General features: G+C 41.2%; 1 protein-coding gene across 1 annotated transcript; it reads left to right on the forward strand.

Moving 5' to 3' along the window:
• The first annotated feature begins 12990 nt into the window (after positions 1-12990).
• adamts5 (ADAM metallopeptidase with thrombospondin type 1 motif 5) lies at positions 12991-92463 on the forward strand. The gene is made up of 8 exons (XM_002935694.5): positions 12991-14722; positions 32037-32169; positions 51393-51560; positions 64186-64469; positions 65305-65488; positions 67170-67345; positions 69012-69187; positions 90668-92463. Exons 1-8 carry the CDS (start codon positions 13664-13666, stop codon positions 91227-91229), a joined length of 2742 nt encoding a protein of 913 aa, XP_002935740.1. The 5' UTR covers positions 12991-13663; the 3' UTR covers positions 91230-92463.
• Positions 92464-144179: the final 51716 nt, after the last annotated feature.

The following is a 144179-nucleotide window of genomic DNA, read 5'->3' on the forward strand; positions in this document are numbered from 1 at the left end:
AGGCCAGTAGGAAGGTGTGGAGCAACGTTAATGAACAGAAGGTCATACATCTTGGAACATAAATAAGCATGGAGCTGAAACCCTTAATGTGATGAAGGAAGGGGCGGGGGGTGTTCACAAGAGGATAAATTAACTATATACAAATATATTCAATCTAAACATGGAATTCGGCAGATCAGTTCCATCGCAGAGAACAAGAGAAGAGCCCATTCCATAATGATAATGAGATTTCCTCCTCAACAATGGAAAGGAGATTTCCGTAGAGAGGGCAGCGAAATGATGGAACTGTCTACCAGATGTGGTTGTCTACAGACACAATTAAGGGATACTATCATCACCTAATCCATCTCCTTTATGTATACGCCCATTTAACTTGTTTAAACAAAGCCGGGTAGTTCTGAAAGAATTCAATTACAAATGGGAACAGTGATGTAGATTGGGTTACGGCTCCAGCTAACATTTCATACCTCTGCCACTCTTCTATCTGACTCAGTTACGGCCGCTCTGGGCAGCTGGGTTGTAAACAGAAAAAAAAGGGGGATTCATATAAATGATCTGTGACTTTGGCTCATTAAACATTAGGATTGATTTGGACATAATATATAAATCATACAAATAACTCGAAAGAAATATTTAGTACATTTTAAACAGCGCAAGATAAATTCATTTTGATAGCAGAGCTGGGTTCATATGGAAATTTGTCTGCAGCTGTGGGGAAAATAAAAGAAAATCAGCACCAAGTATTAAAGGAAAACTAAAGCGAAATGCGACACATTATGTACTGGACTTTGCTACCAGCCCAAGGCCACCACAACCCTTGAGCAGAGAAGATTTGTGCCTCTAAAGATGCCCTCAGTAGCTCCCCATCTTCTTCCTTTGTTCCAATAAAGATATACATACAATACATACAGTACATATCCTCTGGGCTGCTATCAACTGCCTTAGCTTAGGAACCTTAGGGAGCACTTGTTGAGAACTTTGAAGGTACGAATCGTAGCTGTTATAGGGCTGTGGAACCTCTATTCCAGTGGTTCTCAACCTTCCTAATGCTGCGACCCTTTAATACAGTTCCTCATGTTGTGGTGACCCCCAACCATAAAATTATTCCTAAGACCATCGGAAATGTGTGTTTTCCGATTGTCTTAGGCGACCCCTGTGAAAGGGTCGTTCGACCCCCAAGGGCAAAGAAAGATGTCTGCAAAGAGCTTATCTAGATGAGATTATGGGCCTAGAGTTGAACACCTTGCTGTGAATGAACCAGTGGATGACTTTGGCAGTGCTGCGTTCAGAGGGGGCAGGTGGTGGGCGACACATGGGCGCCCCCTAGCTTTTTGCATCTTTTAGCTGTGCTTCCTATGAGGTGTGAGGTGCTGCAAAGTTCAAAATAGCCCAATACATACTGTCTGTCTATGGCACGACTGTCTGTGCTTGCCCAAGGTGAAGAGTGCAGCATTTACTGCAAGTCCAAATGGGCACAGGTGCTGCATGGATGGGCCATGAGGGGGCGATTTTGTGTCTGTTTGGGTTCCAGTACTTGTATCCATGAGACTGATAAATGGGGGGTATTTATCAACGTTTGGGGTTGATTTTTTTTATTTGCAATAAAAAAACTTGAATTCGAGTTACGGTTCAAAAACTGGAATGTAAAAACCCAGAAAACTCAAATGTAAAAATTTGTCATCTAAAAGCTTGCGAGTTTCTATAGAAGTAAATGCGAGTTGTCCTGGGCAAAATCAAACCATATTTTCAATTCGAGATATTCGAGTTTTGTTAATTGCACAAGTTTACCACATTAAAAGAGAAGGCATTTTACTGCCAATAGATTTGCCACATTAGTGCCACCTAGGACACTATATTTATTCTGCAGAAAGCTTTACCATACCTGAGTAAAGAGCCCTAAAATCTCCGTCCATTTGTTTAAGACAGCAGCTGCCATTTTAGCTTGGTCTTCCTAGCTTCCATTCTGTAGCTCTAGCAGCTGGTAGCTCAGATTACACATTCTGAAGGGAGGGGGACCAGGAGAAGGGAGAGAGGAGAGAACTGTGCAGACTTAGGCCTGGGAATAAAGGATTTTTCTGAGAGAGGAAGTCAGATAACAAACAACATGCTTACAAAAAAGGAGACAAGAAATCCTGTGTTTCTTTTGATAGAGGAGCATTACTGTGAGTGCTTATGGCTGTATTTATATAGACCTTTCTGATAAAGCTTACTTAGTTTTTACCTTTCCTTCTCCTTTAATAAATAAGCGAGCATTCAAAATGGGAGTTTATTCGATTTAGAAAAACAAACTTGAATTCAAAAACACAAAGACTGATAAATAAGCCCACATGTGTTCTTTCTCTTCCTTTCATGCTTCACATGCAATGGTGAGCAATATTTACAGCAGCCAAAGCTACTTTGCAGCAATTCAACCAACAACAGTATCAAAGATTATTTCCCACAAGAGAAAGGAGGGCTTATTTGCTGTTGGAGGTTCAGGGTGAAAGGTGGAAAAAAACAGGCACAAACCTCCATCATTTTATGCTCTTTGCACGCTGCACCATTGTCAGTGCTTCATGGACCTGCACTTCCCTGTGAATACAGTGCTGCCTGTGCTTGCAGTATTGTATTCATAAAGAGGTGGATTGAGGGAGGAACGTAGCAGTCCCCTATTCATCCCATAATCTGGTAAAGAGAGAGAATCTCACAACGTCCCAACTCTCACTGTAACAAACCCTTTCTGAATAATAAAATGGATTAGGATGTTAAGATGGAACCTCCTTTCTTCTAATGGAGATGGGCGCCCTCATGTCCGTTGGAAGGACCTGCTGGTAAATAGAACATTAGAGAGATTATTATACGATCCCTTATATTTTATTTATTTATTACCTGGTATTTATATAGCTCCAACACATTTCCACAGAGCTTACACAGAGGAAATATTATTCCTCATTCCCATCAGTCCCTGCGTTGGGGAGCTTACATTCTAAGGTCTCTATCGCATTCACTATGGTCACTTTAGTCAGAAGCCAATTAATCTGCCTGTATGTGTTGGTGTGTGGGGGGGAAACAGAGTGTATATACATAGTTATCATATCCCCTTTTCTCTAGGGTAAACAGCCCCGACTTGGCCAGTCTTTCTTCATAAGTGAGACTTCCCATGCCCTTTACCAGCTTAGTTGCCCTTCTCTGGACCCTCTCTAGCTCAATAATGTCCCGTTTGAGCACTGGAGACCAAAACTGAACAGCATATTCTAGATGGGGCCTTACCAGCGCTCTGTAAAGGGGAAGAATAACCCCCTCCTCCCGTGAATCTATACCCCTTTTAATACAGCTCAAAACCTTGTTTGCCCTTGCAGCTGCTGCCTGGCATTGCTTGCTACAGCCAAGTTTATTATCTACAAGGACTCCAAGGTCCTTCTCCATTATGGATTTGCCTAGTGCAGTCCCATTAAGGGTTTAAGCGGCTGCATATTTTTACATCCCAGGTGCACGACCTTACATTTATCAACACTGAATCCCATATTCCCATAGTCCTACCTTATGCAACTGGGACCCTGCCCAAAAAAATGTCTTTGTGTCACATTTTGATTGTTCATTTACACTAATAAGTTGTATAGCCAGTCTTGGCTGACCCAGAGATTTTTACCTAATGGTGTGGGTCCACTTGTGCAGCACAATTTACTGATGCATCTGGGGCATAGAGTGCAAGGGCATGGATAGTTGCTTCATTAAGTTCCAGCAATATTTTTTAACTCCTGGACCTATAACCATGTGCTCATCCGACTTACAGTAAGCAACTCCGAAACCTTCCCTGAATAGATTTATATTCTCTGTAACTCAGAAACATAAAACATCTCTTTGTTATTCCTATGAGGTAATATCACAGTGGAGAAGGTTATTATTTTGCTCCAAATATAAAAAGAGAACTTCACGCCGATACAGACACAAATGTAGCACAAAAAAAGTGTCTTCTCAACACGCTGAAGTTTATGGTTTCATTAGCCCATGTGTGAAATCGAATCCTCAGTAATCCCACCGCACTGAACCTACATTGATTTTCCCTTTCACATCTGCTGGAGTGAACTTTGCCGTTTCTAAAGTGCATGAACAACTTATATTTCTGTTCCATGAGGGCAGCCTTTGAACATTTGGGTTGCTTATTTTTGCTTCATATTAAGTGTAATACTATCAGCCCTTCTGGCACCATCTTCAATTGAAAGTCAAGCTCATTGATGTTGGCCTGCTGGCACAGGGTGACCCTCTTTAGGGTAATATTGGTACCTAGTATACTATGGCACAGTGCCTTCACCTACCAGATTTCATAATACACCTCTGGTTGACCTGCTAGTTATTAATAACTAAAACATGAAAGAGCCATTGCTGTGTAGGACAATGGGCACAATGCACCCAGGTCCTGCCCAAATGGCACCCAAACAAACTGCATTGCCTAGATGGCTTGTAGATATGCTACTCACTGTAAATAGCAAGCTGCAGGTATAGGTTTCTACCAACATCCAAGAGGTGGGATGTGGGTGTAATGATTAGAAAAATCTGGTGCATTATGTGCAAAAGCCATGGAGATTTGTGAACATGTTTTAATCTTTGTAACTTGCCCACATTTGTAAATGAGCCCTAAGGATAACTAGATGTAGCACATAGCTGTCAGCACTGGCAACATGGTGGAAACTTATGGCTCATGGCTTATTGGGGATATTTTTTTGGCAGAGCCAGCAGCACCCAAATGCTTCAATGGAGATTGTCATTAGTAAAATGGATTCTGACTCAAAAAATCTCTAATAAGAGTCTTCTGAGCAAGACCTACCGTTGACCACTTTTCCATTGAAGCCAATGACAGGTTTTTTGTCCAGGTTTTGGCACATCCACTGCTTTTTGGAACACAATACAGGCAATGTCACACAGGGCTATTTAAATGTTGCATTTTAAGTAGCACAAAGAACAAGGCCTCAAAGTCTTGTAGTAACATGCATCAGGCGATAAATGCTTTCTTCAGGCAACTGACAAGTACTGGCACAAATGCTTTCGAATTTTCAATGTTTGTATGTGAGGGGCTGATTTAGGTGTTTTACCACTACATTTAGACTACATAAAGGTACCCAAACACATTTGTGTTACCATGATGCTTCCTTGATGCAAGGTTTGGCACCAGAAGGTCATTGTCCCAATGTGTCCAACATATTTAATCTTCTTCAGCTTTTTGAACCTCATTAGGTGCCAATACTTCTCTAACATTTGTTAATTCTGTGCCAAGTTACTCTGTTCCTTCTGACAATGAGCAATAGAGAGGTCATTTTGGTAAGTGGTATCTAGCATACCACTCTGGTGCACAGATTTTAACTGGTGGGGGGGCTCAATCTGTTCCAGCGTCTCTTGTGGTTGCCTTTCCAGCAGTTTGTCATAAAGACTGTGGGGAACTCACCACCACTGGTCATAGTTTGGAAAGCTTTCTCTAGGTGATTAATCTGTAGAAACATTATCTTTATTTGTTGACAGGAAATGAGCAAAGTCCCATAACTGCATGGGGCTGTTTATATAGAGAAAGTTTTTTGCATTAAGCTTGTTGGAATCCATCATTATACATCATGGCTCATTATTCATTAATAACCTTGATAATGTCATTGAAAGCAATATCTCTGCACCGTACACACAGCAATATGGCCAAAGTAGGATGGATCAGCTTTAGCCAGACTGGTAAATGTGCTAGTCCACCTACTAGAATAGCAATAGTATCACAGCTGTGCTTGGGATATACTTTCCAGCACTATGCAAAAGAACTTCAACCTGATTCGGCTGATTCTCAAAAAAGGCTATTTGGCGCATCCCTAGTTTTTTTCTACAATTACTATAAGGATTGGTTAAATATAACATTATTAATTATACATAACATTGAGCTTCCAGTCTGGATTTGGAATGGATTGTTTTCTGAAGCCTATAAATATTAATAACCAAAAGGCTTCAATAAACTGAAACATCTACAAACCTCTCAAAACATACTTTACATCAACCTTGAACTATTAGCTGGATAATAAAATGATAGAGTTGATGACGCCTTAATAAAATTAGATTTAAGGGTCACCCAGGAGTCACATTGAGCTGATATCATGAGATCTATGAGTCCACCTAATGTTCCGTTTCCTTGGCAGCAGGAGGTTGGCTGTGCTATTTAATCTTTAAATACTTTCCGATATGGGAAGGCATGAAAGGCGGAGGGCACATATGGGTGTGGGAGGACATAGTAATGGGAAGATAAGTTAAATGGCCACCAAAGCCTAACCTTGCTGAATTGTGCTTAGGACAGAAGGAAAACCTCTGCTGGAATAGTGATGTTATCTCTATATACTGATTATAATACCATGCCTAGGGGAAGCCATATGCCATAGCTATTCTCCAGTAACACCAACGCCACACATAGGCCACACCCCCTTCTTGTTTCTTGCTATGACATTATAACATGAAAGGAAGGTTGTGGAAGGTACCAAGGAATTTGTATGGCCATCTAGCAAGAGCCAATAGCAGCTTAGCAAAATATATAATATTTTTCAGCATTTTGTTAAGGCATTAAATGGGTACAGAACCTTGCCCAATAATGTGATACGTGTATTGTTGTGGCATAAGCACCAGGGCCCAATGCAGTAAAAACATAACGCGGGCAGTATGACAGGGGGGTGTTTCCACACAAGGGTGTTTCCAGACCCAGGCCTGGCCATTTCTAGTGCTAATAGGAAATGGATTGTGCCATATGGCAGCCATTCCTACTACCTGTGAGTTCCAGAGTGACCCGCAGCACTCATACCATCCTGAAACTTTAGGTTTTGCTGTCCCAATGCCAATTTTCAGCAAGGTCTGCTGCCTCATGATCCAGTTCAAAGTTCGCTGATTTACCTTTTAATTTGGAGTATTGGTCCTGCCTAAAGTCAAGCACCATCATGTTCTTATAGTATAGTGACCATGTGAAAGTTATCTGTCCACTTTAATCTGTCCACTGGTGGGTAGCTTCTAGGGAATACTTACCCCACTACTTGTCTTTGGTTCATACTCACTAGCCCTGTCTATCTTAGATCCTTAGGATGCACAATTCTTTCACTTGCTAGCCTTGTTTAAGGTACCGGCTTCACTAAGAAATGGTCACCTTAGGGTGCAACATCTTCTCTTTGATTAGTGAGGCCTACCTACACCTTAGACTTTCTGGCAGATGCACCTCCTGCAGGTGTTTTTCCCCCTATCACTTCCATGTAGTGAATATTTCCATGCCGCCATTGTTCTACTCCTCTGAGCATGTTGCGTGGTGTCTACTACAATTCTATACTGACTGGCCCACACTGACACCAGTCCCTAAAAAATGTAGCTGCCAGACTCGTGCCCCTCACAAACTGCTCCTCCCCTGCCATGCCACTCTGCCAGGTTATTATTATTAAGATTTATTTATAAAGCGCCAACATATTCCGAAGCGCTGTACAATAAGTGGGTTTCATACATTGGACATACAGAGTAACATATAAAGCAACCAATAACCGACAAAAGAGCTTACAATCTATAAGGAAAAAGGGTTGAGGTACAAGGTTCTAAACTAACCGCCAAGTACCTACCAAACTGCTAAGTACGTGTTTCTAATAAACCCTCTCTAAACTAATCCTCAATTGCAAATCTCTTACTACTGACCCAGCCCGATCCCACACCTTGGGTTCCACACTCTTCTCTAAGAGTGAAAGCTCTACTGAGCAGGACCTCTTGTATTGGTCAGTATTTGTATGTGACTTTCTATCGTACAGCGCTGAGTGCTTTATAAATCTGCTGGTGCTTTATAAATACTAATAACAATAATATAAAAAAAAACAGATGCTGTAGAGAAACGTTAGGAAAGCAATGGAATGTATGTATGTATATCTTTATTTATAAAGTGCTACTTATGTACGCAGCGCTGTACAGTAGAATACATTAATACAAACAGGGGGTTATTAAGATAATGTTTGTATAACTTTATTTATAAAGCGCCACAAGGGTACGCAGCGCTGTACAATCTTACAAAATACAAAATTACACACAGGGCCGACAAGTGATATAATAAATCAATAAATACAATAAATATATATATAAATGCACAGAGAATAAGAGCCATGAGGTAAGATAATAATAGATAAATACAAAGTATAACAATAAATACAAATAAATACAAGATACAGTTGCAATAAGTTAAGAGTCAAAGACACAAGAGGATGGAGGTCCCTGCCCCGTAGAGCTTACAATCTATATGGGAGGGTAACTTACAGACACAAATAGGCAAATATAAGTGCTGTAGGTCACAGTGGGTGACACTACAATATAAGTGCTAGTTCCCAGATCAGGTGCAGGGGCGATTCTGGACATATCGCTGCCTGAGGCGGCTCCTGGATGCCGCCCCCCCCCCCCCGCGCTTACCTTCTGAGCGCAGGAGCGGGTCCGGGGGCGGTGAGATCGCTAGTGCAGAGAGCGCAATTGCGCTCTCTGCACTAGAAGAGCCGAATTTCTGGTTTAAAAAACGGAAATTCGGCTCTTAAAGTTACCAGGAGCGGCTTTTTGCCGCCCCTGGTAACTGGGGAGCTTCTGCCGCCTGAGGCGAGTTTCTCAACTCGCCTAATGGCAGAAGCGCCCCTGATCAGGTGCTGGGCGAGTGCTCCAAAAGGTAGACTTTAAGTTTAGTTTTGAATGGAGAAGGTTTTCCCAGTACTCAATGGGTTACAAAACCCACATCTGCAAACACACGTAACCTGCACCAATTTGCTTCCCCGCGTACCCTCTCAGCGCAGCCGCTTACGGCACTTTTCCGTAATATCTGTTTAGTATTTTCTCTGACCCGCTGTAAGGTTATATAATCAGACCTTAAAGATGAAAGATGAACTCTGTGAGAGTCAAATGGTTGCGTGCGTTTATTCAGCTGCATTAATAGCCTGTCAGAGTGTCAGCGACACCGACTGCCAAAAGCACTGACACTCTCTGAGGCAGCCTGTCCAATCAAGGGAGACAATTAGATGACACATTGCCTGGGACTTAGGGAACCGGTGCATGACATAAGGTGCTGAGCCGGAGTTTATAATTAGGCACAGTAGGTAAATGATCAAGTGTGGATGTGCAACGTCTCACTTGCAACTACAACTCCCATCATCGCCAGAGAGTCAAAGCAGCTGCAGTGAAACACCCCAGGATGCTGAACTACAACTCCCACTATTGGCTGTTGGGGAGGTGCTGAGAGCTGTAGTGCAACAGCAGGTTAAAATCCTACAACATGTCTGCATTCTTGTTATAATATTTTGATTTTTTGGGATTTCTTTAGGGAATGGGTACTGGCAGTTTGCCTCAGACAGGAAATGTGCCATTCTTCAGCATCGCTGTCTGCTTTGAAACTATTAATTGTATTTTACCCACACATAGGGGGTCATCCTTAGCAATAAAAGTCGCAGAAAAAAAACTTTTTCAGAATTTACTATGTGACAAAACACCTAAAAAGCCAACAATAAGCCAGCTACAACTTCAATGGCAGATGTCCCTGGAGGTCCATCTTTGCTTTGAAACTTTAGAGGTTTTTTGATTTTTGACCCTGATTTTTTGTGCAACAATTTAAAGAATTAGAGGTTTCAAGTTAATTTGGTGTGAACACTGGGTACCTCCGGAACATTACGGCAACTCTGGGGCTCAAAGATACACACAAGTACATCAGAGGCAGACTTGACCTGGGACACATAAAATGCCTATAGGTGTATTGAATAGAATATAGGTATATTGGGCAGGATATAGATGTATTGGACAGAATATTGGTTTATTGATCAGGATATAGATATATTGGGCAGAATATTGGTATACTGGGCAGGATATAGATGTATTGGGCAGAATAATGGAATATTGGGCAGGATATACTGTAGATATATTGGGCATAATATAGATGTATTGGGCAGAATAATGGTATATTGGGCAGGATATAGAGATGCATTGGGCATAATATTGGTATACTGGGCAGGATATAGATGTATTGGGCAGAATATGGGTATATTGGGCAGGATATAGATGTATTGGGCAGAATACGGGTATATTGGGCAGGATATAGATGCATTGGGCAGAATATTGGTATACTGGGCAGGATATAGATGTATTGGGCAGAATATTAGTATACTGGGCAGGATATAGATGTATTGGGCAGAATATTGGTAAACTGGGCAGGATATAGATGTATTGGGCAGAATATGGGTATATTGGGCAGGATATAGATGTATTGGGCAGAATAATGGTATATTGGGCAGGATATAGATGTATTGGGCAGAATATGGGTATATTGGGCAGGATATAGATGCATTGGGCAGAATATTGGTATACTGGGCAGGATATAGATATATTGGGCAGAATATGGGTATATTGGGCAGGATATAGATGTATTGGGCAGAATATAGGTATATTGGGGCAAGATATAGATGTACTGGGCAGAATACGGGTATATTGGGCAGGATATAGATGTATTGGGCAGAATATTGGTATACTGGGCAGGATATAGATGTATTGGGCAGAATATTGGTATACTGGGCAGGATATAGATGTATTGGGCAGAATATGGGTATATTTGGGCAAGATATAGATGTATTGGGCAGAATAATGGTATATTGGGAGGAAGAGGAGAAGATAGGTATGGAAGTATGAAGGGAGGAAGAGAGTATTAAACTAAAGGGGAAACATTGGGCCATGATATAATTCTGTTTCAGGGGGACACTGGGCTGGCATCACCCTATTTCTGTTGAATATTTGTCCCTCAGACATGGCAGCCCAGCCAATAAACTTTACAAGGCAGATTGCAATGGTGACGTCAGGCTAAGTCGGCATTTTATTTTGGCATTATTGCATTTAACAGGGCTTGGGCCCTGAGCCACTTATACAGTATATATCAGGTATACATTACTGCTTATTACTGGGCTGGCTGCTAGTGTAAAGATGGTCATATAACGTGGCATATTACATACTGGCAGGCATTTGACTGTGCCATACTGCTATTATTAAAATAAAAGCTGGAAGAGCAAACGGGCATTTATTGGGCAGTACCCAGCATTATATGGGCACATTAACCTGACATTATTACATACTGGCTCCAAGTGTGAGGTCTGTGTATAATTATATACTATGTAATACACTGGCTTCCAGCTGAAGATTGTGTATGTAACTATGGTATTATTATATGGTAACAGTTATAGGGACAGACAAAAGTGCAGGGCATTAAACTGAGCCACTGTGACTTTAATAAGCAGTCTGAGAGCTGATTAGTTTAAAAGCCACAGGGGGTTAAATACACTATAACTGGACTGCATGTTATGCCTGCACCTCAGCAGGGGAAGTGGTATGGCAATGCTTACTCATATTTAAAAAAATCTATCTATAAATAAATAAATAAATAAATAAATAAATAAATATATATATATATATATATATATATATATATATATATATATATATATATATATATATATATATATATATATATATACATACAGATACAACATGGAAAGAATCCGTCTTCACTGTTAAATAGGTTTATAACAGACAATGGTGCTGAGGAATGGCACATCTGCCGCCTGTGGCAAACTGTCAGTATCAGTTCCATAAAAAATTCCAACTAATCTCAGAATGAAACCAAGTCTACACATGCCCCCTGCGCTGCTATAGATTTCATACCTGTCAGATCAGGCAAAGGCTACACTGGCTTCTTTGCTTGTGCTGGTAACAGACATATAGACTTGCAGTGGGTATTTAACCTGTGCTGTACTACAACTCTCAGAACAGCCACCCCCAACAGCCAATAGTGGGAGGTGTAGTTTAACATCATGGGGAAATCCACTATACTTGTACTGTGTCTAATCATGAGTAAAATGATTTAAGGGCTGCTCACCATGAGCAAAGGTGGTACAAGGTAGAAGTGGAGAAGCATAACGTTGGCACTGGCTGATCTTCACCCTATATGGGCAATAGCTGCACCCGTTGCATCTAATTGGATGTGAATACAGGATCTGGGTAGAAACAGAGGGCAGTATTATTATTATGTACATTGGACAGTGGATGAGTATGAGTGTGGCGTAACAATATACACATAACTACACCTTGGATGCAGGTGTAACCTAGTAGTAGATGCCGAGGCTATACAGGCTACGCTGACATTGCAGCAATGTTACTGCTATGGGGCTCATACTATTAGGATCATAATCCATATGCCTGGCATTAACCATTGCCCCTTGTGTGGCACAATCCATTCACAGTGCATCTTGGGTAATAAGTGTCCCTTACCTTGAAGCTGCAACACAGGAGCTGATTTTCCCTCACCCTTTGCATTTATACAGTCAGTAGTGACAATGACAAACTCCCACAAGCTGCTGCTTAACTACAACTGCTCCCTCTATTCCCATTGGTACAATATGAGCGGATGAAACACACACTGTCAAACCTACAGCTCTGGCTAAGCTGCAACTCCCATACACCTGCTAAAAACATTCCACTCTCAGATATTATGTTGCCCCCAACCAAAAGACACAGTTTATATCAGGTCTAAGCCCAACAATGGGTGTGTTACTATTACCAGGATCCCTCACACAAGCACAAAAGTTGGAGCAGGGAATGCTGGGAGTTGTAGTTGGATGGAACAGGTTCAATAGTTCTTGTGAGTGAGTGTGAAAGCCCCCAGCATTCCATAAGACAGACAATACTTGAGTTCCAGCTCTAAACTCCCCCCTACCCAAATGCCCAGCGTCCCTCCTGCCCAAGTCATTGCTCCATCAGCCAGATCTACCGGGCATTCCCAGGACAAGACATTAAAATGCCACAAAGACGCAGCGAGGAAGGGTGAAGTCAGCTGTTAGTCAGCGACAAGTTGGGAAATCGGATCCCGGCCAGGGTGGAAATGAAAGAGCTGCTGCTTTTTCCTCCCCAAACACACAACCCTTTCCCTGCGCCTGGGATTATTGGGGGGGGGAGTGGGAGGGCTGCTCCAAAAACTCTCTCCCTTTAAGAGGCAGCCTACAGTGACGACTCATTGAAAATGGCATTCCAGTATAAATTTATTGTTCCACCTCCTCTCATCTTCACTTCTCCCTCTCTTCTCTTCATGTTCGCATCCACCCCGGGCTGGAGAAGGGGGGGTTCAACTACAGAAAAAAAAAAAGCGCTTGGACTACTTCAGCCGGCTTCTGCGCTCAGACGCGCGTCTGTTCTGCGTCTGCCTCCCCTGGACCAGCCACTAAAGGCGCAGAATTGCATCCAGTCTGTGAAAGTCGAGTGGCAGAGACGTGCTGAGCAAGTTGTAACATCCATTGTATAGAGAGCTGGCAGTTTGCAGCTATTCATTGTATAGAGAGCTGGCAGTTTGCAGATATTCATTGTATAGGGAGCTGGCAGTTTGCAGAGATACATTGTAGGAAGAGCTGGCAGTTTCGCATCCTTGAGATACATGGTAAGAGGAGCCGGGAGTTCGCAGCCTTAGTGCGACTCTGTAGCAGTCTGCTGATGCCGGGGAGGAAGCACAGGGCAGACACAATCCGCTGCTCAGGAACAAAGTTTTGACCGGTTCCTGCTTCTGTTGACATTTTTATTTCTGAGGCTGATTCATCCCAGACCCTTTTTTTTTATTATTTTTTTTTTCCTTCCCTCCTTTCTCTGTAAGAGAACAATGGTGCTGATCCCTAGCGTCCTGCTGCTGCTTCTGGCTGGGAAGTTGCACTTTGCTGCTGCTGCGCTTTCTAACAGAACTGCAGAGACCGGCCGGGGCGATCCACCTGCCTATTATAAACATCACCGGGGCGAACACCAGAGGCGCAGCGGCATCGTGCAGAATATCGACCAGATTTACGCCGGCGGGGGTAAGGTGGGCTACATTCTGTACGCGGATGGGAAGAAGTTTCTCCTGGACTTGGAGAGGGACGAGCTGCTGCTGTCTCCCCACTTCAGCACCAAGTATCTGGGACGCCTGCATCCCCAGCATCGCTTCCAGCGGCACTGCTTCTACAGGGGGACGGTGGATTCCAGCCCCCAGTCTTTGGCCGTATTCAACCTGTGCGGGGGTTTAGATGGCTACTTTGCAGTCAAGCATGCCCATTACACCATCAAGCCCCTGATCAAGGGCACGGCAGGTGAAGGGCATGTCTACAGCGATGGCTCTGAGAGGGTCCTTCATGCCTTCATCAAGGATCGCTTTAGTTTTGAGACTGTGCCCACCAGGGCCAGCTGTGAGACCCACGGCTTGAGGAAAAGGCTGCATAAGCACGGCAAGGGGGCCACCAGGCACCCCCACCAACACCAGCAAACCCAGGAGAACCCCCAGAAAGCCAACCAGACCTCAGCTCCTTCTGATCCCAACCTCAAGGAAACGCTTTTCCAGTCGACCGCACTAAAAAAACGCCAGCGGAGATCCGTCTCCAAGTCCAGACAAGTGGAGCTGCTGCTGGTAGCGGACGAGTCCATGGCCAAGAAGTACGGGAAGGACCTCCACCACTATCTGTTGACTTTGGCTTCCATCGCGTCGCGGCTGTACAGTCATCCCAGCATCGAAAACCATATCCGCTTGGCTGTGGTGAAGGTGGTGATGCTGACAGACAAGGACAAGGGGCCAGAGGTGAGCAAGAACGCAGCCACCACCCTGAAGAACTTCTGCAAGTGGCAACATCAGCACAACCAGCTGGATGATGAGCACGACCAGCACTACGATGCGGCTATTCTCTTCACCAGGGAGGTAGGTGTGAGTGTGGAGGGCATGGGGGGTTATTCTACTCTATTGCCATTTACCTCCTATCAGTGTTATAGCCAAGGTCATGGCAATCTACCATGCACACGTGTGGTTTATTCCATAGAAAACAATGAACTGTAACTTTTAGACTGCTACAAGTAGCACCTGTGTCAAAGCGTTTAACCCTCTAATAGCCAAACAAGTCAGTGCAGAAGCAGTAGGCTGTCAATCTGCCATGTGTAGCTCGTTTGGTTTATTCCATAGAAAACAATGAATTGTAACTTTTAGACTGCTAAAAGTAGCACCTGTGTCGAAGCGTTTAACCCTCTAATAGCCAAACAAGTCAGTGCAGAAGCAGTAGGCTGTCAATCTGCCATGTGTAGCTCGTTTGGTTTATTCCATAGAAAATAATGAATTGTAACTTTTAGACTGCTAAAAGTAGCGCCTGTGTCCAAACGTTTAACCCTTTAATAGCCAAACAAGTCAGTGCAGAAGCAGTAGGCTGTCACTCTGCCATGTGTAGCTAATTTGGTTTATTCCATAGAAAACGATGAATTGTAACTTTTAGACTGCTACAAGTAGCACCTGTGTCGAAACGTTTAACCCTCTAATAGCCAAACAAGTCAGTGCAGAAGCAGTAGGCTGTCAATCTGCCATGTGTAGCTCGTTTGGTTTATTCCATAGAAAACAATGAATCGTAACTTTTAGACTGCTACAAGTAGCACCTGTGTCGAAACGTTTAACCCTCTAATAACCAAACAAGTCAGTGCAGAAGCAGTAGGCTGTCAATCTGCCATGTGTAGCTCATTTGGTTTACTCCATAGAAAACAATGTTATTTAATATTTAGGCTGCTACCAGCCACCTGTGTGGCATAGTCCATCATCAGAAAATGTAAACCTCTAATAGGTCCATTTAAAGCAATAATGGAAGAAGTAGTAGTGGGGGTGACAATCTGCAATGTAAACCCATGTGGTTTACTCCATAGAGAATAAGGACATGTCATTATTAAATCAGCTTCAAGTTGCCGGCAAGGCTTAGCCCTTTGTCGGAAACGTTAACCCTTTGTTAGCCAAACAGGTTATTTTTAAGCAGCAACTGTGACATAGTAGAAGGGGACTTTACAAATTGTTGCCTGTGTGGTTTTCTCCATAGAAAACAATGTCCTGTATTTTTTAGACTGGAAGTTTAACCCTCTGATAGCCAGGCAGCAGCAATGAGGGAAGTAGTAGTAGAGTGATTCTACCATGTGGTTTACTTCATAGGAAACTATGTCATTTTTAGCCTGGTGTTGCCCAGCCCTTTACCAGAAAAATTTAACCCTTTAAGAGCTAAGCAGCTAATTATTAAGCAGAAATTGGGGGAATAGATACAATTTAGAATAGATTGAATAGATCATTTAAATAAAAGTTAAACAAAAATATGGTAGATTCATAGTGTATGGCTGCTTAGTAATCAGTGCAGTCTGCAGCTCACATCTAGATGCAGGATGTTGATTTCCTATGTGTGAGTCTTTTTTAGGGGGGTGGAAGCGGCTGCTTCATGGGAGTTTTGTGTAATGCTGGCAAGCTTCCTAGTGCTGAAACAGGTGCACTTCATGCTCCCCCCACCCCGTCCCCATAGCCAATTACTGCTGGCAGCACAGCGCCGCTTCCCATGCACGCTCATTCCCTCTGAGCTCTGAGAGAGACAGAGAGAGACATAGAGAGACAGAGAGAGACAGAGAGGGAACATGTGTTCTGCACACACCTCAGCAATTCCTTGACATTAGTGGGAATAGGAATAAACAAGTACAATCCTTAAACATCAAGGGCCCCTGGGCTAGAGGCTGCTCTCTCGTGTGTCTGTAGCTCAGCATTCTTGTCCTATTATCTCCATTTCCCATCTATCCTTCAAAGAAATATGTGTCAGTCTCATGTTGTTTGGCTGTGGGTTATATAATAGGAAAACATGTGCGTGTGTTTAGGGGTGAGCGCTGCACATTCCCCCAGGCAAACCCTACTTTCCATAGGCATATTCCTCTCTCCCCATATACTCGCAACCTTAATATCACACACCCCTCCAGCTGCTGGGAAGATCAGCTCCTCTCTTGGCTTGCACAGCATGCTGGGAGTTCTGCTTCACAACATTGTTCTGGAACAGCTTTGAGGACTGTGTTATACATTCCAGGGGTTGCCGATCCCAGTTATGGGCCATAGAACAGCAGCCACCTGTGCTGATTGACCTAACCACAGGGCCTTTGGGTGGCCAGATCACTTAAAAATTCAGGGACATGTCTAAAATATCCAGATAGCAGGGCTGATTGATTGTTGTTTATTTTAAAAGCAAGCAACGCAGCAACATGTATATGATACATGCCCCTGAATTTTTAAGTAATCTGGTCACCCTATGACAGTGGTCCCCAACCAGGGGCAACATGTTGCTCCCCAACCCCTTGGATGTTGCTCTCAGTGCCCCCAAACCAGGGAGTTATTTTTGAATCTCTGTCTTGAAGGCAAGTTTGGGTTGCAAAAAAACTCGGCATAATGCCAAACAGAGCCTTCTGTAGGCTGCCAGTCCACACAGGGCCTATTAAATAACCAATTATAGCACTTATTGGCACCCCCAGGAACCATTTTCATGCTTGTGTTGCTCCCCAAAACTTTTTCCATTTGAATGTGGCTTATGGGTATAAAAGGTTTGGGATCCCTGCCTTATGCCAAGGTTGCCATTTAACCACCCACCCTCCATAAAAAACACATGCATCTGGAATCAACAGGCCATATGGATAGATAGTAAGTCATTTAAATCCAAACTTCATGGCTTCACAGTAACACTGCAGTCTGCATCACAATTAGCCACGCAGCTTCCTACTGGCAAAGGTGCAGCACTAGGGCAACCTGTAGCCCCTCCAGATGTTCTTGATCTGTAAATCCCAGCAATCACTGACAGTAGTCATTTGGGAGTTAAAGTTCAGCACTGCCTGGAGAGCCAAACAAAATATCAGCACCAGAGAAGGCTGAGCCAATGAAAACACAGGTGGCTGTTTTAGAATCCAGTTCAGCAGCCTTACCAGGTCTTCTGTAACAACAGCTCCCAGTAACCCCGACAATCTTTAGCTGTTGGTGGTATGCTGAGAGTCGCAGTTCAACAACAAGGTTGCACAGTTGTGTTCTGAGCATTACAGTGTCAGAACAAGCACAGCGGTCCTTTGGTTTCATCATGGACATTGACCAGGGGTTGGCAGTTTGTCAGTTTAAAAGAAAACACACATCTGTATACTGCATGGCTACAGAGCAGTCAGTGCAGTCTGCGGCATAAGTCATAACAAACTGCAGATTAACCAAGCAGGATGTGTCTGTTTCACCAATTAACCCACAGAACCTTTCTTTCATTCCATTTTAACCAGAGCCCGGGCTTGATGGGAACTAGTTGAAAAAGGTCTGCTTTTCTGATCCAATTTTGCCTGGGGGGGTCACGCTGAACATTTTTATAACCCAGCTACACAGGTTGAGTGGGGGGGGGAGACTGCAAATGTCAGTTTTGCAGCTGAAAGTTGAAATGAGGCCCCAGAGACTTTGCTCAGCTGGCTGGACCTTTGTTTTCCCTTGGATGACTGCAATTTATTTAATAGGGTGCCCCGAGCCTAAAGGAAAGGTGTGGGTGCTTCTGCAGTGGGTGGGCATAACATAACGTGGCAATCCTGTCCCCCAGAGATTGTTATAAATATAATCCTTTTATACCAACTGTCAGCGTAAAAACTGTATGTTTAGCAAGTGTCAGCGCATGGATGCACGCTGACCCATGCATTTTTATCCTGGATTCCACAATACCTGGAATTTAAACAGTTGCATGGTTGCTAGGGTCAGTAACAAAAGAAACCAGAAAGTGTGTTGATTATGAGTGTATTTTTCAGTGCAGGCCTTTTCTCTTATTCAGCTTCCAGACTTATGCTTGCTAAACCCAAACAGGTGTAATTGTACTCTAGAGTAGCTCCAGTTGGTCACTAACAGCAAAGATTTGATTGGTTGCACTTGAGTAAAGAGTACACCTGTTTTGTGATTTCCCCTCCTAGTATGTAGTTGCTAGGGTAAGTGACTCTAGCAACCACAGACTTTTCAGTACTAAATTGGAGAGATGCACAAGATATACTTACAATGGGCCCCCAAACTCATGAAGGAACCAGGCAACTAAAAAGCCCCCCACACTTGTGATTTGCAGAGAGCCCAGACTTGTAGCACACTAACAGCTGTCGATTTATATAAGGATAATATCAGATTTTATTTCTTGCCGCAGTTTAAGTAACTCATAGTAACCAAGAGATAGTTTGCTCCAGGTCTAGTAACCACAGTCAGTAATAAAACCAGTGCCTTATGGGCCCAGTGCAAATCTAATACAAGCTCCATCCCTTACACCACTATCCTCCTTGCCACCCAGGATGCACCTTGTTATAATGTTATCGCTTTGCTGAGAGGTAGACTCCATGGGGGGGTTCTGGTACAGCTGAAGCCCTTCCTATCCAATGGTCACATTACATTAACTTCTACCCATAGGCCCTGTACTCTGTATAGACCTAAAAATGACTGTGCAAAGCCCTTACAGCCCATAGTCTAGTCTGCTGTAGCTCAAAGCCACTAATCAGGTGTTGCCTTTACAAACTGCAATCTAAACTAATTGATGATTGGTTTCTGCAGGTTACTGTAGATTGGTAGTACAAAATGAGCCCTATCTGTGGATTGTGGGGGGTGCCAATCTAGCCAAATTTCTTCCCAGTGTTGCACTGGGGTGCCAAGGGCCCACCAGAAAACCTTAGGCTGATGCCACACGTGGCGTTTTTACGCTGCATTTTTTCTCAGCCTAAAAACGCCGCACAAGCCACACATGGCGTTTTTCAGCCTAGTACTGGTGACGTAAGCAAATCCCGTTGCCATGGTGCTAATAGTGTGAAATAGCAAAAAACGCAGCGTATTTCCGCTAGGTCTGGCAGCTGCCTTTGCGTATACATAGGAATAGCTTGCTTTGCAAGTACTGGCGTATTTCAGCCTACGCTTGAAAAATCCGTGCTAAGGCGTTTTCTAGCGTATTTACGCTTTGTGTGGTTTGCTTCGCGTCTTTTCAAGTTATTTCTATGGATGATGATATCAGGCGTTTTTCAGCCGCCGAAAATATGCAGCGTAAAAACGCTACGTGTGGCATCAGCCTTAGACCTTAGGCCCACTCTCCCCTTCTCTGTTCACTCACTTTCTTTAGTCTCTTAATTACTTCTTTTTACATACTATTATCTATCCTTTCCCCCATTTCTTCTGTTTCTTCTCATATAGAATTGAGTAATGGCCATGGTATAGGCATACAGGGAAAATGGTAGGGTGAGCAGGAGGGCCCACTGACACCTGGGCCCACCGGGAGTTTTCCTGGTATCCTGGGGGGCCAGTCCCACACTGTCTCTTCCTAATTAGCATCGGACTGGTATCCCAGTTCTGGGGCTCCCTTGGTCAGTTTTAAAGGCAGAGCCAGTCGTGCATTCATCCCTCCATGTCTTCTGTTCCTCTGCCGGTCGCCGCTCCTTAAAAGGTGCTTGAATGCGCCGCAGCAAACACAGGGGGAACCCACCTGCCCGTACTTGCCTGAAAGAATCCATGCAGCCTCCGCAATGAACACAGCCAGCCAGAAATGTCCTCTAAGAGAAATAAACCTGCTGCTGGCAGGGCCAAGGGACTTGGCAGCCGGTGGAACTTCAGATGAATTGCATTTGCTCTCTCTTCCTATGTTTTTCTCAAGTCATAAGTTACATGCCAGTCTCAGGGATTATAAAGGCATTTCAACATCTGAGGCTTAAGGGGGAAAAAAATCCCTGGAATGGCAAGTGGAAACGGCTCTCCCAGATGGCATGGCACGCATTTCATTGCCGGACATTCTTTGGGGAGTGGGTGCTGTTTTTGCTTGATTTTTTCCCCTTTTCACTTGTGCATTCAGTTTCTCTCTGTGCCAGTCCGACCACTAGTCATAAAGCTAAATCCCAGCCCACTTTATTTTGAAAAAGGGGAAACTATTTCCTTTCCAACCAGTATTCCAAAATTCCTTTAGTTGGCACAATTGGCCTTCTGCTGCCAGTCATTTGACTTCTTACTGTAAATGCCCAGCAGCTCATAGACTAAGGCAGTGATCCCCAAACCCTTGGATGTTGCTCCCAGGGGCCTCAAAGTAGGTGCCATTTTTGAATTTCTGGCTTGGGGCAAGTTTTGGTTGCATAAAACCCAGTGTAAAGCCAAACAGAGCCTTCTATAGGCTGCCAGTCCACATAGGGGCTAACAGATAGCCAAATATAGCTCTTATTTGCACCCCCAGGAACTTTTTCCATGCTTGTGTTGCTCCCCAACATTTTTTCCATTTGAATGTTGCTCATGGGTATAAAAGGTTGGGGATCCCTGGACTAAGGAATGGCCTATTGCAGGGCTGCCCTATTAGAGAAGCTTGCTCCTGGGTTTTGAATTGTTTAGTATTTCTACCTTAGCCTGCTAAAACTGGGCACATAATACTACATCCTACATGGCTAATTAAGTTGCATGGCTATATCTAAGCCACTGCAGTCTGCAGTATGCATCTGACCACTAAACGGCAATGCAAGGTGTGGGTTTAATACAAGGGGTGGGGGGCTATAATAAAGTGTTTCTATGTCTGCAAACAGAGGGTACAATGCGAAAGTAGCAGGAGGTGACTGCAGTGGCAAAGGGGTACTTAGTAGTCAGCCTAAGGGTAAGAAGGGTATTTGTGCCCATTCCCATATACACCTTACCTAAGTTGACATTTTACCATGATATAATCGCTGTCCCCATGGATGGGCCCTGGTACAGTCGCACCCCCCCCTGGTAGTTCTACTACTGCTTCGGGATCATGGCATGAATAGCGCCATTGTTTGGCATTAATTCCAGGGTCCATTTGTGTCCATTGGGACCTATACTCTAGACTGGAGTCAGTTCCATCAGGGCAGGCTGAATGATGCTAAAGAGTGTGCATAGGTGCAAGCAGATACAATGAAATAGTGCCCAATTTTGTGTTCATGCCCTTTGTGGGCACTTCACTGTAGCTTAGTGGCCATTGGCCATTGACAATAATCCTGCTATACCAGAGTTTCTGGAGGTCAGAGTTGTAGTTCTGCAGAAGCGGTAATTGGCCAAAATATATATATATGTGGCCAAAAATGTAGAGATGGGGGGGGTTTGTGCCTTCTCTCCCTTCGTGCCAGTAACATCAGAGAAAGCATCTGAACACAATCAGTTCCCTAAATAAACCACTTGTGTAAGTTTATAGTGCAATATACACAACATTCATTCTGGCAGGGCTATAAATAGATAGGCACTAACCTACATACCATAACGAGAAGCATATGCCTTAAAGGCCCCGGCCAAATCCCACCCTCCACCCCCTTTTTTTTTTTCCTAAAGAAAGAGGTTAAAAACAATGAGGCAACGTGTCTGGAATTTAAAATCAGGATTTCTGTTGCCGGTGCCCTGTAATCCTGTATGCGCCTCGGTAAAGTGATATTTATGTTAGTAATGATTTGCCTCAGTTAACCCCGCTCGGCTCTAACAATGGAGCCCCAGCCTGAATGGCAAAGCCATTGGGAGTGGAAATGACCTCAGCACGTTTGTTTTTATTGAATTTGAAACAAAAAGTAACCGTATTTGGCCAACTTTGAGAAAATGTGTGTGAGATTTTTTTTTTTTTTTAAATGTGTTGCTAGGGAACTGCCACCCTATCCATTCCTACCTCACCCTTTATAGGAAGGCACATCTGAGGGCCCTTACATACGGGCGTTTACTCTTGCGTTCCCGTGCCGTGGTGAGGCCGTGCAAGCAATATAGGTCCCTATAAAAATATATCACATAAAATAGCTCAAATGTAAACAAACCATTTTCATAAAAATATACTTTTTTTAATAGTATGTACCAGTGGGTAATCCTAAGTAGAAAACTGCCATTTTAAGTACCAAGGGCCGCCCCCTGGGGTCATACAATCCACAGTGCACACAAACATACCAAGGCACATATACATGTTAGGCACATCAGCCAATTAATGGACAAAGTTCTGTGTTTTGCTTCCACAGTTCTTCCTGTTACAGTAAAGGTGGCCATACACAGGCCAATTCTAGCTGCTGATATCGGTCCCGTGTATGGGCACTAACGACAGGCCTGTCCGACCGACATCTGGCCTGAAATCGGGCAGATCTGGGTCGGGCAGGTTTGATTTTTAGTCGGATCGGGGACTGCATTGGCTCGTTGATGCGGTCCCCGAACTGACAGACGCCTATACCCGTCGTTCTAATTCGACTGTTTGGCCCCAGGTCCAAACGACCGAATTAGCCCGATATTGCCCACCCGTAGGTGGGGATATCGGGAGAAGATCCTCTCGCTTGGTGAGCTCGCCAATTGAGCAGATCTTAGCCTTTATGGCCACATTTAGAGCTCACAGACAGTCACTATTTTTTTGGGTCTCTGGGGGTCTGTTTTGAATCCCAGTCCGGGCCTACCCGCCACCAAAACCAAGTCTAGGGGGTGCAGTTGACTGGCCCCTATCAGATTGGCGCTGGCTTTACAGTTTAAATATATATAGTTTACAAAAAAATGTCTTATTCCCAAAGTTTACTGGGGGGGACCTAAATTGATTTTCCCATGAGGTCCAGTAATTCTCAGCTACAATACTGATTGGAATGAATCCTTACATACTTCATATGTTTCCCCACTTACCCTATTGATCTGCTCAGCCTAATGTTGATGTCCTGGTTGAACTATAACTCACACCACCAGAGGGAAGTTTGTTTACTAACTTCAGGAGCAGGTTAATTGGCATAAATAATGGACAGAAAAAGGGGGGCATCATCAGTAACTGGGGAACTATAAATCCTTGCAACCCTCAGTGCAGGGCAGGGAAAACTCCAGCCTTGCAGTTGTTATTGAATGACTGTTGGCGGGGGGGGTGAAAGTTGTCCTTTTGATAATATCAGGATGACTGTAGTTCCTCATCCCTAACCTAGGCTCCAAACAAGCATCTATGTGTTTTGATTGGCTCAGCCTCCAGCCGTGCTGGATATTTTGCACATCCTAACGGTGTATTTGTCCTCCGAGCGGGCGAAACGCGTGAGGTACATTTTCCATTTCTGTTTACTAGCAAGGACTACTTTGAACTTCGTGCCTGTGTGCTAACAGAATAATATTTGCATTTTAGCTGTCAAGCGAGAACATTTCACAAGCAGTTGGTAGCTCTCAGACGTGGGGAAAGTATGCATTAAGTGAGCACATGACAATGTAGGATTTTGGCATAAATATACGAAATCTCTCCGGCAGAACTACCTGGGGTGACCCGGGATGTTATTGCCAAGAGATGTGTTCCTCACTGTTCCATTGGCTCATATGGTGTCACAGGCTTGCACTGGGGTGTAACATTTAATAGAGAAAAACAGATAGATTTAGTGAATACTATCCAGAAAATAAGGACATAGCAAGGATGCCCAGAATGCTTTGTGCACAGTGGTCTAAAAAATAGTGGGAAAATTCCCCTTCCCCACACAAATGGTGCCAGTTATTAACTCTTAAAGACTCCCTGTCCCTCTCCTCTTTAAACTGCCCTCAGAGTACCCTGATGTGCTCTGCTTTAGGAATTTGTACAATCTGATAGACATAAAAGCCTTTTTATTGCCTGAACTAACAAGTTCAGGGTCAGACACTTGAAACTGATCCCAAGTGCCAGGGAATCTAGCAGGGGTCTGTACCAGTCTGTCTCCTTTATGTTGTAAAACAGTGTCATTTGTACCCACTGGGCTGGTTGCACAGCACAGCTGCACTAGAGTATTTTGGGCGTAATGTATTAACAGGGGCAGGGTTTGCACCAGTTCTTATAACCCATAGCAACCAATCAGATGGTAATATTTGCCGTTCATCTGTTTGAAATCAGGAATCTAATTGGTTGGTATATTTTACCAGATCTGGAGCAAACCCTGTGGTCAATTGTCCACCTGAGGTGGAGCAGCACCATTGTCCTAGTCTGCCCCACTGCTTATTTGTCCATACCCTACCCTGTTAAGTTGGCCAGGAGGGCCCCATACATGGGCCAAAAAGCTGCTGACCCAGCCCCTACAGACCATGTCAGATGCTTATTGGCCTGTGTATGTGGCATTCCTGGTAGCCTGATCAAGGGATATCTGGTTGAAAATTGGTCAGAGGTCTAGGTAAGGGTGGCCATACACAGGCAGATTTCAGCTGACAATTTGGTTCTTTCAGAGCTTATCTGCTGGTGTATGGGCACTCCAATGGGCCTACCCGACACCTGGCCTAAAAACTGGCCAGATCTTGATTGGGCAGACCGCATGAGCTTGTTGCTTCAGTCCGATGGCACCTATGCCTGCCATTTTAATTCGATTGTTTGGCCAAATGATTGAATTAGCCCCATGTCGCCCACTTTAGGTAGGCATAGCCAAAGAAGATCCGTTCGTTTGGTGACATCGCTAAATGAGCGGATCACAACATTTGTGGTTACCTTTAGTAACCCCATCCAGTAAAGACAACACGTTCACAACATCCTCTCCTAATGGGTCTCCCTAGGAACCCCTTTATGATTCTGTTGTTGGCCTGGGGAACAAATAATCACATTATAGTATATGCACAGCTTTATGGAAGGCTGGGCAGGGGCCATATGTTTTCTTTATTGAAGAAAGTGTAGCATGAAACTCCCCACCAGTAGTAAGGACCCCCCATCCCATTAGAACGTTCAGCTCTTAAAGTTACAGGCACTATTTTTGCAGTCCATGGAATGTCAGCATAACCTGTAAATCCCCAGAAAGAACAGATAATTTCCTCCTTTATCTCTAGACTGCTAAATTCCTTGTAGTTTCCATGTTATGCTTGGCCCCAGATGCTGCCATTATTTACTCCTGTATTTCACTCCTATCAGCTTTCCCACAGAACTCCTTTCAGACAGGACAGCTACTGTGTTTTGCTGCCCGATCTTCATTTTTACTTTCTACCGAGGTCAATCAGGCCCAAGTACATGAAGGCAAATTCTCTCACATTTAGCTGTCAGCTGCATAAGAAGAGCTTGCTAAATTATTCTGATGTGGATTCTTCAATACGGTTATTTATAGAAGCTGGATCAGCATGTTGTTTCCTTGGCTGGAGGAATGTGTACAGCAACAATCTTCAACTTAAGGCTCTTCAGCTGAAGCTTCATGGAACTGAAGGTCCCTAGTAGGCTATATGGCTATGTAGGCTAGTGATGGCCATCAGTGGTTGACTCCAGGTCATGGGATATCTGCCACACTGGACATTTGTGGAAGTAGAGCTCTTCAGACAAAGTGAATGAGTTGTTTGAAAGTACTCTCAAGTGAAGTCCTAGATTTTCCCTTACCAGTCACGTGGGCAAGGTCTGGAAACCACCCCTAATGTGTTTTTAACCCCTTAAAGAATGTCCGTGAAGATCGGAAGGTCTCAGATACTGCAGTTGTGCATGGCCATAGCAACACAAGACCACGCCAAGTTCCATAGAAGAGAATATTGGGATATTTTCTGGCTTGAACATAGATGTGTCTTATAAAGTCTGGGCCGTTAGATGCAAGTTCTACCTCTGTAACATCTCAGCAGGAATCTGGCCTGCAACAGTTTATGGACATAGCTGTGTAGTGTAAGCTTCATTATCATCATTATTATTACCTGTAAGAGGAGATAATGCAACAGAATGCAAGTCAAGTGACCACTAACACGACTCAGGCCAGTACAACAAAATTAAGTACAGAACCCACAAATACAACAAAATACATTATGGCACCCAGCATGTAGTACAGTGACAGCAGTTGTACCAGAAGGGCCCACAGCAGAATGAAGTATACTATAATTCAGTGCACTGACCATCACCAGAACAAAATGCATTACAGTGCCCCAAAACACAGCAGACCACAATACAGTGCCCACAAAAAACAAAATAATTTAGTTCATTGCCTGTGAACTCAACAGAAGGTAGAATAGTTCCATATCCCAGCCTCCCTACATATCTATTCCAGTGAACATTTTGGTTAAGTGAAGTCACTGGGGAGAACTATATTGGAAGAAACCTTCCTATATAGAGATAAAGCTGTCTGATTCTTGCTGTACACTGCGCTTGACTTTCTGCAGCCACTCTTTTAAAGATTTTTGTAGACACTTTGATAAAGAGGCTATCTGTCTCTGATAATGAGCAGGGTGTGTCATTTGAATGAATCATTGAGCTGCATTCATATCCTTAGAACAGCTGTAACATTGTACCAGTGTGTAATATATAGAAATAAGAATGTGTTAGATGGGTTACTGCCGGCTTTACTTTCATTTTCCCAGGGATTGGTAAAACTAGATAGGTGCCTTTTATATAGGGGCAAGGTAATGTAAAAGATAATGTATGGACAGCAGAATACCCATGGGTCAGGCATTTATTGCTCAAAAATGGGCATTGCTTATATTCAAACAAAAGTCACCTGACGGGTGGGGGCAACAGCAAGATCAGGGCGATTACCATTGTTGTCCATGGCAAAATGATCCTTAATTGATCGACGTAGGGTTCCTATCAGATTGCAGATGATTGGACATGCTTTAAATCTTATGATGCACCATGTCGGCCGCTGTGTGCTACCTCAGCAGATACGGAAGGAAACAGCAGCTGCAGCTCCTCTTTACTTCCTGCAGTTTTGGCTATTTGGGCTGGGAACAATAGGAAGTTGGCCATACACTGACCCACAGGCCAGTCGGTTTGATACAGAGAGTATCATGAAATGTATGGCCACCTGCACTACGGGTTGCTGGTAGATCTTTTGGATGCACATAGAGATGCAGATTGTGGGTCATGGGTTGAGTTGTGGGTCTTATCCATATTTCCTATATTATATAACTTAATTGATCTGTTTTGCAGCAACACCACTTCCTGTTTAATTGGGGTCAGCAGGTCCCGGATTAGGTTGCAGATAAGGCAGTTGCAGATCATAGCAAGTAAAAATGCAGGTTGCAGGCCGCACATCCGGATCTCAAAAATTGGTTCCGTGCAGAGATACCAACAAACAGCTGTGTGTGCATACACCTACAAAGCTATGCAAAAGCCCAACAATATAAACTTTGAGTAGGACACTCTTACAGAAAGCTTTTCCTGCAAACCTATCCTGGATATAGTGCATTTCCATATAAGTGGAGCACACAGAGATTTTCTGCAGGCAAAACAAGTTCCAAAAACCTGTAAAATCCCTATTTTTATGCCATGGGCTCAGACTGGAAACGTTCTTTCCATTTGAATGAGAAATTACTTGGAAGCACATTCTTTGTTGGTTTTGTCTTTTTTTTAATGTTTTAAGGAAAACTGATATTGGATATGAACAGGTGGTTTGGGGAGGGTGGGTTAATTATGGAGGAAAAGCCTAAAACCCGGTTCATTTCTTTGTATGTAACATAAGATAATACATTAACAGATATTTACAAAAGTCTGCTGCTGACACACATGTACAGATTGTCTTCCCCTAAACAGATTTGAACAGCAGATTGTTGAGAGACTTGTTCCAACAGTAGGTTTTATTATAAAACAAGAGCACTCCTTTGTCAGTCTGCATTCTTATGTCTCTCTGGAATGGTGACAAGTCTGTCTCCGTGATGTTGGAACTTGCTGGGGCATCTGGGAGTGACATGAACATCTAGTGGAGATAGGCCAGGTTTGAAGAAGATGGATCCGATTCAGTTGGACAAGTAACTTCTAAATTTTGTTCAATATTTCCCCATAGACTTCTGTTGAGTTTTCTTGAGATTCTGAATCTGGCCCAATATCTTACTATGGAATTAGGAAATATTGGCATCACTCATGGAAAGGTCTTCATAAGTTGCTTTTGGATGTCAGGACTCTGACTCTTGTATAATGAAGCTGATGCCTAAGGAGGAATTATACATAACATGATTTCAGTAAATTAGATTTGTGTTGTTATTTCTTGCACCGATCCTTGCAGAAAAGTGAAACCAAAAGTACAGTCATTTTCCGACATCTTTGTCTTTTTGTTCTTCAAAGCAATTGTGGGAGGAGTAGAAGGCAGCCGATAAAGTTATTAATCACCCCTATGTAATGGGCACCTACTAAGAACCAGAAAACAATTTGGGGATGGAAGGCCACATTTATACATGACCTGTAGGTAACTGAGGCCTCCTGATTACAAATGTAGGTAGGGTAGTAAGGGTGCAAAACAAAATGAACTGTTAATGTTTAAAAATAGATATTTATTTTGCTCCAAAAGGGGCAGAACTTACTGGCGAATGTGTACTGGCGAAATCTGAATCAAAATTAAAACTGGCCATACACGCACCGATAATATCGTACCAAACCTCGCAGGAGGCTGCTGATATCGGTCGACTCACCGATCGGGCCGATTAAAAGATTTCGATTGGGCGCCATAGAAGGCCCCTGAGCAAAATCTGCCTTCAGGGCTGAATCGACAGAAGGAGGTAGAAATCCTATTGTTTCTACCTCCATATCTGACGGTTCAGCCCTGAATGTCAGTGGAGGGTCGGAACGATGGTCGCATGAAAGATCGAACATCGCCACGTGTGTGCCCAGCTTAAGGGAAACTATAGTCTTCTATTCACACCCGCCAATGTCCTATCCAGAAGCTGAAATAGGACATGCCCAGAGATTGCAGAACACTCTATGGAAAAAGCCCCTGAGTTGGCTGTACATGCCCCGATGGTTGGACATAAGTCACCCGCTTGACCAACATTGGGGAATAATGTCCCCAATGTTGCAGCTCAAAGTAACCCCTAAAGTAAGTAAGTAAGTAACCCTGGGAAATCAGCAGCATATAATAACACTGCTAGTAGTAGGCAGCTGCCTTTTTTTGCCTAATTGCTAAGCATGGAATATAACAGAAATGTGCAAGTCTATAGAATTTTTTTTCCTAATAAAATGCCAACTTGAATAAAAGAAACCATTTGCCTTTATACTAATTCCCCGGCCTCCTGTTTCTCCTACTGTTACAGCAAAGCCTTCCATGTAATTGTGCATTTTATTTATGGGACATTGTTCCTTTAATTACATTACATGAAAAGCTAATGTACAACTGCCAGGCTGCTTCTCACCCCCCCCCTGCCCCCACCATCAACTTGTGGAGTCATTAGTCCTTTGAATCCACATTCCTGTATTCTAGTAAACAGGCCACACGTGTCCCCCAGGGGTTAAAATCTAATTTCATTTAACTTCTGCTAACAAACGCGGTTCTGTTTAGGATAACAACTGCCGACTTGTGAACAGAGAAATGATTGCATGCTAATGATTCCTCCTGCAGTTCAGCGACACTGTGCTTTACAGTTCCAAAAGGCAACACTCGCTTGGGTTTATTGAAGTATTGTGTAAATAGAATGTGCCGCTCGGGGTCTATGCTAGGCCGGCATTCATCCCAGAACCACATTACATTCTGTTTATGAGTGCAGGTCAGTGTTGCGTTTTGTGATGTCAGAGTGTGTGGCCCCCCTATAAAAAAATAATGTTGTTTTTCCTATGTCATGTTTAGTTTTTAGGTTTCTTAGAATTTACCTGCTAAATAGTTCAACCGAGAAGGAAAAATAACCAGGGGAAGGCTAGGAATGTATTACACCTATTTACCCTCAGATTTTCCTGCAGAATTGTGTTTAGAACAAGGGTACACCTGTGCTGCCATAGATTTATAATATCTCTCTGCACAGGCAATGAGAAAATCTAGTGGTTGTCTCTGCTATGGTGGGGGCCATTTTATTACATATTATTTATTAAACTGACAACACCCCATTGATAATATGCTGTCCCCATCTGGTTTTCTGCAAAGGGATTTCAACACTATCCCCCATATGTAAAAAAAGGCACTAAATTAGCCCAGTAGCAGTAACCCATAGCAACCAATACGATGACCAGGTGACCAGTCAAATTTACCTGCTGATTGGTTACTGCTTCTGGGCAAACTTAGTGCCTATTATTATATAACCCCCAATAGGAGGTAATGAGAAGTCACCCAATAGGAGGTAATGAGTAAGTCCTGAGTGGTCTGGTTTGGTAGACCAACACTGAAGCCAACTTGCGTCTTGACCCACTGACTGCACCTATTTATGTTCACACCTGTCCAAGCCCACCCAACTAGCTTACCTCCCAAAGCCAACCCTCCCCTGCCACATCTGGATGTCATGTCAATCTAGACTGAAAATTGATATCACACTAGACTGGAAGTGCATTTTAATTTCATCTGTGGGCCACTTCCTACCCAGAACTTTTTGTATGGTACCCATGGACCAACCACATGTCTGGAGATCAGGGGTTTTCCACCTGAAACCCAACCATTTTGAGGGTGCCCAGACCTAAGCTTGTTGCCAGTCTGCCAGTGAGACAAGACTAAAGCTGGCCATACACGCACCAATAATATTGTATGAAACTTTGTTTCGTACGATATTCGGTGCATGTATGGCTGTTCAAAGAGGCAACCGATATCACAAAAGGCTGCGGGTATCAGTCAACTCGTCGATCGGCCAGGTTTAAAGATTTTGATCAGGTGCCCGAGCAAAATCTATGTTCAGGGCTGAAGGTGAAGGTAGAATTTCTATTGTTTCTACCTCCATATATGATGATTCAGCCCTGGTCATACAAAATATTAAAATTGCTATTTGTATGGCCACCTTAAAGCTCGCCCTTACATGCTAAGGTTTGGGCAGTTCGGCTGATTCTGACCATACTGTTTGGCCTTCTGGGCATGTTTGCCAGGTCAGAGCTATTTGTTGAGCAGTCATTCTGAGATATTGGAGTGCAGGTGGTGGGACATGTTGGTAAGTGCATGGTAGATCAGAAGAGCAAGTAAAGAGTCTCATCTTCCCTTCACGTCCAGTAGTTCTGATTATTTAGGCTATTTGAATGAACAGGAACAACAGGGAGGTGGTCTCATACAGTATTCATCCTTTCAGCCTCTGGGGCCGATTAGTCAGATACCAAAGACTGACCCATTTTAGCAACCCTTGAAACCACACAAGTAGTCCTTGATTTCAAATGCTGGGAGTTGCTCTTTAGAGCAGGTGTAAGGCCACAGGCTTGTGCATAAAGCATTGCTCATTCACAGCTCAATACACACCAATATAGGATTTGGGAGCATTGGGAATCCCATTTGTGCTCTGCAGTTGGCTTGGTAGGGTTAATGTGCCAGGTGAGGTTTGTAACATTCTATCCCATTGCCAGACTTCCATCGACAGTCGCGAGCCAAGGGTTTACTCTGTATAAGTGGCTGACAACATGTTGTTGCTCACTGTTAGTGTAAAATATGATTTGCATGACTTATTTTTCCTTCTTGGACAGGATTTATGTGGGCATCATTCATGTGATACCTTGGGAATGGCAGACGTTGGAACCATATGCTCACCGGAGCGCAGCTGTGCAGTAATTGAGGATGACGGCCTCCACGCAGCTTTCACTGTCGCTCACGAAATTGGTATGTGGTGATTTTTTTCTGTTCTTTGGCCAAATCAAACACTTTAAACAGCTGCATTCGACAAACCCAAATACTCTTCAATGAATTCCAGCTTTACACTATTTCATCTGTTTGCAGGGGGATTATGTTTTTCTGGAACAATATTTAGGGCCATCGGCAAAGCATTATATTATATATAGCATCTCCCACCTGGGGGTTATTTAGCATTTTCTAAGGCAAAATTGACTGAACTTATAAAATAATTAAGCACTTTATTTTTCTGAGCAGGAGGGTTATATAAATAACAGGTGGAAAGTTTTTTTCCAGGTCTCATAACCCATAGCAACCAATCAACAAGGAGCGTTTACAGGTCTGCTGTTTGTAGGCAGGCCTCTGGTTGCCATGGGTTACTAGGAATGGGCCAAAGTTTTCACCTGCTATTATATTTCGATATTGTAAAAATACACCTCTGATCTATTTGTTATGGCATTTTCAGGGCAGGAAAAGAGGAATTTGGCCTCAAGCCTTGAGGCGGCCATACACAGGTCACAGTATTCTGGTCCATCGGGCAAATGAACAGATACCGTAGGGTTGATTCACTAAAGTGCGTTAAAACGTTATTTATATCATGGGTTAAAAATGTTATCGCGTCTTATCTCAACGCACGATTCACTAAAAGTATATTTGCGTTAATTTAGACGCGATGCTGTTTGCGTTATTTAAGTCGCGAAGACTATTTTCGTGCAGTATTCGACGCAATGCATGTTAATTAATGCAGCGTGCTACTTGTTGCGCGCGCTAATTAACACACGTCCGCTACTTATCATGCGCACGCCATATTAGCCATACACACCATTACTTTCGTAAAACTACTTTTCTGAAAATGCCCATTTCCCTGCAAACTGGCGGCTGCATCACTCTGGGGCCAACACAGACTTGAATAAATCCCACTGCAAAGTCCATATTGTGTTGCCAAAAGCTCATGAACTGTACTTTTCTATAATTACCGCCTGCCCCAAGTAGATCTTTTCATTTACTAATTAACGCATTCGGTTGCGCACTATTTAACGCACGCGATATGCGACTTAACGCATGCCATAATACTTTAGCGAATCACGAGTTTTTTCTGCGTCAATTTTAACGCAAAAAAGCATGCGATAAGCGTTATCGCACTTTAGTGAATCAACCCTCATAACAGATACCATAAGAGGGGCAATAAATGTGGGATCATATACATTTTCAAAAGGTTGCAGTTCCGTATGCTTGAAATTGGCCAAACAGCCCAACCAAATCTGGGCATGCATGGGCAGTTTTGGAGCACTTCTTTGGACAGATGATATACTGGGTAAAATTCAGCTGTTGTTCTTTACTTGTTGTGTCAGGGATGTCCAATATGTAACTCTCCAGCTTTTGTGAAAGTACAACTCCCTGCGGGCAGCCCTGTCTATCTGTCTATCTCCTAGGCTGATTTAAGAAGAAATGGAGGGGGGTGGTGGCAGAATGGTTTTGCTGCCCCTCGTACAACTATAAAGCTTAGTCAGCACAGTAGCACTAGTCTTGATGGTTTAAGGCCTTATGGGTCTCTGTTAGGCGTCTTTAAACATCAAGGGCTTAGTGCTACTGAACTGAAAGTACTGTATAGTGTGCCTTCGAGCATGGTATGGCACTGTAGCTCTTGATAGGGTTGATGGAAGTCATAATTCTGCTTATAGTTGCCTATCCCTATGTAACCCCATTCTTCATCTCCATTCCAGTTCTTCCACACTCTTCCTCTGTTGGTGTTTTACCCCCCACATTCCATCTTCCTTGCTAAGGGGAAGATCAGCTGACTGTTGGTTTGGAAGACCCTTGACATTCATGAACATTTTTACATTACTCAGCCTTTAATGAATATGAAAAAAAACATCCATTTTCAAAGTGATCTTCTCACTACAAACACACAAAAAAGGGAGAAAAAAAAGGAAAATATTATTCCATGTTCTTGGCAGGAAAAAAACAGAGTTAGGGAAACCAAATCTGAAACTGCCAACTCGAAAACTACCTCTAAGTGCCTGCCAAATCAAAGTATAGTCTGCTTTGGAGTCTCGGTTCAGCAGTTCAAACATCTTTAAATAGAAAGGAAATAATAGGTTGTGGAATTTAAGAATGTTAACGTGGTTAATCCCTGTGTTTCTGAACTGCAACTAATTAGATCACTTTATATTTTCATAGAGATGTGACAGAAAGGTCCAGGATGAGGCTAGAACTTCAAAGCATTGGTTATTGAATTTAGGGAAAACATGATTATACCTCCATACCTTAATAGGTATCAGGAAAAACCCAGTGGGCATTAGTCACATGGGCCTCTCTCTCCCAAACACCACCCTGTGCCCAGTGACCACTGATATTGGCAGGCACTGGTTACATTAGAGATTACAGCATCCTTATTTGGGTTGGGTTTGAGTTATGAGAGGGTTGGTTAGGGTTAGGGCACACATAAGGGGGTGGTTGGTCCGTCACTTGGCTGCGGCCCTGGTGGGGCCAATGCACCCAGTCTAATGCTGTACTTGTTATTAATATGGGAAGGAATTGTCCCAGTCAGCATGGGTGGTTTTCTGTGAAGGTTTTGGAAGCCTAAAGCAAAACCAATACATTTCCTAAAGCACATAGGATGAGGGTGTTATACATTACATTGCCACTGAATTTATCCTACCATGTATCCTGGAAACAGCACTGCGTTTCTATGTGTTCTAGGGTATTATACAATGTATGTACAGTATGTATTGTGACATGCTGAATGCCTGTACACGCAATTTTGGGGGAATTAGCATTGGTAGGCAGGCATGCAGAGGATCTGGAGCATAGAGACAGGGACACCAAGTCTTCAGGCAAAACTCAGGTTTATTAAGGGCCCATTCTTCCCAACAGAAACATAAAGACAATAGTTCATACACAGTTCAGGGTTTTGAGATGTCCCTTCTTCAGGGTTCTCACCTTCCAGGGTTATTTTCCACGCTCTGGAACACACAGGCTTCACACTAAGCCTTGCTGAGCCCTCTCAGCACTCATTCATTCGGTCAGCACTCCCTCTGCTTCCTGGCAGTGGGCAGGTGGCACCCCCAGCTCCTCTGGGAGTTCCTCACACAGGCAGCCCTCCTGCTCTGTGCCCTGCTCTGAGAGTGACCTTCACATAGTCACGGTTCAATTCCAACTCCCACCCTGTAAATCATACAGCCCTTTTATTGGCTGCTCACCTGCAGCCTAATCAGGCAGCTCCCTACAGCTGGCCCAATCAAACCTTAAAGGAGATTTACTCCAACACAGCATTACCTGCTGTAAAACCAGGTATTTTACCTTAGGCCATTTGCATCCCACCTTAAATACTGGTGGAAATACACCAAATAATGACCTTTCCCATTGCATCTCTCACAGTATATACTGTATATGTACTACCATGTGGTGTCAGGAATTATTTGTGGAATTGACACTGCATATATGCTGCCATGTATTGATCATGGGATACTATGGATAAGCCTATGTACAAAATGCCTTTAATTAGCCTCTTCAAACACAAACATCTTACTCTGTCTATGCTGTCAGGTAACCCAGAGCAACCAATCAGAAGTATCAATTTTTGATGGTAACTAGCCTAGATCAGTAAAACCCAACTGCTGATTGGTTGCCATGGGTTATGAGACGAGGACCAGCTTTGCCCATGTTACTACATACCCTCCCGTGTGGACAAATTACAATAGTAAAGCAATATATATCAGTTGTTAATTGTTAGTCAATAATGGAAACAGCACAGTATCCATCAGAATTGTCCAGTGGTTGTTTTGAGACTTTCTTAGGTTTAGGACCCCTTTATGATCTAACTAATTTTAGGGACATCTTTGACCAGCACAAGCTTAAGGTGCCCATACACGCCAAGATCTGCTCGCTAGGTCAGGTCACCAAGCGAGCAGATCTTGTTCCGATATCCCCACCTACAGGTGGCCGATATCGGGCTAATTTGGTTGTTTGGCCCTTGGGCCAAACGATTGAATTAGAATGATAGGTATAGGCGTCCGTCTGTTCGGGGACTGCATCAATGATCCGATGCGGTCTCCGATCCGACTCATTTTTAAAACCCGATTACAGGCCAGATGTTGGTCGGGCAGGCCCATCGTTAGTGCCCATGTATGGCCACCTTTACTCTAGGAACTTACTGTAGTTGTATATGTTCTGTTACACTAGTTGTAGTTTGGCCTGGCCTTCCTTATTCACTGACTGTAGTTATTCTTAGAGTCAGTCCCTGGTGTATGAACAATAAGACTCCTAGATATGCCCATGATATGAATCTTGTTGCAGCCGCCATATTGATCTTCATCCTTTGACCTGTAAGTGTGCGGTAATTGCAGTTTCCATCTTGGCACTGCCAACTAAGCCCATGGACGTGCCACAATTGTCTACATACAGGCATCTTGAAATTCTCAGCACAAACTCAATCTGAGTCCATTTCTGGGAGAGAAAGTCTATCTGGCTTTTTCATTTAGAAACTTGTGTAGCAGAGGTAAAATATTTAGCAGAATAAACGGAGGAAAAACAGCTAAAGAGAGAGAGAGAGAGGTTTGGCAAGTAAATACGCGGTATCCATTCACAAACACAGCCTCTAACTGCAGCTGAGAAAGGAAGCCGGGCTGGCATACAATGGAAAGTAGATGTATTTTAATTACAAAAAATATCCGCACTGGAAAATGTTGTTAAATCCCTTGAAACCGAGCCTTTTCTGCAGGTTTTGGGCTTAAATGTTTTCCTCTGCCTGAAAACAGCTATACACACCCAAACACAGGCACGCATCCTTATACTCCTTTATGAGCTCTTCCGTACATCGTTCAAGCCGTGTAACAGAATATATATACATATATATATAGATATATATTTAATATACAGTTTGGTCATTTCCCTATGGCAGTGTTTTTCAACCTTTTTTGGGCAAAGGCACACTTGTTTCATGAAAAAAATCACGAGGCACACCACCATTAGAAAATGTTAAAAAATTTAACTCTGTGCCCAGCAGCAGCAGTGCCCCCCTAGTACATTGGTGCCCAGCAGCAGTGCCCCCCTAGTACATTGGTGCCAAGAGCAGTGCCCCCCTAGTACATTGGTGCCCAGCAGCAGTGCCCCCCTAGTACATTGGTGCCAAGAGCAGTGCCCCCCTAGTACATTGGTGCCCAGCAGCAGTGCCCCCCTAGTATATTGGTGCCAAGAGCAGTGCCCCCCTAGTACACTGGTGCCCAGCAGCAGTGCCCCCCTAGTACATTGGTGCCCAGCAGCAGTGCCCCCCTAGTACATTGGTGCCAAGAGCAGTGCCCCCCTAATACATTGGTGCCCTGCCTACGGCACACCAGGCAACATCTCGCGGCACACTAGTGTGCCGCGGAACAGTGGTTGAAAAACGCTGCCCTATGGGACCAAACTGTAAATTATATCCTTATAAACGGTGCTTAGCGATGTCATCAGTTATAACTGGAGCTTAGTGATGTCATTTCTTTTATATGGTCATAGAACTCGGTAACTTTGATATCCCTATATTTTATAATAGAGGGTACTTTAATCACTGTATATAGTGAATAGACACCCCCCTCCGCTCCTGCCCCCTACCTTGCCCCTACTTAAAAAAGCGCAGGGGCCTGCAGATGTTTGCACAATGCATAGTGTGTTAGTTTATTGTAAATGAGCAAAACGCCCATAGACTCCATAGGCTGCAAATAAAAAATTGAGCAGTAAAAAAAGTTGTGCGGTATAAAAATTCCCACTTTAAAGCGTTTTGCCGTTTCTCACATTTTTTTGGTAGAGCTAAACGTCTCAGCTTCACTTATGGCTATAAATGAGCCCTTCAGGCTTATAATTTCAAGTGCTAGCTGGTTACTAAGGCTTAATTACCCTGGCAACTGTTTGGAAGTCAGAACGGAAGCGGAATAGGGGGGAACCGAAAAAAATAAGTGATCGTTTTTTTATTGCTGGGGTCACAGACCCTGACAACCAGACAGCAGTCGATGGCTGGAAATAGAGAGGACAGGAAGACTATGGGGCAGATTTATCAAATCACAAGTTCGAATCCCGAATGGGAAAAATTCAGATTGGTAACGAAAATTTCTGAAGATCGCAAATATCACGAAAATGCTTACAAAAAAATCGCATTAGTCACGATAATATCGTATTGGCGATCCGAAAGTCACGAAATTTTCGTACCGTGCAATTGTAAACAAAATTGTAAACAAAATCGTGCAGACGCCCGAAAAATTTGCCGAAGATATGCTCAGAGCGTTTGAATGAATGCTTCGTGCCTTTGTAAATGTGCCCCTAAGAATTGAAAAAAATACAAAAATACAAAATAACTATAAAAAACTATAAAATAATTGCTTGGAATAGCTCTATATATCTATAAAATGCAAACAACACTAATTTACCCTTTAATAATCAGGGATCACCCCACATGTACAGCAGAGGTGGCTTATTCTCTGTATATTAAATCCCTTCATATTATTTCTTCACCTTTTCATTGAAGAGCCCTGGCTCTGTGTGTGCCCAGCCCGGTGCCCCTTATCAAAGCCATTGTGAAAGGAGAGCTGCCGTGCAACACAATCCCGTATTGATCGCTCCCATTTTTGTCTGCGCACGAAACAGGAAGCTTTTAGACTTTCCAGTCTTGGTCTCACGTTTCTCCCAGACAATACAGGGGCCCGCAGCGCTCTCTTTGTGAGGATTGCATGTCTCTGCCAGGGCTCTGCAGCTGAGCTCTGCGCATTCCAAGGACAGATTCGCTGCTCTCAGCATTTCCAGATGACTTTGTCAGGAAGAGATTTCATGGGCACGGTATATATTAGTGAGATAATAGATATCTGAAGAAAATGAGTTTCTATTTTCAGGCTTTTGAGAATTGTATTTATTTTGCATTAATAATAAATGTTTTGCAAATCAGCCTCAGCCCAGTGAGAAGGAGTGTGGAGCTTTATGAGTATAAGTTGAGTTAAGGTGGCCATATTTGGGCAGAATTAAGCTGCCGACAGGATCAGACTGGGCTGGTGGGACACTGGGGAATATAAAACGGGTGGACCCGGCCCTCATGGCCCCCGCCAACCCAGGCCTAACTGAAGCATTGGCACTTCTCCACTGACCTTCCTCCTACAATTGCGGCAAAGTTAAGTATAAGGTACACATGCTCGGGGAGGGGGTTAGGTGCTCAGTTGCTGGGGAGCTTAGGGGCCCCCTGGGGTGGCAGCCTTGATTGCCCCACACACCCCAGTCCAATGCTGGCTGCCCATAGGTGCCCTTCAGACCAATTTGGCAGCTCATCTGCCCATGTTGAGTTAAGGTGGCCATACTAGGGCATAATTAAGCTGCCGACAGGATCAGACTGGGCTGGCGGGACACCAGGTAAAAAAAATGGGTGGACTCCACCAACCCAGACCTAACTGAAGCATTGGCTGTCCTCCACTGACCTTCCTCCTACGATTACGGCAAAGTTAAGTCGCTGGGGGCTTAGGGGCCCCCTGGGGTGACAGTCTTTATGGGCCCCACACACCCCAGTTCAATGCTGGCTGCCAATAAGAGCCCTTTAGAACAATTTGGCAGCTTATCTGCCCATGTATGGGGCTCTCCGATGGGCATACCCAACCAATATCTGGCTGAATATCATCCAGATGTCAATCGGCAATGTCTGATTCTCCCTTTGGATTGGCAACCACATTGGCTTGTTAATGCAGTCCTTACTCCATTGATTTGAATTCCTTCTGTTGTAACCGTATGGTTTTGCCCTAGGACCTTAGTTGGACACATTGGGGGGAAAGATCTGCTTGTTTGGCAACCTCGCTACACTCTCTAAAGCAGTTGCACGTGCATGCAGGAGCGGGCGGCTTTTACTGCCATACTTATGACATCACTGCACTATTTATTACTTCTGCGTAAGAGGAGGACACTTTGGACCAAGTTGGCATTTGCTTCAATCAAGCTGACATTTTTTTTACCCACAATGTGGCAGTTTAATTGCTATGTATTATGTAATATTCCTGAGGCGCCCCCGCTTATTGGCCAAGAACATCACATACCTTCAGTACATTGTTATTAGCACAGCATTGATTGAATCTGAAATTAATACCACGTGGTGAGCCAAAGAGAAAAGGTCATGTCAGGATGGAACAGAAAGGGTGGGAAAGATTTAATAAAGATTGTGGTGCTTTGTTACTGTTTCCTTAATCATTTATGAAGTCCCATTTCCTTGGCCTTTGTGCAAGAGGTGTTAACTTCAGCACCTCTCCTAGAGTTCCTTTCATTACAATGGCAGTGTCAAGTCCACTTGCCATGTCAGTGCTAATCGAGTCTGCTGCTCAAATCCCCGCTGAGCACATTTCCTCTGCACCACGCCTATGATCTACGTCTTTTGTGTTGAAAGAAGCATGGGGGTCATGCTAAACGGCACGTCAGAGGAGCAACAGCCTTCCTTCTCAATGAGTAGAACATGCACGCTAACTTGCAAAGTGTGGTTAAAAAAAAAAGAATTATATTGCCTTGGGTTTGAACTTGGTAGGCCAACGTATTTTCCTTTCCACTGAATCACAATGTTAACAGTCAAAGTTTGAGTGATGCTGACACCTTCCAATGTAATTGTTACCGATACACTAAAAACTAGTACTTTTTCCTTTTCGTTCTTGCTCCTTCTTTACTTTGGGCTCTAAGAGAAGCATGGTATTCAAAAAACTCTTCCATGCAGCTGTTCCCTGTTCCCTGCTTTTCATTCTAAGATGAGAATGGCTCTGCCTGTTGAAGACATTGGAGCAGAGAGATAGACAGGAATGCATAAGGAGAAGATCATGCAAGTTGCCTAAAAACCCATGTAGGGACTAGAGCAATTGTCTCAGCTAAGACCCCCCACCCAAAGTCAGGTCTATGGGTGTTTATATCTAAAGTTTACATTAGGTTTATTGCAATAGTGTTTTCTGCTCTTTCTGTCAGATAGGGCTTCTCATTGGTTCTAGCTACGGCTCAGATGTAGCCATTCTGAATAACTTAAGGTGGCCAAAAAATGGCTGGGTGGTTATGCTCTAGGCCCACAGCCAAATGGACAGAGAGAGTACAAGGGGTCACTCACAGAATGCCCATGCAGGGCATTAGGTCTGTGGTTGTTTATATCTGTAGTTCACATGAGTTTTATTGCAATAGAGATTTCAGTCTGTCCTCACTGGTTCTAGCTACTTCAGATATGGCCATTCTGAGTAAGTTAAGGTGGCCATGGGCCAAAGAGACAAACAGTGTACAAGGGGCCACGCAGAGTATGGCCCCCTTCCTATTGTTCGGATTGTTCATGCAAAGAGAACAATTAATCAGAACAGCAGGAAGCGAAGAGGAGCTGTAGCGCATCAGATTAACCACATGGATTAGCCACATGGACCACTAAAACAGGTCATACGTGCTAAAATGGATGCTGTTGTTACCCATATTAATGCTATTCATTAGGTACATGCATTGGGCATAAGTCCTGCTTCCTGTTCTGAATCACATAAAAGTAAGACAGGGGTAAACCCAGGAGCTACTGCAACAAACTGGTGGCAATTCTAAGGTTTCCACTCTGGCCTGTGGCAATATATTCAGTGGACTTTATCCTAAAGAATTACATCAACTTGCGTAGAAATGTAATTGGAATGCTAAGAATGGGTAGCAGATATTTCATTATAAAATCCCTCTCTATTTATCTAGGTCAGCGTTGTTTCTAATGTCCCTGGTACACGTTGGGGGCCTACAAGGCAGAAGACTTACATCTATTTAACAAGTCATTTAACATGCTTAAAACAATGTTATTCCTAGTGAGACCACAGCCTTATTAGGTGATCAGTCATGATGACTGCTCGGATTCCCTTAATGAAGCCAATTTCACTAAGTACGTCATGTGGGGCTGGAAAAAAAACGATCCAACTCAAGATGGCTTACAGGTGGTATGTGCGGATTTCAGGCAACCAAAAGCAGCACAGGGCCTTGTCAAGGAACAAACAGCAAGTGTACCAAGCCAGAGTTTAACATTTTACAGCAAATTCTTGGCTTTCCTTAGAATCTCTTTAATAACTTGTAACGCTCATAATTATTCCACCTGCCGGCCACATGTCTGAGGAATGAGCATTTCGGTGGAACGAAGCCTCGGCTCTGGGCATTGGGTACAATTTCATTTAATAATCAAGCTTGCTATTTAATTCCTGCTCAGTTTTCTGGAACTTTTGTTTCCAAACAGGCCTTGGTGTGGCCGTTGGACTGAGTCAAAAAAACACACGTCTGACAATCTAAAATCAAAGAGGAATGTCCAGCCAAACTGTTAGGAAATGTCTCAGACACAACACTATCTCCGCTCTGTTTTTGCAGTGGTTTGAGGTTTATTATTATTATTTTTTTTTCTTTTACTCCTTTTGCTGATCTATGTAGAAGTTTATCCTGACAGACGGGGGGAAATGAAATAAGGCTTTATTTTGAAAGCTGTACTCTATCTTGATACAGGTTACCTTAAAACAATTCAGCAGGGGTAAAGAGAAGGTTAGCGGCGGGCTCTTCTGAAAGATGTGGGAAAGACAAGACTTTTTGTCCTTTCATCGTTGTATAATTATTAGGTTCCGCTGGATATTTAGAAGCTGAAGGCAAGATTATGGCAGCTCATTGTGTATGGGGTTACCTTAGTGGTTTCCTTGATGGGGCATCCGGGCTTCCTGCTCTCTGGAGCACATATGCCATTACAGTATGCTAGCTTCCTAAGTATCTTGAGTAATGTAGCTAATAGTTTACACGTGGTCTACACATTAAGTCTTCAACAGCCCATAAGTAGATAGCATTTATTGGACATCTATTTAAAAGCTTTTATGGTTGTATTAGCTCCCAAGCCTGGCAATCCATACGGCTGTAATTAATTAGCGTCCTTGTATGATACTGTGGTAATCCCGTGACCATGGTTTGGTGGTACTTTGAAGACTCTGTAGGCAATTTGTACGTCTGTTTTTGCTGGCTGCCCATAACCACTGCTTGTTTTTTTTGTTTACACCTGAAACTGAACATTTGACGACTTGACCAACATTGTTGACTGATATTTGCTTAGATCTAAGTCTGTTCTACCCACACATGCCATACTGCCATTGTCTTCTCTCTGAACCTGGAGTACATTTTAGTTCTACCTACTTTTATAGTATATACAGTACCGGACTCTGTGCCTAAGCCCCGCAAACCTTGGAGCATAGGTAAAGGGGAAAAGCTAGTGCTATAGCTGCAAAGCACACAAGGAGAGGGTGGATATTGAACCCAAATAACTTCTACTTGGTTATCTTGGTTAACATATGGTGAAAGCATAATTAAAACTTACCCATATATAAATGAATAGGTCACGTCACGTCTTGTGGATACCTATGTGGGAGCTTAACTGGTAAAGCTAAAGAAGTAGCTAAAAATAAAAAAGATTTATAAATGGTAATGATTTATTTATATGACCTAATGCAGTAGGATTTAGATGATATCTTTCTGAATGGTACTGACATAATTTATCCTTGTATCTCTGTACAGGCTATGAACTAATGTATAATTAGCCACTTTTGATCACACCACAAAATTAGGTCACGTCTCTTGACCATATATATATATATATATATATACTGTAAGGGGGTAAAAGCACTAAAGGAGGCCATTGAAAAGATATAAGGAAGATAACTGTAAGTAGGTGGAGAACAATGGAAAAGGCTGATAATATAGTCGTCCACTCGTACACTATATTATTTCCATTAAGTAAATGCAAAGGGACAGGGTCGGACTGGGCCGCCCAGACCCAATCCCTGCAGGGGGCTCCACAGATCCTCCGGTCTCCCTCCCCTGATGCACTGCAGGTAAGCTTTATTTACGCACGCTCGGGGAGGGCTGTCAGATGGGTGGGCCCTGTGGTGTGAAGGCCGCCCTGTGTGTGAAGGCCACGGCAGGAGCCAAGGGGGGTACAGGAGCCCCTGAGGCAGAAGCCCCGGTGGGCCCTGCACCCCCCAGTTCAACCCTGCAAAGGGAAACAATGATGAAGGTTTGGAGGCACTTTAAAGGGATGTATCATGATTTTTATGGCATACTTTCTAAATTACACCGTTTACAAAGCAAATAATTTACTCTACCATTTAACATTTTATTCTTAAACCGACAAAAGTATTTTTTTAAGCTGTAATATTGGTGTGTAGGCGCCATCTCAGTGCATTGTGCCTGTGAGTCTGAGCTTTCAGAAGGAGCCAGCGCTACACATTAGAACTGCTTTCAGCTAACCTATTATAACTGGAGGAGTCCCAAGCCGGACTTGGATTTCTTACTATTGAGTGCTATTCTGATACCTACTGGGAGCTGCTACCTTGCTCCCTTCCCATTGTTCTGCTGATCAGCTCCTGGGGGGGGGAGGGATATCACTCCAACTTGCAGCTCAGCAGTAAAGTGTGACTGAAGTTTATCAGAGCACAGGTCACATGGCTGTGGCACCCTGGGAAATGAAGAATATGGCTAGCCCCATGTGAAATTTCTAAAATTAAATATAAAAAAAATCAGTGTTTTTGAAAAACGGATTACAATACAGGATTCTGCAGGAGAAGCTCTATTAACTGATGCATTTTGAAAAAAAAAAATGTTTTCCTATGACAGTATTCCTTAAGTGATTTGTTGGAATGCACTCCATACATTTTATTTAGCTCAACGTAATTGTTTCAGTTCAGTCATGCTAGTTTAACGACATATGTACTGGGGAGACTGGTGTTCGGATAACATAATATAGTTCACACTGGGACAAAAGAGCGTTATGAGCGGAGACTTAATTAAATGCTGAGAGATGCTGAACAGAGCACAATACTGTACTGCCATACTTGACAGTCATGAAAAAAATGTATTGCAAAATTGAAACTGGTTACAAATTCTTATAGCATTTCTTTGTATCCATCTTTTTACTTCATTATATTGTTACATAACACCCTAAGCCACATTGCCCCCAAACCAAACCTTAGCTTATCTGAATAATAAAATTAAAACTGTTCACTCCCAATACAGGTATAGGACCTGTTATCCAGAATGCTCAGGACCAAGGGTATTACGGATAAGGGGTCTTTCTTTTAATTTGGATCTCCATACCTTAAGTCTACTAAAAAATCAATAAAACATTAATTAAACCCAATAGGGCTGTTCTGCCCCAATAAGAGGTAATTATATCTTAGTTGGGATCAAGTACAGGTACTGTTTTATTATTACAGAGAAAAGGGAATCATTTAACCATTAAATAAACCCAATAGGGCTGTTCTGCCCCAATAAGGGGTAATTATATCTTAGTTGGGATCAAGTACAGGTACTGTTTTATTATTACAGAGAAAAGGGAATCATTTAACCATTAAATAAACCCAATAGGGCTGTTCTGCCCCCAATAAGGGGTAATTATATCTTAGTTGGGATCAAGTACAGGTACTGTTTTATTATTACAGAGAAAAGGGAATCATTTAACCATTAAATAAACCCAATAGGGCTGTTCTGCCCCAATAAGGGGTAATTATATCTTAGTTGGGATCAAGTACAGGTACTGTTATATTATTACAGAGAAAAAGGTAATCAGTTTTAAAATTCTGAATTATTTGATTAAAATGGAGTCTATGGGAGACAGGCTTTCCGTAATTCGGAGCTTTCTGGATAACGGGTTTCCAGATAAGGGATCCCATACCTGTACCTCTCTTTTTGTGCTCGGAAAGTTGGGCAAACTGGGGCAACATTTGTTGGGATTGGACCCTTGTTAAACTTTTATAATGGCACCATATGTTTACAGTACAGTGGCTTGTGTAGCTGTATATGGGGCACAGTGCCAGCTAGAAATGACAGTTGTGTGTTGTGATTATTATTCCAGTATCGGCACAGTACAGTTATTTGTGTTATTCACAGGCTGCTATGGTTGATATGAAAGGAGGCATACGTTAGCATCCCCGCTGTACAGAATCCCCAGAGAGAAGCCTAAGCATCACTTTTTCCAAATTAACATTAATAGTTCTGCTTACAATACACAAACCGAGCTAAAAAACCGAGATTATGTTTTGACACCTCCTATGCTTTAAGATGAATTGCTTGCTCTTCAGGGAGTTGCTTACTGACTAGCAGATAACAGATAAGTTCTCATTCATTATATGCAAAAGTCAGCATTTTGTTTGCTAATTCATGGAAAACATAGGCTGAACAACACAAAACATTAGCAAAGGGAAGGAGGGAGAGGAGCTGCTCCAGCAGATTATTAGTGGGCCACACAATGGCAATGTAATTGTTAGTTTTTGAACAGACTGGTTCTATATTGGTCAATATTTAGGCCCAGCACCTCATAAAATGTAGCTCACAAACATATTTTCATTATACAGAAATCCAAAAGGCTGATTATAGCCTTACCCTTTAATCTCATTGTTGTGCAATTCAGCAATGAATAAGATCTGTATCATTTACAGCCAGTTTGCCCTACATGTGGCGAGTCTGGCCAAAGGTCCATGGACCAAACCATGTGTATCCAATGCCTTTTCCAGTTCAGAAGCACCCGTGTATTATTATGAGGGTAAAATACTCAAAAGACAAGAATTGACCTAATATGTGTGTGACCACATTGGCTAAATCACCACTTGTTTAGTGGCCCAACATATATAACTAACGTAAATCTTCAAAGTAAAGTCTGCCTGGGGGTTCACAAAATCATATTCATTTCAGCATAAGCCAACCGTAGTTTGCACCACAGAAAATCAAGCTGTCTGGGTGCATGTACTAAATAATGTAAATACCTCCCATCTATGGCTTATACTAAGCACAAACTAAATCATGTATTTTGGGCATTTTAGTTGTGTGCATTTGATCCAGTAACCTGCTATTTCCCTTGTTTTTTTTATCTTCTTTTGGAATATCATCTGTCACACCCAGGCCTGGACTGGGATTCAGAATAGACCCTGGCATTTCATGTACACAGAGACCCAAACAGCCCCCCTCTGGCCTACTAAATAGTGACTGTCTATGGCAGTGGTGGGCAAACTTATTAGTCAACTGAGCCAAATTTCAACAAAACAGCAATTGAAATTTCTTTTGAGAGCCAAATTTTTGCAGACTGTCATTGGCTCACTTGTGCATTAAATGAGCAAGCCTCCCCTGCACTGCGTATCTCACCCCCTGCCTGCGCCACGTCTCCCGTAGCCCAAAGACCACTCCCTCCTGCTGATTTTTGCTACGGGCAACGAAAATGCGATTGCACTGTATGTGCAACCCCGCACCTGGAAGAGCCAAATTCAAGGGGCTAAAAAGCCGCCTGTGGCTCGCGAGCCACAGTTTGCCCACCACTGGTCTATGGCATCTTACAGCAGCCCCTCTGGCATTTGCCAGAATCCACAGATTGCCAGTCCAGGTCTGGTCACACTTTTGTATCATATGTTGACCCCATAGGGAAAATGGGATATAGGTATAATATACTGTATGCCTGTGTGCCCAGCTGACCAAATTTTCTAGTCAGTATCTGTTTGAAATTTATGGTTGGGATTTGCTCACTGATCTTAAACAGTATATTATTTGTCATATGGCCTGTTATTGCAATATATATGGTTATTCTGTTGTCTGTCCTCAAACAATGCTCATTTGGGTCAATAGAGTCAAATAGCAGATCTGTCTGTGTGTGGGCCAGTGAAGAACAGCAGATGACAATTCTAGTTGGTTCATGGTTTACACTTAGCCACAGTTGTTGTAAAGGAGTCTATATTTGTTGGACCTACTTGTGCTAACAATACCATGATATTAGTTGAACCTAATGACAAAGGTGCTTTGTGGAAAGGCTTCTTGGTTATATAGACACAAATATAAACCACATAAAGACCTTGCACACTAAAAAAATCGTTACAAAGGTGGTACAGGTATCGGACCCCTTATCCGGAAACCCATTATCCAGAAAGCTCCGAATTACGGAAAGCCTGTCTCCCATAGACTCCATTATAATCAAATAATTAGGATTTTTAAAATTGATTTCCTTTTTCTCTGTAATAATAAAACAGTACCTTGTATTTGATCCCAACTAAGATATAATTACTCCTTATTGGATGCAAAACAATCCTATTGGATTTAATTAATGTTTTATTGATTTTTTAGTAGACTTAAGGTATGAAGATCCAAATTACGGAAAAACCCCTTATCCGGAATACCCTTGGTCCCGAGCATTCTGGATAACGGGTCCTATACCTGTATTGCAGTTACAAAGTTTTATCCAAGGTTATTGTGTAACAGCAATTCAACATTCATAAGATATACACACAATATCCCCCCAAAAAGATCAAACATATACATACCACCCAGCAGTAAACCGCAAAAATTGAAGGCAAATACTCTGGATGAGAGCATTACCCCAACAATTTTGCAGACCCTTTAAAATCAAAGAATTCAATATAAAGAGAAAATAAATACATAAGCTATGAGATACAAGGCACACTCCCAAAAGAAATAGGTGCTAAGAACCTTCGCTAATTCCTGATGTCGTTTTATCTTAATTCGTTCTGAAAATGTTTAAAGAATCTCATACTTCGCAAGTTTAAGTTCAGAAACATGTTACTCGATACATGACGTGTGTTTTCTAACAAATCCATGTTAATTTTGGCCTTCTGCACATGGAAAAGAAACTCTAAGGTGACAAGAAGCAATTACGTAACTGGTACCAGGGGGATACGCTTGAAGCAATTAGTCCTGGGAGGCAGTTTCATTAAATACTAAGTAGCACACCTGCAACGTGTCTACAGTCGGGGTTTGTTGACTTTCCCTGACCACATCGCATTCTTAGCTGCTGGTCTAACTGCTCGGCACTCTCTCTATCACCCCCTGTCTTCTCTTGGATCATTTATAAGGTGATCTGGAACCACAAACTTTAATGTCTCTAATCATTTGTTTATTACAAGGAGCAAAAAAATGTTGAATCAGTTTAAAATATTATTCATTTGAAATGCAAATGCAAACACTTAAAAAATGTGCTGATTTGGGATTTACAGATCTATAAAGTGGTTCGTGACTCACTTCTATAAATAGGTTTGGAATGGCATTTCTTGACATGAATTACAAATTTGCATTGTTACATTATCATTCATTTATGAGAATCTGTAGTACACAGAACACTTTGCATCAAGGCAAAGCTCTGAGTACTTTTCATGGTTCAAGCCAGGTTAGCTTTTTTTGCCAAGCTGCACAATTTTCTGAAATGGTAAAACCTTTTAGATCAACTGTTAACCTACATTTAATAGGATTGAGGCACTTTTAGATATATGCAAGTGCAGAGCTGGGGGATGGAGATTTGGTTTTGTATTAGGGTGGCCATATATGGGCCAAAAAAAGCCGCAGAAGGACTGATGTGTGAGGGCCTTAGAAGGGCTTACTTGACCTATATCTGCCCGAAAATATGTCAGATGTTGATCAGGCAGGCTCAAAAATCCTGTTTGGGGAGGAGTGCATTGACTTGTTGTAGTGGTCTTCACCCTGACAGTCTACATCCCGCAATGTGATTCAGTTGCTTGGCCCTGGGGCCAATATGCAACCTCATGGTGGGCATATTAGGGAAAGATTTGCTCATTTCTTAACTTTGCCAAATGAACTGATCTTTCAGCATTATTGCTAGCTTTACTTTGGTATAATTTGTAGAACTTAGCTCTGCCCTAAATATTGGAGTCCTGCACAGGAGTCCTGCACAGGCAACCCGATACCTGACCTGCATCCGCAATGGGTTTACTTACCACCAAAGTAAATCAATTAGTTCACAGCACTTAATTTAGGCATTAATGTACAACAGTATACTCCAGGCATCCAATCAGCATCAGCAGTTAATGATCCCCCTCCCGGGCTGCTCACCAGTTAAATTCTATGGTCCGGGTGCAACTTGCCACGGACCCTGCATCTGAGTTTTAAATCCCTCACTGTGTCGGATCCCCCGCTCTCACATAGAACAAATAATCTGCTTACCAAACAGTCCTGCTGACCCGGTTGCCCCAGGCTGTAGAAAAGGAGAGACACAATCAGATATCCACACTTCAGCAGCGCACTCCAGCTAGTATAAAAGCTGCAACAGTTAAAGTTTAAAAGCTTTCAATATTTATTGGCACATCTATATAGTACAGCTCAACCTCAAGGTATACTATATAGGTGTGCCAATAAAGACTGAACATTTTTAAACTTTAGCTGGAGTGCACTGCCGAAGTGTGGATTACTTACCACCAGACCCTTGGACCTTCGAGACTGTAAGTAACGTCACCATGGACTGGAAGTGCCGTCACTCTGCACGTGGATTAATTAGGTTAAGAGAAAACATTTCTTAATTATTAGGGGTGGGCGCAAGGGCCAAGACCCACAGTTGAACCAGATACCCAGACCCAATACCCACAAACCACCCACCCGGAATTTTTTACCTGAACAACTGCTTTGTGGGTACCCAACCCACTGCAGGTTTTTAATTGGCCTACTTAACTGACCACATGGACCTTTGTGTTAAAAGGTTATCATGTTTTGTACATTTCCATAGATGGCCCTCAGGCCACCTGAAACCTATATTTGACAAACTAATTGTACTTGGGATGAAGCTTATGTTTGTGCATAAGTGTTAGTTCAGTTTTATAAATATAATTTAATTCAGTGGAAATATAAAAGGAAAGAAAACACACCATTGTCGTTACGAAATAGAGGCTAAATAGAGGGAAATTCCAGAATGATAGAAACGGCGGTTCTTTTGCATAGGGAGAATAGGCTCAGGGCGAGACTCTCCATGATAAATTGAATTTTGACATTTTTTTGTAGCAGACACAAACATTTCTGTGATTGATTCCTGCATGTGGGAGCTTGTCGCTGCATAGTCCATCACATTTCTATAGTCCATATGTGTCATGTTAGAAAATCTTTCAGCTCAGTTGACAGAAGCCTTCATCAGAGACTCTATTAGAAGGTCACCATTTGCTCAAAGGGATCAAGTCCCGTGGAATTCACATGCATTTCTATAATGTGCGGTCGCACCTCGTGTTGTTTGGAGTAGGTGTAAAGAATTTCTGCCCTAGTCTGAAATTGGAGTTTGAATTTGAGCCCAAAACCTTAATCTGTAACTTTATTTTACAGGTTATTCATGGTTTCTGTGTTTTATATCTTCCTTTTTATTACATTCTCTTCTGCTCTGAGCTTCCAATGATAGCAACAGCGTTTGTATCTTCTATTTCATTCCAAATTTTTTTCCTAATTCCTAGGGCATCTTCTTGGACTTTCCCATGATGACTCGAAGTTCTGCGAGGAGAACTTTGGCTCCCTGGAAGATAAACGCCTTATGTCATCGGTTCTGACGAGCATCGATGCTTCTAAACCTTGGTCAAAGTGCACCTCGGCGACAATCACTGATTTCTTGGACGATGGCCACGGTAAGAATGCGAAAATATACAGACTGTTCTGCAAATATTACACCCTTTTCATTACAGTCATTGGCAGCTGTCAAGCCTGCAGGAAAATGAATGTCGGGTACGCCTGCGTCAAGTGAAAAAAAATACATGCTTTATTACACAGAATTCTGAGGCTAATAATGACTTAATGGCTGTTATGTGTTGTTTCTGTAACATACGCGCTAGGGGTCATTTATCCTCCTGGCCCTATGCCCAGTCATGCCCTTTGGATACAAGGATGAGGGAATCATTTTTTTTTCCTAGTCTTGGCTAATTAAGAATCAAGATGATTCAGAAGGAATAAATTGCCTGTTTTTTTTATATAATTTTGTGACTGATTTGCCAAGAATTTGCACATGGTCATGGCTAACTATGCAATTTCCGCTGAATTTCCTAGTGACGTGATCTCAAAGCAAGAGTTAACTTTTAGTATGATGCAGAGAGTAATATTCTACGACAATTTGCAATTGGTCTTCATTTTTTATGTTTTAATGTTTCACTTTCTATTCAGCAGCTGTCCATACTAATATTTAAGATAAAGGTGAACCAACCCATTTAATAGTTGTAGCAAATAGGTCCATGTGTTTGCCCCAGTATGGCCACCCACGCTGGGAGCCCCATCCCTGTACTGTGGCTTAGCGCTGTAAGGAGCATATTTAATGGTGGTATAGCCACCATTTACCAACCAGTAGGGGAAATACTTGATGCCAATATTAATAGGTAAGAAAGATAACAGTACAGGTATAGGACCTATTATGCAGAATGCTCGGGACCAAGGTTATTCTGGATAAGGGGTCTTCCCGTAATTTGGATCTCCATACCTTAAGTCTACTAAAAAATCAATAAAATGTTAATTAAACCCAATAGGGCTGTTCTGCCCCCAATAAGGGGTAATTATATCTTAGTTGGGATCAAGTACAGGTACTGTTTTATTATTACAGAGAAAAGGGAATCATTTAACCATTAAATAAACCCAATAGGGCTGTTCTGCCCCCAATAAGGGGTAATTATATCTTAGTTGGGATCAAGTACAGGTACTGTTTTATTACTACAGAGAAAAGGGAATCAGTTTTAAAATTCTGAATTATTTGATTAAAATGGAGTTTATGGGAGATGGCCTTTCCATAATTCGGAGCTTTCTGGATAACAGGTTTCCGGATAAGGGATCCCATACCTGTAATAGGAAGAAAGAATGGAAACTTTTTTTTATAACTTGTTACTTTCACAGCTTCAGCATAGGTGTATTATATAATATATATTTTTTTATTTTAAATAGCTTTTAATGCAGTGCAACTTATTAATGGTTTTTCTTATTAATAAAGTGGGGCCCTGCAGGGCTGCACTTAAGATTAGCAGGACCCCCCTGCTGTCAGTGAGCTGCAGACTTGGGAAGGAAGGGAACTCAGGTGTCTGCATTTTCTTTCCCTACACAGCTTTGCCTACTGCTGGTTTGTCACTGAAATTTAAGTCCCGGTAAAGCTTCAGGGGGATTGGATGGATGAAGTTTGAACTTCCCCTCTGGCCCATCCAATCTCTGTGCAGATTTACCGGGACTTAAATGTCAGTGACAAACCAGCGTACAGAAAGCTGCATTGGGGAAAAAAGGAACAGGCAACTGAGATCCCGCCCCTAACTTCTGAAGTCTGCAGCTCACTGATAGAAGGGGGCCTGGCTAATCAAGTAAATGCAGCACAGCCAGTCCCCCTAATGCCAAAAATCCATGACAACTGATAATTTGGAGCATTCTGGATAACAGGTTTCCAGATAAGGGATCTCATACCTGTTCTAGAAACTCTGGTTTGATTCACTGTGGCTGCCATATTTAGTGTGCCTATAATGGCTGCCATGCTTGCTGTAAAGTGCTTTGAGCCCCATGGGAGAAAGGTGCTAGTGCCAGGGTATATAAATAATGATCCTTTAATCCTAGGGCTTCCGTATGCACTTTGCACCCTATACATTCAATGCGCCAGGCATTTTTATTCATACCCAATACATTATGACCTATATTGATTGCTATTTTGGAGCCCTGGAATTCTAGACAGTGCCTCATTACAGCTCCCCACAAACTGATGAACAGAAGTGTTTGAGAGTACATCTCTGTTACTTATTCCTCTTGCTTTAAGACACAGCTCCCACTAAATCAAAGGAGACCTACTTTTTTCCCAGAAACTTGCAGTCTTACTGCCACTAGGTATTAAAAGTCTCCCGCTGCTAAAGTCTCCTGGTCTGTTTGCCCCGTAGGTAACAATTACAGCTGTTTTGTGAGAAGTGTAGCCAGCAGCCAATCTAGGCTTGAAAGTCGCAAATTCAGCTTCAGACGCCTTCCAGAAACTTTCTTGTGTTCTGTAAACAAACAAAATACTTTGCCTTATAAGCCTCTGTCTCTTCTACTCCGTTATCTATAACTGTATTGCTTACTCCAACAGTTCATTATTATTTTACAAGCGAGAAAATAAAGCAAAATGGGACAATATCATCTAATTCTATACAATATATTATCAGTATCATGGTGGGACCACAGCGTAGAGAACCTGAAAGTTGAGGGACAGTTTTAGGATAATGAAAGAAGGGATCTTGCACATACCAGTATTTTCCTGCATTGTTAGGGCTTCCTTATTCTCTATTAATGCATAAGAGGCCACTTATAAAAACAACGGACTTCTGATGTAACTATAGAGGAAGCAGATCCCACAGCAACAAGGGAGCCAAGATCACAAGGTGCTGTGTAGTGTGGTATAACTATGCAGCACCCTAGGGTGCCAAAGAGCACCATTTACTGTTCATTTAGATTGTGCCCGGGCACTATAATTTCTACAGCTATAAAGGAAGCAGACTACCCACACACAAGCCCCCCCCCATGACCAAGGGGTATACTTCCTCTATAATCATGCCAGTGGCACTTCTGTTAGTGGTCTGACTCTTCTCTACACAAGGTGAAGTTTGCAATGATGCAAGTTGTTGCCTGTGTCCAATACCATTTGCTTTGAATGATGTGCAAGTTAGGGGACAGGTAGGGTTGGAAGGGGGACATTTACCCCCATATGTAATAAAAGGCACTAAGATTGCTCAGGAGCAGTAACTCATGTCAACCAATAAGATGTTTGTTTTTTAACAGGTGACCAGTAACTGCTGATTGGTTGCTATGGGTTACTGCTCCTGGGCAAACTTAGTGCCTTTTATTACATAACCCCAATAGAATATTCTAGGGATGCACCGAAACGAGTTTTTTGGGTTCGGCCGAACCCCCGAATCCATCCCAAGGGATTTGGCCGAATACCGAGCCAAATCCTAATTAGCATATGCTAATTAGGATCCGGAAGGGTTAACAATGTTTACTTCCGTTTTTACGCGGACATTTAACCCTTCCAAATTCTAACTAGCATATGCTAATTCGGATTTGGTTTGGCCAGGACCATGGATTCAGCCGAATCCTGGCCGGATACCAAACAGAATCCTGGATTCGGTGCATCCCTAGAATATTCCCTCCACCCATCCATCATGATGAAGGCTTGCTGACCCCAGGCAGCACTGTTTTCCATTTTGGAGCCTGCAGAAATTCATCTAGGCTGAAAAGTAGGGTGCAAAAAGCATATACCTGGCACATTGCACACATTTTCTGCACTTTGCACCCTGCCGGCAACATTGTAAATGATGCCCTATAACAGCAGTATTCAGAAATGGTCCCCTCCCTGCATCTACTTTTTGGAGCCAGCTTGCCTTCTGCTCCCCAATCACTGTGCTATATCACAGCTTCATTTCAAATGTATAATTGTAAATATTCAGCATAAAAATCTATTTATGCACAATTCCTTTTATGGAGATAACACGGATGTGGTCCAAGGGCATGTATTGCAGTGAACAGCACAGCAGAGACCGGCATCTTAACTGAAGCATCTGCAATAAACGTCGGACTCCTCGGTTTGCCTAGTTCTAGAACATCTCTCTTTGGGAAGAAAAATCACAAGGAGTGAAACTTTCCATTAATGTTATTATAAAAATAACTCAGGCTGGCATAAATCTTTCATCTCAGATACTTGAGTTGTTCATATATAATCTTATTCCATTTCACATCCGCAATTCAAGTTCCCACGTGACTCTACTATACTCAAGACTCATTTACTTTTTCAGGCCATTGCTGGCCCATTGGTCTATATGTTTAAGGAAAAACACTGTAAATTGCTATATTTCCTTAAGGGCAGCATATTTGGTGCCTGCTTTTTTTTGATCTGGGACTATAAGAAACAGATGGAGTAATCGCTGCTTTATCATCAAGATGCATTTTAAGAAATGCTATAAATAAATGTATATATACTAATCAGAGCAATTCCATGATGTCACTGCATTATAGATATCTTAATGAAATGGCATAGTGCACCCATGGTCTAAAGATAGAATCAGCCATGTACAAATGCACAAGTGAGTGGAAAGAGTTAGGGCTTCTCCAGGCAGTAAGATAAATTGATCGTGTTCCATCTGATTCTCCTTCAATGTTCTTGCATTTAACCATATTGATTCCTTCAGACTATTATGGTAGTGAAGTGCTTGTATTCCAGTTAAGAAAGCACAGAAATAGCTTAATGGAAAAAAGGCCAACTGGTCCATCTCATTTGGACAATTTGACTTCTCTCATCTGTTTTTTCCCCTATATACTAGTTAATGAGTTAGAACATTAGAAATCCCCTCATCCAGCTGCAGTCATGCCATAAGCCCCGTGGTGACAGGTCTAGAAAGTAAATGGTTATGGCAGTATTACAGGTAAAGTCATTTAATGGATAGTGAAATAAACAAACATATATTTTATACAGGTCTGTGCAATTATTAACCTTTCTGTTTTTTTTGTACGTAGTATATGTAAGGAGTTAACAACCATCCCCACTTCCTACCAACACAGAATGGGAGAGGGATGTGTTCCCTTAGGTTCAATGTTAGTTAATGTAGTCCCTGTTCCCTAGACTATATAGAGCAGGGGTGGCCAAGACGTCAATCGCGGTCCACCAGTTGATCCCCCATGGATTCCTGGTGGACCGCTATGAAGCCAGGGGATGCAAAAGTGCGGCGTGAATGCGTACGAACGCTGCGTCGCATACGGACGCTGCCTCTTGGGGGACGAGTCATCAGTCAATCGCCGATGGAAAAAGTCTGGCCACCCCTGATATAGAGGGAGGTTGCAGATGGTTCTCTCTTCGGACCACTTTATGGAGGGGTGAATGCTGGGAAGACCCTGCGGAAGCAGGTCTCAGTGAGGGCCTAAAGCTGAAGAAGGCCTTAGAAGTGGAGAAGAATGAAACCCTAAAGTTACCAAAGGGATAAGGAACTATAAGCCAATATCTATTCCGCAGTGAATGGGGTTTACGTGATAGTGGCTGGTTGCTCCGGTTAGACAGGCTAGCTAGGAAGGGCACCTTAGGGTGGGCTTGAATGAGAGCTGGGAGAGGGATAGGAGGTGGGCTGGGGGCAGATCAAAGGCGGGCTGGGGGCATAGGACAAGGTATTAAAACTTATCGGTAACTACATTACCAGTAAATGTATAATACCTGCTCTGGCCCTGGCTGGTATTTTAATGGCTGGGCCAGTGAAATACCAACCAGGTGGCAACCACAACGCCAGCACTCCCTAAGTTAGGGGATGGGGCCTGCCTCCCCACACACTCCCGTCATGAGTACAGCACAGCTAAAAACATGCAGCTCAGTATTCATGGAGGGAATGCAGGTCTCAGTACTGCTTCTGCTGGAAATCCATTATTCATCCATTTTTTAATGTTTAAATGTTATTAATTAGTTTTAAGTCACACAAAGACTTTTTATCCATAAAACCCTAGATCCCAGGCGTTTTGGATAATAGATCCCATGCCGGTACTTCTAAGGCTCCTATAAAACAACGCCCCAGCCGTGGGAGCCGCTGTGCTGTATTCTCGCCGCATCACAGACACAAAACGTTTATAGACTAAAATAGAACAGTGCCCCAGCCACCAGTTATACAAGTGTTAGAATGTTTTATTTTGTATTTTTTTTTGCCTAGTAATTACTTTCCTCCTGTTTCTGTTCTTTCTGCAAGGTATGCCATTGAAAATAAGTATCCGTTCCCAGCTCCATAATTGCCAGTCTAATGTCCCTCCCAGAGCCGTTTCTGTTTGCAGGTTGAGCTAGCATTGCCGCAACTCCCATCCAAGGCAAATGAAAGCTGTAAGATTCCCTCTCTCGCCTCCATTTGCAATGACCTTGCTTAAACTGCTGCGCTTAATAACTCCCTGTACCTTTCTGCATGAGTGAGAAGCCGAGGCGAATCCTCACTCTTCACTGGGTGCCTGATAGGATGTGTTACCAGCGCTTGGTGACACTGCACTCATTTTACATTAGTGCCAGACTACATTTTCTGTTGCACACTGTGATTATTGTAGCAGAAACAGTTTCTGTGCCGCAAAGGGCAGTTGTTAGTGCAGGAATAATGCCCTAATACAACAAATGCATATCAGATAGGAGGATAAGCTTCATGTTTTAGAAAATACATTGAAATTGTTCAGAGAATTCAGCTGTGAAAAGTATTTGGGAACTTCTGCATGGATACACCTCTCTAGTCTCTGGTCGTGGGCATTACTGAAAAAAGCATTCGAAGAGCTTTAAAGGGACTGTATACATCCATATACACATTTATACAGCATATTCTAATAGTTTTATTATTATAAAACACTAATGTAGCATTGATTTGCTTTCACTCATAATTTCAGATAAGCTTTACCAGAGTTACTGAGCTTTGTATAAACAACCCCCTCCCTTTGGCTTACAGATAAGCACAGGGTTGGACTGGGGGGTGCGCACCCCTTAGGGGCCCCCGCTGCACCCCCTACCCCCCCCCCACAGGGGCCCCCGCTGCACCCCCTACCCCCCCCCCCACAGGGGCCCCGCTGCACGCCCTACCCCCCGGCAGGGGTCCCCGCTGAGCCTCCTGAACCCCCATAGTGCCCACCCAGCCGACGTCCTTCCCTGAGCACGCATACATTTAATGTTTCAGGGGAGGAACACTGTCGGCTGGGGGAGCGCCAGCAAGGGTCAGGTCTGGGCCGTCGGGGCCCACTAGGCCCAGTCTGACCCAGGATAAGCAGAAGTCCATTATGGCGTTAGATGCATGGTGTAGCTTTAATTTCACTGTTTGCCCTGTTTAGCTCAAGAAAATTATTTTTTTTCATTAAAAGGGTTTGTATTACCTTTGAATTTTAGTATTTAGAAATTTAAGTATGATGTGGAGAATTTTAGTATGATGTAGAGAATGCTATTCTGAAACAATTTGCGATTGGTCTTCATTTTTATTATTTCTGGGGTTTTTTTTGCAGCAGCTATCCAGATTGAAATTTCAGCAGCTGGTTGCTAGGGTCTAAATTACCATAGCAACCAGGCAATGGTTTAAAAGAGAGACAAGCATATTAATAGAGAAGGGCCTAAATAGAAAGATACAGAATAAAAAGTAACAATTGCAATAACATTTTTTGCAGTAGTTTTTTGGCTGGGACCTGCTTCCTTTTAAAGGTGCCCCCTGATCTTGTAGTGCCTTGGATAGTGCCCCCTTTGCCCATTTTTTAAAGCAGCCCTGTATTCATGTACCAAAATCATTTTACCTGTGCAGTGGAGGTGGCAGAACTAGACAACTGGAAGGTTATGATCTGTCATGTAAATCAAATCATTGCCCCTAGATCTTTAAGCTTGTCCTCCTTTGTGAGATTAAGTCATAAAACAGGCACTTAAAATTGGCAGTTTAGGAATAGTTATTTCATTGTACAGTAAGTTATAGTACTTCATTGCCACAGTTCTTATAGCCTGTAATTGCCTAATGGCCTCCTATTGCCCCTGTAGCTGACTTTGTCACTATCTATATTCCTTCTAGCGTCTATCAGTGAAATTATAACACAATAGGAAGCCTATGGGAAATAGTAAAGAAGGAGTCAGTCAGAGAGCAACAGTATGTGCTTAGGTAAGAATAAACCTGTGAGTCAGTAGAACCTTTATAGAAGCTTGAGGGTAAAGAAAGTACAAGGAAAAATAAATATACATTCAGCTCTTAATAGATTTATTAGTCAAATGTATGGGGAAGATAAAGAATTATGTTATAGTGACCCTTACAACAGAAACACTTTAGTAACAAATCAGGCTATTTGCCACAATAAATCATATTAAATCAAGCCTAAGTTTTAAAAAGAGGGGGGAAATGAATTATTCCAGTAATTTTTCTCATAAGCCAATTTTTCTTCTCAAATAGTATAGCTCTGTGGCCCTATCTAATTACTCCGATAGAAGGAAACAAAAGATATTTCATTATCAGACGTAATGCCATTAATCTAAGGCCGCGGCAGCACTAGTGGGGGACCCGTGCCAAAGTCGCTCCGTGAGACTGATTACAGCTCTGGGTTTGTCTGAGGACACAAGAGGAATACAGTGAGTGTTTAGGAAATGTTATATAGGGAAATAATTATTATCCCCATTCCCCGTACCCAAGATAAATAGCTTTACACGCGGCTCTTACTTTTTTGCTACTGATCAGAGCGGAAAGGAATTGATCTGGTCAATATACAATGAACATTTCCCACATTTACTGCCTTGCCTATTAGACCAGCAAAATTGCTCTTTCTACTGTTGTTGACATTTTCATTAATTTTAAAGTCCCCTGTTTTGAGCTTCTGTATATGTCAAGGGGCTTGAAGCAGCAGGGAAATGTTGTATCATTATGGGGGTTTCCAGGCCAATGGGTGTGCATCAGAGGTCCCTATGGAATGTTTCATGATGCAATACAGGTATCGGACCCCTTATCCGGAAACCCGTTATCCAGAAAGCTCCGAATTACAGAAAGCCCATCTCCCATAGACTCCATTTTAATCAAATAATTCAGAATTTTAAAACTGATTCCCTTTTCCTCTAGAATAATAAAACAGTAGCTTGTACTTGATCCCAACTAAGATATACATAATCCTTATTGGATGCAAAACAATCCTATTGGGGTTAATTAATGTTTTATTGATTTTTTAGTAGCCTTAAGGTATGGAGTTCCAAATTACAGAAAGACCCCTTATCCAGAATACCCTTGGTCCCGAGCATTCTGGATAACAAGTCCTATACCTGTATTACCATTTCTGTCTATTTTCACCTAAATGAGTTTTTGCCCTATGTTAAAGGGGTTGTTCAACTTTTAGTTTACCTTACTATGAGGTAGAAAGTTATAGTTGCAATTGGTCTTCATTTTTTTTTATTATTTGTGGTTTTGTAATTATTTTACTTTTTGCTCCGACAGCTTGGAATTTCAGTAGTTATATGGTAGCTAGGGTTCCAATGACCTTAGCAACCAGGGAGTGGGTTTGACTGAGAGTCTGAACTGCAGATAGGAGAGGACCGAATAGAAAAATAAGTAGGGATGCACCAAACCCAGCCGAATACCAAACGAAATCAGAATCCTAATTCTTAATATCCTAGCATATACTAATTGGGATCGGGAAGGGTTAAAAAATATTTTAACTAGCATATACTAATTTATGCTACTTAGGATTCGGTTCGGCCAGGACCGTGGATTCGGCCAAAACCGAACCCAGCCAAAAAAGACCAAATCCTGGCCGAATACAGAACCGAATCCTGGCTTCAGAGCATCCCTAAAAATAAGCAATAAAATTGTAGCCTCGCAGGGAGATGCTTTCTTGGCTTCTGAGGTCAGTGACCCCCATTTCAAAGCTGGAGAGAGTAAGAAAATAACTAAAATAGTTGGGCAAATAACTAAAAACAAAAAATAAAGAATAAGTAATGAAGACCTATTGAAAAGTTGCTTAGAAGTCATTTTATAACATAATAAAAGTTAACTTAATGATGAACCGCTCCTTTAAGTTGCAGATGCAGCTTGGTGGTGATATTCAGTATCTTGCTCCTTTACAGAACTTTCCATTGAAGTCTTTCCATACCCCTAGTTTCCTTGTAACCTCTTGGTCCCCTTGTCTGGGGTTCTTGGTGAAGGTGGTTTTGCCTTCCTGGTTTCATGAATACTTAACAAGTTAGGGGGTTCCTGTCATGTAACATCTGCAGAGATTTAACCAGACCCTAATATTCCTCCATAAATAGGACTTATACTGTGAACAGGTTCTAATATCCATGTACCCACCCACATGGTGAATCTATGCATAACTGATATTGGACTTAATGTAATTTAACTCTGGAGAATGTATTTTTTATTTATGACCTTATTTGATAACAATTGTTGGGAATTATGCCCTTTCCCTGATCCTTTTCCCATTGGGTTGAATTATTCCATACTGCTGTTCCATGGCAGGTAACCAGTGGGCCTTCTGCATTTATCACAAGGCTTTGTATAGGCAAAATTGCTACCCTCCATCTGTTATTCATCTACAACTGCTGTAGGGCAACAGCTTGACTGCAGCAAGCTTGAAATCCCTGCGTTAGGCCTCTACAAATTACTTTTGCAATTAGCAGTTATGAAATGACTGCTAACATTAGAGGATGACTTGTTTAGAATTCTACTGCAAATTAATTCCAGTTTTATTCACTCGTTTTGCCATATAGAATTGTGCATTTTACATAAGGAGAACAACCTGTTCTGCCCATAACATTTATATGAAAATAAAAGGGTCCCTTTGCTGGCGCTGACCAGTGTTGCTTCCAGTTTTCTCATGTTTTTAGTTCCCAAAAGAAATCCATTGCTTTGTGCAGTGAAAACAACTCTCCATTGACAAAAGCTGAGAAACAGAAGACCTGAATTCTTTAACAGAGGGTAGACGAGGTCACTTAGTGGAATTACCAGCGTGTTTTTCAAATTGGCCTTTCTGTTTTACCAACAGTCTGTTTCAATGTTCCGGTTTACATGCTTGTTTTTTAATTCTTTTTTCCATGAAACCACCGAGCATTGAAAGTAGAGGCTGGTGTTCAAAGCCTGGAGTGGGCACAAGGGCAGGAGTGTTTGCTGTTTCAAGCCCGGTGGAGTTTTGCCAAACTGCATTCTTTAGGAGCCACGACAGCTTTGTAGAATTCCACGGAGGCGGTTGCTTCTGTATTTGTACCTTTTTTTTTTCCTCTTTAGCTTAAGACCGCTGACAGTAATGAAATCCCATTAAAAAAAAAGTATCTGCTGTAGCCAAAGTTATGGAAAACATTAGCACAGGACGATTCCCCAAATATTACTTTATGTTTTATTGGAATCTACAAAGCAAGTTTTATATAGTCTTCTGCCACAAAAGTACAACTGCCATTATTTGATCTTTGTTTGTGTAATAAGGTGCAAAGCTTGTCTATGCCCATAGCAACCAAACAGAGGTTGGAATTCATTTTTTGTGATTTAAGTCAATAGTTTCCTTATCCAAAGGAACTTGAAAGCCTTATTTTAACCAGGTATGTGATGTAAAGTCTTAGTAAGAGTGGCCATACACGTTAAGATCCGCTCGCCCGGCAAGGTCGCCAAATGAGCAGATCTTCTCCCAATATCCCCACCTATGGGCGGGCGATATTGGGTGAATTCAGGCTAATTCGGATTAGAACGTCGGTAACAGACGAGGACTGCATGAATGAGCCAATGTGGTCCCCGATCCGATTACATTTTTTTACCTGCCCGATCGATATCTGCCTGATTTCAGGCCAGATGTCCGTCATTTGTGCCCCTACGTGGGCCGATAAGCTGCCGAATCAGTCTAATAGTGACCGATATGGGCAGCTACAATCGGCCACTCGGTTGCTAAGGTGTATGGCCACCTTAACTATACAGACCCCCATTATGTCAGTTTGTGCCATCACTAGATAGATAGATAGATAGATAGAAGTGGTGCTATTTTGCAGACACCTCTATTACTAATTGTAAGGGTTAGGGTTGTTGATTACTGGGGTGTGGGAGGTGTGGGAGGTTGAGAGGCCCTCTTCTAGAACCTCCGCCATGTAACGTCAGGGTCTTTGCACTTTTTAGGCTTCACCCTCTCTGTAAGGTCCAGCATTTGTTCAACTTATTGGTTTTTAACAAGGTTCTATATATATATATGTATACAGGTATAGGACCCATTATCCAGAATGCTCGGGACCAAGGGTATTCCGGATAAGGGGTCTTTTCGTAATTTGGATCTCCATACCTTAAGTCTACTAAAAAATCAATTAAACCCAATAGGATTGTTTTTCCAATAAGGATTATTTATATCTTGGTTGGGATCAATTACAAGGTACTGTTTTATTACTACAGAGAAAAAGGAAATCAGTTTTAAAATTCTGAATTATTGGATTAAAATGAAGTCTATAGGAGACTGGCTTTCCGTAATTTGGAGCTTTCTGGATAACGGGTTTCCAGATAAGGGATCCCATACCTGTATATTTAACATTGCTGTTTGCTCCATAGATCAAATAGATGGATATAAAAGTGCTAACATTGAATCTCAAATTAACCTTCAAGCAAGTATAAAAGAGTATGTAGAAGAGTAAATAGATATTTTACTCCAAAATCTCACCCTAACTGTTTTTAGGCTGGGCCTCAAGCAATTGCTCTGTCTCCTCTATGAGTAGCAGACCCACAATGGGAATGGGAACCACTGCTATAGAGTTTTCTTCTATACCCAACAATTTGCTGAAATGTATAAATCTATGTACCTTTACAGGAAACTGTTTACTGGATCAACCTAGAAATCAAATCTTGGGACCAGAGGAGCTTCCTGGACAGAGCTATGATGCCATCCGACAATGCAAACTGGCCTTTGGGCCCACATACACTGTATGCCCTGGAATGGATGTGTGCTCGCGACTATGGTGCGCAGTTGTACGGCAGGGACAGATGGTGTGTTTAACTAAGAAACTCCCGGCAGTGGAAGGAACACCATGCGGGAAAGGAAGAATATGCCTCCATGGGAAATGTGTGGACAAAAACAAAAAGAAATATTATTCGGTATGTATGTCCATAGAGACACATAAAATGGAAAGATAATTAAAAGGAAAAATGAAACTTTCTACCAACCTGGCTGATATATTGAGTGGCACCATGGGGTTATCATTCTAAATGTACAAATTACATTTCAGCACTCGCAATAGACAATCTGGTCAGCCTTTGACCCTTACTTAAGCAGCTGCAAGGTCTCTGCCAGACCTGGAAGTCCTAGTTGTGTAATTTGATTTGTGATCGGGTTATTTGGCCCACAACACTGGCATCTATGCAATGTGACTCTTCTATGTGTTGCCAAGTTGCTCACATGTCTGTTTGTTTAGCAATCAGGCCAAACAGACATATCAGCCTGTGTGCTATTATCATGATATTCGCAGAATGAAAATCGGTATTACATTTTGAGTGGAGACTGCATTTATGATTGGTTGGTACAGTTTTATTCAAGTTATTTTTTACGGACCCTATCCTGGTTTGTATTCCTCTGGGGTCTACACTATACCAGACCAATCCCAACTGATAGGGATCCAAGAGGCCAAACCCAGACTTTTAGGCTATAGATGGGACTTATATGGCACAGTCATTACCTAATATGTCTGAAACCCATTGCCGGGGTCTAACATTAAGACTAGGGGACTAAGCTCACCCACCAGTAAATCTTAGCTTGAAAACAGATTCCTAGCTACGTCTGCTCATATTATACTAGCAACACTGTGTTAATAAGAACAATTCAAAGTGAATATTCTAAATCATAAATCATCTGTAGAACAACTAGTTGCTATATTTTATGCTGTATTTTTGCATTCAGGCTATAAATGTTTTAACCAAGCTGCCTACCCTACAGGTTTCCAGCCACGGTAATTGGGGCTCTTGGGGACCATGGGGACAATGCTCTCGCACATGTGGAGGAGGAGTCCAGTTTGCATATCGCCACTGTAATAACCCTGCCCCTAAGAACAGCGGAAAGTATTGCATAGGGAAGCGAGCCATATACCGTTCTTGCAATGTTACCCCATGCCCGTCTAATGGTAAGAAGAAACCCATGTTTAATATGATGTCTACATGTATTTTGCATATAAGGGTGCCATTGATCACTATGGAAATGCAAGGTCATAGATTGCTTTGGCTACTTACATTCCAAGCTGAAGAACTATAGAACATAAAGTAAACCATTCAAAAACGACAAACAATAAAATATAAAGAGTACTACCTATAGTCTTAGGGGCACATTTACTAACCCACGAACGGGCCGAATGCGTCCCAATGCGTTTTTTTCGTAATGATCGGTATTTTGCGATTTTTCGCTAAATTTTTGCGACTTTTTCGTAGCCATTCCGAATGTTTCGTAAAATGTCACGACTTTTTCGTAGCGTTACGAAAGTTTCGGATTCATTCAAGCTTCAGTATGGTGACTTTTCTTGGGCCAGGTTGGAGCTGCAGAGTGCCATTGAGCCCTATGGGAGGCTTTCCTTGGGCCAGGTTGGAGCTGCAGAGTGCCATTGAGCCCTATGGGTGACTTTCCTTGGGCCGGGTTGGAGCTGCAGAGTGCCATTGAGTCCTATGGGAGACTTGCCTTGGGCCGGGTTGGAGCTGCAGAGTGCCATTGAGCCCTATGGGAGACTTTCCTTGGGCCAGGTTGGAGCTGCAGAGTGCCATTGAGCCCTATGGGAGACTTTTCTTGGGCCAGGTTGGAGCTGCATAGTGCCATTGAGTCCTATGGGAAGCGTCAATACGAAAAAATTGCGACTTTTCGCGCAAGTCGTAACGGTTACGAAAAAGTTGCGACTTTTCGCGCAAGTCGTAATGGTTACGAAAAAGTCGCAACAATTTCCGAAAAATCGTAACGGCGAGGAAAAAATCGCAAAATGTTGTTTTCCAATCGGAATTTTTCCAATTCGGATTCGTGGGTTAGTAAATGTGCCCCATAGTATGTGATGGTCTATATCATCCTAAAGGCAAGTGAGGTGCTTTGAACTGAATCTTTAAGTAGTCCACAAAAGCCTTGCCTAAGCATCCAAAAGTGCCCCTGTTGAATGAAAATGCCCAGGCATCCAGTATTTATCAGTCTGGCTTTTTTTGATAAATAAAGCAACCATGTATTTGCTGCACTAAAATTTTGTGCCTTCAGAAAAGCAGCTTTGTGTTGATTAATGTTCGTGGTATGGTATTGTCTCAGCGCTGCGCTGTGAAGGCTTACATCTATCATTGAGTTTTTCGACTATATTTCTATAATGTATTAAACAGAAAAGAAGCTGGACTTTTAGCCAGGTTTCTACTCTCTCTTAACTACAGTTTAGATAGTATAGCTCCATCTAAATTGCCTCAGCCCAACATGCTAATGTATAAAGACCATAGGGACAGCATTTTAACCTGCACCATGGAATTTTGTGGCATTCAGATATTGTTTCCCAGAATTCCATGGTGAAGGTTAAAATTCTGCATAGTTTTTGGTTATGCACAAACATATGCAATTTCCTCTTGACATTGCAACCAAAAATAAAGGGATTTTGGAAATCTCCAAACAGAGGACCTCCAGGATATGAACTGGGCTTCCCAGTGAGTTCTCCTTATATAATTATCTAGCAACGGTTGCACTGCTACTCCTACTACTGTTGGCTATATTCTTATACCCCCCATCCCTCTGATATTGGATGCCAAGGCTAATGCCCTTTTCTTCCCAAACCTAAAATATATTTCCATTTCCTTAAGCTAAATCTTTCCGGCAACAACAGTGTGAAGCAAGGAATGGCTACCAAACTGATGCTAAAGGCGTAAAGACGTTTGTTGAATGGGTGCCAAAGTATGCTGGAGTTCAGCCCGGAGATGTGTGCAAGCTTATCTGTCAAGCCAAAGGAACTGGGTATTATGTTGTTTTTTCACAAAAGGTAATTTAAACCTTTTTGTTTTCCTTCTCTAAGGTTGTACAGTAGTCCAATTACATATGGTTTCATAGCATTCAGCAGCTTATTGGTGGTCCATTGCCTGAGTGATTGTGGATCCACAACTTTTATCTTATATGTTAAACGGTAAAATTACTGGGGCACAATTTCTTATATAAGCTGTAACAACCAGATCCAGTTGCCATTTTATATAGCATGTATATGGAAAATAGCCCCAGTTACCTAAGATTTACTCATTGGTAGGTTGCAATGAGCATGTCTTGGGCTGTACGGTATATGGAAGTCTTTCAGGCAAAGGAACTTGCTGTGTGAAGAAAAATGGCATGTATGAATCAAAGTCATATTGACACTTTCTTGTATATTATGTCTTTAATAATGCCCTGAGCATTAATAACAATTACATGAGAACAATCTTACCTGGAATTGGTTTTACAATGATACCACAATGCCAACTTCTATTTCTGGAAACCACTGGAAAGACTAAGCAATGCACCCACATACCTTTCTGTCCATCCTATATGAAACAGAATGGATAAGGCATTATACAGCTAGTATTTCAAGTACCTAGAAACTATGAAGTGTTCCTTTTTATCTACATGTATGCTGGCCAGATGATTCTGACTGATATATGTATGTACCATAGATATCAGTTGGTTTGTTGATTGGGCACTTTTAAATATTTTATCTGCTGATGCACCATGTTGTCCAGTGCATGGTCCATCAGTAGAGGATGAGTAAAGAAGAACCACAGTTCTTCTTCTCTTGATGCACTTCCAGTTGTTCAGCCCATGGGCTACTGGATACCCTACAGCAGGGGTCCCCAACCTTTCTTACTTATTATCAAATGTAAAAAGACTTGGAGAGCAACAGAAGCACCATAAAAGTTCATGGAGGTGCCAAATAAGGGCTAAGATTGGCTATTAGGGGCCTCTATGCACCCTATCAGCTTACAGGGGCTTTATTTGGTAGGAAATCTTGTTTTTATTCAACCAAAACTTGCCCCCAAGTCAGGAATTCAAAAATAACTACCTGGTTTGGGGGCACTGAGAGCAACATTGAAGGGGATGGTGAGCAACATGTTGCCCCCGAGTAACTGGTTGGGGATCACTGATCTACAGAATAATCCACCTTAAAAGTCTCACCAAATCCTCCAGCACTGGCAGTAAAGGATCCAAGAGGTGACAGTTTATATTTTGTTCTGTTTAAGACCCCAATTAAAAAAAAAAAAACATTCTTCTACAACAATCTCTATTTTATTGGTTCATGTTGAAAATAGTGTTATCCATTTATGGCTTTAGGTTTACATTTTCTTTGGCATTCAAGGTACAAATCTGAACTCATAGAGCTCTTGATAAAAAAAAAGTGGTTATTTCTTGGGCCAAAAAAATGTGTTGTTTCCCTCCCTCGATACTTTTGTTTAGTAAATTGTACAAATTGTTCTTTTAACCTTAAATCAAATAGACTGAAGAGTGATGATTGTTCTTGTATAGAAATAATAGCTTGTACTGTTTATAGAGAGTGTGTTGTTTCGCTGGCTGTTCGGTTGCAAGTCATGTTCCTGTCCAGAACAATTATGTTTTATTCCGGTTAGAACAGATATAGCCTTTTTCCCTTTGTAGTTTATATTTTTTCCCTATTCTTTTCCCGGCAGGTAACTGACGGCACTGAATGTAGACCTTACAGCAACTCGGTGTGTGTACGAGGGAAATGTGTCCGTACGGGTTGCGATGGAATTATAGGTTCCAAGCTCCAGTTTGATAAATGCGGGATATGTGGAGGCGACAATTCCAGCTGCACAAAGGTCATGGGCACCTTCACAACTAAAAGGTATTATGCTAAGCACAACATTGCACAAACAGTCATTTTGTACATTACTCATGTCATTCTATATCTATGGAACAATTATAGAAGCTGTAGGGCTACTACAGTATTTATTAAAGGGATACTGTTGTGATTTTTATGGTATACTTTTTATTTCTAAATTATGCTGTTTACATAGCAAATAATTCACTCTCCCATTTAAAATTTTATTCTTGAATCAACAAATGTATTTGTAGCTGTAATATTGGTGTGTAGGCGCCATCTCAGTGCATTGTGCCTGAGTCTGAGCTTTCAGAAGGAGCCAGCGCTACACATTAGAACTGCTTTCAGCTAACCTACTGTTTCTCCTACTCCCATGTAACTGGAGGAGTCCCAAGCCAGACTTGGATTTCTTACTATTGAGTGCTATTCTGATACCTACTGGGAGCTGCTATCTTGCTCCCTTCCCATTGTTCTGCTGATAGGCTGCTGGGAGTGGGGGGGGGGGATATCACTCCAACTTGTAGCGCAGCAGTAAAGTTTGACTGAAGTTTATCAGAGCACAGGTCACATGGTTGTGGCACCCTGGGAAATGAAGAACACGTGAAATGTAGGCTGAGGGCAGTCAACTACTGTTACATTTATTTCTTGTTCTTATATTTGAATGGAAAGTAACTAAAATTCATACACATGAGTATAACGTTTAGCTTGATCCCAACTAAGATATAATTACCCCTTATTGGGGGCAGAACAGCCCTATTGGGTTTATTTCATGTTTAAATGATTCCCTTTTCTCTGTAATAATAAAACAGTGCCTGTACTTGATCCCAACTAAGATATAATTACCCCTTATTGGGGGCAGAACAGCCCTATTGGGTTTATTTAATGGTTACATGATTCCCTTTTCTCTGTAATAATAAAACAGTACCTGTACTTGATCCCAACTAAGATATAATTACCCCTTATTGGGGCAGAACAGCCCTATTGGGTTTATTTAATGGTTAAATGATTCCCTTTTCTCTGTAATAATAAAACAGTACCTGTACTTGATCCCAACTAAGATATAATTACCCCTTATTGGGGGCAGAACAGCCCTATTGGGTTTATTTAATGGTTAAATGATTCCCTTTTCTCTGTAATAATAAAACAGTACCTGTACTTAATCCCAACTAAGATATAATTACCCCTTATTGGGGGCAGAACAGCCCTATTGGGTTTATTTAATGGTTAAATGATTCCCTTTTCTCTGTAATAATAAAACAGTACCTGTACTTGATCCCAACTAAGATATAATTACCCCTTGTTGGGGGCAGAACAGCCCTATTGGGTTTATTTCTTGGTTAAATGATTCCCTTTTCTCTGTAATAATAAAACAGTACCTGTACTTGATCCGAACTAAGATATAATTCATCCTTATTGGGGGCAAAACAAGCTTTTTGGGTTTATTCAATACTGTATTTAAATGATTTTTAGCAGACTTAAGTTATGGAGATCCAAATTACGGACATATCCCTTATCCTGAATACCCCGGGTCCCGAGCATTCTGGTTAACAGGTCCCATACCTGTATTGGTGAAAACCATAATTGTGATATGTTTAAACATAAGGCTTAATAACGTCATCTTTATCTCTATGCACTATGCTGTACATACGGAACGACTTTTGTCTCTGCATCACGATGATGCTACAAGATCCACAGTAGCAATCAGACTGCCAAACCATATAAACGACTCTATGACATTCATTGTGTCCTGAAGCAAAGTCGACAAATAAACATTGGCTTGAGAGAGAAGTACAGCTACTGGCCCTGAAGGCAGATAGAAGGCTCAGATTTAATGATGTCCCAGCTTGAACTCAAATGGGCCAATTGAAAAAAAGAACATGTCCAAGCACAAATACCCCGGTTTTGAAATCATTAACAGAAATCAGCATGTTTCACATATTCTCTTTACAAAACAGATAAAATTTTTATTTGAATGCAATTGAATGTGATTTTTTTATTCAAATGTAATCTATTTACATTTTAAATGAAAAATACATATTTAATGCTATGGCAGGGGTGGACAGATCATTTAATATTTTTAAATACAGGTATAGGACCCGTTATCCAGAATGCTTGGGACCAAGGGTATTCCAGATAAGGGGTTTTATCAATAAAACATTAATTAAACCCAATAGAATTGTTTTGCATCCAATAAGGATTATTTATATCTTAGTTGGGATCAAGTACAGGTACTGTTTTATTATTACAGAGAAAAGGGAATCATTTAACCATGAAATAAACCCAATAGGGCTGTTCTGCCCCCAATAAGGGGTAATTATATCTTAGTTGGGATCAAGTACAGGTACTGTTTTATTATTACAGAGAAAAAGGAATCATTTAACCATGAAATAAACCCAATAGGGCTGTTCTGCCCCAATAAGGGGTAATTATATCTTAGTTGGGATCAAGTACAGGTACTGTTTTATTATTACAGAGAAAAGGGAATCATTTAACCATTAAATAAACCCAATAGGGCTGTTCTGCCCCCAATAAGGGGTAATTATATCTTAGTTGGGATCAAGTACAGGTACTGTTTTATTATTACAGAGAAAAGGGAATCATTTAACCATGAAATAAACCCAATAGGGCTGTTCTGCCCCCAATAAGGGGTAATTATATCTTAGTTGGGATCAAGTACAGGTACTGTTTTATTATTACAGAGAAAAGGGAATCATTTAACTATTAAATAAACCCAATAGGACTGTTCTGCCCCCAATAAGGGGTAATTATATCTTAGTTGGGATCAAGTACAGGTACTGTTTTATTATTACAGAGAAAAGGGAATCATTTAACCATTAAATAAACCCAATAGGACTGTTCTGTCCCCAATAAGGGGTAATTATATCTTAGTTGGGATCAATTACAAGGTACTGTTTTATTATTACAGAGAAAAAGGAAATCAGTTTTAAAATTCTGATTGATTTAATTAAAGGGAGTCTATGGGAAACAGGCTTTCCGAAATTCGGAGCTTTCTGGATAACGGGTTTTCGGATAAGGGATCCCATACCTGTATCTGCAAATTGCTTTCCAAGATAAACCCCAAAAATTTTCTAAAGTTCCTATATCCACTTTCAAGACAAAAAGAATATTTTCTTTCCTCTGTAACATCTAATTTGAGCATTACTCCCTAGACTCTGCACTCGCAGTATTTCTATCAGGAATTTGATGGAAGACTGATCGCTCTAATACAGATGTACAATTTTTAAGTGAATCTAACGTAATTGTAACTTTTATCTGAGCAGTGTTATTTGTAGCCAAGTGCCTTTTATTGCACGGGTTAGTGACAGCACCGGGAAGCTTAAATTGCTGCAGTCTTTAAACCAATCACTTTAAAACAGACGGCAATCAGGTGTTACAGAGCTTTGCTCCGGTTAAAATCCTGAGCAGTAAACTACGGCTACACACCCAATGGCACAGAGATTTTTAGACAAAAATTGTTGGTGGTTATAGCTGATAAATATTTCAACTCCAAGGTACTGACAAATAAGCAAGGGAAGTTATAAATACAATGTTTAGGTAATTGACATATAGGGCACATTTAATAAAACAGGAGGAAAACATGGCAGGGTATATGCCCCAAATCACATCTGTCCCATAAAAGGTAAACCCTATATGAAGCTAAATTATGTGTAATGGTGGTTGAAGCTCTCATTTGAAAATAATAATGAGAGAATTTAGGGTGTCCAGGGCCCACTGGGGCTGCAACCTCAAGGGCCTCCTCATCCTGATATCCGCGGCCCCCAACCCCACGTGCCCAGTACCCTGGCACCAAGTACCTTTTGCCTCCTTTGTCCTCTTTGCAGCTGCGATTGGGGGAAAGGGGTTGAAGGAGTGTCTGCAGCAGGGCCCACCGGGTTTTCTCTGCTGGCCAGGCCCACCATGGAAGTAATATGTGTGCAGAGATTTGAGGAAGACACTCAAATATGATACATTTCATGGAAGATGTTTAGTTGTTTTGTAGGTGCCTTATTGAAGTTTTGGCCATTTAGTGCATTTAGCAACAAAATATAAGGCTGGTTCTCTTAAGAGAGTCAAAAACAATTGATTGGGGTCCAGTTAGAATGAGATGTGGGGCAAATGGATATTTGCTATCAAGGACATTGCTGAATCTAAAGCAGAGAGACAAATGTTTTCAAGTATCTTTAAAGGACCCCACTGACAACCCCTCAAAAAGGTGCCTACTGACAGGTCCCCTCCAAATACTGCCTCTCTCCCGAACCAAACTGCTAGGGAATTTCTTAACTGCTACTGCCCCTATTTCTTTACCAGGCTAACAAATACATAACTGCAGTGTGGGGTTGTTAGGTGCCATCTTGAGCTGCTTTTGGTCCTCTTCTCTGGGAGCATGTGATCCAGACCTGGCTTCCACTGCACATGCTCCATTACAGCAGTCACATAGAGGAGGACCCAAAGTCCTGACAACCCTTCCACTACTCTGCACTACTAGGCTTACATTCTCCTTTAACTTGGTTATGAGGTAAGAGGGGGGACTGACCAACTGTAAGACCACAAAGGGCTTCAAATAAAGATTTCAGAAGCCAGTTTTGTATATAACTCACCTTGCTCATAGGCTCTGTAAAATACTTATGACTGGCCTTTGTTTGGGGTTATTTGCTTGGGCTTGGGCTTGGGCTTGGGCTTGGGCTTGGGCTTGACCTTGTCAGTTATATAAAATTGTGGAAGAAGAGTTAAAGGCATTCTTCCCAGCATTCCAGATTTTACATTTTGCCATTTTTGTTCATCCCATTCCCCTCAGCCATCACCAGTTACCATCAGCCTTTCCCTACCCCAAACCATGCTTACTCCACAGTAAGGCCATCCAGACTCCATTCTTTGGGGGCACCTTCATAGTTGCTTACTGCCCCAAATTAACAAGTAAATGTGGCATTGCTTGTTGTCACAGAGAATTCTCATTGTTCAGTTTTTTAAGCTGAACAACTTCACCAATATATTTGAGCTTTTGAAAAAAACAAACCTTCTTACACTATATAAATATCAATTTAAACTTTTGAAAGTAGTGGCAATAACCTTATCTTCATGCTTTGCCCAGGAGGGAGACCCCGTGGCATAATATTACTAAAGCAGGTTTATTCATTGCCTCCTGTTGCTGCAGCTAAGAGTTTCAGCCTCAACTAAAAATCATACACGTACAATTAAAAGTGGTATTTTTGTCAGTGACAGTGGGAACTCTGAGCTCCTAATCTGCAGTTGGAAGGCCCCAGTACACAACTGTGCAACCATATCACATCGTGAGCTTTATAGCATCTCTAGTGATGTAGCTGTATGTGACATGGTAATTTATATAACCATGTGCGGCATGTACTGTCTCACATTGTATATATACATCACATCAGAAGTTTTTCTTTTGCTCCTCTGTGCATAAGGAACTAATCTGTATCCAATTATACAGTAGAATGATGAAGTCATCCAAAGAGATCAGAGGAGCTCTTGATCAGTGTTGGGGCCATATATATCTTTTGGGGGGGTCACCTTCAGCCCATGGAGCTCCAGTTGGATGACGTAGTCAAATGTCATCCATTAAAATGCATTCATGCTTTATATAAATGGATATGAATGTAATATATTGTACCTAAGACTTCGAAGTAGACAACCTCGAATCTCAGTGTGCAAGTTCAGAGCTATCCAGATCTGACAGAGCTTCGACATGTGTTTAACCAGATCTTTAACAAGAGTTTCCATTGAAAAACCACAAAGTTAAATCTGTTGCCAGTGGTATGTGCACTGTGTTTGACATCTGTTCCAAGCATAAACTGATTGATATCAACAGTTCTGCTACAGCTCACCCCTAAAAACAAATGGCACGGAATGAGGGGAAGAAAATATTTTCTGAACACCAAATGCCTTGTTTTTCAGATTCTTTTCTGTTTATCTTTCTATTTGCTCTGGCGATAAGTATAACGTACAATAGCATCTTTACAGAACAATCTTTGGATATTAAATAGGCTTTGTAAAAATTCTCATGTTGTTATCCTGTAGTATGTACCATTTTAACTTTTATTTACTAACTAGCACTTATGACTAACACAGTTTATACCTAGGAAAATTCATGTGGCTCATACATAAAAAATATTCCGAAATAGCCCAGCACCAGGATAACATGAGGCCCGTGTGTTTGTTGATATCTGAGAGACTGTACAACATACACAAGGATATAAGAGAGTGGTTTTAGGACATTTTTTTAGGTCAAACTCCCCTTGAGACCCAATATATGACTAGGGACCCTCTATTGCTCATAACAAGGTTACAGACATATATAAACATCACTGCATCAGCCATTAAGTAACAGTATTTAAGAGGAACGAGTGTTCGCCCCCAAATCTCATTTTAATTGACCTTCAGGCTGGGCTACAAGTATCTAAAGGAGAAAACAGAGACAAATCTCTCCTAACTTTCCTTTAGCCTTGGTCTCATTGTCAAGGTTATGGGCCTCATATTTTGGGAGCCATTGCCTTAAAAAGAAACATTAATAAGTAGAGTAAAGAAGTAGGAGACTTTTGATGGGACAAAGAAGGGCTGACATACATAAACATAATCGAATGCAGCACAGTTTGCAAAAAACAATTTTGGACACACATTGCCATCAGGGCTGTATTTACATGTAGGCACCCATGGGGTTGTACCTAGGGCGGCAGCTTTTTGGGGGTGGCCCTCAGGTACCTATAAATAAGATTTTTCTTAAAGTTCTTATTCTGCTGATGGAGCTGAGGGGTGTGTGACATTACTCCTATGGAAGTGATGTCACATGCCACTGGAAGTGACATCACTCACACACTGCACTTCCGCAATGTAGGGGGTGCATTTAGGTTTGGTGCCTAAGGTGGCACAGGACCTAAATAAAGCCCTGATTGCCATGCTTTTTACCCATAACGAACCATATTGCCATGAAGGGCAATTGCAGCATTTCTTTTAGTTGCATCTGCCTCAATTGCACCTAATATGTTAGAATGGAAGAACTTATGCTTGGGTTGCATCTATTGTTTTCAGAGTAGGGGGGCAGTTACATAACTTCCAGAGTATTTATTCTAAATGGCAAAACCCTCTGTGGGAATCCTCAGGAGTCTGTCAGGTCAAGGGTGTCAGTAGCTCCAGGTTTCAGTAGTGTAAATGAGTGCAGTTGCACACCATTCATCAGAAGAGGTGGGGTTGGATGTATTGCCAACCGTAAGGAAGTGCAGGAGAGTGTGTGGCCACAAATGCATTAATAAATTGTGTCAATATGTGTCTATCAATAAATACATCAGAGGTTAAAATAAAGACATGTCTGATCATATGAAGGCCTTCACAGTTAACAAAGGAACTTCCACTTACAGTCTTAGATAATCTGGTCCAACTTTAGCATAGAAAGAAAGAGTTCTGTAATACATTGATATTTTAGTTTTTTGAGGTCACTGTTATTTATGAGGCCATGGTGGTAGTATACAGTATGTTGGTGGCTGCCTCCGTGGGGGTTTGAGTTGCCTTCATCTGGACGAAAACTGTTAGAATTTATAGCAGGTCATTAGTTTGTTGAATGTGATGTGGAGCGTTTTGCCTTGTGACCCCTGTATGGGCCATACAATGAAGTCACTGGTTGGGTGGATCAGCTCCTGTAGTGGGACAACTTGTGGAACATGTAGAGAGGAAGGAGCGGGCATGCTGACTGTGCAACTAATAATTCCAATGTGCCTGATGGAACCTGGGCTGCAGACCTGTGTATAACGATAAGGATCTATTTATACTGCATTAAATCTGCACTTTCTTTCCTTATCTTGGCTCCAATAAATGCATTTATAGGCAGAAGGCCCAGTGCTGAATGTTTTTCCTTTTCAGTTTTAATGCAGCCTGACAATTTTATTAACAACAGCTATATTGCTTTATTTAGCAGATATAACTAAATATAAGTAATAGGTTGCATATTTCTTTTTATCCCGGATGGTCCGTGTTTGACTGAAGGATTGCTTAATGCTAAAATGAAAAATCCTGGAACCCGCTGAACTCTAGAAGGCATGCTTTAAACTGGGGTATGTTTTGGAATAGGGGGTTTCCCTGTCAAGTGTCATCTGGTAACCATCACCTAGTTCATATCATTGATCTGCTGCTTCATACAGTCGCCAGATGTGTAAGAACAACCATGTTTAGAGCAACATTAGCAATGTAATCCAGTTATGAGACTCTCTGGTTTTTATAATTTCAGTATTGTAACACATGCTTTCTGAATCATAGGACATTATGTAATCTTGGAGCATAAGGTGAATGTTCTGCAGATAATATATTATTGGGGTTATGTAATAAAATGCATTAAGTTTGCCCAGGAACAGCAACCAACCAGCTGGTCACATGGTTAAAAACAAACATCTTATTGGTTGCTGTGGTTTACTGCTCCTTGGGAAACTTTTATTACATATGGGGGTTTGTCTATATAGTGTTCATCCAAGTGGCTATAATATGCGGACTGATAAAGCGCATCAATTAATAAACTTAGTGTAGGGACCCATAGGGTTAAGCTCCCCTACCTCTTCACAATCTTTACTGTTATTGGACAGAGCCCTTATACTGAGGTTTCAGTTATGTAACTGTATCCCTTATAGGTTTATACAGGTTGACCACTCCCCCTGCAGACTGATATAGTGTCTTGCAAGGAGGTGTGGCTTCCTCTTTGGCTGTAGGCTGCTTTCCAAGTAACAGCTCCACTGAGCCTGGAGGCAGAACCTTAGGCTCCAGAAGCATTGTACCCTAGAGAATACTATATCTCTAGTGAAATTCGGGGACAGGGCCCCGTGAATGAGGATAAGAAAGCGCAGCAGATCTATTTAATAGCACTCTCTAGTAGAGGTGAGCATAGTCAGCTTATCTAGAAAGGGCAGCCATTAGCCCCACTAAAGGAGATACTAAGGGTTTAGCCTACCCCAGGCTCTGTATGCCTTGTTGTAGGAACCACAGTTAAGACATAGGATTCAGGCTAGTATTAACCCCTGAACCGGATCCGTTCCAGTAAATCCATCCATCTTGGGCTCTCAGCTAATAGCTCTGCATATCTCCAGTGTGGGCAATACTGTCTCTAAAGGTCACAACTGCTATTTACCACTGTGACATTCAACCTCAGCTAGTTGTTTCAACTACACCCTCGCTCCATAGTAAATCTCCCACTTAGCGGAGGCCCATGCCTAAGTATTAAGGGTCGCATGTAACACATGCTCTACACTGCGCTACTAGCCAGGATTTGCCTTATCTAAGTCAAAATAGTATTACATTAGCATTCTGCATCTTTCAAGTATCTTTAATACAGATTATTGTCTGGTTGTGATGCAAATGGCAACAGCCTGTCCCAAAGGAGCACTTTCTAATTGCTTTAATTGGAGTAAATGAAGTATTAATAAGCTTCCATCCCTGCTTGGAACACTGTTAATAGCTACATTTTATATTTTTGTGCAGATCATGTTAAAGTGCATGCAGCATGTGTCATGTTGGCTTGTGTGCATTCCATGGAGTGGTATTGGGGCTTGTACATGTCTACTTGGTGGTGGAAAGGAATGTGCTTGAAAGGTATTTAACTTGGCAATATGTGTACACAGATCTGTCAAGTGTCAAGCAATCAACATGGCAGTTATACAGACATACCCTTCGGCTCTCATGCTAGAAGAACAGAAAATCACTAATTTCAAGGTCCCAACCGATTAGCAACCATATTTTCCATGAAGTTCTTGTCAAATAACTTGCCAGTCAGGTGGATGTAGCAGAAACCTAGAAATTGCCAAGGTGACATTTCCAAGTCCTAATGCCCTTGCTGCATTCTGCACTGCAACAAATGTGGCACTTGGGTATGGGGAGAATGGGTCGGGGCACAGGAACAGTCAGTACTGGGTTGGGGATGAGGGTTATAGTTAGTGAGATGCTCAACTTTTTTTTTTTAAAGCTGGCCATGTACTGAAGGATTTGCTCATCTGGAAAGGTTTTAAATGAGTGGCTTTCACCTCATTGTGGCCAATCACGGGGCTGATATGAGCATTGGCCACTGACTGGATCTCATCAATTAATTTATATCTTGAGAAATATCTGTACTGGGAGTGCCTCATACATGGGCATGCTGACTCTGTAGCCTTTATGTGCCTGTGTATTGCCACCTTAAAGAAGTAAAGCTTAACTACAGGGAAGATCTGTGCCTCTGATAGCTCCCCATCTTTTATTCTTCCTAATGGCTCCCTATTTTATATTCTGCTGATTCCCAGTACATGCTCTTTGCTGCTGGCACTTACCTGAGCTTAGGGACTGACGCACAATATACTGTATATACAGAATTTAAATGTCACAATATAAGACTGATTAGTAATGAATACAGATAATTACTACATGGCAGCTCCCCAGAGCACACTGAGCATGTGCGTGTCACTGACACTTATAACCAAGATGGCAAGCTAAAAATATGCTGAACCTTTAGTCTGGTGCAGTAAGTTCAGTATATAAAAAGTGACATTTTTAGCCATATTCATGTTTAGGGTTTAGTTCTCCTTTAAGTATGAAGCTTTAGCTAAACTTTGTAACAGCTCTGTGAATATACTTTTTAGCAAAATACCTAATGAAAGGCTGGATGGCCTGCATGTTGTCCGCTTGAATTCTCTTAAAAATTAATCGACTGGGTAATTCCAATCAAGATAAATGAAGAGAAATACAGTTTACTTTAGGTTTAGCAATTTACTAAAATACTTGGTTATCTTTATTCAGCTGCCTTAGGAGTCAGATATAAGGTCCCATCCCACGTCTCACTCCCACAGCTCTGTCGCCTCTTTCTCTGTAGCACATTGTTGCTAGTGTTAACTTGGCCTTATTTTCTGCAAACGGTCACATGTCACAGTTCATCAGTGGATATCAAACAGACAGACGCTGAGTTATACCATTTACAGATACAAGGACTCTCATATAAAGAGTTTTCACACTGCCGAAGGTGGCGGGGCTGGATAAAAGCCGTTTAAGATGACTTTTCTAGCAGTTGGCAATGCTGGCGCTAATGTGATGTTGTGGGCATTATCGATTCCTAAGATTTCCTCCAGGCATTCCCTATTCCAGCTTGCTTCTCTACGTCCATGATCTCCTCCTCTTCCCTAATGACTCCCTATGATGCTCTCAAGCATTATCCAAAATTTCTTTTAAATACACATTACTTTGATAGAAATGATTGCAACCGTGTTATAATTAAAAAGCTGAAACATCTAAATTGTGTAACACCCCTGTAACGATCATCTTTTCCTTATACAGGGAACATACAGGGTGCTCCCATGGCATGTTTTTCTGAAAAGGTGTTTAAATCCCAAGAGACGCTAAATGATTCCCTTACTTCACTTGTTATGTCTGGCCGGGGCAGCATTTTGCCTTGTGTACCTTGTGCTGTTATGAATGCAGTGTAGTGTTAGTGCGGCAGGCAACTCAAACACACAGGCTCCTTCTCCTGCTCAAGGTCTTATCTAAACAAAGAATGCAGATGGTTAGCAGCCCTGGAATATTTCCTTTTTATGATGACCTCTTGTATAAACGATAACATGGCTTAGCAACGAGTAGAATCGATGGCCGTGGATTATAACATTTGGTTCATATGTTATGAACAAATAAATGCAAAGCCTTCGCTGCCAACCTGAAATCAACCTGACAGTACTGGAAGAGCGATACAACAACTCAACCCAAAGAAAATGAAATGAAATACTTGTGTTTTCCCTTACAATTAGCAGAGAAATATTTATTTTGTAGCTTGCTTTGCTTGGTTTCTTTTCTCTCCCTGGATATAACTGTATTAAGGTCTCTCCACACTACTGTTGAATAGACCATAGAACACTGTTGATCTTGTCGTGACTTTGAAATCACATGCCAGATTTAGAACTCACTGCTTTAATCAAGATTCAATAAGACAGGGTTTTAGTAATTTTATCTTAAGGGAGAAGAACCCCAATCCCCACTACATGTTTCCCCTTCAAACTGCACAGCCAGGGCAAACTTCAAGCAAACTTAAGCATTTCCGTACTGGAAAATACACATTGTTTTGGTCATCTTATGCCGCTTTGGGTCCTCTTTACTGTGATCACCAGTGTGGACCTGGCTGAAGAAGGTTCCAGATAAGCTTCAACTGCATATACTTCTGTGGAGAGAACCAGACCCTGGTGGTGCAGTTTGGAAAGGGAGTTGAAAGCCTGTGGAGGGGGCTAGGCTTATTCTCAGACGTTTCTTTAATGAGAGCCAGGGTCAGAATGGTCCACCTGGATCCCGGGAAAAATCTGATGGACCATGACCCTGTGGAGGCTTGCCTGCAAGCCAGCTGCCCCCAGGCACTATAGCTCTCTGCTCAGCTGCACTGCTTTACTTTGCTGTTAAACATTTAAAATGGGCACAACCATCTTTAATTTTTATCAGTAAAGTAAGTAGGGCAGCAGAGTGGGAATGGCAGTAGCTGGGGGTGGAGCGGGGTGTGGCTGTGGCTGGGCCTGGATGCCCAAGTCCAACTCTGAGAGTAGCAATCATCAGAGAGCCTTCATTTAATATTTGAAAAAATTCATATTAAGCTCCCCCCACCCCAAGATGCAAACCGCTGCTCCGGGTCCCTTCATGGGGAAAGGTATACAGTTTGGGAACCATTGGTTCAAATGATCTCCTGCTTGGATGAGAGAAATGCAGAGAAACTAGAAACAAGAGAGTGGAAGCCAGGCAGTACAAGACCTTGGCTTTAGCTAAGGGGGGATAATCGGCTGCTGATGGGTAATTGTACAGTATATAGTGCAACCAGTATCCTGGTAAAGTTTTTGTTTCCTCTTTAAATAAAATCTAGTCATTTAAGTTCTAGTAAATCAACCCCCATTAATTCAGTGATAAATGTTTGCTCTGGTCAGCAGATGTTTCCTCTATCCCTGCAATATTTATCTGGTGATGTAATCTCAGATATAGAAGAACTGCATGCACTGCTACTTCTTGTCCTTCAATATCAGAATAACTTTCAGAAAGCACTTAGAGATAACTGACTGCACATCCGCGCAAAACTATAAATGATAACTCCCCGAAATTGGCCGTTTGGGAGCTGGAAAGCTTGAAACAGACCAAAATAATCAGTATAATGGCTAAAAACGTTTGCTGACTGTATCAATGGAGATCCAGTGATGTGTGAGCCAAGGAAATGTACTTCAGGTTCATGGAGGGAGTTCCATCAGTAAAAAGTTTTGTAGCGTGTAACCTCTTGGAAGATCTGCACCAGCGTTATAGAGAGTTGTTCCTGTAATATTAAGCTGTTGTATAAGCCAGTATTCTATTTGCATCCCTTATAGTCCCCTACGTCATGTTCTGCCTTCATATTGAGAGGTCTAAAGACTCCCCCAATCAGTGGTATCTCCCAGTGAGTTCTGAATTGCATTTGGCATAACAATACTGACTGGTATCACATACCAAGGGGATAAAGGCACAATGGGCCAGATTAAATTCAATTAGAAAAAGTTATCTCATGGTCTATTGCATGAAAACTCATGGATGAGAGGGGAAAGGACTTCTCCAAATTAATTTCCAGCTTTTTCCCATAGACTTTAGTAGAGTTTTCACATGATAAACCGTGAGAAAAGTTCTGAATTGAATTGCATATCAAATTGAATCTGTGAAAATTGCATATCAGACCTTTTATTGTCTATGCAGAATTTACAATAGCTACATGTAATGCAAGCAGAAGCACAATATGACTTCCCTAGTCAGACAGGCTAGGAATGAAAGTCCAGGGTATTAAGTCAGTGGCTGGGTAACAATAGGAATAGGGTTCTGTTTTTTAGAAGAAGGGAATTATGGGAAATGTAGTTTTTAGTAGGAGGCAAAAGGAAGTGGAAGGTAGAACAAGATGCAATTTTTGTTATCAGCTTATGCTCTCCCTTCCTTTCCAAGTGGTAAGAAGGGGATTATCAGGAGATGGCTGCTGAAGTAGTTGGAGCCACAGTGGCAGTCGGGCCTACCCTTGGGTAGCCGGTGATAGGGTTACAGTTATGGAATATTACGAGGGTTAGGCTAGGGCTTAAATGATCCAGAGGGCTGTAGAAGGGGACAAGTTATGAAGTGGTAAATTAGACCTTAAAGAGACAACAGGCTGACCCTTCCCTCTTTATCACAAGTTCTTATAACCTTTTATTATTTGCAGCCTTCAGACCCCAGCTACAGACCAGTTTCACTCTTATTGGGACTCATCAGAGCTTTAGTCTATAGCAGGGATCCCCAACCTTTCTTGCTCGTGAGCCACAGTCGAATGTAAAATGACTTGGAGAGCAACACAAGCACCATAAAAGTTCATGGAGGAGCCAAATAAGGGCTGTGATTGGCTATTAGGGGCCTCTATGCACACTATCAGCTTACAGGGGCTTTATTTGGTAGGAAATCTTGTTTTTATTCAACCAAAACTTGCCCCCAAGTCAGGAATTCAAAAATAACTACCTGGTTTGGGGGCACTGAGAGCAACACCCAAGGGGTTGGGGAGCAACATGTTGCCCCTGAGCCACTGGTTGGGGATCCCTGGTCTATAGGGTATTCCATGAAAATACTTCCCAGGATTCCTTCTGCTGAGGGTCTCCTCCTTAAAAGTGCAATGCGTGTGTAATGTCCAGTTCAACCAATGGCATGGTTTGTCATCACTGATCTTTTCAGTGATGACGATGGGAAGAACAGGGAAAAACAGCACAGTTGTTATCGCAAAAGGGTGCTCTCCACATGGAGGTTTGAATCTTGAAAAATAAATATATAAGAAGTTTTGAAGAGATAAAACTGCCTTAACTTTGTCTAATATTAGACACTGTCACACTTATAGGCTTTTACAGTCAAGGCTGCCTGCCATGGTTTGTCAGTAGGAAAATAATCCCTTTAGTAAGGGATCTTGTCACTCATCATGTCCTCTCTGCTGCAATCTTCTCATCAAACTGAGCGACTGTCTGATCTGTTCACTGTGACCCAGGCTAGCCAATAACCAGTACTGCACAATTCATATAGATGTTGGGTTCACCCCCCTTCAATTTCAGATGTTTTTATTCTTTGGAAGAAAGTAAATCTGGGTTCTAATTAGTAGGTGAAATTCTATTAAGAGGAAGAGCATCTCTAAAATATAGAGCAGCATTAAAGGACATCTTAGCGCACTTTAGGGTTGTGTTCATGTGTTTTATATGTAAAAACTAGGCACTGGTTTGTGTATTTTGTCTTGGAAAATATAGAGGGTCATTAACCATTCAAATTTCTAGAATTTGAAGTTTGGAGTAAAACCAGAGATACCGGTAAGCAGTGTTGCCGGGAACTGTCCCACACCATAGTTTGCTCATAAATGTTTCTGAGGAAAGCAATGAGAAACTACATTTTATTAGAACTCTCATTTGTCCCGTATAAATCTCAAGCAATCTGTTATAGTGTGTGAATATTGACCTCTGGGATATTCATAAAGCAGATGAAATTACCAATACTTAATTATCTAGTCCTGCACCGGGATAGGTATCTGCAGAGTAATAAGGAGTTGTGAGTAGTTAAATATGGGTGGGGGACCAGGTCTCAGAGCTTTTTACTCTTTCTCCCAAATCAGCTCCTCCGTCTCCATTCCTGCCCTCAATCTGCTCTTGTAGAATGTCTCTCCATTTTATAAAAACACCACTTCAGTGTTTCAGGGCAGGTAGCAGGCTGTGTGTTGTGTTATGGGTCGGGTAAAGGTCCAAGCAGGTAAAAATGGGGATCGTAGGCCAGGGTTTATACAAGTGGGTCCCATTTGGACGCAGGTCAAGCCAGTTAGATCCCTTAAGGCAAATATTGCTACAACACTATGTTCATTTGGCTCTCTTGCAATCATGGGAAGCCTTTAGGGTGTTCAGCTTTGGACAGGGCACCATATGGGAGGCATGTTCTGAAAACTAAAATACTTTTTACTTTGTACCCTACGTTTCAAATTGTCTATGGGTAACCTTTACAAAGAGCTATTCACCCTAATGCTGACCATGCTTACCATAATACATTTATTGTAGGCAATACACCACATTTTGGATGTCTGTCCTTGTTTATTTGCCATGTTTAGTTGCCTAAGGAAATATACCGATGTATATATATATATATATGATATTTAATTCTCCAAAAACAAGTTTGTAGTCTTTGCAAGTCAGGGATCCTCAATGTGTGTTCTACATGTTTACTATTGTGTTTCAGGGGGAACAATTAATTTTCTAGAAGACAAATATCATGGGCATCTAAATTAGAGTAAAGTATTTTTTATTAAAAAATAATGACCTTCTTGTGAATGTAAAGATTTGCACTAATAGCATTCCTCTTGTGCGTATTGCTTGGTACATACAAATCTGTCACTCATTTGACGTAGCAAGTGATTGTTGTGGATGTGTATCCCTTCAGTAAATTGGGCAATAAATGCTGAATACATTAAATATGTACAGTATGTGAGTAGGAATGGAAAGTGCTAGAAAACACAGATTTAAAAATATTTCTATATTGCTTTGTGGAGAGGAAGACATTGATGTTCACAGCATCAACCACATTGTAAATAATGAATTAAAAGAATAACTCTGTACAAATGAGTATGGACATGTGTCCTGGCTTCAGATCTGCCAAGTCCAATCATAGCAGGGTCATGAAATAAGGCCCCGCTCACACGTGTTTTGATCTTAAACTCCTGGAAAGGAATTCTGGGACGTGATGTGCAGCTGAGGCCGCAGCTGGTTCGAGGCTTATAGAAAATGAGACAAGTACATGGTTAACACTGTGCCTGTTAAAGGCCCAATAACACCAGGAAATTGCCCCAATTTACATATAAGTGGTCATTTATGTCCCCAAGTGCAGTGTGCAATGTGTGATTTCAAGCGCCATTGATATTGTGTGAAATGTGACAAAATTTACGTAACTGCACACACAATTCATTGCAAATTGGATTCAATTACACAAAAGTCATGCTGGCATAATTTCTGGTCTTTGCGTGTGAGTGACGTCCATGGCTGATTGTTTAGGCACAAGGGTGCTGAGTCTACTGACGCTAGGCACCAAGGTAACCCTGGGGCACACACCTGCTCAGGAGGTGGCGGTGGCTCCAGGTTTCCCTGCATCAATAGGCTCAGGAATGGGCAAGCTGAGCACAACTATATGGAAGTGCAAAGAGCACACAGGTATGGGACCCATTATCCAGAATGTTCGGGACCTGGGGTTTTCAGGAAAAGGGGTCTTTCCATAATTTGGATCTCCTACCTTACGTCTGCTAAAAACATTATTTGAACAGTAATTAAACCCAATAGGCTTGTTTTGCTTCCAATAAGGATTAATTATATCTTAGTTGGGATCAAGTACAGCTACTGTTTTATTATTACAGGGAAAAGGGAATCATTTAACCATTAAATAAACCCAATAGGGCTGTTCTGCCCCCAATAAGGGGTAATTATACCTTAGTTGGGATCAAGTACAGGTACTGTTTTATTATTACAGAGAAAAGGGAATTATTTAACCATTAAATAAACCCAATAGGGCTGTTCTGCCCCAATAAGGGGTAATTATATCTTAGTTGGGATCAAGTACAGGTACTGTTTTATTATTACAGAGAAAAGGGAATCATTTAACCATTAAATAAACCCAATAGGGCTGTTCTGCCCCAATAAGGGGTAATTATATCTTAGTTGGGATCAAGTACAGGTACTGTTTTATTATTACAGAGAAAAGGGAATCATTTAACCATTAAATAAACCCAATAGGGCTGTTCTGCCCCCAATAAGGGGTAATTATATCTTAGTTGGGATCAAGTACAGGTACTGTTTTATTATTACAGAGAAAAGGGAATCATTTAACCATTAAATAAACCCAATAGGGCTGTTCTGCCCCCAATAAGGGGTAATTATATCTTAGTTGGGATCAAGTACAGGTACTGTTTTATTATTACAGAGAAAAGGGAATCATTTAACCATTAAATAAACCCAATAGGGCTGTTCTGCCCCCAATAAGGGGTAATTTTATCTTAGTTGGGATCAAGTACAGGTACTGTATTATTATTACAGGGAAAAAGGAAATCATTTTTAAAAATATGAATTATTTGATTAAAATGGAGTCTATGGGAGATGGCCTTTCCGTAATTCCGAACTTTCTGGATAATGGGTTTCCAGGTAAGGGGTCCGATACCTATACTTTTAATAATTGAGGTTTAACACACTGCTCACTGCAGGCAAATTGGCAGGAACACAACTGCACTTGTATTTGCAAATGACCCCTATAATGTTCACTGAAGCTGGTCATACTCTGCCTAATCTGTTCATCTAGTACAGTTTAATAATTAATTAATTAATAATAATCAGCCATCTAGTCTGGTGTTTGGACTTGGGTAAGCCAGGGCCCATTTTACTATATTATATTTTTTAGGTGGGTTTTACTCAACCTTCGCCAAACTCTATGTGCATGGACCTCGATCTTCTTGTGTAAATTAAGGGCGAAGACACACGGAGCTACTTGTCACGGCTACTAAGAGCCAGAAAATTCCCTGCCATAGACAATACTAAGAATTGCCTCTGCTAAAACACACGTAGAGACAATTATCAGTAAATGATCAGCATTGCCTATTTTAATAGCCATGACAAGTAGCTGCTACTAGTAGCTCTGTGTGTCTTCACCCTAACATTCTTGCACCGTGATGTCCTTTGTTTGTGCTAATTAAAATGGCACAGGCATTCATATACATGTAGTCCTATATATACACACGTGCACAAATAACAATTATTATTCATGGACTTCATAACCATCAGCTATGTTTCTTTACTATTTTCTTATATTTTTACTAAGTTTTTGCTTGTTTTTACTTGTCTATGAGCTGTTCAGGCATGGCCCTCATCAGTGGCGGCTTCTGTTGGTGGCCTGGCAAAATGTAGTCCCAGGGGGCCCAGTCCGCAGCTAGACTGGGTTGGTGATGTGTAAAAGGGAATCGTTTAACCATTAAATAAACCCAATAGGGCTGTTCTGCCCCCAATAAGGGGTAATTATATCTTAGTTGGGATCAAGTACAGGTACTGTTTTATTATTACAGAGAAAAGGGAATCATTTAACCATTAAATAAACCCAATAGGGCTGTTCTGCCCCCAATAAGGGGTAATTATATCTTAGTTGGGATCAAGTACAGGTACTGTTTTATTATTACAGAGAAAAGGGAATTATTTAACCATTAAATAAACCCAATAGGGCTGTTCTGCCCCAATAAGGGGTAATTATATCTTAGTTGGGATCAAGTACAGGTACTGTTTTATTATTACAGAGAAAAGGGAATCATTTAACCATTAAATAAACCCAATAGGGCTGTTCTGCCCCAATAAGGGGTAATTATATCTTAGTTGGGATCAAGTACAGGTACTGTTTTATTATTACAGAGAAAAGGGAATCATTTAACCATTAAATAAACCCAATAGGGCTGTTCTGCCCCCAATAAGGGGTAATTATATCTTAGTTGGGATCAAGTACAGGTACTGTTTTATTATTACAGAGAAAAGGGAATCATTTAACCATTAAATAAACCCAATAGGGCTGTTCTGCCCCCAATAAGGGGTAATTATATCTTAGTTGGGATCAAGTACAGGTACTGTTTTATTATTACAGAGAAAAGGGAATCATTTAACCATTAAATAAACCCAATAGGGCTGTTCTGCCCCCAATAAGGGGTAATTTTATCTTAGTTGGGATCAAGTACAGGTACTGTATTATTATTACAGGGAAAAAGGAAATCATTTTTAAAAATATGAATTATTTGATTAAAATGGAGTCTATGGGAGATGGCCTTTCCGTAATTCCGAACTTTCTGGATAATGGGTTTCCAGGTAAGGGGTCCGATACCTATACTTTTAATAATTGAGGTTTAACACACTGCTCACTGCAGGCAAATTGGCAGGAACACAACTGCACTTGTATTTGCAAATGACCCCTATAATGTTCACTGAAGCTGGTCATACTCTGCCTAATCTGTTCATCTAGTACAGTTTAATAATTAATTAATTAATAATAATCAGCCATCTAGTCTGGTGTTTGGACTTGGGTAAGCCAGGGCCCATTTTACTATATTATATTTTTTAGGTGGGTTTTACTCAACCTTCGCCAAACTCTATGTGCATGGACCTCGATCTTCTTGTGTAAATTAAGGGCGAAGACACACGGAGCTACTTGTCACGGCTACTAAGAGCCAGAAAATTCCCTGCCATAGACAATACTAAGAATTGCCTCTGCTAAAACACACGTAGAGACAATTATCAGTAAATGATCAGCATTGCCTATTTTAATAGCCATGACAAGTAGCTGCTACTAGTAGCTCTGTGTGTCTTCACCCTAACATTCTTGCACCGTGATGTCCTTTGTTTGTGCTAATTAAAATGGCACAGGCATTCATATACATGTAGTCCTATATATACACACGTGCACAAATAACAATTATTATTCATGGACTTCATAACCATCAGCTATGTTTCTTTACTATTTTCTTATATTTTTACTAAGTTTTTGCTTGTTTTTACTTGTCTATGAGCTGTTCAGGCATGGCCCTCATCAGTGGCGGCTTCTGTTGGTGGCCTGGCAAAATGTAGTCCCAGGGGGCCCAGTCCGCAGCTAGACTGGGTTGGTGATGTGTAAAAGGGAATCGTTTAACCATTAAATAAACCCAATAGGGCTGTTCTGCCCCCAATAAGGGGTAATTATATCTTAGTTGGGATCAAGTACAGGTACTGTTTTATTATTACAGAGAAAAGGGAATCATTTAACCATTAAATAAACCCAATAGGGCTGTTCTGCCCCCAATAAGGGGTAATTATATCTTAGTTGGGATCAAGTACAGGTACTGTTTTATTATTACAGAGAAAAGGGAATCATTTAAACATTAAATAAACCCAATAGGGCTGTTCTGCCCCCAATAAGGGGTAATTATATCTTAGTTGGGATCAAGTACAGGTACTGTTTTATTATTACAGAGAAAAGGGAATCATTTAACCATTAAATAAACCCAATAGGGCTGTTCTGCCCCCAATAAGGGGTAATTGTATCTTAGTTGGGATCAAGTACAGGTACTGTTTTATTATTACAGAGAAAAGGGAATCATTTAACCATTAAATAAACCCAATAGGGCTGTTCTGCCCCAATAAGGGGTAATTATATCTTAGTTGGGATCAAGTACAGGTACTGTTTTATTATTACAGAGAAAAGGGAATCATTTAACCATTAAATAAACCCAATAGGGCTGTTCTGCCCCCAATAAGGGGTAATTGTATCTTAGTTGGGATCAAGTACAGGTACTGTTTTATTATTACAAAGAAAAAGGAAATTGTTTTTACAAATGTGAATTATTTAATTATAATGGAGTCTGTGGGAGATGGCCTTTCCGTAATTCAGAACTTTCTGGATAAAGGGTTTCTGGATAAGGGGTCAGATACCTGTACTGTATATCCAAATAACATTTTCTTTTAACTAAAATGCATTCTCTTTGTTTTATAGCAAAGGCTACACCGATATCGTTAAGATTCCAGAAGGTGCGACGCACATAAAAGTACGACAGTACAAGGCCAAAGACCAGACTAGATTCACAGCTTATTTGGCATTAAAAAAGAAATCCGGGGAATATATCACCAATGGGAAGTATATGATATCTACATCAGAAACAATCATCGAAATGAACGGTTTCGTTATGAACTACAGCGGTTGGAGCCACGCTGAAGATATGCTTCATTCCATGGGACATTCGTCCACTCAAGAGGTTTTGATAGTCCAGATCCTTGCCACTGATCAGAGCAAGCCTCTTGACGTCCGTTATAGTTTTTATGTACCTTCAAAACAGGTTCCCAACACAAACAGTATAAATAACATTAACAATGTAGTCCCAAAGATTTCCCAGCCGCAGTGGGTAACAGGACCGTGGCTTTCCTGTTCCAGAACATGTGACACCGGCTGGCACACCAGGACTGTCCAGTGTCAAGATGGGCATGGAAAACTAGCTAAAGGGTGCCTCCTTTCTCAGAGACCATCAGCATTTAAACAGTGTTTGCTGAAGAAGTGTTAACCAAAGGACTTACATTTGCTCTGGTTTTACTGTAGTGCTACGGTATATCTATCTACACAGATGTAGGCCAAGGCTTGGTTGAGGTTCTACCGAAAGAAAATATTCATTGAGATGATATATGTGCACCATGAAATGGCAACACAACCTCAAAATCAAAAACAGGTAGAACGTGACATTTACTAATGGAGGTTTCAAGGAGAAAGATCTCCTTCTTATGCCACCTACCTCTAGAAAGAACAACAAAAAAAAACCTTGAGGAACATCTGTTCATTTGTACTTGTGGATGGCATGCAGTAGGTTATACTTGTGGTGATTGTAAATACTGTATGTGTCATATTGTGTGCCATGTTATATCACTCGCTTCTTTATTTAAGCACAAGATTGACCAAAGTATTTCTGCAGCTGCTCTGACCATTCCATTACTTTCAGGGGCTACTGGAGAGATTTACTGGAAAACAGCTACTGCTGTTCGTTAATGGGTTCCTTCCCCCCCCCCCCCCCCCCAACAACGTTTATGACAGCAGATTTTCATTTTAGAAAATGTGATGCCTTCTCTATAGAGAACTTGCTCAACAAAAATGTTACAATCTTTGTCAAAGGTACACAGCTGTTTCTGTGGAAAGATATTTTTTTTAAACCCGGAGTGCTGTAAACATCTGACATTCTTTATATATAAATATATTTACTTTGGTAATATTTCTAGAGGTCTATAAAACAAAAAAAACAAAAAAGAAAGGAATATTATATAAGAGTAAAGTAGTCTTCAGAGTTTCAGATGGTTGCACACCGTAAAAATGTGGTATTCTTGGAACAGGTGCCCCAGGTCTAGTAACGCACAGCAACAAATCAGATGTTTGCTTTCAAACAGCAGTCCGGTAAATGCTAGCTGCTGATTGGCTACTATAAGGTATTAGAATGGGAACAAACACTGCACTTGTTACATTATCCCCTTAATAAATTCACTATGTTCCGGGTTGCAAAGGAACGTTGTATAGTTGCGTTGTATAGTGAACTATAAGAGGCTTCCTGGGCTGTTGCGGTGTGTTTCTCTTTAATAGACAATGCTGTAGTGTAACTGTGGATGAGGGCACATACGTATCAATTATGGGATGCAAACTGTGAGTGCTGTTTTTGCTTTATAGTATGTACCCCAAAATGCCTGGATATTCAAAGGCAAACCACACGGAGACTGTTTCTACACAGAGAGCAGCTATTTTCAGAATGTTCTAGACAAGTCATCATAGAAGCCAAAATGTAAATAATGAGTAATCAGCTGTGGCACAAAGCACTTGGAAATATGGCGGCACACCAAGACTAGAACCTACAAACTAGCAGGCATACGGAAGAGATCAATAATCAGTGCAGCATCGTGCCAACTTTACCATTGTCTTTCCAAAATCATTTTGATTCAAGATGTTTGCATCTGGTGTGATGGGCAAAATAATTAATAATAATAATTCAAGCTTAAAAAAAAGGAGAAAAGGCACAGGTTACATAGCAGATAACAGATAAGCTCTGTAGAATACAATGGTGTTTTATCTGTTATCTTTTATGTAACCTTTGCCTTTTTTCCAGCTTGAATGGCTGCCCCCGGGGCTACACAGCAGCTTATTTATATATAGTAGGGTTTCTGAGGCAAACACACCAGTTGTACCAGTGCAGGGCAACAGTACATTATATTATAATTACTTATAGGGGCTGATTTACTTACCCACGAACGGGTCGAATGGAGTCCGATTGCGTTTTTTTCGTAATGATCGGTATTTTTTTGATTTTTTCGTATGTTTTGCGATTTTTTCGGATTCTTTACGAATTTTTCGTTACCAATACGATTTTTGCGTAAAAACGCGAGTTTTCGTATCCATTACGAAAGTTGCGTAAAAAGTTGCGCATTTTTCGTAGCGTTAAAACTTACGTGAAAAGTTGCGCATTTTTCGTAGCGTTAAGTTTTAACGGGATTCGCTCATCACTAATTAGCTGTCATTCTCAGGCAATCTCAGGAGACAGTAGGAGAGGCGCATACCCAGCATAACAGGCACAGGGAACAAATCGAATTAGGGACAATTACCAATGATGGTGTCAGTGTTCTCAAAAAAATTGACTTGATGCTGTCACTGAACAACGACAGGGAAATGGATGTAAAACATAAGAACTAGGACACTGATATATTAAGACACAGGCAAATGTTACTGTATTTCAATACTTTGTCATTATTTGTATTTTTATTGAGAAAATGATATTAAATATATCCCAGCATTTAGTATAAACGCAAACCCGGAATGCTCCGCTTCAACTCTTTGCACCCTCGACAGTAATTAATGTGGGCAAAGTGCCTCTGTGTGGAAACATCTTTTTTTCTTTTTTTACTAGGGAAAGCAATATACAACACTTTGGGGGAAATTATATGGTTAAAAGATATAATGCAATACAGCACTGAAGAAAAGAATAATTTATTGTTTGTACAACTTTTATGTGAAACTATCATGTTTTTATTTATTTTTTGTATTTAACACAAGTACCTATTGTACAATGTTCTCAGTATTTAACTTGTTTCAATCTTGTCTTTTTTTTTTTTAATTTATGCTTCTTGTATGTGTGTTGATTGTACAGTTTGTGAGTTTTTATCAGGTATGTCAAATTCATACTGCCCCCCCCGGTTCTATGAATTACAACCCCCATAAGTTGTGATTCTGAGAACCAAATGGGCAGTGAATTTGACATTCCTGGTTCATGTGCAGCACTGATTGCTTGTTGAAAAAAAAAAGTTTCCAATATAAAAAAATGTATATTATGTATATAAAATATATTATCAAAATATCATTGTATTCTTAAGCCAGCTTGATTTACCTAAACTCAGTGTTTTTCAGTAACCATTGGTCTATAGCAGTGATCCCCAACCAGTGGCTCGGGGGGCAACATGTTGCTCCCCAACCCCTTGGATGTTGCTCTCAGTGCCCCCAAACCAGGGAGTTATTTTTGAATTCCTGACTTGGGGGCAAGTTTTGGTTGAATAAAAACAAGATTTACCACCAAATAAAGCCCCCTGTAAGCTGATAGGGTGCATAGAGGCTCCTAATAGCCAATCTTAGCCCTTATTTGGCTCCTCCATGAACTTTTATGGTGCTTGTGTTGCTCCCCAAGTCTTTTTACATTTGACTGTGGCTCACAAGTAAGAAAGGTTGGGGACCCCTGATCTATAGTCTTATAAAATTCAAATCAGTCCAAGTGCAAGTACGTTAGACCACACCAAGGCAAAGCTGTTCAAAGAAAGCAATTCATTTTCTTATTCCAAAATATTCTGTATAATTGTTTGGTTGAATACAGTACATAAGAGTTTAGCCCACACAAACAATCTGCATTCAGTGGTTCATATAAAATAATCCGACTTTGATGGAGGCAAGTTCTTGCTTAACCACAAAGGACTAAATAAACATTTTATCTAACACTTTTCAGTAGTGATGGACGAAATAATTCGCCAGTAGTGATGAGCGAATCCACCATCAAATTTGCGAATCGGCAAGAAAATTTGCTAAACAAATTTATTGCGTGATTTTTTTTTTGTCACCTGCATCAGTTTTTTTTGTCGCCTTTTTCCGATGCAACCACGCCCCATTTGACGTGCGTCAAAAAAAAAATTCCGTGCGTCAAAAAAAAATTCCGTGCAGCGAATTTTCACATAAGTTTCACAAAACAATTTGCCAATGACGAAATGCGGAAATTCACTGCGAATCCATGCCTGGCAGGCATGGATTCGCAGTGAATTTCGCCATTGGCGATTGTTTCGCGGGAAAAAAATAATTTTCGCGCATCAAAAAATTGACCCTTATGGACGTGCAACATTTTCTCCATTTTGCGAATTTTTGAAAGATTCGCAAATTTTTCAGCGAATCGAAACAGGACAGATTCTCTCATCACTATTTTTCAACCAAAATACTTTCCTTTGAAACATTCTGTCGTTTGTTCTCTTACCCAGATATGAAATTGAATTTTCACTTTGAGAAAATTCTGGAAAATATACAAAGAAATACCTTGACTCAGTATCAACTAATAGTTTCACTTTGAAAATTCAACAAACAAATAGTGAAGGGCGAAATAATTCGACAGGCGGATTCACGGTGAATTTCCATCTTTTGGCATTGACGGATTATTTGGCAAAACGGGTGACAAAATTTGGGGCTTAAAATTTTTTTTTTTCACCGTTTTGCGGATTTTTCACCGTTTCGCAAATCTTTTCAAAGATTTGCAAATTTTTGGGCGAAACGAAATGGGACAGATTCCCTCATCACTACAAACAAAGCATTAATTAATACGTGGATTCATTAGTAGTTCACGGTTTTACATTGTTAGGCCTTATTAGAAATCCTAATCCAACATATTTATAGTAGGGAAAAAAATATTATTTTTATTATGACTATAATTAGCATGAAACTCACAATAAAATGACAAAGAACGTCTCTAAAACAGTTCAGATGAATATGAGTTATAGGATTCATAAATACCAGTTCCGACCAGTTTCTTTTCTATAATGTACATTAGGGTAACAGTATCTTTACAGAATAAAATAGTGACCAGTATTTTTACTATGAATAGATGTTACTTTTCTTTCCAAGGAATATTATATTTGTAACTTCAGGAAATAAATAATTTCTTTTTTTTAAAAAAAAAATTAAAAAGGGGGTGAAATTTGTAAACAAAAAATGAGATTAATGTTAGAGCAGAAACCAAAAGTCCGTTCCTAAGTTTATGATAGATCTATATTTTATGAAAACAGCCATTATTTGGCCAACTCTGATTGTTGGGGTCTAGAAATGATGATTCCGATTCAGTCCTGGAGATGGAGTTCCAACACATGGGGGCACATTTACTAATCCACGAACGTCCGAAAAGCGTCTGAATGCGTTTTTTTCGTAATGATCGGTATTTTGCAACTTTTTCACGAAACACCGCAAATTTTTCGAGCGCGCAATGCGAAAAAGTCGCGACAATTCGCAGAAGTCATAATGGCTATGAAAAAGTCGCGACAATTCACGGAAGTCATAATGGCTATGAAAAAGTTGCGACAATTCACGAAATTTGTAATGGCTATGAAAAAGTTGCGACAATTCACGGAATTTGTAATGGCTATGAAAAAGTCGCGACAATTCGCGCAAGTCGTAACGGTTATGAAAAAGTCGCGACCATTTACGGAAAAGCGTAACGGCGACGAAAAAATCGCAAAAAATACGAAAAAGTCGCAAAATGTTCGTTTTCCAATCCGAATTTTTCAGATTCGTGGATTAGTAAATCAGCCCCATGGAGTGCCTCCATCTTTATTTAAAAAAAAAAAGCACTAAGAAATGAAAAGAAGATGATATTTTCTGAGAAGACATAATCACACCATATAGATGAACCCTATCTGCAAATGTGTATTTGTATTTATTTTTTTAAATGAGATTAAAAAAAGTCATGTTAACTTTTGTGACCCGCTTTGCATTGTTATATATTTTAACAAGTACTGTGATTTTATTCTCACTTCTGAGAAATGTCGTCATGTGACTGTGCAGGTCCTTAGCTCCTCCTTGTTTCAAAGTAGTCTAAAGCTATCCTCACACAGGGTAGTCTCATCACTGGGACTTTCCTTGGGACTTAGTGGCTTATAGGGATGCACCAAATCAACATTTTCAGATTCGGCCGAACCCCCGAATCCTTCGTAAAGGATTTGGCCACATAGTTGACCGGATTCAAATCCTAATTCAATTTCTGTGTTTACGTGACAAATAGTCACGTGATTTTTAGGATTCCGTTCGGCCAGGAATGTGGATTCAAATCCTGCCAAAAAAAGCAGAATCCCGAACCGAATCGTGGATTTGGTGCATCCCTAGTGGCAGATTTATTAAGATTCTGATTTTTGGTGTCTTATAAAGGCTTTTCAAAACCACGACTAAACTCATTTCCACTAAAACCACGAATGTCTAGGGATTTATTAAAAGATACCAACTGAAATAGTACAAACGAATTGAAATGAACAAAAACAAAAAGAACATGAAAACCACAAAACATTTGGGATTTTTACGTTTTTCCATGAATCTTTATGGACTTTCATACAAAAAGTACCAGAAAACTTCTAAAAGCACAAATTTATAAAGGCGGCTCCCATTGACTTCTACATTGTCTCGACTGCTTTTAGATGGCCACGTTTTGTATTGCTGGTTTTTGTGGTTTTTATAAAATAAATCATGGGAAAAACAGTTTTACATTGAAAGTTTTAGTGGAAAAAAAACGCAAATTGGGAAAAAAATATAAAATTCGAAGGTTTGTAAAACTGCCCCTATGATTTGCAGCAAGACTGTGGCTCACAACCCAGGAGCACAAAATACTAATGGGTGATGTACTGTAGGCCGGCTGGGGATCTTTTTTCACTGTGACATTTCATGATCGATGTACTGAACACCTAAACTATAGTATCACTGTGGCCTTCAAACTGAGGGTCCTTAACCTTGACCTGACAAGTTACTTATTTATGTTTTTCTATAACAAACCTAGAGCCTTGGTGTAAAATTCTAAGGCTTATTTACTATTGCTGTAGATGAAAGTGCAAGAGTACTGAGGGGCCCAAATTGCTCCCCATAGTGGGCGTGTACTCAGCACTTTTATGTAGAGCAATGTCTGCACTGTCCACTTGTGGTAGATTAAAACCTAGTGCAAGGCGTAGAATAGAGCAAGGTACAGCCAACCAGTACTTATGGGCTTATTTATCAATTTTCGAGTTTGTCATTTTGAAAGTCGTGATGGGCAAAATAATTTGGCAGGCATGGATTCATGGCGAATTTCCACGTTTAGCCATTAGCGTGTTTTTTTGTTTGTTTGCGAAATGGGAAAAAAAATGGCACGCACACCAATTTTTTTTAAGTGCAATATTTTTGTCGTTTCGGAATTTTTTTTTTCCATTTCGCCAATGTTTTGCAAGATGCGCAAATATGTCTGCAAAGCGAACTGGGATAAATTCGCTCATCACTATTTGAGAGTTTAGAAAATCTTGAATGAAAAAATATGGCTTGACTTGGCCTAGGACAAGTTCTCCATAAAAAAATCTCAAATTCAAATGTTGATAAATCACCCACTTACTATCTACCAATGGTAGAGGGATCTCCTGAACCCTGTGCTTCAGGAAACCCATACTCTCTGAATACAAACTGCCAAATACAGGCAATGTTTTATATAGAAATAGTGCAAAGAACCAGGGTCGGACTGGTCCGTTGGGACACTGGGACAAAACCCGGTGGACCCCAGACCCAATCCCTGTTTGCTGCTTCCCCTGGCCTCCGATGTCCTCCCTGGAGTGCATGTAAGTGAAACGCGTCAGGGGAGGACATCAGCGGCCAGTGGAAACGGCAACAGAGATCGGGTCTGGGCCGCCAGGAATTCAGGTGGGTGGTGGAGGCCCCTGCAGGGAGTTGGGGGGTTGGTAGGGGGCACCTTTGGGGGTGCGGAGCACCTGGGGCAGCCCTGCACCTCCCAGTCTGACCCTGCAAAGAGCTGCTCCTTACAGTAAAACCAAGAGGGCAATGTAAAAAGTTTGCAGCTGTTTAATGTTTGTATATTGTAAATGAGGCCTTAGGTTGGAGCTACACGTTTTCTTCACAGGTTGGTAGAAAAGAAAACCTCTATGCAAAAATACAATGAAATAGGCATTTTTAAAATTCATATATTCACTTCTTTTTTTTGCAGAACTACTTACTTCATAGACACTACACAACATTTTCAGGCACAAAGTTCATTACAATTTATTATCATTTTGGTGATCATATCCGGTTTTGTATTTCTTTCGAATCCTTGAGACGATTTACTGATGCAACAGTGTGACTCGTGATGAATGTTCCATCTGTACCTGTGTAAATGATGTCAAAAAGAAATTAAAAGCACATGAACAAAAAAATATATCTTTTTGGTTCCTAATTAGCTCACATACATTTCTGCTTATGGCTTAAACGTGCCCTTGTAGTGTAAATTCATTCAAACAACTTTATTATCCCAGCCGTCCGGGAACATACGCAATAAGCTCTATTTTACAACTTCCAGTAAAATGGGATTTGTAAAGGAATATAAAGTAGATGTCAGTAAAGTGTATTCACTAAGGTTCTTGGGGAATAAATCATGTACAATCATTCCGAATAAAATGTATTTTTTTTATTCTTTTTCATAAGCTTGTTGTTGGCCAAGGAAACATTCTGTGGTGTTTATTCGCTGACGGAACGTAAGGTACAACAAGGGGCACATTTAGTAAGCAATTATGAGATAAAGTCAGATTTTTTCTTACTTCTAGCTAATTTCGAGATTTACGTCGGTTTTCACCAGAACTCATTTTGTTCGTTATTATTCCCAGAAACATTTGAGTTTCTGTGAAAATAACAACCATAATTCATGGTTTATTAATGTTTAGTTAACTTTTTTTGTTTGTAAAATAAAATTTCGATATGTTTGATCTGTCGAGTACCATTGAGTACAGAAAGAAATCGCCAGCGCTTGGTCTAACCCACGCTGTAGCGTTGACCAGCTGCTAGAAACACACTATTGTACCATTGAGTCCTATGGAGGCTTAGGGGCCGATTTACTAATCCACGAAACGGATCGAAAGCGTCCGAATGCATTTTTTTCGTAATGATCGGTATTTCGCGATTTTTTTCGTCGCCGTCGTGACTTTTTCGTAAATTGTCGCAACTTTTTCGTAGCCGTTACGGCTTGTGCGAATTGTCGCGACTTTTTCGTAGCCGTCGCGAAAAAATCAGAAAGGTTTGCCCGCCGTTTACTAGCGCTCAATACGAAAAAGTTGCGACAATTCACGCGAGTAGTAACGGCTACGAAAAAGTTGCGACAATTCGCGCAAGTTGTAACGGCTACGTAAAAGTTGCGACAATTCACAAAAAAAGTCGCGACGGCGACGAAAAAATTGCAAAAAATACGAAAAAGTCGCAAAATGTTAGTTTCCAATCGATTTTTTCCCATTCGGGATTTGGCTTCGTGGATTAGTAAATCAGCCCCTTAGAATAGTAGAGGAATAGAATAGTCACTGACAGCCTGTCCTTGAAACATTTTCAAGGACAAGTTAACCCCCTCATTGCTTTCAGTTTCACCCAGCTTCAAGGGGAACTTAACCCCCTCATTGTTTTCAGTTTCACTGAGCTTCAAAGGGGAACTTAACCCCCTCATTGTTTTCAGTTTCACTGAGCTTCAAAGGGGAACTTAACCCCCTCATTGTTTTAGGTTTTACACCTTTCAAGGGGAAATTAATCCCATTTGTTTTCAGTTTCACCCAGTTTCAACTTAAACACATTATTTTCCAAGAATGAGTGCCATTGCTCCTAAAATGGCTGCTGGAGCAATTCCTGTTTGGAAAATATGAAAAGGATTCATAGAAATGAACGTCCGTTTAAACTCGAATTTTTCGAGTTTTAACAATGCTTTCAGCTCAAAAAAATTGGGATTTTCGGGATGTAAACTCGAAATTTTCGTACTAACGATTCAAGCATTATCGTGATTTTATAAATACAGCAATGATCGAGTTTAATTTGAATTTAAACCATGTCGAGTTTATACGACTTTCAGAAAAAAACAAAGTTTAGTAAATGTGCCCCTAAGGGTGAAGACACACAGAGCTACTAGTAGCAGCTACTTGTCGTGGCTACTGAAATAGACAATGCTGATCATTTACTGATAATTGTCTCTACCTGTGTTTTAGCAGAGGCAATTCTCAGTATTGTCTATGGCAGGGGATTTTCTGGCGTTTAGTAGCCGTGACAAGTAGCTGCTACTAAGTAGATCCTTGAAGCTTCCCCCTAACTAGTAGTTCCTATCTAATCACACACAGGATCACGTTTCAGCTATGATAACTATCAGTAAAACTAGTTGTGACTTTGGGTCACTTCTGCATGTTAAGAAGGGGATGGTGCTATAAGATGAATTCAGCCAATCACATTAAGAGTTCCTTGGTTGTTACCTGTTTCCCTTCCTTCTGTTCATACCTGCAAAATGCATAGAGGCAGATAGAGAACAAGAAATCCTGCAGCCAGTATTTTTAAGAATTTCATGGAATGTAATAAAAATACAACTAACCACCCCCCACATCCATGGGAAATAAGGTCAGCCATTTTTTGGCACTGGAAAATCTTACCTTCTTTCTCTTAATATACCCTTTATTACTATAACTAATGGCCAACAACTGGGCTCTGTGCAAGAGGCAGATAATCTCAAAATATGAGCTCAGAGCTCACCACAGAGAAATTTCCCACTTTCAATTCATTCCTCTGGGATTTTTAGAAGTGTATTTATCAAACTGTGGACTCTAACTTTCACCCGCTGATAAATAGGCTTCTAAAAATCCCATAGGAATGAACTGAAAGTGGATGAATTTCTCTGTGGTGAGCTCTGATCTCACATGAGTTTTTTGAAACCACGACTAAACTAATTTCAAATGGACAACAAATGGAGTGTCCAAAAAAACCTATAATATCATGAAGAAAAAGAAGATCTTCCAACTGGAAACAGGACAGCTGCCCATTGACGTCTACATGATCTCGACAGCTTTTAGATGGTGTATTTTTTCATTTGGATGTTTTACAGTTTTTACACATAATAAATGGCAAAAAAATAGTGTAAAAAAAAAACCAGAATGTTGGTAAATATGTTGGTAAATATCACACAGATGTAATGATCACTGCCAAACCCCCTTGCCCACCACACTTGCTAGCAGGCATCATCTTGAACATGCCTTGGGGAAGGCAGGAGGTAGAAGACCCAAGCTAAATGGCACAGGTGCAAACAAGTCCAGGCCTTCTCTGTGCAAAGTGAAAAAATGTCATACAGTAATTTGCCGTGGTTTTGTTTTATTCAGAAAACAACAAACGGTGCTTCGAATAATAACTTTGAATAATAGTCCTTTATGGAAAAACAAGTAAAAAATATTGCAGTAAATACCAAAACACAAAAAAACACCAATCAGCTCAGAGTACTTATTACTAGTAATATATCTCCCTGCTTGGCTAGGGCCTCACCATAGCAACTGTGTTGGTCGGTTGCTATTGGTGCATGCTTAGTGGTGGGAGGTCTTTGCCCCCAATGGGGGCTTGAGTTAAAAAGGTTTGACTATAGACCAAATTATATAGAAACAGACTTTTTTAACTGGAAAAATTCTGGACGCTATGGCAAACTGGGCAGGAAAACAGAAAATGAGGTTCAGTTTAGTTAAAGTAGGTTTGGATGAGCTTAATATGGTTTCACAACTATTTTGATACATAGGGTAAAGGCATTTGAAAGAAACAAAGTCAGCATAAATTACTGGATAAACTGTAGTTTTATGAAGTTGAGATCCCCAGTGCTACACACAGTACTATCCTTCCCTCCACCACCATTGAATCAGAAAGCATCCTACATGCGATGCAGTCTAGCAGCAGTGGGGTCCTATCCAAAATAAAAATTGTTTACAAAAAAGCTGTAAAAGTTACTCACCAGCTCACTATTCTTCCAATTGGGATCACCTGACTGTAGCTGGGAATTATGGGAGCTATAACACGGAGCTGGCCAATGCTCCTGTATAAACTATAGCAAAAAAAGGGGAAAGTTATGCTCAACCACTAAATTTTAAACCATTAGGCGGGGGTGCAATGAGGTTGTGACCACAAAATACATAGAAACAACAACGAGAGATCCTCTACACTCACCCTTTATCAATATATACAGGACATTAAGACATTCTGTGCATTAAGCTACTAAGAAATGCCTTTCCCTTTAAACAAAACAGGGATTGTTTGTCCATACATTGCAATATACTTCAAGCTGGCCAACCACGTCAAAGTCATGCCTTCTGGCCAGTCCTACACTGACCTATGCGATTCACCAAGAATTCTACTGCTTCAATATATGTTTAGCCAATAGTGATGTAGCGAACCTCACAAAAAAAGTTTGCGGACCCGTTTGCGAACTTTCACCAAAAAGTGCGAACGTTCGCGAACTTTGCGAACCCCATAGACTTCAATGGGAAGGCGAACTTTAAAACCTAGAAAAGCCATTTCTGGCCAGAAAACTGATTTTAAAGTCGTTTAAAGGGTGCCACGACCTGGACAGTGGCATGCAGGAGGGGGATCAAGGGCAAAAATTTCTCTGAAAAATTACAAGGCTAAAGGTCCCCATACACAAGGCGATTTCACTCGTTGTGCGACGAACGATTATATCGACAAACGATCGTATGGCGATCGGGTTTCCATACGATATGCCATCTACGGGCAAAGATAATCTGCATAAGATTTCATCGTATCATTATCGTAAAATACTTACGATCGTACATCTACGTACGATCGAATGTCGTAAGGCGAACCCAAAATTGCGAACATCGCTAAAAGTTCGCGAACTTGCGAACACCCGATGTTCGCGCGAATTCGTTCGCCAGCGAACAGTTCGCTACATCTCTATTAGCCAAGGGACTAAGTTTTACCTGCAACTTACTTGCTTTCAAAGTTAGTTACTTGCTTTAACCTTGAAAGCAAGTAAATTGCAGGTAAAACTTAGTCCCTTGGCTAAACATATATTGAAGCAGTAGAATTCTTGGTGAATCGCATAGGTCAGTGTAGGACTGGCCAGAAGGGATGACTTTGACATAGTTGGCCAGCTTGAAGTATATTGGAATGTATGGACAAACAATCCCTGTTTTGTTTAAAGGGGAGGGCATTTCTTAGTAGCTTAATGCACAGAATGTCTTAACGTCCTATATATATTGATAAAGGGTGAGTGCAGAGGATCTCTTGTTGTTATCTATATATATATAAACAGAGCCTTCTGTAGGCTGCCAGACCACATAGGGGCTACCAAATAGCCAATTATAGCTATTATTTGCACCCCCAGGGACTGTTTCCATGCTTGTGTTGCTCCGCAACACTTGAATATGGCTTACAGGTATAAAAGGTTGGGGATCCCTGCAGTAGAGTGATTGAATTATTGCTTAGGATATATGGGAATCCCATCTGAGCTTCAGGCTTGGTCCCTAGCTGAGAAAATACAGTTGTAGCTGGAAAGCCATCAAAGAAACAAAGAATTTGGCAAAACATGTATAACCAACCAAGAAATTCAAAAAGCAAGTATGAATACATTCATGGGCTTTGTGCTCCTTTTTGCCATTGCTCCTGGATTAGTAAATAAACCCTTTAATATTTGTGGAAACTAGTTTTATTTTTCTTTACTCTCTTTTGAGAGGTAGCAGTAGAAATTAAACCAATGTGACTTTTTTTATATGTAGAATTTTAATACTGTGTGTCTTAGCTGGGTGGTATCTGTTAGTATATCCTATCCATTGACCTCATGAATAGAGAATAGCCACAACACTCAGAAACAAAATGACTCACAGGAAAGTATTAGAAGCAAAACAAATTCCCATGTCTAAGCAGCCTTCACATCTTTATTTTTCAGTACTTGTTGTGGATACTTACACCCCAGTGAGTCTGTGTGGTCTTCAGACAGTACCCAACATGACATCATAAAGGGAAAGTAATGCCTTTCATTCATAAGTTGGCCTTATGTCAATGGACCTGACTCTTATGTGCAAGAATGATAAATAAGTCCCTCTATACTATTATATATACATGAATAATCCGCAGTATTACTGACGCTCTGTAGAAATAGATCTGCTAGTCTTCACTGAGAACGTAGGAGTCTCCATGCCACAGAGAAGTCCATACTGTGATCTTAGAAAATCATTGTCACATATTTAGTTTATTTAAGTTTTTATCAATGAAATACTCTATTTAATAGATCTATGTAATTTTTCTGTCACATTATAGGTTAAGATGTTATATTGTGTTTTAAGCACTTGCATTGCCTCAATTAAGGGAAAATTATACCCACAAAATGAATACGTAACTAACAGAAGGTTTATAATATATAAAGTGGCCTATTAAAGAATCTTGCCAAACTGGAATACAGTATATATATATATATATATATCAGTAAATATTGCCCTTTTACATCCTTTCCCTTGAGCCGCCATTTAGTGATGGGCTGAGTGCCCCCTCAGAGATCAGCTGACAGGAAATAATGCAGCTCTAACTGTAACAGGAAGTAGTGTGGGAACTCTGTCCATTCATTGGGTCATGTGACCTAACATGTATGTATTTCCTTGGTTTGTTTGTGTGAACCGTGAATCAAATAATCCCAGGGGGGCGGCCCTTAGTACTGTAGTGTGTAGAGGAAGCCATTACACTTTCTGAACTTGAAATATTCAAGTTTTATTAATTAAGATAAAACCTTGAAAACTGGATTGAAAAAGTCTGGTGGGTACCTACTTTATTTTTCAAAATAGGTCTATTTAGAAACTCAAAAATGAAACTAGTTTTCAATCCTGCAATGTAAAGAATTTCAATGTATTCCTTGGTAGGATAAATGTATGTTTTCTTCTACCTTTTTAGCAAAACTCCTCTCCATTATTCTACAATTGTTTTTCAGTAGTGATGAGTGAATTTGTCCAGTTTCCCTTTGCCGGAAAATTTGCAAAACTTTGCAAAGATTTGCAGAATGATAAAAAACTTGCGAAACGCATAAAGTGTCACGCGTCAAAACAAGTCAAAAAACAATTATTGCGCACATTTGCATGCAACAATTTTGTTTCAGCATACCTTTTTGCACCCATTTCATGTAATAATGGTGAAACGCGTGAATTCGCCATGAATCCATGTCTGCCAAAAAATTTGGTTATTAACTATTCTTCATAGGAAAAAAATTCTCCCATGATGCCGATTTCTTCCAAACCCAGCACCTAGAAATCTCCTTAGGGATCAAGGCCAATGGACTCTTGGTCATTTTTCTGGTTCAACAGGAAAAGTTTTACTTTAAAATTAAATCCGTGGTGAAAATCTAGTGCATATTCTGAAAAATGTTGCCACGGGTGAAACAGCAATTTTCACCATAAAACCGTACCGACTTGAGTAGGTGGGAGTAGTGATGAGTTAATTTTTTCGCCATGCATAGATTTGCAGCAAATTTCCGCATTTCGCCATTGGCAAATTGTTTCGTGAAACTTCTGCGAAAATTTGTTGTGGAAAAATTCATTGCGCATCAAAAAAAGTCGGGAAATTTGGCCCGGTTGAATCAAAAAAAGATGTTGGCGACAAAAAAGGCACACAGCAAATGCGTTTCACGTTTTTTTTGCTGTTTCCCGAATTTTCTTGTCGTTTCATGAATTTTACAACAAAGTGAAACGGGACAGATTCACTCATCACTAGCCGGGATTGGGGGATGGGATCAGGCGAGTGGGTGTAGGGAGAGGGCCGGGTAGGGGTTGCTGTTTGCACTGGGATCCTCCAAAGATTTTTTGGGGGGGAGGTGGCACATTGTTGTTACACCACATTATTTATAGACATAACAGTATGGGGCACATTTATCAAAGCTCGATGGGCACGATTACAAAAAAATTGTATTTTTTCTAAACCTTAGACCTGTTCGTACTGCTAATGATAATATCGTTAAAAAGTATGACTTTTTCATGATACATTCATTATTCCATGAAAAAGTCGTACTTTTCGTACTTTGCGCAACGATAAGTTTCGGGTTCATTGAAGCTTCGGGATGGTGACTTTCCTTGGGCCAGGTTGGAGCTGCAGAGTGCCATTGAGCCCTATGGGAGACTTTCCTTGGGCCGGGTTGGAGCTGCAGAGTGCCATTGAGCCCTATGGGAGGCTTTCCTTGGGCCGGGTTGGAGCTGCAGAGTGCCATTGAGTCCTATGGGAGACTTTCCTTGGGCCGGGTTGGAGCTGCAGAGTGCCATTGAGCCCTATGGGAGACTTTCCTTGGGCCGGGTTGGAGCTGCAGAGTGCCATTGAGCCCTATGGGAGACTTTCCTTGGGCCAGGTTGGAGCTGCAGAGTGCCATTGAGCCCTATGGGAGACTTTCCTTGGGCCGGGTTGGAGCTGCAGAGTGCCATTGAGCCCTATGGGAGACTTTCCTTGGGCCGGGTTGGAGCTGCAGAGTGCCATTGAGCCCTATGGGAGACTTTCCTTGGGCCGGGTTGGAGCTGCAGAGTGCCATTGAGCCCTATGGGAGACTTTCCTTGGGCCGGGTTGGAGCTGCAGAGTGCCATTGAGCCCTATGGGAGGCTTTCCTTGGGCCGGGTTGGAGCTGCAGAGTGTCATTGAGCCCTATGGGAGACTTTCCTTGGGCCGGGTTGGAGCTGCAGAGTGCCATTGAGCCCTATGGGAGGCTTACAAAATCATGCACAGAAGGATCAAAGTCAGAAAGGTTTTCGCACTGTTTATGATCGTTCCGATATGAAAATTCCGTAACTTTCGGATTGCTACCACGATTTTTGTATGTCCAAGAAAATGTTTCTTTTGTAACATTTTTGAACATCAGAAATTATCGTGATTAGTATAATTTTTTTCCAATCGTACTTAGAACAATGCGACTTTAATTAATGGGCCCCTATGTGTTTCATTAGTGGCCAAATCATTAAACAAAATCATTCAAATAGAAATATTTGCATGTTCTTTAGCTCTATTCTCCTTCTATGACAATACTTTATATTCAGCACAATCTGGATTGGTTAATGCCTGGGTGAAATCTGGGAGCCCTGACTGACAGAACGCTCAGTTTTATTTAAAACCTAACATACAAATTTCATTAACAAGAAGGTGAAGGAATCTCACACCATTACCCCAGACGAATACAAATGATTGTGTCTAAACGCTTAATTTTAATTCACTGTAGCGTGAAGCAATTTCAATAGAAGTGTGTATCTGGGGAAACAAACACTTTAGTCTTTATACATTACTTTGCAGATCTAAAGTTCCCTAAGCCAACAATAAATCATTTGTGTCTGTTGAAACAATTCATCATGTTGCGATGTGGCAGAAAAGAACAAATCACAACAGTATCTGAGAGGATAAGGAAGTTTTGCTTCAATGCAATTACAATAATTATAATTTCAAAGCATTGATGGAAATGTGAGCATTCTCTTTAATATCTTGCTGAAAAGTTAATAATCCGGCGCTGGTATGTGTCACATCTTGTGACAACTGAGGATTTTAGACTGTAGGAACAGTCTCGCCCTTTAGGATCAGAATGCCACGCCTGATAAGCGCTATTTCTCAATAACCACTGGGTAACCCACTGGGACCTGAAATACAGAGGCTCCAAGGCCAAGCTCTTAAGGGGAAAGACCAGAAATTCTGATGATAAGGAAACAGAATCCCTTTATAAGTATAGCTATGGATAACATCACAGGCAAAGGTCATCCCTGATTCTGTTCTGTGGTCTGTTATATCTGAAGGTGGCCATACATACCAACTACAATATTTCCTGTGACCATTGTGACTGTTCAGGGCTGAATCGTCAGATATGGAGGTAGAAACAAATCGCAGTGGCGCGATTTCGCGCAAATCGCTGAAAAAGCCTTGCGAGTCTTTTTCTGCAATTTCCCGAAATCGCGCCGCCGCGTGTGCCATCCCACCGGCGACTTACATTGTCGCCGGTGGGATGGCAGGTGAAGGCAACTCGATGAGATTAGTCGCCCGCGAACAGGGAGATTTGTCGCGGGTGACTAATCTCCCCGTGTGCCAGAGCCCTAAAGGTGAAGACACACTGGGCTACTAGTAGCAACTACTTTTTCTAAAACACACGTAGAGACAGTTATCAGTAAATGATCAGCATTGTCTATTTTTGTAGCCACAACAAGTAGCTGCTACTAGTAGCTCCATGTGTCTTCACCCTAAACATCAAAATCTTTTGTCCCGCTTGATCGAGAAGACGACCGTTTTCCGAAGCTTTTTTGATATCGGTCATCTCGTCGATTAGCCATACACGCACTGAATATCATATGAAACGAGGTTTCATACGATAATATTGGTGTGTGTATGGCCAGCTTTATTGATTCACTTGGTTACATGTGACCTGGAACCATATTGCACTCATAAACCCTATAGACTGAGCCGATAAAGTTCAAGGTGTTGGGTTCTTAGTCAATTTTTCTTCATAAAATGTATACAGGCATGGGATATGTTATCCAGAAAGCTCCAAATTACATAAAGGCCATCTCCCATAGACTCCATTTTTATAAAATAATTCAAATTTCAAAATTGATTTCCTTTGTCTCTGTAACAACAAAACAGTACCTTGTACTTGATCCCAACTAAGATATAATTACCCCTTATTGGGGCAGAACAGTCCTATTGGGTTTATTTAATAGTTAAATGATTCCCTTTTCTCTGTAATGATAAAACAGTACCTGTACTTGATCCCAACTAAGATATAATTACCCCTTATTGGGGGCAGAACAGCCCTATTGGGTTTATTTCATGGTTAAATGATTCCCTTTTCTTTGTAATAATAAAATAGTACCTGTACTTGATCCCAACTAAGATATAATTACCCCTTATTGGGGGCAGAACAGCCCTATTGGGTTTATTTACTGGTTAAATGATTCCCTTTTCTCTGTAATAATAAAACAGTACCTGTACTTGATCCCAACTAAGATATAATTACCCCTTATTGGGGGCAGAACAGCCCTATTGGGTTTATTTCATGGTTAAATGATTCCCTTTTCTCTGTAATAATAAAACAGTACCTGTACTTGATCCCAACTAAGATATAATTACCCCTTATTGGGGGCAGAACAGCCCTATTGGGTTTATTTAATGGTTAAATGATTCCCTTTTCTCTGTAATAATAAAACAGTACCTTCTAACTGATCCCAACTAAGATATAAATAATCCTTATTGGATGCAAAACAATCCTATTGGGTTTAATTAATGTTTTATTGATTTTTTAGTAGACCTAAGGTATTGAGATCCAAATTACGGAAAGACCCCTTATCTGGAATACCCTTGGTCCCGAGCATTCTGGATAATGGGTCCTATACCTGTACCAATGACTATTTATAATAATATTATTAGATATGCATTTATTACTTAGATTGTATTCTTAGTCTTATTCTTATTATAAACATTTATATATAAATAAAAATACATAATAATTCCCCTCTTTAGGACCAAGTATTCATGGATTCTGAATGATGGAAGATGTAGCTAAAATTTCAAAGGGCTGTAGATTGCAAACAGTCCCATTAATCACAGTGTTGGTTATCTCCGTTTCAGCTGCTCTTGTTCCCCAGTCTCAGCTCGGGACCAGCACTTACTGTTACTGATTGTTACTGTGTAAAGTGATGGGAATTTCTTAAGCCCAGCGAGCGTCTGAATGCAGTGTGAGATCATCCCGGCTAAGATGGTTTTTTTTCCCTGTCACTTTATGAGCGCAGCAATGAGAGATTTATTTGACGAAATGGAAGGTGAACTGAATTCCTAATATTTTCATTCATGTGTCGTTAGCCTGCTGATGCTTAAGAACTTGCCCGTTGCTTTAGCGCACTCCGCTGAATAGATGAAGGTAGATGGAGGCAGCGGGAGATGTGGCGTCTCAAGATTGTCAGAAAACTAATTGGAATAATTTTAAGAAGGATTATAGAGCACTTTAGATTTCTGTGGTAGAAATCCGGTGCCAACCAAACAAAACCTCTCTACCGAGGAATCGACAATGAGTAGTTTGAACAGAAAACCACTGGAAGCCATTATTTATCTTAAAGGTATCGTTGCTACACTAGGCAGCTGATTATTATACTACGCAATCTATTAATATAGAATGCAAAATAAGAAAAAAGTGGCATTGATAACATTTTTTATTGTTAAATATAAATCTTAGATCACGGGAGGAGGGGGTTATTCTTCCCCTTTACAGAGCGCTGGTAAGGCCCCATCTAGAATATTCTGTTCAGTTTTGGTCCCCAGTGCTCAAACGGGACATTATTGAATTAGAGAGGGTCCAGAGAAGGGCAACTAAGCTGGTAAAGGGTATGGAAAGTCTCAGTTATGGGGAAAGACTGGCCAAGTTGGGTCTGTTTACGTTGGAGAAGAGGCGCTTAAGAGGTAACATGATAACTATGTATAAATATCATATAATAACCTCTCTAATGCTTTATTTACCAGTAGGTCCTTCCAACGGACACGAGGGCACCCACTCCGTTTAGAAGAAGGGAGGGTCCGTTTCAATATTCGTAAAGGGTTTGTTACTGTGAGAGCTGTGAAGTTGTGGAATTCCCTCCCCAAATCAGTCGTACTGGCGATACATTATATAGCTTTAAGAAGGGGTTGGGTGGGTATTTAGCAAGTGAGGGAATACAGGGGTAGGGGAGATAGCTCTCAGTACAAGTGAGGGAATACAGGGGTATGGGGGATAGCTCTCAGTACAAGTGAGGGAATACAGGGGTATGGGGGATAGCTCTCAGTACAAGTGAGGGAATACAGGGGTAGGGGAGATAGCTCTCAGTACAAGTGAGGGAATACAGGGGTAGGGGAGATAGCTCTCAGTACAAGTGAGGGAATACAGGGTTATGGGAGATAGCTCTCAGTACAAGTGAGGGAATACAGGGGTAGGGGAGATAGCTCTCAGTACAAGTGAGGGAATACAGGGTTATGGGAGATAGCTCTCAGTACAAGTGAGGGAATACAGGGGTAGGGGAGATAGCTCTCAGTACAAGTGAGGGAATACAGGGGTAGGGGAGATAGCTCTCAGTACAAGTGAGGGAATACTGGGGTAGGGGAGATAGCTCTCAGTACAAGTGAGGGAATACAGGGGTAGGGGAGATAGCTCTCAGTACAAGTGAGGGAATACAGGGGTAGGGGAGATAGCTCTCAGTACAAGTGAGGGAATACAGGGGTATGGGGGATAGCTCTTAGTACAAGTTGATCCAGGGACTGGTCCGGTTGCCATCTTGGAGTCAGGAAGGAATTTTTTCCCCTCTGCGGCAAATTAGAGAGGCTTCAGATGGGGTTTTTTGCCTTCCTGTGGATCAACTAGCAGTTAGGCAGGTTATATATAGGCATTAAGGTTGAACTTGATAGACGTATGTCTTTTTTCAACCCAACTTACTATGTTACTGTGTTATATGGTATTAACCATTAAAGACCATAAATGCCATATTAAAAGTGTGGTATGCAAAGTTTTGCCATGTTTCAGGTGCAAGTTGCATAGCATTTCCAGAGTAAAGGTCGAGTCACTTCCTGAGTGGGTGTTCAATCCAGCATTTGCATGTGATTTTCTTGGCACAAGTCTGGTGTTCCTACTTAGACGACCCTTTGTTGGAACCGTCAAGCTACCGCTAGGTCAAAAGTTGTGGCCGCATCCATTCTGAAGTGCAGCAGCATGTTTGGACTAAAGTACCTTACTCAATTGTGTCAATGCTTTCTCCAATTCTTTCATTTTGGAGCACCCACAACTGCTGGTGTCTCTGTAAACGACCCCTTTTAGTATATGCAAGTGTGACATTCTGTAGAACTAGAATCTTTGGTGGATGGTTGACACTTGGCAGGAGAACTCCTGCTAGTATTAATCTAAATGATGCCCTTTTGGGACCCCAAAACTTTTGCCAGCGGTACCATCAAAGAATTTACTCACTTCAGATATCAGAATAACAATCAACAAAGTACAGACTAGGGTCAGGACAAATATAGAGTCAACGACGGAAGAAACAGGAGTCAAAAAATACACAATAACAGTCTTGAATGGGATAGGCATACCCAGAAGCCAGCTTTGGCAATTATATGGAGAAATTAAATGCACATAAAGCATCAAAATAGGGCAGGAGCAGAGTGGATGACACCATAACATAAAAATGTACTGGAAATGATAATTATGTGCACTGAGCATGCTTTCCAAAAAAAAGTGTATTTCCAGGTTCCAGGTCATTTAGCAGTGAAAATCCCCAAGGATACCCCTAGTAGCTCCCCAGTAACTACAGTACATAAAATACAACATTTCTATCCAATTCCTTTTATGCATAGGGCACCTATCACCTATCCAAACTGTTTCCCCCACTGGAGGTGCAGGTTAGCCCAACCTCCGCTTGGGGGAAACAATTGCACCGGGAGGGAATCCCTGGTGTGGGCAACCATGTTGGGGCTCATGTAAGGGCCCTGCCCACTTATTATGTGCATGAGTGTAACATAGCACTGCTTCTCCCCTATTCTATGTCACTCACACGTGAGCATAATGATATATTACTAATGGTAAAGAAATACTAGTGTTTTCCCCAACCAGTAGAGCCTCCTCTGTTTGTCAGCACCTCCTGTAGGGAAAACAATTGTAATGTGATAGATGCCCTTTAGGATAGAAAACCTTGGAAAGTAAAGGGAAACCTGGACATGTATATAATATACAGTATTTTGTCAGATAAAACTGCCTGATACTAATTAAAAATGTATGGGGGTAAAGGGGTAAAACAACATACAGGTATGGGACCCATTATCCAGAATGCTCGGGACCTGGGGTTTTCTGGATAAGGGGTCTTTCTGTAATTTGGCTCTCCTACCTTAAGTCTGCTAAAAACATTATTTAAACAGTAATTAAACGCAATAGGATTGTTTTGCCTCCAATAAGGGGTAATTATATCTTAGTTGGGATCAAGTACAGGTCCTGTTTTATTATTATAGAGAAAAGGGAATCATTTAACCATTAAATAACCCCAATAGGGCTGTTCTGCCCCCAATAAGGGGTAATTATATCTTAGTTGGGATCAAGTACAGGTACTGTTTTATTATTACAGAGAAAAGGGAATCATTTAACCATTAAATGAACCCAATAGGATTGTTTTGCCCCCAATAAGGGGTAATTATATCTTAGTTGGGATCAAGTACAGGTGCTGTTTTATTATTACAGAGAAAAGGGAACCATTTAACCATGAAATAAACCCAATAGGGCTGTTCTGCCCCAAATAAGGGGTAATTATATCTTAGTTGGGATCAAGTACAGGTACTGTTTTATTATTACAGAGAAAAGGGAATCATTTAACCATTAAATAAACCCAATAGGGCTGTTCTGCCCCCAATAAGGGGTAATTATATCTTAGTTGGGATCAAGTACAGGTACTGTTTTATTATTACAGAGAAAAGGGAATCATTTAACCATTAAATAAACCCAATAGGGCTGTTCTGCCACCCAATAAGGGGTAATTATATCTTAGTTGGGATCAAGTACAGGTACTGTTTTATTATTACAGAGAAAAGGGAATCATTTAACCATTAAATAAACCCAATAGGGCTGTTCTGCCCCCAATAAGGGATAATTATATCTTAGTTGGGATCAAGTACAAGGTACTGTTTTATTATTACAGAGAAAAGGGAATCATTTAACCATGAAATAAACCCAATAGGGCTGTTCTGCCCCCAATAAGGGGTAATTATATCTTAGTTGGGATCAAATACAGGTACTGTTTTATTATTACAGAGAAAAAGGAAATCATTTTTAAATATGTGAATTATTTGATGAAAATGGAGTATATGGGAGATGGCCTTTCTGTAATTCGGAACTTTCTGGATAATAGGTTTCCGGATAAGGGCTCCGATACCTGTATATATATTTATAATATTGGGATGATAGTATTCCTTTAAATGCTGCCTGTAATATTACAGTGTTTTAGTTCTTGATATGTGGAAATATTTACAGAAGTTCCAGTTCATAATGGATCAATCTGTATTCTGGCAACAGAACCATTGCACTAGGAATGCAGTAGCTAGAGGTACCCGGAGCTGTTTCAGTGATGAATGTTGTGTTTCAGTGAACAAGGATACATTACTATTGAAATATCTTTTCTTTCATCTCCAGCACTAATAACCCTAAAAACATTCTGGAAAGAAAATACAGCAGGTAGATGCTGGCAGACTAGTCTGAAGCTTTTCCGTCAAATGTTGGCTCTTGTGCCTCAAATATCCTTAACATCTGTGTATGAAGGCTCATATTTTCATCAGTAAATGTATCTAAAAACGCTAAAGTGCAGAGCTTCAGTGTTAAGAGAAAAGTGAAAATGTGCTGACTGGGGTAGAATAATAAATTGTGGTAAAATTTAGATGAAAGAATAAGTAGTCGCAACTTTCAGCCAACTAGGGTGGAGTCCTTATTCTGCTATTAAACTGCTAAAATTCACAAATAACAGTAAGAAAAGACATGGGATAATACAGTATATAATTACACTGCAAGGAAAGAAAAGGTGAAATACTAACATGCCACATACATCTATGCATATTATTGGTTCAAAAACCCAGAAAGACCACTAGTTATGGCCTCATTCATTGGTCTTCCCCAACTTTTGGGGCTGCACCACTTTCTGCTGTGATATCCATAGGGAACCCCTTATTCTCTAACAGCAGTGTGTACTTAATGCAGACTGTTAATGTGAAGGAACAATAGGGTTAATTCACTAAAGGTCGATAAGCTTTATCGAACGTTTTTTTGCATTAAAATTGACGCGAAAAAAACTATGCAATTCACAGTATTATCGCGTGCGTTAAGTCGCATATCACATGCGTTAATTTCCACGCAACCGCATGCGTTCATTTGCGTGCAGAAATAATACTAACGCATGATTCACAAACACTTAGACACGCTAAATATCGCATTTGTCTGTGCGAAAATTAACCCCTACTTGGGCCAGGCGGTAATTATAGAAAAGTACAGTTCATGAGCTTTTGGCAACACAATATGGACTTTGCAGTCAGATTTATTCAGTCTGTGTTGGCCCCAGAGTGATGCAGCCGCCAGTTTGCAGGGAAATGGGCATTTTCAAAAAAAGAAGTGCCGTGTATGGCTAAAATGGCGTGCACGTGATAAGTAGTGCACATGAGTTAATTAGCGCGCGTTGTGTCGAATACCGCACAAAAATAGTCTTCGCGACTTAAATAACGCAAACAGCATCATGTCTAAATTAACGCAAATATACTTTTAGTGAATTGTGCGTTGACGCGAAAAATAAGACTAAAAATTATTAGCGCATGCTGTAAATAGCGCTCGTTTTAACGCACCTTAGTGAATCAGCCCTAATGCCTTTAATTCTAACATCATGGGGTTCATTTATGAAAGTGAACTCATCCAGTAAAGTCCAATCATTACCTGACCACTTTATTACAGCCAGTGGGATGTAACTGCTATAACACAAGAGTCTTAGCCTGGACCTAACAACCCATACACACCAAAGAGTAGAAATTCCATGCCTGTTATTTTTGGTACAATCAAGACATGTTTATTTGTGTGCTAGGAAATATTAAGCATACTGAGAATATGATGGACATTCTTAATGTGCTAAAAATATCTAAGCATTATTATATAATATTATGTTCCCTTACATTAACATCATCAACAGATCTTTCATTATCATCGTTATCTTTAATTTAATAAGCAAGGGTTACAGGTTAAACAGTAGGGTTAGCGGGCAAGATCTTATATAGTCTAAAAGTGAAGACACACAGCACTACTAGTAGCAGCTACTTGTCGTGGCTACTAAAAAAGACAATGCTGATCATTTACTGATAATTGTCTCTACGTGTGTTTTAGCAGAGGCTAGCATAGTACTGTCTATGGCAGGGGATTTTCTGGTGTTTAGTAGTCGTTAGTGATGAGCAAATCTATTCCATTTCGCTTCGCTGAAAAATTAGCGAATCTTTCAAAAGATCCGCGAAACGGCGAAAATGTTGTGCGCCAAAAAAAATTGTCGCCCGCGCTATTCTTTTGTCACCCACGGTTATTATTTTGTCGCACGGCTATTGTTTTGTCGCCCGCGGCTATTATTTCGTTGCCCGCGGCTATTATTTTGTCGGCCGCGGCTATTATTTTGTTGCACGGCTATTCTTTTGTCACCCGCGGCTATTATTTTGTTGCCCGCGACTATTCTTTTTTGACGCCGGCGACAATTTTTGGACGTGCAGCAAATTTTTCCGCACCAAATTTTTTCATCCGTTTCGCGAAACAATCCGCCAATGGCGAAACGCGGAAATTCGCAGCGAATTCATGCTTGGCGAAACATTTCGCGCATCACTAGTAGTCGTGTCAAGTAGCTGCTACTAAGTAGCCCAGTGTGTCTTCGCCCTAAGGGGCACAATTGATACATAAGGTCCTTAAATAATGATGATTATTTATGGCAAGTTATAATTCATGGTGCAGAGGTGGGTAATATTTAGGGAGCATTTGAAGGTTGTGAGGGAAGAGAAGAGTCTGAATGCATATGGAAGGGAATTCTAAAGGAAGACAAATGCTTGAGTGGAGTCTAAAAGTCAGAAAGGGGAGGAGATGATGAGAGGAGAAGAGAGGCAAAGAAAAAAAAAAGGAGATACTGTACTTTCATACTTCTATCTATGTTTTAAACCTATATGTGCTCCAAAGCCCATTCTCTGTCATACCCTAAAACTACCCCTGCTAATCCTAACACCTTTAAGTTTTTATTTTAGAAGTCAGGTTTTTCATACACTGCAGATTTTACAGTAGGGCAAATGGAGCTGCATATAGGCCCATCATTTAGACCAGGGGTCCCCAACCTTTCTTACTCATGAACCACAGTCAAATGTAAAAAGACTTGGCGAGCAACACAAGCACCATAAAAGTTCATGGAGGAGCCAAATAAGGGCTGTGATTGGCTATTAGGGGCCTCTATGCACCCTATCAGCTTACAGGGGGCTTTATTTGGTAGGAAATCTTGTTTTTATTCAACCAAAACTTGCCCCCAAGTCAGGAATTCAAAAATAACTCCCTGGTTTGGGGGCACTGAGAGCAACATCCAAGGGGTTGGGGAGCAACATGTTGCCCCTAAGCCACTGGTTGGGGATCACTGATTTAGACCCTAAAGACTTTTGCAGAGGAACCTATGCGTTGGATCTTATTTTTTTGGAACTTAGAAACTCAGGAAAGAACTTATTTGATCCACTATCCATTATATAGAGAAGGGTTATGCCCAATGAAACGTTAAGAGACTTATAAGGATACAGTTGGCCGAAACTTAATTAAGACATTTGTATGTATGTATGTATGTATAACTTTATTTATAAAGCGCCACAAGGGTACGCAGCGCTGTACAATCTTACAGAATACAAAATTACACACAGGGAGGACAAGTGATATAATAAATAAATACAATAAATACATATATGTATATATATATAAGTGCCATGTGGTATGAGACACAGTAGGAAGGAGGTCCCTGCCCCATAGAGCTTACAATCTGAGTGATTTGGCTCAGGAGGTTCATTATGTCCCAGCATATCACTACACTTAGGGGCAGATTTATCAAATCAAGAGTTCAAATCCCGAATGGGATAAATTCGGATTGGATACGAAAATCTCCGAAGATCGCAAATATCATGAAAATGCTTACGAAAAAATCGTATTAGTCAAGATAATATCGTATTGGCGATCCGAAAGTCACAAAATTTTCCTACCGAACGATTGTAAACAGTGGGAAAACCTTTCTGATTTTTTCGCACAAGCGGACGAAAAAAGTTGCGCACGCGTATGAAAAAGTCGCATGGGCATACGAAAAATTAGTGCGGGAGTCGACAAAGTCGGGCAAGCGCAGAAGAATTTGGCGCAAATACGCTCGGAACGTTCGGATGAACGCTCTGAGCGTTTGTGCATTTGTAAATGTGCCCCTTAGTCATTATCACACAGTTTCCATACAAATAAATGCTGCACAGTGTGATTCAAAAAGACATTTGACTCCATCTGTAGATAGCTTAGTTCCAGCCAGTAGACATCATCATTCCCACATCTAAACTCTAAGTGAAACCAAAGCAAATGCAATGGACGTTTTCATCTCTTTTCCCCCAACATATGCTGTTAGTATTTAAAGCCTACATAATATGGCCAGCATCTTATAAATAGTCTCCAGATCTGCAGGGGAATAATATTTTTTCTCATTTACCCAGCATTAGTCATACCCCCGCACAGCGCCTGCAATTCACGAGTTTCAATCCATCAATATTTTAAAGTACAGTTTTTGCAGCCACTACTTTTATGGAAGAGCATGTAAATTTTAATGTTGCCAATAAATCATTTAGAGGGCCGTTGCCATAAAGCATAAGCTCATGCAAGTCATGAGTCCGAGTGCTTTTCTGTGGTTACTATATTGGGCTCTCTGTTGGGTTACACGGCAGTTGTAGCGCTTTTACACACACATTCATTTTAATAAATTAGAAAATATCGCCATAGCGAATCATGGGGTTTTATTATATATGCACATCTGAGTTTATGTCTGCAGAGGGGTTTCAGCCAATGCACCATAACCAACAGGAACAGAAATGAACAGGGGAATGTATATATTCAACATATTCAACTTATAAAATTAAAAGGGAGCACTTTGCCTTAAAGGAGACATATCCTATAAAAAATGATGAATGTACCAGGGAATTATACTCCTCTAGATATAGAAGGATTGTGCGTAAAAAAAAGTTGTGTTTCAGACTGATTTATTGAGAAATTCCACAAAAACCCCACTAGTCCCGCCCACCTGTTCCACTTCCTGCTGGCTGAATTTTCTGGATGTGCAGGGGGGGGGGTGCCCTTCAGTGTACTGTACTGTACGATAGGAACCAATCAGCAGCTAGGCTGACCTGATAGGGAACTGAAGCCTGTCTGTGCTTGTGCGACTGCAGGCCTGTGATTGGCTCTCCCCCTCCTACTGTGCTTCTGGCAGGGACCGTTAGGACACGCCCACTCTTCATTTCACACTGGACGGAGAAGTGATAGAATCTATAGGGAGCTCCAATAAAGGGGCCATTTTTACAGAGGGGATTCATTTTTAGCCCAAAAGGAAACCAGCACCATATATTATTCATAATTGCCTACAAAATTTGGGTTTTTCCCATTTATCCGATATGTCTCCTTTAAAGCTAAAGGAGACCTAAGTGCCGCTCCCTCAATCTCCTCCTACAGCCTGCACCACCGCATTCTTTTCCGCTCCATTTTGCGTGTCACCCGGCGGCCATTTTGCTGGGTGACATCATTGAGAGCGTGCGCCTGACCTCTTCAAGGATTTTTTTTTTTCAAGCCTCTGCTTTTTTAAACAAAGCTGTCCAGACGCCTTTTTCCTTAAAATGAAACTGTTAGGGCATTAAACAGCAATAAAATTAAACAGGAATGAAGTGTACATTTGTAGATTGTAAGCTCTTTTGGGCAGGGCTCTCTTCACCTCTTGTATCGGTTACTGATTGCTTTATATGTTACTCTGTATGTCCCATGTATGTAACCCACTTATTGTACAGCGCTGCGGGGTATGTTGGCGCTTTATAAATACATGTTAATAATAATAATAATACATTGCTTAAGTACTGTATTTCAGCAAACACTGTTTAAGCCTGCAGATCAGATTCAGCGGTGAAAAGGTTAAACTTTCCTGCCTGCAGTCAGTAGAACTGTTCCAAGAGAGGGAGCAGAGAGCTCTTGTTTACAAAGGCAGAGTTAGTATAGCAACTGCCTATGCCATCGGCTCATTGGAGGATTGACTGTGGGCGTGGTTAAAGAGTTCAGTCTGCTGTGTAGAGAAGAGAGTGAGCATGCTCATTAAACGGCTTGGACTGAGCATGTGCAGCACGCCAGGCAGACAAGGAGATTCTGAGGGAGGGGGGAGATACTGAGGGAGGGGGGAGAGGGAGTTACTGAGCTAATGAGAGAAACTCCAAGGGATCGGCTGCAGCTTCACTGTTTGCTTCTGGGGGACCGGAGTGGCAGGTATTTAAACAGTGCTCTGAGGCTTTTCTCTGCTTAAGTAAAAAAAGGTCTCACTTTAATACAGTTTTGACTGCATTAGTCAGTACTATATTGATGAAGGCACCTAGGTTACCCTATACTGTCCCCTACCTCGGACTGGGCCAACAGTATACTGGGAAAGTCCCGGTGGGCCCCAACCCTGTTGTGCCCTGCCACCTACTCCCAAGTCAGCCGGCCCAGCTGCCACCTCCCCCACTTGCCCACAGACAATGACCAGCTACAATGGCTTAGAGCAGTGGAGGATATAGTGGAGGGCCGCTAATGGTAGCCAGTTTTGACCACTCAACCTTAAACTGCTCCCACTTCAAATCACACCCACATTATTACAAGACCACACCCACATTAATGGATGTGGCACAGCAAAAACTCAAATGGTTGGTGCTCACTATGGGGATAGCAACCATGATTCATATGTGAAAGAATTATATTATGTCATATTAAGACACACCCTTAAATCCATATGCCTCCTCCTCCCCTGTGGATAGCACAGCAACCCCCAGCACATAATTACACACCTTAGGGACCATTTAATCGCTATTTCTAACAAACTCCCAGAACAAACCTCTGCCAGGTTCACCTCCTACAGGCAGCATAGCAAGCAGAGTATGGTGCACACAGGCAGCATAGGGCATTCAGAGTATGGCACACACAGGCAGAATAGGGCAGGCATAGTATGGCGCACACAGGCAGCATAGGGCAGCCAGAGTATAGCACACACAGGCAGGGTAGGGCAGTCAGAGTATGGCACACACAGGCAACCAGAAGGTTCTTGCAGCAAACTCAAACAGAACTGAATTTTTTTGTCCAAGACAAATGATCCACAAGGTTATGCAGCACATACTCACAATGCAGATGTTGAGCAAACTGTGAAAAGTAGTTGGTAAGCAATCTTTATCCTTAGGAGTTCTACCTTAATGGACCAGATCCCAGACAGAAGATGTTTATCAGGGAGAAGACTTTGCCTGAGACCTCTGTCAGTACTGGCAGCAGAACCTATAAAGGAGAATACTCCCAGATATCTCTCCAGGTTGGAGCAAAGAAGCTGCTCTTGTCACTGGCTATCTCACTTTCCTAGAATGTGCAATTACAAAAGATATCCTGCACCTACTAATTCCTCATTCACGGGGTCCCTGCTCCCGACTTCTCTAGAGATAATGTCTTTCTCCAGGGCAGAACATTTGTTCTGCCGTGTGGATCTCAGGCTTCCTGGAGCACATCCACACAGATCAACTGCTGAAGGCCAAGAAGGAATATCTACCCCTAACACAAAGTGTGCAGAAAGTGGTCATACCAATGGGCCAATAAAGTACAATATGTAAATAGTAAAAATAGATATATAAAAAAAATATAAAAAGATAAGCAGTGATGATGCTTGAAGAAAGGATTGGATGCGTTATTGGAAGTGATACATTCATCTGATATGGAATCAAGGGAAATATTGCATAATGGGGTAAAGCATGGGTAGAAACAAATGCCAGAGAGTTTGGTGAGGTGGATACATTACAAAACACAGAAGAACACAGTGGCAATTCAGGGGGCTATTGTGGGGTGAAGAGGATGAGATTTAACTTTCTCATATATGAAACATTATTAAGTTTCAGCATAGCTCTCATTTATCAATTCCTTGGCTTAATGTACATATCCCACTGAGACAGACAAGCAATAGCAAAGCAACCTCTCGGGCTGCTGAAAGTCAATTAAACAGATGAATGATCACCGCTGCAAATGCCAATGAGCCCACAAAATCATTTCTGCGCAGTCTGAGCATCTAATGTTTACACAATGCTCAGTGATTCATACTAACAATCTTTTGTAGTCCCTCCAGCTCACCGGGCGAAGGTCAGCATCCGACTGTCAATTAGAGCGATATTATAACAACGCTAAACCAATACGCAACTTCCAAAGACGTGGCATAAATAAACTTGCCGCGTTATCGAGTTAGAAAGGAAATTATGAAGGGTCCCTAAGCTGAGCTTTGCATTGCGAGTGAAGAAACAGTTCCAAATGGTGCTCACATTTGTAATTAAAAATAAATTAGCTTGTAGTATAAATGAGACAGAGAACAAATTGCAATTGAATGATCTGTACGAACACGTTATAAACTCACATTATAATAAATGGAGACGGCGATCATACTTATCATAACAAGTTTGTATTGTGTAGTTAAACAATTACGTTGTAGCTGAGCTTGCAAAAAAGTCCCCTCTGTTGCTCTCTCCAATTTGCTTTAGAAAGGGAGGAAATCCTTAATACTCATAGCTATCTGCCTGTACAACCAGAGCGAGGCCAAGAAATAGGGGCACCCAAGGCCATCCTGACCCTGGTGCCAATTGCCATCGTCGTCTACAAGCCCTGTTTCCAAGTTTATTGCCATTTGTTTGTTCGCTGGCGGCCCCCTTCCATTGTTCTACATCACCTGGCTGCTTACTGCTAGCCCACCCTTTTCCATCTCTTAGTGCAGAGGGCTCAGAGCGATGCTAGCAGATGGAATTGTTCAATATTTTTGGAGGGGGTGGTCTACCTGTCTACGTTGCCTATCCCTAGTATTTCAACGTACAACCTCTTCTGGAAGAGAATGGAGTTTCCCTAAATGTATAGGTTAGAGGCAGGGAAGCCTTTACCAGGCCAGGGTTAAGGTCAATAATTTTAGGGGGAAAGAGTGTGGTTAATGGGGTTATGATGTAGACACTGATATTCTGAGACAAGTTGCAACTGGTCTTTATTTTTTTATTTTTTATGATTTTTCAGTAATCAAGCGTTTTGTTCACCAGCTCTCCATTTGGTATTCTAGCAGCTATCTGGTAGCTAGAGCCTTATTTACCCTAGCAACCAGGCAGTGGTTTAAACAAGAGATGATAATATGGATAGTAGAGGGCCTGCATAGAAAGATAAGTAATAAAGTAACAATAATAATAAAATTGTAGCCTCACAGAGCAATAGTTTTTGGCTGCCGGGGTCAGTGATCCCCATCTGAAAGCTGGAAAGAGGCAGAAGAGAAAGGCAAATTCAAAAACAATAAAAAATAAATAAATAATGAAAACCAAATGCAAAATTGCTGGGGCAAGTAATTGTTACCTAAAGCTCATAAACCTGACTGTCCTGCCAACCTGACTGTCCCTTCTCAGCCTGTCAGTTACAGCTTCTAATGCCAATGGCCTACTGCTGCACAAATATGGCCGCCCCCTCATAGAGGGACATGGGGGATCAGATAGATCGGGCAAATACTTTTAAGGCAGAATTATAAATAGCATGCAAAGGCAATGCCATGATGACTTTCTGGTGTCAGTATCTCTTTAAGAAACTTTTCTTCTGTGTAAAAAATCTTTTGACATCTTCATTCCCTTTATTAGACAGGTTGTCCTTCCATGGATTCCTTTTCACCCAAAAATGTCAATCTCATTATTTCTTTTGATAGTTTGAAATGTGCGCTTCGCTTTGAACCGAAGAGGGATTTATTTGACTCTAGCTGCATATAAACGTATCTATACAAACACCAGATTGGTTCTTTGTTACCAAAAAGCACTTTTTAATTGGTGATCACTCGTAACTGTGATATTGGCCCTTTAAAAAGCAGTGGAGGGGCTGTATTTGTATATGTGTTTGGGTAAGGGGGTTATAGTGTTTGGTTGAGGTTCCATCAGTTGTACATAGTAGCATAGTAGATGATGTTGAATAGATATATCTGTAACCTAAAGTACAGTATGGGGATGGGGTGGACTTCATAGAGGGGCTTGACAATCACTGGTCTAAAGTCTGCATTGGCTGACAGCATACCCTCTGGCACTACCATGATACATTTAACAAATATTGCATTAAGAATATTAAGTCCGGTAAGTTATTTGGTAGGGGCATGATTAATGGGAAGGATCTGAGAGTAACTGAAGGCAATAACTATACTATTAACATAACAAGAAGATGATTAATGTAATGAATGCAGATTCATGTAACAAATGGCAGATTTTTTAACAACCATTGTTTTTAAAAGAGCATGGTACCTCAGTGAATAATGGTACTGACAGATGCTGATTATACTTTACAGGGTGTATACTGTACTGTATATGTATCTTTTTTAATATTGCTACCTAGCTATGTCAGATTTAGCATTCTTACATTTATGAAACAGATGAGCTTGTCTGTATCCTGGTGTTTGAGTGGCAAGTATTGTGAAAAAGTGGGTCTATGGGAGGGTCCCTTCCCTACAGAGCTGACGATCTATGTGGGTGTTTTATGCACAGACACAAGGGAAAGAGTAATATGTTATTGCAGAACTTCTAGCATTTACCCATATTTTTCAAAATGATTCAATTATTATTACTGTCAACTTTGGGCCCCAAAGACTGAAAGACAACAATAACTAAAAGATTGAAGGGTAACAATGATACTAGTTATTACTTTTGCCATCTTTCCCTACTGTTTCTATAATTTCGTATTATGCCAACTACACTCCATTTTTTTCTTCCCACAGTTCCCCACAATTCATTAGATCCTGGGCAGTTACCTCTAGATGGACCACCCAATGTCCAAAACCACAGAATGATCAGCAGTGTTTAAGCTCAAGTTCACATATCCATGGGTTGTGTTAGTTCTGTTACCCACCTTAGATAATGCAACTATGTGTAGAACTGTTGCCCTCATTTTCCAAATTAGCACTGGTCCACATATAAGCCCCTTCACTCCCTGCAATCCTAAGCTGCCCGTGCATGCTAAGATCCAGAATGATTTGCCAATTAAGCAGGTCTTTCTCTGATTTTGCCAAGTTGTGAGCCATACTGGGCTGATCAGATCATTCGGCCTCCAGTCCAACAATGTAATCGCTGGTATTGCTCTGTGCAGACATGTTAGCAAAGGGCCGCATCCAAAGCTCAATGTGGTGTATTTTGTTAGCGTGAAAGATATCTGGCAAAACTCCTCCCATATCTTGGTCAGGGAGGAGCTTTGTTGGCAGGTGATACTGTAACATGCAGCACTAGATACCCTACTATTTGTGGCTGTAAGTTTCCCTCCCATTTAGATTGTAAGCTCCACAGAGCAGAGACCTCCACCTTCCTCTCTCTTTGACACTTACCTCTATGGAATCCTTGATGCAATTGTACATTTTATGTATTTGTATTTATTATCATACTTTGTATTTACAGTATTTATCTATTATTGTAATGGCCCCCTTATTATTGTATACATTTATTGTTCTGCTGTGCAGCCTGTGTACATAAGTAGCACTAAATAAATAAAGATACATACATACAGGCCCATATATGGTCAGCATACGTTAGATACCCATTACACCGAACAACACAACTTTGGTTAAAGAGGAACTCCATCCAAACATTACTAATGTTTTTTGAAAAGTAAACTTGATAATTTCAAGCAACTTTGCAATATACATCAGTTAAATAATATTCAGCCTGCCTTCAGCCTGCATCCTCTAAATCCCATGTGATGTCAATAAGGAATGGAACATCACAGTGCAATGCATTGTGGGTTATGTAGTTCCTGCATGCTGTCTGTAAGCTGTGGAGAAGTTGTTACAATCTGTAACATCAATGTTTTAGTCCCTCCTCCCATGCCAGGATTTCAAATGATGCAGAAAGAGAAGAACTGTTTTGCAGCTGGATTTCGGCATATAAAATGGTATTTATTCCTACTTTTTGAAGGAACAGATACAATGATAGGTATAATAGGGGTTGTGTGGGTTGCCAGAGTTCCCCATTAAATAAGAGGAATGAATTAGGCTTGTTCTATTACATTCATTTCCAATGTAAAAGCACTTTTAATTTGCCAAACGATAACAATTTGTACTACAAGGTCATCTAAATGCCTCGAATTTGCAGAGTCATAAGTAAAAAATTAGGTTTCATGTTTTTTTTAAAATCCTCTGTATAATGTTAACTGGCAGAAGGTACAAGTGCTAAGCCAAACTATAAAAAGCCCTTGATGCTGTGAGTGTCTAATAGCAAATGTCAGCATGCTATATTGATGCAAGCCAACTGTAAATAACTCCAGGAAAGATGAAGCATTTGCAGCTTCCCATAAATTATATTGTACATATCGGGCTTTGAGCTGAAACTGAAAAAAAAAAAATATACATGGCAGCAAAGAGCAGCACTGAGTAACTAGCTCTGCCAACAAGCAAATTGAATAGAAAGTTTTGATTTCGCTATGGAAATTGATCAAGCTAATGGGTAGAACAGCATGAAATTTTCTTGATCCCTTGGCTATTACACCCACTAAACACTAATCATATATTATGCATGTTTTGTAAGTAATTATAAGAAGAAAATTGCTGAAAGAATAGGATTTAGGAAAAACATATGGAGACCAGAGCGGCCATTCATGAACGCAACTGCACGTGCGGGTACTCAACAATGGACGCAATGGTGCATATCAGCGCAATTCTATCTATGTCCAGATCCTGCATTTACACATGGTTGCCAATGCATCCATTTTGTCTCTTTTGGTGAATGGTGCCCAGCTGTGTCTATTGGTGCTGGGCAGTGTCTGGGATGCTGGGCAGTGACTGGGATGCCAGGGGCCCATCAGAAAACCTTAGACCCTTCCAAAGTATTTTTCCTCCTTTCCTCACCCAACCTCTTTATTCTCCCAGTCTCTTTTATTTACATGCTAGCATCTATTCTTCCATATATTCCTCCTCTTTGTTCCCATTCAGAAATAGGGAATGACCATGAAACAGGCCAAATGGTCAGGAGCAGGAGGGCCCACTGACACCTGGGCCTGGGGGGCCAGTCAGACACTGGGGAACCCTGGAACTACCATCAAGCTGGGCCTAGCTGTAGCTCCAGGGTTCCCACAGTGGGTTGTATCAATAGGTGAACCAGACTTCATATGAAACACTGCTCAGACCATGCTCCAGAAGTGACACAACGCCTACTCTAAAAAAGACTAGCCACAACTTGTGGCCAATTTGCATCAAAACACAAATGCAATTGCATTTTCAGCTCAACACTTGGTTGCTTCAACATTAATCTTATTCAATGGAAAAATGTGGATTTTTCTTGCCCAAAACCATGGGCTTAGCTCATACTTCCTTTAATACTGACCACATATAAGACTGAAATGCTGCATGACTAATAAGTAATCAACCCAAATATGTGTTGCAGACTGCAATGTTTCAGCAGTAACATGAACATTAACTGATTTAGTATTAGGGTTTAATAAGTGGAAAGTATTAAAGAGGTGAGATAGCAATCCTACCTGGGCCTCACATTTGCTTCCTGGGTGAAATGGTTGCAAAATTATAAAATGAGAAACATCTCTGGAAACAGCTTATATGGATTATTTCTCATATGTAAACATTCCAGCCAAAACTCCTAATATGAAACATTTTTATCTTTTTATATTCCAACCTTAAAACCCATTATAGCCAGCCATATGTACATAACATCCCAAATCTGCCTTGTTTCTATAAAACCAATGTATATTCAGGTCTGGACAATTTGGACTGCCCTATGGAAAACAGAATACTTAGGGTGGCCATACACGCACCAATATTATCGGACAAAATTATCATGATATTTGGTATGTGTAGGTGGAAGACATGGCGACCAATATTGGCAAAAGCATTGGATATCAGTTTTCAGTATTGGATATCAGTCAATCATACAGGATGGAAAATTTGGATCTGGCACATTTGAAGGCAATTAAATACAATTAAACCAAAACTTGCTCTAAGCCCCCAGCACTTCAAGCCTAATTTGAAATTTGAAATAGCCAATCTCAATTTGCATTTGCTCACCCCTTCACAGAGTTGGTCCAGGTGCCTTGCCCCGGACCCTTCACCCAGGGAAAATTTTTCGACGACTATTTCTTCATTAAAATATCACGTGAATCACAGTTTTTCATTGACACTCACCCCACTGATCCGGTGGTCCTGGTGCAGCGCCCCAGACCCGTAGCAAAGGGAGACCCAGCAGTCACAAGTACAATTTCTCGATGGGTACGCACTCCAGACATGGGTGAAGGTGGTTTAAGAAATAGCTTTATTCACAATAATCCTGGCGCGTTTCGTATCTTTCAACACGTAATCACACAACATGTTGACTATGTATTGAAAGACACGAAACGCATCAGGATAATTGTGAACAAAGCTATTTCTTAACCCCCTTCACCCGTGTCTGGAGTGCGTACCCATTGAGAAATTGTGCTTGTGACCTTTGAAGGCACACAAACGTCAGAATGTTAATGCTGAGTTGTCAGATACCTGCATATCTGATGATTCAGCTCTTAATGTTAGTAGAGAAAACAAACGCTCTTTCCTGCAACCAATGGCGGAGAGTTTGTCGTTTGTCGCGGGCAACTAATCTCCCAGAAATGCCATCCCACCGGCTAGAATATAAATCGCCAGTGGGATTTGCATACGTGGTGCCGCGATTTGCCGAAGTCACGGAAGTTGCCTTGAGAGGCTGTGTGTCACAGCCCTAAGGCCACATTTAGTCATTATGCATTTATACCATGTCCAGGGGTATTTCAACCATGAAGTGGGATGAGTGCTTTGCCTTAGTTGGTGGTTAGCAAAAGGGGGCAGCATGGAGAAGCTATATCTTGTTAAAGGCACAACTTGCCAGTTTTCATGTTTCATGTATATAGAATAATGTCTAAGAAGGAAGTAGAACTGTACTGTAGCCAATGGGCACTTTCAAATAGTCATTAACCTTTTGAGTTTGACCCTACTTACTGTTAGTTAAGAGCAGTGCAGGCAATAAATCAGGAAAAAGCACCCACACACAATAATGCTTTTAGAAGGAGATTTATTTAGGTAGGAAGTTTCTGTCAGCGAGGATAGACTTTTGGATAAAGGCATTTGTACTGCATACACTTTCACTTAACCCCTCCCATAGCGCAATGTGGGAAGGGGAGCTTGGGCCAGTTCCCAAAGGTAAGCAGCAGGTCGATTAAAATAAAGATCCATTGTAGGTTTGCCCCATATAATGGAACCATAATGAGACTCCGAGGATTAATTTGTGCTAGATAAATACTGATCTTGGAGTCAATAAACATTGAATCTAAACCATCAATTATAGAGATTAGTAATTAGCCAAAAAAAACAACTTTTCCCTAGATGGGAAACAAAATGAGCAATTCATAAAATGACATTTTGGTCTCCCCATTAGAAAACGAGGGACTGCAGCCTGATTTAATGATGCAAAGTGTCCCTTGGATTGCACAGCACGAGCGTAGAATCTAACAGCGCTGAAAGAAAGACAACCAATAAATAAGTATAATGAGCAAGTAGGGAAAAAATATCTAAAAGCAATAGTAGGCACAGAAAGCCATTATTATAGGAGAAGCAGATGAACTCCAACAAATAGGCACAAAAGGGTTTATTTATAAAGCAGCAGAAAAGCAGCTTCACATTTTTTGCTTTACTTTGACAAGCAAAATGTTTTTCGATTACATCTGTTTATCGGCATCTGAAAATGCACCATTTCTCAGACAAATTGAATGTGGGAAAAACAAGTTTGAAGCGCTGATAAGAAAGCTTTACTCAACGCATGAAGAGTGTGGGTGGGGGGGGGCGGGCTCACCTGAGAAGCGCATCGAGCTCCTGCTCTCTCTGTTGTGTTCCCGCTGACACTACGTGAATCAAGATTGACTGAAAGAGTTTAAGCCAACAGCAAACATTGCACATCCCGCATACACAATTAATTGTTCAGGCTAGTCTTTCCACTACAGGGGATACAAGCAGGGGACTTTATTGTTTTATCATTTCATTTAGACCTCACAGCATGGGGTGGGGGGGAAGAGTTGTCATGACTTTATATCCCAGTGAAAGTCCCTTGATAAACATACAGAGTGAGCAGAGGTGGAATAAGTGTTAGAAGACCAGCACTCTCCTTGATAAAAAGACCATAGGTGTTTAAAAGAAAACTATACCCCCAGAATGAATACTTAACCAACAGATAGTTTATATTATATTAAGTGACCTATTAAAGAATCTCGACAAACTGGAATATCAGTTAATATTGCCCTTTTACATCCTTTCCCCTTGAGCCGCCATTTAGTGATGGGCTGTGTGCTCCCTCAGAGATCAGCTGACAGGAAGTGATGCAGCTCTAACTGTAACAGGAAGTAGTGTGGGAGCAAAAGGCAGAACTCTGTCCATTCATTGGCTGATGGGGCCTAGCATGTATGTGTGCCTTGACTTGTTTGTGTGCACTGTGAATTCTATCATCCCAGGGGGCGGCCCTTAATTCTTAAAATGGCAATTTTCTATTTAGGATTACCCAATGGCACATACTACTAAAAAGTATATTTTTATTAAAATGGTCTATTTACATGAAACAGGGTTTTACATATGAGCTTGTTTATACAATATATTTTAATAGACACCTACATTGGTTGGGGGTATAGTTTTCCTAAGGCATTATTCATCTTGCCTGTACACGAAATACAGAAAGAAACATTGTAAAAACACCATTGTGCCAGTGCTTGATCTAACCCAAGTTCTGGAGCTGACCAGCTGCTAGAAATGATAAAGAGCCATTATTTGTACACAAAAAGAAAAAAAAATTACCCGTGCTCATTTTGCCTTAAGAAATAATTTTTACAAACATGAGGTGTTAGTACCACACTTTGGCCAAAATATGTTAGCTCACGTGCCACGTCAAGGCCCCTCATTGTACGTGAGTCGTAAACCACCTATTAGCTTTCATCTTTGTGCTTTGTGTTCTTTATATCTTTGTTCCATGTCTATTTGATGTTCTGATTAATTATTGGTCTATTAAGCAATTAAGACAAGCATTGTGGACTTTTGGGCAATCTAAGATGAAGGTTAGATGGTGTTGAGGAGCTTGAAGGACTTGGTGCCCTGAGGTGAGCAGCTCAGTAGAATTCAGGTAGAAGAGATGCATTGAACGAGGATTTAGTGCGCAGTTAGCTCATGCTATAGTATACTTTACAAGTATGAGTACCTCGGGGTAGCTAGTATGAGCAGTTGTGTGCTCCAATAAGGGTCTTTGGTGGCCAGACTTTGGAGGTGTCTATTCCTCCAAGAGCAACAAGTCCATGAAGAAATTATCATTATGTGCTTTATGTGAGAAGAGCTTATGTGTGTTATATACCAGCATTGTTTTATTGAGGCCAGTTGTTTGCACTGATGCCTTTCTTTTTCCTAAATACTCAATTTTCCAACAAAGCTCCTGTTACTGTTTTTTAGAACTTTGAACCACTGGCGCCCAAAACGATGTTAACGATCTGTGATACATGTGTAATTCCGACTGAAGGCTCACTGCCTTCAATACTACAAGGGGATACTCTATCTTTTTCTTTTTATATATTGCAATCTATTTGATCTCACCAGTACATTTGATCTATCCAGTACATGTACTTTCTTTGTAGCATATGTCCTGATTTATTAGAGAATGAGACGTGCATCTGCTGGAGGGAGTCTGGTGTCTGCTGATTTATTTATAGGAATTATCCCCATACTCCATTTTTAATAGCAGCCATCAGACGACATGACAACCCTAGGACCATAAATTAGGGGATTCAACATTTCTTAACTAAACCTACCAAGACTGAACTTCCTTTGTAGAAAATGCATGTATCTAATGCAAAAAACAGAAACAGATCCTATGTTGGCTGCCAGTGAAGAGTGATTGCTTTTTGAGATACAGTAGGTAGCAGAGTCTGTTCAGTGTCATATGTAGGTGCCAGGGCCTACTCATTGTCAGCCCTGGTAATGATGAGCTGTATTAATGAACTGGGTTGGCAACTTTGCAGAACTTTGTTCTGTCTAATAAAGTCTTTTCCTGTACCCTTGTTTAGGGTCTCATGTTTGTCCCATGTCAACAGATAAGTGTTGCTCAACAAAAACAAATTTAAGGGTAAGAACCCACGGAGCTGTTGAGTCGCTCGCGATAGATCACTTCTTTGTGGCGACTAACCTCTCCAAAAAGACTTTTCACTGGAGTCGGCGGTGGAAAGCCCTTTGCATCGCTTCCTGTTGTTGCTGCTGGAAAGCCTTTTCGGAGCAGTTTGTCTCCCATGATAGCAGAGATCTATCGCGGGCGACTCAACCGCTCCCTGGGTTCTTACCCTAAGGGTGCAACAGAATTAGAAATACCACCTTTCTTAAACAATAATCCTGATTGGGGGATAGGGGAGGGGTGGTGTTCAGTTAGGGGTGGGGTTATGATGTAAAATGGGATGGGTAACAGCGTGAAAGGGCGGGGTTGTGACGTAAAAAGGTCCTTACTGAATTACTGGCCCATTCAGTTCTGCTATAGCCAAGTGCTTAGGTTGAATATGTTAATGTGTATTGAGAAATGTCATAGGGTGAGTTGTCATCTCCTGCCCAGAAATATAATTCTAGCCATTTCAGAGGGTTAAGTCATGTTTGCCAATAAATTGCATGAGTGACCCATTTATTGAAATAAAATGTGAGTAATTCTCATTCACTCAGAATAAGGGGCAATTTCGAGCTACCAGCCCCACTGTGGACCTCTTTACATGTTAAGTTATTATTATATCTCCTGTGTGGTCTCTATCATGCAGAATTCCTCATTCTCCTTCATTTGTTGTAAATGTTGTACTTGAATTTTTAGTTTTAAGGCAGTGCTATGTGTGTACGAACTGTTGATCTTGGAGTGGTCATGATCAGTTTCTTGCGTAGTCATGATAGGTTTCCCTGTCTGCTTCTCTACTCTGCCTGCCCTGCTCTACCCTGCCTGTGTGTGCCATACACTTCCTGCTCTACCCTGCCTGTGTGTGCCATACTCTGCCTGCCCTGCTCTACCCTGCCTGTGTGTGCCATAATCTGCCTTCCCTATGCTGCCTGTGTGTGCTATACTATGCCTTCCCTATGCTGCCTGTGTGTGCTATACTATGCCTGCCCTATGCTGCCTATGTGCCCCATACTCTGCCTGCCCTTAGCTGCCTGTGTGTGCCATACTCTGCCTGCCCTATGATGCCTGTGTGTGCCATACTCTGCCTGCCCTACCCTGCCTGTGTGTGCCATACTCTGCCTGCCCTATGCTGCCTGTGTGTGCCATACTCTGCCTGCCCTATGCTGCCTGTGTGTGCCATACTCTGCCTGCCCTACCCTGCCTGTGTGTGCCATACTCTGCCTGCCCTATGCTGCCTGTGTGTGCCATACTCTGCCTGCCCTATGCTGCCTGTGTGTGCCATACTCTGCCTGCCCTATGCTGCCTGTGTGTGCCATACTCAGCACCAACCATTTGAGTCTTTGTTGTGCTACCACCATTAATGTGGGGATGGTTTTAAAAGCTTTTGTGATAACATGGGCGTGGTTAAAATAGGGGTGTAGTTAAAAACTGGCTTCCATTATCTGCCCTCCACTATGCAGGCCAGAAAAATTCCATCCCTCGGTTCCACAGCAGTTGGACAGTACTTTATTATGGCATGTCTGAGGCGTTGTAACATAGCAGAACAAATGATACCATTAGTTTGTTATAAAATACTACACACCATTCTAAATAGCACAATTAGCTTAACCTTGGGACCTAGATGGAAAAGAAAATACATGCCAAGAAACAGAGCAAATTAGACCGTAGTATCTCTTTCAGAAAACACTTGAAATGGGCTTATTATAAAAACAATAACACTTTAAAAACAAGTTCTGAGGCAATAAATCAATATACAGCACCGGCATGATAAAATCCAGGCTTTTAATTCCAATAAATGTTTTTATTTTTCTGTTGTAAAAAGGCTTGTGCATTCAACAAGATTCCAAGTACAGATCAGATCTATCTGCGCAAGGTAAAGCCTTTCTCTCCGAGTGCCTCTTCCATAGCAAACTAATACACACAGTGAAAAACATCAGAGATCAGAAGCTGTAAATCTGTTAGAAAGGAAAGCCACAGCAGGGAATAAATGTATTTAAAACCTTATCAAAAAATAGAATGAAATTCGCTGAAACCAGTAAATGCATTTGTTTTGATCGCAAATCCTGATATGATAATGTATTATACTCAGAAATAAAACCGGTTTTGTCTTAACGCATGGAATTTCATATATAAATGCATCGATGATGATTAAATGAACAATAGATGTTGCAACAGATCTTTATTTTCATTTATTTTCAATGTTTATTACATTCAATGTAAATTATCTGTACATTCTCCCTTATTTACAGTGTATCTCCTCAGTCCAATTGCCTCAAGGTCAGGCAGGACATAGAGCTACAGGCCGTACTTTTGTACCTTTGCACTGCTGGGATTCTGCTGCGGCCTCACAATCACGAGGGCCCATTAATCATACTCTCACTCAGGGGTCTTCAGGTTGCATTTACCATTTATCCTAACAAGTCATTCTACTCCTAAACCATTAATGTTCAAATTTGTTGGGATTAAGACCCCATTTTGTGGTCCAACATTTGGCAATGAACATGCTCCTGCATAATAATGTAAAGGCTTACAGAGACATTGATGTATCAACCAACTAAATATAGTCTTTATTAGTGATGGGCGAATGTTTCGCCAGGCATGGATTCGCGGCGAATTTCCGTGTTTCGCCATTGGCGGATTGTTTCAGGAAACCGATGAAAAATATTGCCACGGAAAAATTCGTTGCACGTCCGAAAATTGTTGTTGGGTGACAAAAGAATAGCCGCGGGTGACAAAAGAATAGCCGCGGGCGACAAAAGAATAGCTGCGGACGACAAAAGAATAGTCGCACAACAAAAGAATAGCCGCGCGACAAAAAAATTGTCGCACGACAAAATAATAGCCACAGGCGACAATTTTTTTGACGCACATTTTCACTGTTTCACGAAACAGATTCGCTCATCATTAGTCTTATCCGCCACCCCCTTCCTGCCCACTCTTATGTGCGCAACAGTTATGCTCGCCCTCTACAAATATTTAGCAGCAGATGCACACAACTTTGGCAAGGAGAGCGGCTATAGAGGAAGCAGACCCAGTGGTCCTGGCCCCCCTATACCCTGGACCCCCGGGGGGGTCTGCTTCCTCTATAGTTACGCCACTAGCATGGATGCGTGATCCCATCACATATGACTATTTATTATTACAGGTATGGGATCCCTTATCCGGAAACCCATTATCCAGAAAGCCGAGAAATACGGAAAGCCCATCTCCCATAGACTCCATTATAAGCAAATAATACAGAATTTTAAAACTGATTTCCTTTTTTTCTATAATAATAAAACAGTACCTTGTAATTGATGCCAACTAGAATATAAATAATCCTTATTGGGGGCAAAACAATCCTATTGGTTAAATTAATGTTTTGATTTTTTTAGTAGACTTAAGGTATGAAGATCCAAATTACGGAAAGACCTTGGAATTACCCGGAATACTCTTGGTCCCAAGCATTCTGGATAACGGGTCCTATACCTGTATTATTATTATTAACATTTATTTATAAAGTGCCAACATATCCTGCAGCGCTGTACAATAAGTGGGTTTCATACATTGGACATACAGAGTAACATATAAAGCAATCAGTAACCGATACAAGAGGTGTAGAGGGCCCTGCCCAAAAGAGCTTACAATCTACAAGGAGAAAGGGTTGAGACACAAGGTGTGGGAATGGGCAAGGTCAGAGTTGTGAGAGGTGTGGCATGGGTTATTGCTTTTTGCAGCACACTGGGGCCATGTTAAACTAGAAAGACTTACAGATTGTGGAAGCGATTGCAGAAAAGGGGGGCAGCCCTTGCAAAGGCTTGAATGCGAGTGTGTGAGGAGGGAATGAGAGAGGAGTTGGGGAGCAGGTCAGTAGAGGAGCGTAACAAGTGGGTTGGATGGTATGACTATGACTATACAGGTCCCTGTTCCCCAATTAGCCACCAACTTTAGTACTTCTTGACCTACATATGTATCTATAACTTCAATCGAAAGGCGTACCCCCAATCTTTAATTTGTTGATGGTGGAAAATGTCACTCAGGAGCTACTGCAGTTGTATTGATAGGTATAATGTAGGTATCCCAAACTGGTTTATTATTTAATTAGAACTGGCCATGGGTTTTTTACCTTTGAACATGCACCACTAATTCCCTTGCTAAAAATATGACAAGCAACTGTTAATAGTTGGCTTCTCATTACATAAAACTTTTTATTGGATATTGCATGTAAAACAACATCATATGGAAATTGATTTTCATGCTAAAATTATGAAATTTAATGAGCTCTAGTGGATTAATTTCTGAGTATGTGCATAATAACGCAAACCCCAAGGTCCATTCCGTGGATATTATACATGCAGAAAATATGTCAAGCTCTTGAACTTTTGTGCGTGTCTTTAATGAATTACACTGGGAAATCTGCTAGGAAAACAGAAGGGAGCATTGGCAAATGAGATAAATACAACTCTTGTCATTACTCCCTGCATTGGTTGCGTACTGCCAGAGGAGCGATGTGCCAGTGTCTACGTGCTGAGAAAACTTTCTAACATAATAAGCTTATTGATTGCTTTGAAAGCTTTTTCCATGTGCCAGAGTCTTCAGACGTTCTTTAAAGAAGTCCTCTAAAATAACAAAGGAGCTAAAGAGCATCCGGACTGTGCAGACATTTCCAGAATGAAGAGTGTGTCCCCTACATGTTGAGGAGATAAGCTAAGCAGCTCCGGCCATTATATCTGAAAGCCACCAGACTTATTCATGCCTTCTAACATTTGGAGACAAGTGCAAAGCTTTGTTCCTAGTACAATACAGTGGTTTGGGGCGAATGTTGATTTATCTGAATAAAGTAGACAAAATACTACTTGAAAATAAGGGCACAGATGTAAAAATGGAAAGGTGGAGGTCATTAGTATAGGAAAAAGAAAGTGCAGGAGTTGTTTTAAGGATACGTGGGTCATTGTAGTGATGTGCTTGAAGGAAAGTCTTTGTTAAAAGGGTCAACCCTTCATGGATTTCCATTTATTGCAGAAAGTAAGGTATAGGGCACTCGTTGATGCAAACTTCATTACAATTATACCCTTTGTGGTCATTAAATACATTTTTCTTGTTTTCTATAACTTAAGGTCTTAGGCCTAATGACTAGAAGCACAAGAGGATTTATTCGGAAAACACAAGGGCAAAAAACTAGGCATAAAAACACCAAGATGTCATTAACACATACATTGGATAAGAAAAAAAACAGTTGAGGTGGCATTCTTGGGGGAAACATCTGCATCATGGGCAAAAAAATACAGCTTCAGATTCTTAAAGATTTCTGGTTATTTTATGCCCAATTTGCAGTGGTTTACACCATTATTGAACCAAAACAGATCAGATAAATGGTTCACACCAATCAGGTTCTAACGCTTTTCTGGGTTGTAAACATGAGACATCTCAAAGTGAATTTAGGCTCATTATCTGTCTTCCCTGATGTGTGTATCAAATCCCAGAAGCTTCACTGGCTATTTAGTCCCATCCAATCATGAGTCCTCCCTATATCCACCCTTTCCTCATTTCCTGGCCATATCATTGAGGCTGAATTCATAGCTTTCACCCTATGAATCTTCATTCGTACAAAACCTTGTTTCGCCGGTGAGTCCTGTTGATAATATACTGTTGTGTTCCACCCCTCCTTTGTTATATTTCAATCCGTCCTGCTCAGTGCTGCCCTGGTCTGTCCAGACCATTGCCTGCTCTTGTCCACCTTTACCCACTCTGTCCTGCCTAGTTTATCCTGTTTTTCCCCCAATCCCATCTTGATCCTGATTGTTTTCATTGCCTAGACTGTGTTCTTTGGGCCCCTACTTTGTCTTGCCTTAAGGACTCATCATTTTCCCTTCCCTAATAACAGGGACTTTGCAGGGGGACAATCCCTTAACATTTCCTTGACTCCAAACTATTCTGCCAATCGTTTTGCAATATTATTAATCATGTATCTGTCAAAGTAAACGGCACAGCTGCCCTCATTCCCATTTAGAAAAATATATACACTCTCATATTAAATGGTATTTTAGGGACAATAGATTCAATGTCCACTTGTTTTTTATATTCCCTTTAAGGCAGGCTTGGTTCCGGTGCATTCATCTAAACCATCCCTCTCACAACTATTATCTTTTCAAGTCCTGTGACAGTAATGGCTCCCTCCTTTCTATCTGCCAAAAACTTCTGTGCTCCATCATCACTGGCACCAGCAGATACAAATGAAAAGTTTAATTACGAGCTGAAGGAATTCCTTGCTTGGCTGAAAGCACAAACCCATACACTGCTGTTGTTTCATCTTACTCTTTTTCTTTGACTTTTTTTCTCATTGAATCACGGTGTTGGCAGAGCTGTCTAGGAGATTTTAAACAAAGGTAATTGTAAGTAGGAAGTATATGGAACTGCTGATATAGCAGGGCTACATGGCAACAGTTGGGGAGTGATGGTGAGAGTTACACTTTAAATCAGCGTTGCTCAAGCTAACCCTGAAGTTCTGGTTATGGTCCAAGAATAGGGTCGTAGGTTGGGCGCTAGGTTTGTTCTGCCACAACTAAAAATGCCCTTAGCCATTAAACAAATTACATCATAACTGCTGCTCCTAAATTGGAAAAGACACACGGCAGAGGGCATTACAAATGCTACTGCAAATGCTCTGAAATGGGTGCAATTCATTAAAGTTACTGGTCCAAACACACTTCTGCACTTTCACATTGGTTGCTGATTTGCCCATCCTGCCTCTTGTAATGAATGGTGCACAAATGTGCCTATAGATATGGGGTACCCTGGAGATACCACCACCCTGGACCTAGTGGTAGCAGCAGAGTTCACACAACTAGCTGGGTTAATAGGCACACCAGCCTTGCTAAATGAAGACACTGTTAAATTGGAGTTATGGGAAAAAATACTGCATTATGGGTAAAACAAATGGTGACTTTGCATTTGCAGTCATAAATGACCCCTGGCATCTCTGATAGATTTAAGCCTTGCTGCACAGTCCAAGGCAGTGATCCCCAACCAGTGGCTCGTGAGCAACATGTTGCTCACCAACCCCTTTGTTGTTGCTCCCAGTGGCCTAAAAGTTGGTGCCCATTTTTGAAATTCTGACTTGTTTTAGAGGCATAAAGACTATGTGTACTGATAAACAGAGCCTCTAGTAGTCAGCCAGTTGACATTGGGCTACTAACTAACCAATCTGAGTCCTTGTTGGTCAACTACTAGAAAAGTTTTTGTGCTTGTGTTGCTCCCCATCTTTTTTTTCATTGAAATGTTGCTCAAGGGTAAAAAAGGTTGGACCAGGATCTCTGGTCTAAGGCCTGGGAATTAAGGTACTTGATTAATTAAATAAAGTTGCTTATTTAAAAGAGACATCTAGGATAAACAAAAAAAAACCCCTCTAATCTTGAAGGCAATTATGACTAATATATGGTGCCCATTTCACTTTGGGCTAAAAATGATCAATATCTTTAAAACCTGCCCCTTTATTGGAGCTCCCTATAGATCTGCTATGGTCCCTCTCCATGTTTCAAATGAGGGGTGGGCGTGTCCTAACGGTCCCTGCCAGAAGCACAGTAGGAAGGGGATAGCCAATCACAGCCCAGCAAACAGAGACTTCAGTTCCCTCTCAGGTCAGCCTAGCTGCTGATTGGTTCCTATCCTACACTGCAGTGAGCTGAGTACCGCCGCCCCCCCTGCACATCTAGAGAATTCAGCCAGCAGGAAGTGGTACAGATGGGTGCGGGACTAGTAGGGTTTTGGTGGAATTTCTCAATAATTCTGTCCGAAATACAATTTTTTAAGCACAATCCTTCTATATTTAGAGGAGTATAATTCCCTGGTACATTTTTCATTTTCACATTCCTTTAATATTCTTGTCTAGTGGAATTTATATTTCATGTATTCATTAAACCTGAGATCAAACCGCATTGCTCTGTATAGAAACCCACCACCACAGAATTTCTTATACACTGGATATTGTTTTGATGTTTGATATGAACACTTATGAAAAAATAATGGCTAAAATGCTATTATGAAGACAAAAATTATCCAAGGGATAACTCCAGAGCAGACGGATAAATAAAGTCGGTAGCTATAAAAGTAATTTAGTGAAGGGCAGAGAACGGGCTGCACCTCGCCGCCAGTGACATTATTAGATTGCTGACAGATTGCGGTTCTTTAAACTACTGACTTGCCTCTACTTAATTACTTCTCTGGGCTCTGACTCTCGTGTGTGCTCCTCTTTGTGCAAAGCATTGAGCGAAGTCGCCCTTTGTAGAAGCTGTTTCACTTAATAAAGGTTTCAGTTGGTCTGTATTTAGCAGCTGTGATGTAAAGTCACCCTAGTCATCTTGAAACAACAAGCCCTTAACTCTTACTGGGTGGTCTGTTGGGCCCTAGTGCAGTGTCGGACTGGGACCCCAGGGGCCCACCAGAAACCCTTAGACCGTGGGCCCACTCTCCGAACAATTTTTCCTCTTTTACTTACTCAACCACTTTATTCTCCTAGTCTCTTTTATTTACATGCTAGCATCTATTCTTCCATCTGTTTCTCCTTTATTCCCATTCAGAAATAGGGAATGACCATGAAACAGGCCAAATGGTCAGGAGCAGGAGGGCCCACTGACACCTGGGCCCCCCGGGAGTTTTCCTGGTATCCTGGTGGGCCAGTCCGACACTGCACCAGTGGGGGCAACACCTTAGATGCTTATCCAGACTCCTTGCAGAGCATTAGGCTTTTGCAAAAGACACCAACACTTTGTCTATGTAAAGTTGGGAGGAACACGGGTCAAAACAATTTCATTACAGTAATGATGCTTCATTGTTATTTGTATATGACAATAAACTTGAAACTTGAAACAAAGTTTACCTTCTCAGCCCTAGATAGTTACTAGGAACAACAAAGAACCAAACCCATTACACATTACTGGTTTGCAAAGAGGAATAGTAAAATTGTAAATCGCATCCCAATATACAATCTTAATTTTCCTAGTCAGGATAACACAAGGCCTAAGAAGGTCCAGTTAGCATCAGCCAATTATGGAGTCTATGAGACATGGCCATTCCGTAATTTGGAACTTTCTGGTTAACGGGTTTCTGGATAAGGGGTCCCATACCTGTAGTGGCACAAGTGTGCTGCACCTATTGACAATGACAGTTAACCATGAAGCTAACACTTGGTCGGTGGTAGCTCCAAAGATCCCCTGTGTCAAAAGTGCAGCAGCGATTAATTCGGAATGAAAGGTAGGCAGGACTGAGCAGCGCCGAGCGCAACTATAAGTGCATATTTTGGTGCAAGTACCTTCAACAAATGGGGTCTAATGTGCAACTCAAGAAAAAGTGCGGGGGTGCAACTGCTCTTGGGTTTATACGTTACTGTGACTTTTTTTTCACACAGACTTTTTCAGTTTGGATTATTTAGTAAATGTCAGACATTCATGGTTTAGTCTAATTTTTAAAAATAAAAATATGAGAAGAGTTTCAGTAAATCCACCCCATTATATTATGGCATTTACTTACCTTCCTGCCACTACATGTTTTTAAAAAAAGACAAAGGCTACTGTTAGCCAAAATATCTCCACCATTAAAGATTATATTCTCCATAAGTTCTGTGAGTGCAGTGCCAGTGCATTTTCAGACAATTATAGGACCAGTTATAGCACTCTCTAGAATTCCCACAACCACAAACAAAAATACATATAAAACATCAAAAATATGTGCAGAATTTAACTCTATTATATGCATTAACAAGATGCTCTTATTCTAATAATGGGCAAGGCACATTTGTGTGCAGTCGGTTATCTTGGACTTAATACAAAGAATCTGCTGACTACTATAAAGCTTTATTCAACTCATATGTTAAAAAGGTACATCCTATTCCCTTAAAATCGAGCAGGGAGTGATACCCAAAACTTTGGAAGAGCCTCTCCAGATTGAGAACAATAATTATGGATTGGCTAATTATTGTACTCACATGTCTCCAAAATAGTTCCTTTGTGAATAAGGCACTTATTTCCAACCTTTGTGCTTATTTTCTCTAAACAAATGTTTTTTTTGGAAGTTGGTAGATCACAAACATGTGCAGTAGGCTGCCATGTTTCCACTGAGCGCACCATTATTCCTTTGTAAATGAACCATTAGTCAAACATTTACAAATTTTACACTCATACTGTATATACTCAAGGATAATTTCTTTAAGAATAAAGCCAGGGTACTAGGATGCACTATTTCCACTGTAAGCACCAACATTCTCTTGTCAATAATGGTACATAAATAAAAAGTGTAGCCAGCTGGACTTCTCAAAAATACTTATATATATTTATACATGAACAGGCATAGACTCAAATGGACTTTTCAACAGTCAAGGTGCTTGGGTTTGAATTTTTTATATATGTGGTGCAATGAGAGGGCATAAACTCAAATGGTCATCTATCATCAGGCAATTTGCAACAGTCAGGAACTATCAATATGATGATATCAGTAGGATTCAATAGCTATCAGGTCACAACTGAGCCTCTAGCGACCTATTCAGTGATTATAACATTCACACCATAAGATTTAATACTTAGCTGCCACTTCATGAAAGATTTTAGACAGAGAGAGACAAAATGGCGCACACCACTCTCACTGTCTTGTCCCGGGTGCGTGAGTGATTTTTTACCATAAAGCAAGAAGGTGTCAGTACCCACAGGTTTTTAACAATATGAACAAAATAGGTTTTATTGAAAATGAGATCCTCAGTGTTTCGGCCCCCCACAGGGACCTTCCTCAGGAGCCAAAAAAGAAGGTACAAACAGACTCTAGACCCTCAACAGCTTTAACCCTTTTACTGCCAGCCATTTTGGTCAAAGCGGAACTTGTATTGCCAGACAGTTTTTGAACATTTTGCACTGTTTCACTTTAGGGGCCTTTCCTCGGGGGGACTTTTAGTTTACCAAGGAAAACAATATATCGTTTTTTTCAGAACAACCTAAGCTTTCAAAATATGGTAGAATTTTTGTGTAATTCCAATTCTGTAACAAGATATAGGCTTCTAAATGTCTAAAAATGCAAAAAAAATCAAATTTTCCATAATATAATCACACATACTAGAAACAAAAATTATTTTATGCACGAATATACAACTGATTTGGAAAGTCCCATGTCTCCTGAACGTGCCAATACCAAATATATATAGTTTTATGGAGATTTCTCACTTGTATAGGTCAAAAACTCCCAGCAGTACACTACCAAATTCCCAAAGCACTGCTCCAAAAAAACTGCATACTTTGGATTTCAAGGCCAAAATTCCACTAACAGAAGGTTTATCCCAGAAAATTGTACATTTTTGGAAAGAACAGATTCTGGGGAATACAGAATAGGCACAACTGTCTGTCTACTCCAAACTATCAAGTCGCAATGCTTTCCTAAAGTTATTGGTTTTTATCAAAATTTGTGATTTTTTTTAAAAATCGCTTCAAAGCTTCTAGTCTATAGTATCTTATCTCCTACAGGTCATAAAGTAACCAAATAAAACACCCTA

Source organism: Xenopus tropicalis, chromosome 2 (assembly GCF_000004195.4).
Source record: "Xenopus tropicalis strain Nigerian chromosome 2, UCB_Xtro_10.0, whole genome shotgun sequence".
NCBI classification, from domain to species: Eukaryota; Metazoa; Chordata; class Amphibia; order Anura; family Pipidae; genus Xenopus; species Xenopus tropicalis.

Bases quoted from the DNA above. Each gene is read 5' to 3' on its own strand.
- adamts5 (XM_002935694.5), top strand. From the start codon at position 13,664: ATGGTGCTGATCCCTAGCGTCCTGCTGCTGCTTCTGGCTGGGAAGTTG. The intron at 32,170-51,392 runs GTATGTGGTGAT...CCTAATTCCTAG, and splicing joins CACTGTCGCTCACGAAATTG to GGCATCTTCTTGGACTTTCC. The intron at 65,489-67,169 runs GTAAGAAGAAAC...CATTTCCTTAAG, and splicing joins TACCCCATGCCCGTCTAATG to CTAAATCTTTCCGGCAACAA.